The 144,179-nt window shown below is 35.2% G+C and overlaps 1 protein-coding gene, 1 non-coding gene and 1 pseudogene across 2 annotated transcripts; all 3 read right to left on the bottom strand.

Moving 5' to 3' along the window:
- Nucleotides 1-24,105: 24,105 nt before the first annotated feature.
- Nucleotides 24,106-118,091, bottom strand: RORB (RAR related orphan receptor B). Its single transcript, XM_049770814.1, has 10 exons — nucleotides 118,052-118,091; nucleotides 92,477-92,685; nucleotides 88,381-88,522; nucleotides 74,732-75,133; nucleotides 50,195-50,316; nucleotides 48,401-48,533; nucleotides 42,836-42,943; nucleotides 40,997-41,107; nucleotides 37,211-37,323; nucleotides 24,106-24,587 (listed from the first exon to the last, which is right to left on the bottom strand). The coding sequence occupies exons 1-10, from the start codon at nucleotides 118,089-118,091 to the stop codon at nucleotides 24,432-24,434; spliced, it is 1,536 nt and encodes a 511-aa protein (XP_049626771.1). The 3' UTR covers nucleotides 24,106-24,431.
- On the bottom strand, nucleotides 70,010-70,102 carry LOC126005340 (uncharacterized; annotated as a pseudogene).
- Nucleotides 75,907-76,070, bottom strand: LOC126005301 (U1 spliceosomal RNA). Its single transcript, XR_007494442.1, has one exon. It is a non-coding gene; the product is annotated as a U1 spliceosomal RNA (small nuclear RNA).
- Nucleotides 118,092-144,179: the final 26,088 nt, after the last annotated feature.

Raw genomic sequence — 144,179 nt, forward strand, 5'->3', positions numbered from 1 at the left:
TTTCTATCCTTACCTTCGAAGTGATAATGAAAACAGATTTAGTTTTAAAATGTTCATAATATAAACGTAATGATGCATAATTTATATTTAGTCAAATACACACATCCTAAAATTCCAATTTGCTACATTTTGAAAATATGCCTATAATTATCTTAGATCATGTTAGAGGATATTTAAATTACCTCAAAGTATGCATCTTTTTTGAATCAATACTAGGTCTGTGTCATGATACATGAGTAAAGATTATTTGTTGTCTTTTTGGATGTGTTATGATTTGCCATGGATCAAGAGAAGGAGCAAGGACCTCTGTTTGAAGACTTGCTACAGTAAAAGGCAGTAGTCAGAGTTCCTAGGTTGCACAATGGATGAAGATACTGTTGCCTACTGGATAGATCAAATTAAAATAATTATCCCATAGTTTAAAAAGTTCTTGACTTAAAAAGCTAATAATATGCCAATCCCTTTCTCTACTCTTTGCCTGACATTTTAACAGGTACATTACCAAGTCTGTTGGTTGTAGCTTAAATCTCATGTTTTCAGTGTTGTTGAATCTGTGCTTTGGCTGTATAGCCATACCACTCTCCAACATCTTCAATACAATAGAAGCCATTACTTCCCTGTAAAAAGAGACTAGCTAAAAACCCTAAACAAAGGTGTTTCCCAACTTCCTCTTTCTCTAAAACTCTTCCTTTGGTATGTAAAAGCCCACCAGATAGTACTTTTGTTTCTCACTACAGCTTCCCTCTTCTGGTATGGAGAATTGGTTTGAATAAAAAAAGCAGTTCTGGCTTTTGGCTGGGACAGAGAGAGCATGAGGCAAAGGCCATGGATGTTCATCATCATGTCCTGACTGCTTGGTGTATTATTTCTTCACTGCTACTCTGCTTCATCAGATCTGGCTGATGGGGTTTAGAAATATGGTGTCTGGGGTGATCTCACAACTCGTGAATTTTTATTTTACACTTCCCTTTCTCATTTTTTTCTTCATTCCTGCTTTAATTTATTTTCCTCTCTGCCCTTCTCTCTAGGAATTAAGGGTTCAAAAGTAAATTAGGTACCCCCTTTACTATATGACATTTCCTCATCCAATTATTCTATATACCATAGATAAGTGAAATCATTCTGTGTTTGTCTTTCTTCTCTGACTAACTTCACTCAACATGATATCTCCTAGCTCCAATCTGTTTCGAAATAGAATTTGCTAGTTAAAAAAATCGCATAATTTGCTATTTAATTGCATACTTGTATTTTTCCTTGCAGCTGCATAGTATTCCATTCTGTATATGTACAACCAAATAGATGCAAGCAAGCATCCTGGCACTGCTGGGGACCACATTGGATGCCAAGTAAAGAATATAGGTCAGTTGCTTTCAAGGCAAGCACTCTGATCACTGCCCTACTGCTCCAGCCCTATATTTATTTTATTTGCTAAAAAATGTTTTCTAAAGCATGTGAATATATATGTTAGAATTCTCAAACAAGAGCTATGACAGGGGCTGGTCATTTCTTCTAACCCTAAAGAGAAAGGCGTAGGTGCTTTGTCTTGGCAACTCGTCCGCTGTTTTTGGCTGGCTTTCAGAGGGTGAAAAGGCCTAAGACCTACTGCCATCCACCATCTAGTGTCTAAAAGGCACAAGTCCTGCCCGCCACCCTCCCAGGAGCAAAAAACCAGGAAAGTCAGCCGCTGGCTGGTTCTCGCCCTTCTGGAACCCTCCTCCATCTCCAGCCTCCATCCCCACCCAAGGCCGCGTTTGGTCCAGGCTTCTTCCGAAGCACCTGTTGCTCTAGCGAAGAGTTGGGTCCAGGGACGGGACCTCTGTCCCCAGGGAGAGAAATGGAGTCGGTCCCTCCATGGTGCTTCCCGGAGCTGTGGAATCTGCACCTGGGACTCGAACCTTTCACTTAAAAAAAATAAAGACAAATTAAACTAAATAAAACATGAATCTATATATTTCACGAAGCTGCACTTGGTTGCCACCTATAAGTATTAATTTTCAAACTCACATTATTTTTATTTCTAGGTCATTTAAAGTTTATATATACTATATATTTAATATAAGGCATAGAGGTATATATGGAAAGTTTTATATGCACTTTGATACTTCGGTGCTGTTTGGTTCTTTATAGTGTACAACTTCTGATATTTTAAATGTGGTAATTTCTTTTTTGGGGGAAATGTTTTAAGTAATTTTTTTTTGTTGCGTCAATTTTTAGAGCTGTTTCACATGCTTGAAAATAATTGTGCATTTTAAAAAATTGGGCACAGTTGCAAAGTTATCTCTTAGATCAAATTTGTTAACTATGTAAACATTTCCTTCAGGTTCTCTAAAAAGGATCCTAAAAAATTGTCAAGCATCCAAGGTCTGCATTTTGTCCATTGTGGTTTTTTATTTCTTTTGAAATGCTGATACATTTTGTTTATATATTTAAAATCTACGTAAAGAAAGTAGCTGATTATTGAATTTTACAGATTTTAACTTTAAAAGAATACTAAAATAACAAAAACATAGTAGAGGAGTAACAATTCTCCAAAGGCAACAGTGACTGAGAACAGGCTTTAAACATGTAGTATGCAGATGGAGGGTGAGGGTTTAGAAGGATGCAAAACAGAGAATAGGATGGAGAGAGGGGCACTGAGACAATAGCACAAGAAAGTATCACTTTGGCAGAGGGTGTCAAGCTGAAATGTCAGGTAGGAAACCCCAAAAGCAATGGAATTGTAAACATTGTGCCTAAAATTTTTCAAAATAAAAACCTGTCCTAAAGACAGGATAACAGGTGAGGATAAAAAAAAAACTTGGGACATAGATGAAGGGAAGTGGATACTGGTAATGGAATTGCTGTTGGAATGCTATATGCCTAAACTAAATTATAATTTACGGCGCCTTTTTTTAAATTAAAAAATACTAAATAGCTTATACTATAAGTGTCTTGAGTTCTGTTATTTTTACGTTGTTAATGATTATTAATTCTACATCCTTATATTATTTTGATTGACATTTATTTAAGGCATTTTTTTATTTCCAACTTTTTAGTGTTAATTTGCCTTTAGAGTCTTAAAATATCATATATATAATGTATGAATATTATTATTTTAAAAGGTAATATTACCTTACAAACTTGTTTATTTTATAAAAACTTGATTTTGGGGCTGGAGCAATAATACAGTGGTAGGGCAGTTGCCTTGCACGCAGCTGACCCAGGATAGACCTTGGTTGGATTTCCTGCATCCCATATCATATCCCAAGCCAGGAGCAACTTCTGAGTGTATAGCCAGGAGTAACCCCTGAGCATAACCAGGTGTGGCTCAAACAAACAAACAAACAAAACCCAAAAAACTCCATTTATAACTCTAATTTTAGCAGAGCAAATTAACATAACAGTTAAAATTAATATCCACAAATTAATTTAAATCCCTTATTGTTTATTACATATTACATTTCTATCATTATTTATTTTTATAAAAAGAAATCCAGTATATTTCTCCATATATGGAGTAAATACATTTTTATGCCATGTAAGTTTATAATTTTATTCAATTAAGTTCTTAATTAAGTTCTTAACTTATCACATTTATCTTGTTAAATTTATTCACTAGAATGCTATTTATTGTATTATTTGTTATTTATTTGTTATTGTAGTTGAGTGAGATTTTTTTCTTTATGATATATTATTGTTAAAGATAGATTTTAGCATAATGATTATGCAACCAACTAAGTAATTTATCCTTTTATTTTGAATAGTTTTTTGAGAGTAGTTCTTTGAGTTTTCTAGATATACAATTATTTTATTCAAAATACAAAGACGATATAGTATTAGAAATTTAAGTGACTAAAATAAAAATTTAAAATATAAAGATTTATTTCTTTTGTCTAATAATTTTATTGATTATATAAATTTATTTATTGGGTAGTTTTATACTATTCACATGTGAGAGCTTTTATTAAGAATATCTTTATTTGGGGCCCGAGAGATAGCATAGAGGTAAGGTGTTTGCCTCGCATGCAGAAGGTCGGTGGATCGAATCCCAGCATCCCACATGGTTCCCCGAGCCTGCCAGGAGCGATTTCTGAGCATAGAGCCAGGAGTAACCCCAAGCGCTGCCGGTTGTGACCCAAAAAACAAACAACAACAGCAACAAAGAAAATATTTATTTGGTAGATATTAGTAAAAACTATAAACTTTTCTTCTTTGATCTATTCTTATATAGCATTTATTTGACACACTCCAACTTGTTTGGTGGGAAGCTCAGTTTATAGTTTTAAGAAATTTTTCAGAACCAAAGATGCAGATTAAAGGGGGGAATATTAATATAGTAGTAATTCATTTTAGTGATGGAATTAATATTAAGAATGACAAGTTTTCTTAATCTTTATATCTTAATAATATCAGGAGAGATGCAATATTTTTATTATTATTTTTAAATCTTACTGAATTTAATATAGAAAGGCTATTTAAAATTAATGTTTTGCTATGTCTTTAATCATAAGAAAGTAGATTCTTGTTTACTCTGTTCTTTTGTTTTGTTTTGTTTTGCCAAGCCCGGTGACACTCAGATTTACTCCTGGCTATATGCTCAGAAATCGCTTCTAGCGTGGAGGACCATATGGGATGCAAGGGGATCGAAAGGCCATTTGTCCTAAGCTAGTGCCAGCAAAGCAGATGCCTTATGGCTGGGCACCACCGCTCCGGCCCCCACTTTGTTATTTTTTTAATTAAACATTTTTAAATTAAAACCATTGTAATCTACAAAGTCCTTCATAGTTAAAATTCAGATATATAGTGAATCAGGGCTATTCCCACCACCAGAGTCAATCTCCCTCTCCCAATGATCCCATATTGCAACCGTTATACCACAACGTTTTGCAACTCAGCCTGCCAGTATAACAGGCCCATTTAAGTTTAGATTGTTAAAGTTTAGGTCTCTTAATTCTATTGTTGTTGACTTTGGCTTGGATATTTAGTTCTGTCCTTTTTTCTCCACTTGAGACCACTTGGCTCTTGGCTTCCATAATTTTCCCCCCATTCTTCTTAATTTTATAGAAAAATAAAGAAATATGAGGTAAAACAAAGTAATTTATGCCCAAGGTTCCATGAAAAAGGAGGGAGACCCTATTTAAAAGATAAAAGAAAAAAAAGAAAAAACAAAACAAAAACAACATAAAAGTGGGGTAGTGGCAGTTTTTTGCATAGGTGCATCAAAAAGTTTGGAAAATAGAAAAGAAAAACCATTGTTCTAAAAAAAAAAAAAGCGAGACCCTACCTATGAAGCATACTGCCATAAGACCAAGTACATGCTTTTGAGAATACTAATTGTCTAGCCCCCACAGTCTTTCTTCATGGCTCCGGTAGAGTTTTCCTCACTAGGGTTATTGCAGTCAGGTTTCTGAAATAAAGATGGATTTTGCTCAGATCCCATGTCGAAGTCAGGGTGTTATCTCACCATTAGGTGGTGATGCAGGGAAACCTGCCCGAAAGCAAGTTATTCTTGTTTCCAAGTCATCAGGGCATCACTCTGAAGCAAACCCACTCTGAAGCAAATCAGTGCCAAGGCAGCAATAGGGCCTTCCCCAGTTGAAGTTCTATTCCTGGTGCTGGTTCAGAAAACCATGCAAGTTCCAAAAATGGGATCCAAGAGTGAAGAGATAGCACTGCGGTCGGGCACTTGTCTTGCATGCGGCCTGACTTGCATGCGGTTGACTCCCAGCATCGCATATGGTCTCCCAGTCTGCCAGGGGTGATTTCTGAGTGCAGAGCCAAGAGAAATCCCTGAGCACCTCTGGGTGCGACCCAAAAATCCTATTAATCAATAGTTAAATAAAGTTAAAAAAAAAACAAAGATGGGATCCAAGGTTCAGGGATGAATGGTCAATGTTGCATAAATAAAGCCTAAGTCAAGTCACTGTGACAATGTTCAGGGTAAAACGTCCTTGTAATATAAAAGTTATGAATTTCTATCTTATTAGATAAGACTTCTCTCTATATATCAGATTTCTCCATTTTAGTTTCCATATGCAGAAAGAAACAATGGCACATCATACTACTGATGCATATGGGGATAAAAAATAGCAAGCTCAAAAATCCTTATAATTTGGTTCTAACAGAACTCAGAAGCCCAGAGAAACTTATCTACTATAATTTCCTACTAAATAAATCCTAAATAAATGAGATGGGGAAAACTACCTTTACATAAGGAAATACACAATAAGAATTTTACCTATTAAGAAAATACATCTAAAGGAAATATACATATTCTCTTTAAGTCTTTTGAAAAAGTCTGGGAAGGTAGAATAAAGTCCAGAGCACGATTTAATGTTTCTTGTGGAGTTTGAAAAATTGTTCCCAGCAGTCACAGAACAGAAAATGTCCTCAAGCTGGGGGTCTCTCAAAAATTGAATCTGGTAGTGAACAAAAGTTCACAGCAATGGGAAGTGGGAGAAAAAGGGCACTGAAAGTATATTGGCAGCAGTGGCAGTGACAGCTTCTTCCTGCACTGAGGCAAGATGGGTTTTTGCTTTTTTTTTGCTTTGGCAGCTGGTTGGCAGCTGGTTGGGATGGTAGGAACATTCCAGCTCCTGAGGAGTTAAGAACTGAAGGTAAAATAGGGTTAAATAGGGAGATATAACAGATTAAGGGTGAGAGTGAACAGATAAAAAGGATTTGTAAAGTGGTAAATGGGGAAGAGGGGGAGGATTATATATAATAGGAAGGACAAAATGAAACATAGACATTACAGATAAAAATTAGACAGACATTGTGGTGGCCAACACATACACTCACATACACACATAGACACTGGGGATCGAGCCATAGTTTGCAGTTGAAAAACTAACCCAGGTGGAATGCGTCAGAATGCTTAAAAATATAAATCTGGTAAGTAAGATGGAATTGTTTTTCATTTTCTAGGCAAATCATAACTGGTTAGAGTAAACTTTACTAAAGAAAGGCTTCCTGGGTTAGATCATGCATAAGAATGCATTGTGAATTCTTTAAAGAATCCTAATTTTCAAGTCTAGACTACTTACTAAGCACCATGGTAATGAGCACTGAAAAGAAGTCAGCACCATGGAATTTTATCTAATGAGTCTTGAACATCCAGATTCCTTTCCTAAAAGCAAACTGAAAATATGGGCATTATGATATAATAGTAAAATAGCTTGAATTGAAAATACAGTGCAACAACATTTCCAATGAATGAACACTATATCAATAGTCTATGTCATGTACTTGCTTATTCCAATATTATCTGTGGACATAAACATTAGAACATACTAGCAGGCATAATCAAAGAGAAAGTAAATAGATTAGAATATTTGTCAAGACATTTTCTTAATGAGCACTGTATTTTGAATCTAATATAATATAGCATTGCAGTGTGAAAGTAGGGTGACTAACCTTTATCTCCAAGAAAAACTGTAAACAAAATGATTAAAGAGTTATTAATAGAAGTAAGACACTAAAATAGTTATAGTGAGCACTGTAGTGGAAAGTCTATGTCTTCCAAACATATTCTGCACCTGTTTTTGTGGATAAAAACATTAGAACCTCGTTATAGACATCTATAAAGAGCAGTTGATTGGACATGTGTTCAATCTAAACAGCTGTTCTCGTTGCTGTAGGTCCCTTTGAAGTACAGAAGAGAATATATATATTATATATGTATAATATATATATATATATATATAAGTTTTTGTGTTTTTCCTCTTGCACTCAGTTTGTTTCCTTCTTGCTATACTCTGGAGCCAAAGATGTTCAAGACAATTACCCTCTAGACCATTGTGTTTCTTTGTGCAGTTATTCTAAATACCACATATAAGTAATATTATTCTGTATTTCCATGAAAGATGCTTTAAAGTTCTCATTGATACTTCAACTTAAGGAGGAATTTGTGTATATAGCTGAATTTTGGAAGTAGTGCTTAAAAGCATGGATGATCTCAAGTGTGCCTGATTTTCCTGTAATGGGCTATTGTAAAGCTCAGAGAATGAATATGTCTAAAACGTTTTAAAATGTAACAAAATCTATGTGGTTAGTCACTATTATACTCAAAAGCAGTATGTGCTAATTCTTTTTGATACCTAAATTGACTGCTTTTATTACATATTTCCATTTTCAACTATTTCTTTCTTGTAAGGGATAGGAGATTCAGTGCTGAGGGACACAGTGGGTATGTGGAAATTATTTTAAAATGAATGAGAGCATACATCTTCCTTTCCTCCTTAAAGCAGACATTGGGGTCTTTTATTACCCTGCTGATTCTGACAACACATCTGTGGAATACAAGCATGCCAGTGGCCACTCTGGTCAAACACACAGCTGAGCAGATGCTTGCATGAGCTTGAACCACCTGGCATGCCTTTGTTGTCTTGGCAAGAGCTTCTAGACTGGGAAATCTGGGGACACATTCATTCTAGCTGAAGGCAGAATTATGAGCTGATGATTTACTGTGGGACCCAAGATTTAGTATAGACTCTATTTGCATTAGGAAATTTGGGGATTTGCATCCATCAGGCCCGAGGACCAGGAGCCAGAGGTGAATTAAAGACCAAAGCTGTTTTACCATCTGGGAAGACTTTGCAATTTAATTCCAGTGCAGGTAGACCTGTGCTCATGAACAAAGGGCAAGCAGACAATCTGCATATAGACCTCACTCAGAGTTTTGACTACCAGGTCACTCTCTATCAGATCTCCCCATGTGGCAAATGGAGACTTAGAAAAATCACCCTCCGGCTTCTAGACTGTGTTCCAGAACAACTTCTCACATAGGGAACTGGAGTGTCTCAGGAAGACTAATTTATGCTCATCAGATGTGTTCTGTGGTCATTACCCTTGGGACTCAGGTAGTTTTGTACAGAAAACCAATAAATTACTAATAAATATTAAGCCTAGTCTTCAGTTAAATGATTGAACATATAAATTTTGTTTTAAATATTATTTTACCACTAGTTAAGTTATCATGTAAATAATATTGACCAGTGTTTTCTTGTCTTTCACGATTCATCAGAATTACACTGTTTCATGTTCTATAAAGGTTAGAATCTTTAAAAAACTTTTTTTCTGTGAATTTCTGAGTTTTAAATTCAAGGTCACATTAAACATTTGGAGGTTGAATTTATTGAAAATCAAGAGACCACACGGTGTGGTAGGGGGTGTGAGCCATTGCTCAATATAAGCAATATAGAAGCTAAAAAAAATACCATTTTCATTCTGATTCTTAAATTCTTGGGGGAAAGAGCTTCTGAAAATTTCTCATTGCTCCTTTGGCCTTGTGCTGCCCTAATTCCATGATCTCATCCATTTATTTTTTGGTTTCTTCTCCCTCTCATTTCTCATTTACTTCTTTCCCTTCTGGACAGTCTTGGAAACACTCAATTATTCTCCAAAACTTGTGTAAGTTAAAGACAATTACATTTTTATAGGACTGAAGGTTTTATTTCATAGGACTGAAGGAGGAGGAGGAAGTTGGACCCTGAAAATGCTCAGGGATTCTTGTGAGCTCTGTACTTTAGGGTCACTCCTAGTAGTACTTAGAGGACCATCTGAGATGCTGGGAATCAAATCGGTTAGTTACATGCAAGACAAGTATGTCTCTCTGGCCTTTAGGGCTTTCTATTTAACAGGTCCAAGAAGGTCATTATGAATATAAATATAAAAAGTACATTTTTTTAGTATATCAATATACATAATGGTTAACATTCCACTATTTTAAAATATAGTTATGAAGAAAAACAGATTCACTATTTGATGATCAGTTCTCAGAGAAAATAATCATAGAAACTGAGCTAAACATAAAATTCTCAAGGAAGCATTGGAACCTTCCCAATTAGTATACTCTTGCTCATTCTTCACCCTTTTCTTTTATCACACACCATATAATCAACCCTCTAAGTAGCCAAATTTGTGGGAAGTGAGTAAATAATAAAGTTTGAGATGGAGAGTTAGTGTAATGGGTAGTCATTTGCCTTGCATTCACTTAATCTGGTTTGGGTTCTTGTGGTTCCTATTGTGCCCCAAGCCCTACCACGAGTCATACTTAAACATAGAGCCAGAAGTAAGCCTTGAGCATTTCTAGGTGTGACCTAAAACAAAGTAAAGACATACACAAAACTAAAATATGTAGCCTTAATTGGATCCTTGCGATATGGAAATATTTGAATAATGTTGCCAAACCTCCTTGTATTTTTGATAAAATTTTCTGTAACTTTCTCTCTATTTTGTTTCTCCAGGATAAGTCAACAAAACAGGTCTGAAGATAATAATATTTAAAATGTAGTTGCCACTTTGTTCCATGTTCTAGAACACTTTTTTTGTATGCTTCTCTGTTAAAAACAAAAACTAAAAAAAAAAAAAACAAAAACCAAAAACCCGGGCCCGGAGAGATAGCACAGCGGCGTTTGCCTTGCAAACGGCCAATCCAGGACCAAAGGTGGTTGGTTCGAATCCCGGTGTCCCATATGGTCCCCCGTGCCTGCCAGGAGCTATTTCTGAGCAGACAGCCAGGAGTAACCCCTGAGCAATGCCGGGTGTGACCCAAAAACCAAAAACCAAAAAAAAAAAATGTATGGTTGCTATTTTTTGATGATCTGCCTTCTTAGAACACAATAAAATCTCTGTTATTTAACAGGGGACCATATTAACAAACATTTCATTTTCAGGACCTGGTATAATTTTTGCTATATAGTTAAGCACACAATATATATTAGGTAATGAAGAAAAGGACTTAACTCTGAGATATGGAACCTGAGATCAGTTATTTTTATTTCTTCCCTAAGGTATCTTTTTTTTATATATATATACTTGATCACCTGTCTTGTCTTTTGGAAATTGTTATCCTTGATCAAATATTTTTCTCTTATTATAGGGACAAACAGAGAAACAGTTGGTATTAACTAGGTGGAAAGCAGGTATGCATAAATGTTATTATTTTTTAATTTGGGGCTCTTTAAAAAATATCTATTGTGGCAGACATCTCCCAAGCCGTTCATGGCGATTCTCAGTCACCTGGGATCATATTTCAATGTGAATTCTCGGAGATGTGCACTGGTTGGATTCTACTATATTGGTGATTACCTAGGTCACTCCCATGATGCTCTGGTGACCATGTACTGCCAGGGATCTAACCAGAGTTGGCAGCATGCAAGATACACATCAGAACCACTATGCTATCTGATCACTGAAGAACCCATTTTTATTTTTAAAGAAGTTTAAAGTACAGTGCACTGAGTGTGGCTGGGAAGCATTTGTCTTAAAGGGGTGAAGAGGAATGTGTAAGTGAATTCAAAGTTGCTAACTAGCTGATATTGCCTAAATAGTATCTTTTGGAAAATCCAAAGATGTTTAGAAAGAAAAGAAATTTCCTTTAAACCTATCTGGAAAGAGATTAATATTTTGATAAAAAATAGATAAGTATTTCTCATATAACGGTACATGTGCCCAACCTGGGTTTAATCCCTGGAAACTCATATAATTCCCTGAGCATTGTAGGAGTATTCCTGAGTGCAGAACCAGGAGTGAACCCTGACCATTGTTGGGTGTGGCCCCCCAAAACAAAACAATCCCTTTTTTTTTTTATTGTTGGAGGTACTGTGATTTACAATATTGTTAACTATGATTTTCATGTTCTTATTCCAATGCCACTTTCTTTCTGAAAGATCCCAGGGCCCTTCCTATTATTCATTTCCTCCACTGGCAAGCTCAGTTCTGTGGATCAGTTCTCTTATGTTGCCTTTGGCCTTTTTTGGTTACCTTGCTAAGTATCTTTAAGTCCAGCATATGGATAAGATCATTCTGTGTCTATCACTTTTCTTCTGACTAACTTCACTTAGAATGATATTGTCAAGTGATAATATTATTTAGACACAGTGACACAGTGGCACAGAGACATAGTGGGAATAAATCTAAAATGTACTCATTAGAGTGGCCCTAATCCAGTACTCATCATAAATCTGAACACAGGCTATGGTTGGGGAGACTGTCATGAGACAATGAAGGAAGAGATGAGGATGATACTTCAACAAGCCAAGCAATGCTGAAGCGTGACAAAAAACTACCAGAAGGTAGGTAGAAACCATGAATGCATTCTTCTTCACAGCCCTTAGGAGAACCCAAACTTCCCAATACCTCAATTGTGTATTCTTTGCTCTAGAGCCAAAGAATGTCAAGTTTAGTCACTCTGTGAAATTTTTTTTTACATCAACCCTAGAAAACTTATATACTTGTGATTAATATACCTCTGTCCAGAGTAAATGCTTACTGATTAAGAAGAAAATAAGTTAATAAATCAAATCCTCCTTTGCTTGGGAGGGCCTCTTAGATTTCTAGAAATTAGGATTAAGTGCTAAGGATCTTGTTATTTCCTTTATAAAAATATTTTTATTGTTTCCTTTACTTAAAATTTTTTTGAATGACGCTCAGCTGTTACTCCTGGCTATGTGCTTAGAAATAGCTCCTGGCTAGGGGCACCGTATGGGATGCCAGGGATCCAATCGTGGTCCATCCTGGGTCAGCTGTGTGCAAGGCAAATGACCTACCACTGTGCCATCACTCTGGTCCCAGGCAAAATTTTCGATGGAAGCCCCTTTCAATTACAACCTAAGCAGTGAAAAATTTCAACTTCTTTATTGGTTTTTCATACTCTGCCACTATACCTCTAATTCTAAATGCTTCAGAACCAGGTGACTAAAGACAAACCCACTGTAATTCACTGAAATCTGCTAAAGTAGCCAATTCTGAACTTGTTCCCAGGTCCGGGTCATTTCTCCTAAGCCCATTCATACACTTCTTGCCCCACCTTGGTGCTTCTCTAAGCACTATAATATGCAACCATTTCTCAGGGACTCTCAGTACAAAGTGTCTTTTTAATGACAAATTGTTATCTATTCTGTGGACCTACCATACCTAAAAAATAATTATAATAAATTATGCATCTTACACCACAAGTGCATGTAAAAACCCCATGTTCTAAATATAGATTGGACTGACAGCATGAATAGAGAGACAATCTCTGATTGATTTTTATGTCATTAGTGTCTGTGTTTCTGCTTATCCTGATGGGAATCTTAAGTGAACAATGAACAGATTGTCTTTAAAACAGATCATATTTGGGTAACGGAATTTTTAGTATGTGAAAAATAAAACTTGGAGTGAGGTGTAAAAGACAAATCTATTTTGTTTAAGGTGTTGATATGACACAGATAGGTTTGAACATACACTTGCTCTGTTTAGTCACAATGACAAGAACTAGTGATAAACAGGAGAAAAGACATAAGAAGGAGGATTTTATTCACAATTAAGAAATTAGCTAAACAAAAAAAATTAGCTAAACAATTAATGTTGTTTAAGAAAAGCAGAATGGGCTTTGTCTGGTGATAATGAGTTCAAGAGTAGAACTAAATAGAGAGTAAGTAACCATCTGTAGGAACAGCCTGTATACTATTTTTTGTAAGTTATGTTATGGTTGTAATAAAGTTTTAAAAACTGTTATTTATATATGTTTTTGTCTGGATTTTATAAGCATAGAGGATCTACCTATAATATCTTATAACATATTTTCCATTAATATAGTAGCAGAAAGTAATATTTTTGATAGAATGAGTGAATAAATAATTGCAATATCTGATTGGAAATCAAGTAAGAGATACTTTTAATTTCTTTTACATTTTTGACTATTATGATTCTCAAAGACAGTGTCTTTTTTCACTGTGAATACATGAACACAATATTCATAACTGTGATTATTCTGATTGGTATATATATACATTGGTCAAGCTCATGCAAGGCAACTCTGCAAATTCTGCATGCTATCTTTTGGCCTCATACAAAATATTAAATGTGTAAATAACATCTGAGATGATACTTAGCACACTAATTTGATGACTGAAAAAAAACACGTGATTACAGCAATAATGAATTCTGTTTCTTAAAAATAAGACCTTCTGGGCCCAGAGAGATAGCACAGCGGCGTTTGCCTTGCAAGCAGCTGATCCAGGACCAAAGGTGGTTGGTTTGAATCCCGTGCCTGCCAGGAGCTATTTCTGAGCAGACAGCCAGGAGTAACCCCTGAGCACGGCTGGGTGTGGCCCAAAAACCAAAATAAATAAATAAATAAATAAATAAATAAATAAATAAATAAATAAATAAATAAATAAATAAAATAAGACCTTCTTTAAAATATTTTACTTGTGTAGTGAGTGATATAACTAAGGAAGTGGTAAGTTTCCCAGATCCTTTACTTTTGATAGAGTGGGATTTGGGAGAGACATGCCCAACAGAGTATTTTGTTCAATATATTTTTCTTACAAACAAGGCTACAAATCTTTGCTTAGTTGTCAGTTTCCTGCCAACCTGAGTCTTCTGTGAACATCAGGGAAATTATATTTAATCTCTAATAATCACTGAGTAAATGCAGGAGAAGATCTTCTGCTAGTGCCCGTTATCAATGAGCTGTCATTTTCCCTTTTTATTGCTAATGCTAAAAGTTTGTCTGTAAACCCTACTATGAATAACTTTGTTCATTGTGGTGCTTTAATCAAACAAAATATTAATAAAGAAATTTTATCATGGGGCCAGTGCAACAGTGCAGTGGTAGGGCATTTGCCTTGCACGTGGCTCACCCAGGTCTGTTCGATCCCCAGCGTCCCATATGGTCCCCCAAGCCAGGAGCTATTTCTGAGCGCACAGCCAAGAGTAACCCCTGAGTGTCACTGGGTTTGGCCAAAAATTGTATCAGGGCCCTATAGAGACAGGTTTAGACCCCATTGAAATTGCCCCTCTAGCAAGGTCGACTCTCATGCTCACTGAATGGAGTCCCTCAATGGAGGCCTTCTGTAGGTCAGGGGCCACATTACATTGCTAGGGGAGAGGGAAATGAGTGCTTGATAGAGCAAACAACTGACATGTTACAGTGGAACCCACCTCCTGTGCTTTTCCTGTTTGTGTTAATCGTGTTTCTTCCTGGTCAATTAGGTCATATCCCAATAGTCACATAGGTCACGTCCACAGACATGATATGCTGCACATACACCTAACCAATAAGGAACTTCCCTTCTCTTTGTTCAATCTTCCTGCACAGGTAAATCCTGTTGTCTGCTCAACTGTTTAAATATGGCAGTCACTCCAGGAGGTTTGATGCAGTTCATTGCATTCTCTGCTTTCCACCACACCCAAGCCGACCTGGTCAAGGTTGAGAACTCACCATCGATCTGTCATCACTGGCATCTTCTACAGGAAATCATGTATTTGGTGTCTCTTTTGGGGAGGCTTTGCTATAGGAAAAAAAAAAAACAGTACAAATACAGCTAATAGAGAGTAGGGCAGCTTAAATTACGAAAGGAGAGTTGACCCAAATACATGTAACTGACAGATTCCACATTCAATGAACGTGGAAGATTTATAGGCCTATAAGAGACAGTTGACAGAGACTTTAGTTTCTAGAAAAAGTTTCTTAAAGCAGTTAAACTTAGAATGTTTGAGTTCAGAAAGCAATGAGAGAACTTTTAGGGCATAATGACTTGGTAATCTGAGAAACTCCTGCAATAATGACATGGGTGGGTGAGCTTCAAATTTCCTCTATATTTGGGCCTGTGAATGATTGCCATGTGGTATGGGGTCAAACTCTGGTTATATGTTTGATATCTGACATGTCTCATGAACACTAATCTGGTATGATTATGAGAATGTATTGCCAGTTCTTACTCTTAAAGTAAAATGTCTATAAAGGGAACAAAGTTTTGTGCACAAAACCAAAAATTTCTGATAATGCTAACAAAAGTTAGTATTAATAGCATGTTTTGTAGGCCAATCTGAATTTAAATATAGTAAGATTGATTTTGTGTTTTTGTGCTACCTAGATCTAGGTTTCTGAAAAAGATTGAAATAACTTCACAGAAAAGATTTGTGATCATGGCTGGGAATGTATCTTAGTGGCAGAGGTTTGAGCCTCATAACTGCAAAGAAAGCACATAGAAAAGAGTTTTGTGATCAATCATTAATGAAAACTGCTACCAGCCTGAGATACAATATGATATTTGCTATTTCTGATGAGGTAGTCCTGGTTAAAAGCCAAGTAACATAAATGGAACTCTAACAAATCACTAAACTCTGTTTTCTGTTGCTTGCTTGTTTGTTTGTTTGTTTGTTTATCTTTACCCAGAAGTGCTCAGGGGTTACTCCTGGCTTTGCACCAGAATTTACTCCAGGCAGGCTCAGTAGATCATACAGGATTCTGGGGATTGAAGCAGTGTCAGCTGTGTGCAAAGCAAATGCCCTAAACTCTGTCTGATAGTTTCTTCTGTCTTCTAATAGGGCTCCCTAAGTCTGGATGTCTAAGTAGAGAGGTTGTTTGAAACATACTGTAAGGGTTCCCATAGGTTCCTAAGACTTAAATGAGGGACCACAACCTAAACAACTTCCCAGGACCTGACAAACAAGCCTCTCTTAGGACCTCCCTACTGCAACAGTATTTATCACAATTTTCTTTACTTCCCCTTCCCCCCTTTCTTTTCCTGCCACAATTGGCATACTCAAGGGTTACTCATGGCTTTACATTCAGAAATCCCTCCTGGGAGACTCAGGGGATCATATGGAATTCTGGGAATAGAACCTGGATTGTCCAATGCAAAGCAAATGCTCTACCATCTGGGCTATTGCTCTGGTCTTTGACCATGGTTTTCTTCTAGTACCATTTCAAAAAAGGTTCAGAAAGCTCACTTATTGTGACCATTGATTCTGATGGTATACCAGCATGGTAATGCTTTGTTTAAGAGAACAGACTTGGACACTTAGTCATTATTACCTAAAGAGTTTCAGCAGAAGTAGGGATGGTCACATCTATTTTCAAGCCTTCTACAGCTTAGTTTTCAATAAAGTGTTTATAGGGCAGTTGCTTATGACTGTTAATGAGCTTCTTTAATGAAAATTCTAGAAAAGGAGTTGCAATCTCATTTTGCTTGCAAAACTTGGTAAGCTATTTGGCTAGACTTTAGTTCGATTTTTTCTCAATTAATATTTCTAACTCAAGTCAGGACATTGAGATCATAAGAATGTCCAGAAAGAGTCACTTACCCATTATTTATCCAATTAAAAGAGCATCTTTGTAGAAAAGTACTTCTGCAAAAATATTTTCAAGCTCAAATCTACCTCTCTTCTTTATTCCCTCCCTCTAGTCCACGAGGGAAAGAAAACAATTAGACAAAACAATTTCCTTTTCTTCTTTTAATTTTGTTCAGCATTAAAGGAGGGAACTTCATAAACATTGATTGTCATTTACAGAAAACATTCAGAAATCATGTGTGCATTATTAGGGAATGCTAACAGTATTTAACTAATAATTTACAGGACAGAAAATAAGGACAAAACCTATTGCATTCTAAAGTAATATAAAACACTTTTTTAATTGTACGGGAGTGCTGTTTTATTCTAATATTTTTGTAATAAAAAACTTAATGCTTACTTCCTAAATGACTCAGGCTGCAGTTTTTTACTCACATACACAAAAAATTAGGGTTTACAGATTAAATGAGAGAGAGTGCGTGAGAGAGATCAGAAAATTGTAAATTTTAAAACTATATGTGTCACTGGATTTATTTGTAGTTTGCCTTTTGCTGCTATAGGCCAATAAAATGATACATGACAATAATGTAATTAAGCTCCAGAAAAATCAATGGTGACTATAGGAGGCATTATTCTCTTAAAAAAGTATAAGCATTGTTTTTTTTTTTTAGAATGAATACTTTTATCTTACATAAAGTTGACAGTGCAACTTTTATGCACCACCAGCAACAGTGTGCATGCTAAAAAGAGATGCCAACTGCCCCCTCAGATGTGGCCCCTGAGGAGCACTGGGTGGTTGGTGTGTACAGTCAAACCCCAGACATTTCTGAGTTTCAACCACTCCTCACTCTACATGGGTCAGCTGGAACTAAGATAAAAACATTAAATCTCTGAATGCTGGAAGTATATGAAAATCGTTTCTTTCAATCTTAAAAGCAAGGAAATATTGTCAGGGATTTCAAAAATATTGGAAAGTCTCATTTAAATCTAAATAGCTTTTTCTTATTATAAATGGATCATCATAAAATATGAGCCTTTTCAAGTCACATTTGGGATTCAGTTTCATTGGACTTGCTTCTGCCTGTTGCTACAGCTCATGACACCTTCGATTTTACTCCCTTGGCCTCTCCCCCTTCCCTCCCCCAAATTCTTTACAACATTTATTTGGTGAAGGTCAGTTATGGCTTCAGCAAACGAGTGGTCTGACCTCAAATTTTCAATAAGAAATAAATGTACAAAAATACCGTGTTCATCAGAAAGCAGTTTGTTTTTCTTCAGCCATTCCATGCAGAAAAAATTTGGACAAAGCCATTTGCTATAGAGATGACTCAGGCAACCATTTTTGTGTTTGTTTTCATTTTCTATTTTTCCCTTTTCATATTGTCTAGTTCAGATAAAATTTTCATTTGTACGTCAATTTTTGATACAAATTCTTTGCAGTGGATTTAATTGACAGCCCTAACCCTCCTCAGCTGGATTACAAACGAAAGTGTACACTTAACACCAACGACCTGTCAAGATGCTTGAACTGTTACAACCAGTTTCTGAGAAGTACATAACGCACAGAAAGGAAGCAAGTACATCTTTGCTTTTTGTTGTTTTTTCCCCCCTCTACAAAATTGTTACAAAGTCTTATGCTTAAACAGAAACATAGAAAAATCAGTGTATTCACTGTCTCCAGTTATTTACAGCAAAAATTACAGAGACAGCATACATTGTATTAGGCCTTCCACAAGCATATATTAAAAGTAATTACATTTGAAAAAATATTTTTATTTTTCCTCTACATTTCTACAATACATACTCAGTTTTCTGTGGGTGTAGTTTTCATTCTTGTGTATGCGTTAATCACACGAAGCAGACGGTGCTGTGCTTAGATGTGGGATCTGTAGCTTTTCAGACATCAGTCAAAGCAAATGTGTATGTGGTTGTGAGAGAGACAGGCAAGTGTCTTCCATCAGCCACTGCCAGAAGGGTGCAGTTTCATACAAGGATTGGGTGGCTCAGGGAGGGTACAGATGCCCTGTGCTCCCCTAACTGGGGTTTTCAACTCCAGTAGCCTTGTGCTTTGTGTTTGGCCAAGTGAACAATCACTGAGCTGCATTTTTTTTTTTTCATTTTGATTAACTGGAGGTCGTGCTCATGGTCATGCGGGATACAATGATTGCCATGGCCAATTCACTTCGGAGAAAATTCAGCAGCTTAGGGAATAAAAGTGCACAGACAGCCTCCATCTGCTGCACAGGAATCCATGGTCCTGTACTTCAGAGCAGGGGAGTATGACACTAGTATTACCACAGAACAAATTCTTCCTGTACAACTAAGGGAAAGCACAAACATCTCAAATAAGGAATTGTCACACATTTAAACAAACAGATTCAGACTCCAAAGCATAAAGATCAAGCTTTTGTCTTTCAGGAAAATAAAAGTGGCAAAAAGCTAGCTAACTACCTGGGTCTTTGAAGTTAGTTCTGGTCAGACAATTTGACATGTTTTTAATTACGAACTCATTTACTACTATATTTACAATTTGCAATGTTTTTTTTTCCAACTGATTTCCCATTATATCCCCTAGTTTGGCAAGTGGTGATAGCCAAATATGGAAACCAAGGAGAGATCACCACTTCCACCTACCTAAATTTCCCCACTCCAGTTTAATATTATTCAGAGTTGGAGCTGGCCAGATTTTCTCTAAGCCGAACAGGTCACTAGATTTTGCTTTCAACCAGAGACAGAAAACCGTGGGCCTCTTCTGCGCAGAGATGTATTTGCTTGATCTGCACTAAGCTCTGAACCTGCTAGTATCATTTATAACTTGAGGGATTATATAAGGTTCAGAAGAATATTTAACAAAACTTCAGACTAAGCTGACCATCCAATAGCTTTTCTCAGATGGAGCCTTTCCTAGACAGCTTGTCTTTGGATTTTGTCACTCATTTGCAGAGATGCTCTAGCCCTTTCAGTTTTGAATTTTTAACTGTTGCTTTAAGAGAACATGTACCTCGGGTCCTGAGATAAACCCTTTCCCCTAAAAAAATTGCTGTTCAGTATTGCCTAAAAGTCCACATCAGGTTGTTGCTTGTCTACACCAGCTGGAAACAGAATACAAAATGGCACTTTTTTTTTTAAAAGCAGGTGGTGGGCTTCTTCCTTTCCTTTATACAGAGGACTTTGTGCTAAGTTTCACTACAGATGCACATTTAAAAATTATTGCTATTCTATTGAATGGTGGTTCTGTCAGGGAACAGGCAAGCTTGCCTGTATTTACAGCTCATGGTAGTAAGTTCATTGGAAACAAAAGTATACAGAGTAAAAAGAGCCAAGAAAAAATGATTTCTCTTAATATCCAATTGTAGTAGAATTATTTTTCTTGCTTTTAGAATATAGAGAAGCAAAGAAGACAGAATATTTGTATTTAAGTTTTTGGAAAAAGCTAGTTAGGATTTAGTTTGTTTTTAGAACACAAGGACTGTTTTTGCATTCAAGCCTAATATACAAGGGTGGTGGAAAATAAGCATGAGTAGATTATCCATGTGCCTGGATTTTTACAAACTAGTTAGTAAGATTGCTATAACGTTATGTGTTAAACAAGGCAGCTACAATAGGAAACCTCGTAATATCAAGAGTTCACTCTGACCGGAATTTTTAGATTCTGTCATAGAAGTCTTGAAATTCCTGCTTTTTAGTCCAAAGTCTAGAACCATGAAGACAGCATAAAATAAAACAAAAGCAACATAGAAAGACTATGTTTACAGAATACATTTCACCCCCCAGCTTTCAGTCTTTGGGCTTAAAAAGAGCCACTGAAAAAAAGATCACCATAATCACATGAATACTAGTGGTCTATGTAGAATATAATGTTAGATTATTTATACTTATTTTTCCTATAATTCTTCCAAAATTTGCCTTTTTTTATGGATCACAGATCCCTTCAAGTTTTAATGGACATATCTTCTTTTTTAATAAAGGTATAATAAATAATAAAGCTCATCTATTACATATGATTTTTGTATACAGTTGTTTTCGATTTGTACGAAAGCTTTGAGACACAATGGGACAGCTGGATTTTGTTTGGCTCTTAGCAGATTTTAGGAAAGAAGACTACATTTTCCTTACTTCCTGTGTAACTTTTAGGCAAACTTAAACAGATAAAGTAAATTTTGTTTGTAGTATGAAGTTACTCCTTATTGGTCTGACAGCCTTGTCAAGAAAGGTTCTCTCATTGACATTTTTAATTTATGCACTTACATTTTGCTATTATTTTCCTTTTTCCCACTGCCTTCCTGATGTACATTTTATTTTAAATGAAACATCCCTGAGTGGATACAGTGCAACATCTGCATCAAAGCAGTGATTGTCATTTACAAAGCAGGAAGGAAAGGTTCAGGTCTCAAGTTCTTGCTTCCAGTGTCTACTTTGCTCTGAATATACTGTGAACATTTGTTAATCTTCATGGGGAAGGGACAAGACTACAATGATACAAATTTGTCCCAACTGAATTTTCAAAATATCTGGATGTATTTATTCAAAGATATCTTTATCCTAAAGATATTCTGCTACTAGAGAAAATATGACTGGACCCTTTTAAGGGACTAATTTACCATTGTATCCCAAAATGGAAAACTCTTTTTGACTGAAGAAGGCTGATTGTATATTGGTTTCTACTATTTTGCTGTGGTTCCATCATAAGCTGTTTCCTGTCCCCAAGCTTCAAAAGATTCATGTCATCCCAATGTATTAGTGGAAACAACACAAATTCAAGTCCCATACCTCCTGAGGCAAATGTAGGGAACAATCTTTTTCCTACGTCACCCATGGGACAAGGAAGGAAAAAGTTCTCAACCACTACATCAATTGAGCCAATTTAAATTCTCTAAGGTAAATTGGAGGAAAGAAATGATTCTCTTTGCAACTGAGCAGGAATTACAGGCTGACAATGTAGAACACCAGGCCAACAAAACAATGAAAACAAAGTTTGACATAAGTTCAAAGCTCAAAGGGAAACACCAAGTAGACACATTAAGCATCGCCTATCACAAGCCAATCATAAAACATACATTGCATTTGGAAACGGCTTGGTTTAATTGAGTGCCTTCCATTACCCTGTTTTCCTAGCAATCAGTAAAGTAATCTTTCCATTAGAAGGAAATATGACTCTTGGAATTAATTCTTTATACAAAGAGCTAGCAGGAGTGACATTTACACCAAAAAGAATTGAGTCCCTGTTGCAGCATAATAAGCAGTCTACAGCTGTCTTCTTAGACACTGAAGGTAATTTGGTTCAATGTAGTTAAATTAATTGAATATAACAGTAGTTGAGAATGAGATTCATTATTTTAAAGCCTTTTTGTTTTTCCCTATTGGTTTGGAATTCATCAATCATGAGGAGGGAAAAGTCTATTTTCTAAAAGAAAAGACTAACTGGATTATCAGTGAGGAATTTTGTGGCATTGTGGATATAGCTTGTAACAACAACTTCAGAAGACCATAGAGATTAAAATTATCTAAGTTTTTACTGAAGAAAACTTCTAAAAGTGGGTCTACATGTATGTGTTCATGCTTGTGAATGTGTTTGCAAGGAGAAAAAGGAAGGTCTGCAGGAGTTAATGGCTATACCACACTTATAGGAAAACTTGGTTTTCATTTTCTTATATAAAACTATTCGTTAGAAAGAAATCTTTTCAGAAGTAAGAGTGATCCAAATGCTTTGAGTTAGATGAGACAAAGGGCATAAGGCTTCCAAAATGTAGGTCCTACAATCTCCTTGGAGTTTATGCTTTTTCCTGACACTCCTCTTGCATTCAGTACTTTCAAACATCACTAAAGAAAATAATTCCAGGATAGATGGATGATACAACTTCAAAATGCATAGGAAGTAGTTTGGGCTTTGGTATGTAATAGTTCTATAGAATTACAGAGCTTTTTGTCCCTAATCTATCAAGTTTTGATTATAAATCAATGATATGTAGTTTTGAGACATGAGATATTAAGACTGCATATTAGAAGGACAAATAAGGTCCTGACTTGTTTACATTGCTGCCTTTTCCAATAGATTTATTAAACAGAAGATATATAAAGAACTACTTTATTCAGTATATTCTCTTCCTAACTTTTCTTATCCAAAGCTTTAATAAGAGAGAAATGTGTACATGAAATGGAACCCTGAACTCTTTTATACTCCTTTACTCTAATATTATTAAAAAATTGCTGGTGGTCTTAATATATAGGCTTTATTTTTCTGTTGATGACACAATAAGCACCAAAATCAAGTTTCTTTTCCAACCAAATATACAAAGAAAGATTTTTGTAGGTCTTGGTAGAAAATGAGAAATACTCATTGTTTGGTCAAAAAGGTACTGGAATCCATAATATTATTTGTGGTCTATTTTTTTTTAATGTTTGGGCCATACCTGGCAGTGCTCCAAGGCCATTGCTAGCTTGTGTTGATCTAGTCAGTGCACAGTAGACCATGAGTAGGTGTTAGGTATTGAATCTGGGCCTTCTACATACAAATCATGAATTCCAGCTTGTAGAGCTTTATCTTCAGCCTGATCTAATGTTTAAAACAGGAAAATTGCTACAAGTTTTTCTGTGTTTTTTTTCCCCTAGTATATAGTGTCTTGACAAGGCTTTGGTGTCATTTGGAGAAATAAAATTTTTATACAGAGGCCATGCACTATACTTATTCCTTTGTAGACTTATTTCTGAATTGGTATCATCCTGTCATTGACTCCAGATGAAAACTCTGAATGGAAAAACAAAATCTTGATTGTCTAACATAAAAATAACATACAACACAAAAGGAAAAGAGCCTGACTGAATTTTCTTTGCTCGTAGGTATGATACTTTAGGCCACAATGCATGTGCATGTATCAGTAGTATATATAATATTCTCAGATATTATATACTTATAACATACATGCCCAGTGCTTCCCAAGACAGCTACAAATTTACACATGCATCAACTATCTAAAAACATAGAAATAGGTAAGCCTATTCAGTGAATATTTCTTAAATTATATAGAAACAATCAACAGGAAAAGTAATCAGGTAAAGTACCGCTCTGTTCTTATTTATATCTACAATAAAATTCTATAAACAATTGTCTCCCAAAACATACCCAAATTAAAAAAAGATAACACCCAGTGTCCTATATTTTTATATTTATGGTCATTTTAAAACCAAACAGACAAATAAACAAAAGAGCCCCACTCAGGTGCATATTTACATTCTTCAAACTGTAGCGGTGAAAAATAATTCTATTAAGTGCAGGACATTCCTAATGTTGCAGTAGTGACATAATTCTTTAGTCTTCATGAACACATTGCTTTTGTCTTAATGGTGATGCATTCCAGGACTATGAGACAGTTCTCCTGTTGCCTTCATTTGCAGACGGTGGCACAGTCAGGATTAAAGAGCTCCTTGTATAACGGAGGAAAGAGTGTATTCACTATGTCTGGATGTGATTGCTTAAATACCTGCAGCTTCTCCCCATGCAAGTTACATACTGCCGTTATGGTTGGTATCTTGGCTATTAACTGCAGAATTGAGAGAGAGGGAAGAAGACAAAGGGGGAAGCTCATTAGTGCTCTGTCTTCTGAATAAGTGTCCTTGGCCCCAGATGAAGAGAAATAGGTTAAGGAAAAATGTTCAGAAAGAAAGAAGACTCACTTTTAGCTTCTCCTTTAAGACAAAACAAAAACAAAATACAATGCACACCCACTCTATTCCATAAAGAAAAAGAAACAGAAGGACCAAATTTCTCAATATATTGTTCTTAAATAAAGTATGTATGGAAGGAGGTCCAGTTAAATTGTCAGAAGTGAGTGCTCTAAGGCTGGCTAGCTGGGAAAGTATCTTGGTTCCTAAATATTAATTTAAAAATTGTGGCTCTGCCTTACTTCACTATCTTTATCTATGTATTTGCTCTTATAAATGGGCTTATTAATAGTGCTCATTTTATTGGATTGTTGAATGAACTGAGAAGTTATTTATATATATGGTAGCATATATATATTTGAAAAATGGTATATATATGTATATATATATGAGTCAAGAATATTGTTGTACAGAACACACACAATTGTGAACTAATATAATTCAACATTTCTTATAGATTTTCACACTTATGTATTAGATTTTTAGTTTTGGAAGGTAGTTAATTTAAGAAGGTATGACTTACTATATGAGGTGTAATTCATAATGATTTCAACTGTTTTGGTTACTGTAGCTTGCAAATCTTTCTTCACTATAATGCAAAAAATTAAACATACTTAATGAAGAGTGAAGTCACTGAATTTACTTAGGAAAGTGTCTTGAAAACTTTGGAAAATACTTACAATTGCTATGTACAGTTAAATTATGATAAAAGGTTACAATTTATTTAGGTTATATATAAAACGGGGCCAGGCGGTGGTGCTAGAGGTAAGGTGCCTGCCTTGCCTGCGCTAGCCTTGGACAGACAGTGGTTCGATCCCCCGGTGTCCCATATGGTCCCCCAAGCCAGGAGCAACTTCTGAGTGCATAGCCTGAGCGTTACCGAGTGTGGCCCAAAAACAAAACAAAACAAAACAAAAAAAAACAAAACCAAAAAAAACCCCACCATTATATATAATACTTATATATCTTAAATAGTCTGAAGACAGATTTAACAATAAGATAAAAATGCAGTTTATTAAGTGCTATATAGACCTTATGAGATGAACACTTCTAATGTTCATTTAACATACTTATAGTTTATAAACTCATTTAGAACCTGTCATTTGGTGTCAAAGATAGCTCAGAAACAAATGTCACTGTAATAAGATTACTAGGGTAAATAAGCTATGTTATCATCTACAAAATAATATTATAAAAGATAAACTTGATAAACTTCATGGGCCTGACATATAATATACCTGAACTGATGATATTAAATAAGACCATCTAATCACAAATTAAGTTCACATTGCTTCAATAATAAGAATCCATTTCAGCCTTTGAAGTAAAAAGAGGAAATAGATAATTAGTTGCTTTATGGCTTTTCAAAATCAGAAATTTCCACTCTTTCATTAACTTTCCTTTTAACAACTAATGACTATATAACCACAGTGTGTATGAGCAATTTACAAAGTGCATCAGCATTAGAGTTGTTGACATATTCATTAAAGTGATCTCTTACACATTAAGAAGTTTGGAGTTCAGACTTTCCAACCTATCCATTTTCACTGCTATTAAATGATAGGACTAGAAATAAAAGAAAAAAAAGGCAGCATCTTTGTTTCTACAATGTTACATTTTAGATAGTGAATCAAGAATTTTTTCTAACCTTGGTTTAGTTAAATTTAAAGCAGACACTATGCAAGTCCTTCAGAATCATGAGAAAGAATGATTTTAGCTTATAGTTGAATGTAAGAGAATATGAATAGAATTACCAACAATCCAAAGCAGAAAGAAAGCTTGCAGTGAGTGCTATGGGGATATTACAATAGGAAGAGGCAAATAACAGAACATTATGACTTCTGCAGTAAAGCCTCCTTGAGAAAGTATCATTTAAACTGAGATCAGATGGAATAGTAAACTAGATGCCATAGCAGAAAATACAAAATATGTTTCAAAATCAAATGCCAAGTTGGGGCCAGAGTGATGGCACAAGTGGTAGGGTGTTTGCCTTGCACACGCTAATCTAGGATGGATCACGGTTGGATCCCCCAGCATCCCATATGGGCACCCACGCCAGGAGCGATTTCTAAGAGCATAGTCAGTAGTATCTCCTGAGCATCACTGGGTGTGGCCCCAAAACAAAAACAGTCAAATGCCAAGGAGCGTGGTGCACAGAAAACTCAGTGTCTCAAGTAGTGGGTGACCATGCTTGAAGCTAAAGTTGGTGCCATAGTCCCGGTCACATTACTGAAGTTCTAACAGTCTACATTAAGGTCTTTGAAAAGATTTTTAAGCAAAAAAGGCCAAATAATTGGAAGTACATTTTGAAAGAATCATTTTGAATCAAAGGTGGAAAATTGACTTTTCTATATTTTCATAGGTAAAGAGTACGCAAGTAACCATTTAGCTAGGGTTCCTGGGAAATTATTTAAGCCCTCTTAACCAGCTGGTTCACACAGAAAGAGACTCCAACAATTTTAGAACACGTCTTACACCTTACAATTCTTCCTGAAATAGCAATTCAATGCAGAAAGAGCTTTGAGAGCTTTCTACAATCATGTGCGGTTGAATTGATGATGTGCAGAGCTCCAGAAATTTCCAGATGCAACACAGTAATGATCGTCCGCTGTTAGTGTATATAAAAACCACCAGGCTGTTTTTCTAAAAAATCCAAGTGTCTGAGATTTATTCCAAGAATGAGAGTGTTAGTAAATCCAGGTGGAGCTCAGATTTTGCAAAACATCACTCACAGCTACTGATGTGGTTGGTCCCTTTGAGTGATATTTACTCCAGTGGTTCTAATCTTACAAATTTACAAACATTTTGTTCGTTCGTTTTTGGGTCACGCCTGGCAGTGCTCAGGGGTTCCTCCTGGCTTTACACTCAGAAATCGCTCCTAGCAGGCTCGGAGGACCATATGGGATGCCAGAATTTGAACCACCATCCTTCTGCATGCAACACAAAGGCCCCGCCTCCACACTATTTCTCTGGCATCCTACAATCATCTTTTTAACCTGAAAATTAACTTTGTTATTTTATCTGCAGTAATCCAGGAAACAGGAAGCAGGCTAAGAAGTTGTTAGACCTAAGGAGGGAAGTTTCTTCATTTGCTTACTTCTGTTGGTTTAGTGATATATGTAAGTAATGGAAGCCCTGAATTTCTACAGCAGACAACTGCAAACCAGAAAGGAAGAGCCTAATGATAAAAACTATGAATTTGAAAGTCTTACTGCTTGGGTTTGTAACCTGGCCCTATTACTCAAAGCAATGTTAATCTTTGGCAAGTCCTTTGCCTTCTAAACTTCCTTATCTGCTAGATAAAAATTTGAACAGTTTCTACTCCGGAGGGTTGTTGTGAGGGATTACACAACATGCCTATAGTAGCAGCTGGTGCATGTTAGGTGACATGCTTATGCTTTCTGCTTCCATCTCCACATAACTTTTCCGTCAAGGAGAGAAATAGTCAATATTATACTTGGTCAGTTAAATACACAGATGAAGTCTAGCCCTTAATCAAATACCCCAAATTGAGTTTTCCTATCATGTGTTAATGCATGATGGAAGGAAATACTTTCTTTTTTTTTGTTTGTTTTTGGTTTTTGGGCCACACCCGGTGATGCTCAGGGGTTACTCCTGGCTATGCACTCAGAAGTCGCTCCTGGCTTCGGGACCATATGGGACACCGGGGGATCGAACCGCTGTCTGTCCAAGGCTAGCGCAGGCAAGGCAGGCACCTTACCTCTAGCGCCACCGCCCGGCCCCCTAGGAAACACTTTCAATGAAATGAAAAACAACATTATATTTTATTTATTTATTTATTGGTCATGATTAAAGCCAGTTGCTCATTTATAATTTTTAAATTTTTGGGGGGTTACACAGGCAGTATTCAGGGGTTACTTACTCCTGGATCTGCACACAGGAATCACTCCTGGTGGTCCCATGGAACCGACCATGATGGATGCCAGAGAATGAACCCAGATTGGTAGTGTGGCAGACAGTACTCTAAGTTGCTCGTTTAATAAGCTATATATATATATATATATATGTATATATGTGTATATATATGTGTATATATGTATATATATAGTCAGAAGGCAGGATGCTAGATAGAACAACCAATTTTAAAGTATCATAAAGAATGTGTTTAATTTAGGAAATAGATATGCTGGTCAAACTTGGGTTTAAGAAGAGGGTGACTCAAGATCTCACTCTTCCTTCTCTTATGGGATTTGGAAATCATCCCTGTTGCTTTTCTGCATAATAGGCCGAATAGTAAGAGTTGCATTTGTTACTAAGGTATGGAGCTGGGCCAGAGTGGTAGTACAGTCAGTTGGGTATTTGTCTTGCATGTGGCTAATCCAGGTTCAATCCCTGTCATTCCATATAGCCTGAGTACAGAACTGATCCCTGAGCACTAAGGCAGGAATTAGCCCTGAGCATCACGTGTCATCAAAAACAAAACAAACGAAAAGCGTCTCTTAAGCAAAGAACTCTAATAAAAAAGCAGTGTTCCCTCAACTTCCATTCTCTCAAAGGCATCCAATCAGCTGTGGAAACACAAGTGCTGACAAGGGCATCTGTCACTCTGGGGTCTGACCAGGAAGCCCTGTGGAGGTGGCAGCAGTACTTGCCAGAACCCAGTAGGGCCTGGTGGAAACTCAGCAGGCAGTCACTTATTGTTCATTAATATTATGTATTGCAGCTGAGGGGCCCCCCTTTCAAAGGGAGCTCAGAGCTTCCTCAGCAGCAGTTAATGGCCCTGCAACTTTTCAAACAGCTGGGGAGGTGATCCTGAAGCACTTGGAGATGGAGGGGGTATTCGGTTTCACACCATCATGACATTTCTTCATGTTTAAATAATCCCCAGAGTGGGAGTAGACAGAGCATCTATAAAAAGGCATTTTCACACTCATCTCTTCCTCGTGATAAGCATTATTTATAAAAAGGAAGCTTTAGCTTATACCTTCAGCTGTTTGAGGAGATATAATCCTATGCAGCTTTCCAGAGGATTTTTTAATAGAGAAAATCCATAATTTTATAATTGGTAGAATTGATGTGTAAAAACAGAGCCTGCAGAGGGAGAAATTAGTTACCCTAATATTGTAGACTTCCAGGCCATCATGATGTTCTCTTGCCTAAAGCAGGAAGAAACCATGATTTGATCAAAGCACAAAAAGTTTCAGAAGCATTGATGAAAACAGGACATATCTGGTGAGATTATATACATCTGTTCATTTTTTCCCTCCCTCCCTCTCTCCCTACCTCCCTCCCTCCCTCACACCTACCTACCTTCCTTCCTTCCTTCCTTCCTTTTTCCTTCCTTCCTTCCTTCCTTCCTTCCTTCCTTCCTTTCTTCCTTCCTTCCTTCCTTCCTTTTCCTTCCTTCCTTCTTTCTTTTTTCCTTCCTTCCTTTTCCTTCCTTCCTTCTTTCCTTTTCCTTCCTTCCTTTCCTTCCTTCCTTCCTCCCTTTTCCTTCCTTCCTTTTCCTTCCTTCCTTCCTTTTTACTTCCTTCCTTCTTCTTCTTCTTCTTCTTCTTCCTTCCTTTCTTCCTTCCTTCCTTCCTTCCTTCCTTCCTTCCTTCCTTCCTTCCTTCCTTCCTTCCTTCCTTCCTTCCTTCCTTCCTTCCTTCCTTCCTTCCTTCCTTCCTTCCTTCCTTCCTTCCTTCCTTCCACCAACCATCAAATACAGAGTTTTATGAATAAGAAGCATGGGTTTTTATCACTGAACTACAACTCTGATCCAACATACTTCCTACCCTGAAATGTTCAGCTGGGTAAAAACGTTTACAAAAAGAGTTAGAGCACTTTTATTTCTAAATGCAGCAGTATATAACCTAGTAATTATGAGTGAGACATATTACCCTGTAGGTAAACTGGTATTTGGAGGGAGAGAGAGAGAGAGTAAGGGAGAGAGGGAGGAAAGGATGGAGGGAGAGAGGGAGGGACAGATTAGGGAGAGAAACAAAAATGTTGGCTGGGATGTAGAGGAACAGGAATTCTTATTCACCTTTCATAGGAATGTCAACTTTATATATCCTGTGTGGAAAAGAGTATGAGACAATCTATCTCAAAAAGTTAAAAAATAGAACTACCATATGATTCAAAAATTCCCCTCTAGGCATCTATTCCAAGAACACCAAAATATTAATTAAAAAAGATACATACATAATTGCATTTATTGTGGAACTATAACTATTAGTCAGGATGCTGCCCTTTTCAGAATCTTTAGTGTGATGGACCACCTGGGCTACCTGAATGGTGGTTAGGAACCAGCTGGGTTATACCTAGGTCAAATGTCAAAGAACCTTTGTGGTATTGGGAACTGAACCAGGATTAGATTTTCTCTGGTGCCAACACTTTAATATCTCAAACTATTTAAAATATGATTATTCTAATATACAATCATAAAGTTATGAATGAGGTGACTTGATATTTCCTACTTATACAAATCTGCAGAATTGAATATATTGGCTATGATCAGTATTTTTCAAATTAGCTGATACTACCCTGACATCAGATGCAATTAGGGAGTACTTTTTGTTTGTCAAGTGACAAACTATTTACTATTTACTATAATAAATTAATACAATAATTTATTTTCTGTAAGGGGGTAGCATGCCAATACAGTCTGGGAATTATCCTCACCAAGCATGGGAATGCAAAGAATAGTTTTCTCAGATTTAAAGAAAACTCTTCTCTGGATTTATAGATAGAAATGCTAACCTCTTAATGCAAGTTTCACAAATACTATCTACACTGCATCTCTGGGCCAGAAGATTATCCTGAAACAAATCACGATTGAGTGAATATACATTGCTCATTGTTAACAGTAAAATATCTGGAGTCCTTAAAATTATTATTCAAAAGGAGCTTTTTCTTTGTCTTTTGGAGTTAAAAAAAACTTAAGTGACTATTGAGTTCAACCTACTTATTTCCCAGAGAAGAAAAGGTTAGGGAATGGATAGGACTTAAATACACACACACGCATACTCTGCAGATTCATACATATTATGTATAGGTTGTGTATATTTTCCCATAGCCTATAAAATCTGGCTAATGTTATGTCATTTCCTGATCTCAAATGCTCAAATCCAGGATCCAGGCAGACCTTTTATTTATAATTTGACTGCATCTTCTATTTTCCTACCACCATGTTGCTCATGATACTATACTTTGAAAAGTTATAGTCTACCTCCTAACTTCTAAATTTGTAAGTCTTTTTTATTTGTTTGCTTGCTTGTTTGGGAACCATAACTGGTAATACTGAATGTTACTCCTGCTTCTGTGTTCAGAAATTAATCTTCGTGGTGTTTGGGGGAACATATGGGATGCTTGGGATCAAACCTGGGTTGTCTGCCTTTAAGGCAAATGCCTGACCTTCTGTACTATTGCCTTTACCACCAAATTGAAATAATTTCTAAATATTTGTAATTAATTTTTAGATAAAAATGTTGCCTGCTGAAATAAAATGTATTATATTTACACCAATTTAAAAAATACGAGTTACATGCACATTATTGTGGTGCACATGACAAGTTTATATTTGAGTTAACTTTGTCCCCCAAATAAACATATATTCTTGAAACATTAATATGATTATATTATTGACAACTGTATATTTATATAAAATTAATTTAATTACAGATGATTAAATCAACTGAGGAAACAGCACAATGACATTAGGTCATTTGCCCAGGGTCACTGAGCTAGCAAATGCTTCTGACGATTTGTTTGAAATATGGACATATAATGTTGATCATTACCAGAAAGTATATTTCTCAATAAAGTCTTAATCTAAAAACAAATTAATATATAAGGATTAAAACGTTTTAATTCTAATATGGTATTATTGAATTTTCAAACATTTCTTAAGTTCAAGCCTGGTTAAAATTATAAGGCACAGCTACTTGAATTTTGAGATATTGGTGATGGGAATGTTGCACTGGTGAAGGGGGTGTGCCTTACATGATTGAAACCCAACTACAATTATATTTGTAATCAAGGTGTTTAAATCAAGATATTAATATTAAAAAAATTAAAAAATTAAAGAAAGAAAGTGAGCTCTCAGGATGTCTTTGTCCATGTACCTTTATTCTATGTCTGCTTTATCTATAGGATGTCATTTTATAGATGTTATGAGATAAAAGATGCATTTCTGAAAAGGAGAAGGGAACCTGTGTTCGGTAAGATTAGTTTTCCTTGGATTTAAATAAAATTATTATTTTTTTAGAATTTGCTAAGTAAGGTTTTCTAAGACAATATTCCTTATATATTTATAGTGTCATTCTCCTCAAAGTATTAAAGTTGTCCATCCATTGCCCTTCATCCACTGTCCCCAGAACTTGACAGTGGATGAATCTGAGACTTGAAAAACTGGAGTAAGTTATCCGAAGCTACACAGTTCAGAGTTAGTTTAAATGGGGATCTTCTTTTATGATCCTCTTACATTAGTTCAAATAACTATTAAAATAATGACTTACAGTATAATCCCACACATAACCTCAATATCTACACATGACCTGTCATTTGGATGCTTTGTCATCTAGATCAAATTAATTTGTTACCAGGAATATTACCTCTTTATTAGAGAACTAGTTTTTGTTTCACTAGAGATCAAACGAAGTGTTGCAATAACCTAGAATCAGTGTTTTAATACTTTTCTTTCCTTTAAATTAATTTTTCTTCAATTTTACTGTTTATATCTTGTATCAATTTTACAGACTACATATCACTAATAGGAGGTAGAAAATAGTATAGGTTATGAAAATTTTGTTCTCCTAGGAGAGTAATAATCATAATTACATAGTGTGTTTAAATTTATACAGTATTTATCTAATTTAAGCATCAAAACATACTTCAGAAACAAGATATTATAACCTAATGTTTTCTGATAGGCAAATAATTGTCCTAAGGAGAAAAGCAACAACTTATGTCAAGTCTGGATTTTATCAAACCTCAAGTTAAGGATCTCAAATATGAGATTCACAGTCAAGATACTCATGCCAAATATTCATCCCCAAACAGTAAAGTTCTCACTACTAACAATTTGTAATTTGATTTCAAATCAATTCTTTTTTTTTGCATGCAAATGACCTGGGTTTGATCCCCAACATCTGATATGATCTCCTGAGCCCAGGAGTAATCCTGAACACCATCAAATTTGGGCCCCAAATAAAAAAGAAGCAAACAAAAAAAAGGTACACTGAATACAATTGGCATTCTATAATGTTGAGATATTTTTCCTGTTAGAATTTTAGTTATTTTTTTAAATTTATTTAAAGAAAATGCATTACATAGTTGACATAACTGATCATAATACATTTGTTTCAAGGTGATAAAAAGAAAAGTTATTAAAAATAGAGAATAGAAAGAAAAACTAAAAAAAATGAAAGAAAAGGGAAGAAGAAAATATTCACTAGTAAGTATATTTATGAAAATTTTTGTATCACCAATGAACTCATTAGAGCAATAGAAGAAGGCTTAGTAAGCTCTCTCTTTTTTTTAAGGATAAGAGTTAAAGAAATACAGTAAAATAGGTGTGTGAGTGGCAATTATTGTTGTTTGCATAGGCCCAGCAAAATATGGGAGAAATAAAAAGAAAAAGCCTTGCTCTAAATACAAGAAGTCCCTAAAGTATTCTGGCAAAAGACCAACTCTGTTTGAGTTTTAGTTTTAAAAATGTTAACATACTGAAGCAAATTATTTAACTCCTGTGTTATTGCTTTAAAAAAATCTATATTTACACAGTAAAATCTGATGATAAATGCAAATGTAGTTTTTCTGTTTTTCTGCCTTTTATTTATTTATTTTTTTTAGTAAAGGTGTTCAAGAACAAAGTGGGAAAGTTTTATAAAAAAAATTATTTGAAGGGGTTTCATACTCAGAACTTCTCAGGGCATATTCCTACTCATGGATCACTCCCTGTGGGGCTCAAGGGACATTATGGGGATCTGAGGTCTGAACCTGTGTGGACTGCATGTGAGGGAAGCATCCTACCCACTGCACTATATCTCTTTAGCCCCAAAGTGGTAGATTTTCAGCAAGAAATATATAGAATAGGATTTCTATCTTCTTTTTTTGTGTGTGTTTGTGTGTGTGTGTGTGATTTTTTTTGGGTCACACCCGGCGGTGCTCAGGGGTTACTCCTGGCTGTCTGCTCAGAAATAGCTCCTGGCAGGCACGGGGAACCATATGGGACACCGGGATTCGAACCAACCACCTTTGGTCCTGGATTGGCTGCTTGCAAGGCAAACGCCGCTGTGCTATCTCTCCGGGCCCGATTTCTATCTTCTTAATGAAGAACAAATGTAAGTTCTTAGTTTCTTATCCTTGAAAGCATTTTTATTTCTTAGCCTGATTAAAGTGTATGTTTTACGTGTAGCTAATCTTGGTTCAGACCCTGGCACCACACTGTTCCCCAAACATTGATGCGTGTAGTGTTAAGGAGGCCCTTAAATGTCACTGGGTGTAGCCACAATCACTGCCAGGAAGTCTGGCCTGAACACACTAAATCATTAGCTTCTTGCATTGAACCACCCACCTGTTGAACAGGGAATCACAAGACAGATTTCTCCTGAGGACTTTTTAGGAGCCTTCTTACTCACCTCCTATTCTATTTCTTAAGAAATCAAAGGGGTTTAAAAAAAAATTTGAACCTCTAGAATTCCATTCTTAAGGAATTAAAGATATCTTATGATCTAAAATCATAATGAATACCAAGTATTGGAAACTTTCTTTCTAACATGTGAATACAACATTATTTAAAACTATGGTAAGCTTCATATGGTGGGCTGGTCCTTCCAGCCCTCATCTCTATTGTCTCTGAGTATTATTACAAACAGTGGTGAGTTCAGTTAGAGAAAAAAACTACACTGTGACAACTATCAAGACAATGATAATGAGCGAGAGAAATAGAATGCCTGCCTCAAATACAGGCAGGGCGTGAGGGAGGTGGGAGATGGGGAACATTGGTGGTGGGAATGTTGCACTGGTGAAGGAGGGTGTTCTTTTTTTATAACTGAAGCCCATCTACAAACATGTTTGTAATCATGGTGCTTACAGATATTAATTAAAAATAAAATTATGGTAAACACACTATCAGAATGACCTGCTCTACTTGTTCTGATGTTCTCTTCCTTTTTCTCTTTGCTAACTACTAGTTCTTTCAGAGTCTAAATTATTTTGTTTGGTTCTGCCAATGCATTTGCTTTTATTCTTTGTAATCTACATATGAGAAAAGCCACCTATGATTGTTTTATTTACCTCACATTTTATCTATAGTGCTGCTAAAGTGGTAGCCAAATGTTAGTCTTGAGTATATAGTATTTTTTGCAGTCTTTTTTTTTTTTGAAGGGGGTGCAAGCCCAGTGGTGATCAGGGAGTATTCCTGGTTCTGCACTCAAAAGTCTCCTGGAGCTAAGAGGACCTTATGGGATGCTGAAGATTGAATATGGGCCAACTGAATGTAAGGCAAATTCTCTATCCACTGTACAATTGCTCTGATTCCTTTCTCTGCATTTTTGGTTTTAAACACCTTAGTCTATCTATACTTTCACTATAACTATGTTTGTTTTACTATCTGAGTTTCTTACATTCATAATTTAGATGGATGCTGCTTTTTTATCCTTTAGGTACTCTTCTTAAATATGACCTAGTCTTAATAAGTTGTATGAAGAAACTGAAAGTATGTTCTGAAGGTAAGTTACATACATTTTACTCCTGGGATTCTTTGCCATTTTGAGACAATTCCAGGGAAATAAATTGCACAATGATCTTAGAGTTGATAAAAAATTTCCAATCTGTTATCTTTTATTCTTTTTTTTTTTTTTTTTTTTTTTTTTTTTGGTTTTTGGGCCACACCCGGCAATGCTCAGGGGTTACTCCTGGCTGTCTGCTCAGAAATAGCTCCTGGCAGGCACGGGGGACCATATGGGACACCGGGATTCGAACCAACCACCTTTGGTCCTGGATCGGCTGCTTGCAAGGCAAACGCCGCTGTGCTATCTCTCCGGGCCCTATCTTTTATTCTTAATAAACTGTTTACAACATATGAGAAGAAACCAAGCACTGTGTCCTAGTCTGATCCATGTTGGGGAGATCACCACTTCTTCCAATGTTCTATTTCTCTGTTAAGCTTTTCTCATTATTTTATAGTCTTTACTATTTTCAATAAAATTTCTATACTTTCTACTCTAAGAGGTATTATTTCTGAGGTGAATCAAATTCTCAATTTCATATACATAATCTAAAGACTTATTTTCTTCTATCAGCTTTTGTTTTTCAGAAGAAACACCCTTTGATTTAACAAACAAATGTCAAAGATCTACCAATAAATAATGTTCTTCCCTCAGAAACTCATTCTTCTCTCCACCTATCAGAATTTGCCATTTTTCATTTTGAAATAGACACCTCAAAATGTATGCATCGTCAGGTCTTTTAGGATGTTGGATGCTGAGAAATGTCTCTGGTTTCCGAATTAGTTCTCTAGATTGTTAAAGCCAATCTCCTTCATAAAGCCTACCTTTGCTAATATCTCATCATCCAGATGATTCTTCTGAATCACATGTTGAAGTGCAAAATAAATTTTTTCCTGAAGCTTCTGGACCTTCCTTGGTTCAATCAGCCAAGCTCGGTCTGAGAAAGAAAAAAAAACGGTAAGAAGGGAAAGGAATTAAAGCTTTATTTTATATTATACCTGTAAGTGTTAAGTTGCAGACACATTTCAAATTATGTAGTCCTAAATTGTTCTAATGACATAAAGTTATCTATATAAGATTAAAACATTTAAAAGCAAATAATAATAATCATATACAATATGTTTACTAGAAAATCAGGACACTGTGATTTTTCAAATTTGTTCCTTATCTGAATGATTGCCCCAAGAAAATTGATTTATATAAGCTACTTTTTATGCTTTTATTGTCTTGGACTATCTCTTTGGACATTAGCTGAAATAATTTTTAATTTAGATGTTAATTTGTGAAGAAAATAAAGAAGTGAAAAAATTGTACAGAAACATTTTAGTTATTTCCTTTCATCTAACTATTATACAATTGGGGCTACAAAGTAGGGGATTTGTCTTGTACATGGCTGACCTGGGTCTAATCCTTGGCATTCCATATTGTCCCCCAAGCACAACCAAGAGTAATTCCTGAGTGCAGAGTCAGGTAACCTTTTAGTAGTGTAGAGAATGGCCCCCAAAACAAAACAAAAAAGCCAACTACTATGGTATAATTTATCTAGCAAAAATCAATTTAAAAAATTTAACTGATCCTTATTTATATATTCATTTTTAGACTGATGAATAGAATAATTTCAGTTTTCCCTTTTTCCTTACTGTTTTTATTTTTTCCTTTTTCTTCCTTTATGTCTTTATTCTTTTCCTTCCTCCATCCAACCTACTTTCCTTCCTTTTTTCCTATAAGTTTCAAACATCATAGTCCCAAAATGCAACTCAGAATCAATGTTTTAGGTTGGATTTTCAATGAGGAGATACTCAGTATCCAAATGTTGAACAAATACTCATGGAAAAGAACTTGGATGAGATTCTTCTGAACACGGTTCAGGTCAGGTGAGAAACTTGATTCTGTAATTGTAGACAGGGCCAGGATAAGGCTAGCCAACAGTTAAGCAAACCCTTACGTAAGTGAGCACAAAAGTCTTCAGTGAAAATCGTCAATCAGAATAAATTAAGTATCCCTCTCTTTTCCTTCCCTAAAGTCTCTGGAGTTTAATAGACAAGTGGCTATTATAGGAAAAACCTGGGGAAAAGACTGGGACTTGTTATAAAACGAACCTACTTAAATTAGAAATCTCTTTCCGTTTTGAACATGGCACTAGGCCAGTGTAGCAAACAAGGCCCTGGGAGTTTTTGGAGAGTCTGACTATGGGACTTTGACCAGAACTGAAAGATTTGTTATTAAGCAGATTAAGGCAAATCCCATACCCTGCAAAATTTTATTGCTTTTCCTTTTTTTCCCCATATTTTATTAAAATTGGAAAAACATTTAAATATCTTTCCTTTTTTTTTCTTTTTAGGTTTGTAGACTACACCCAGTTGTGGTCAAGGTTTAGTTCTCACTGCACTCAGGGATTACTTCTGCCAGGGGTTGATGCTAGAAAGAACCTTCATGGATTGCATGCAGGACAATTAGCTTCCAAGTAACATGCTTGTCTTCCTTCTGCATCAATAATGCTTTTGTTTAGGTCTGATATATCATGTCAAGTATTTGCTGGTAGGAATTTACTGATTTAATGCTTATATAAGACAAGTGAATTTTAAAGACTTCCTTAGAGGAAGAAGGAGTCAGAGTGAAAACTCGTTTCATACTTGGGAAACTTAGAGGACTGGATCTAATCTTTTGTTGAACTATAAGAAAATAATAGAAAGAAAGTTCTGGCATCTGATTGCTACTAGAAAGAAACAGTTTTTGTCTCTTATTTAATTTATTTCATGATTACAATACAGGGAAACCTTGGTCTTAAAAACAAAAGAACAAACTAAAAAAACATTTCTACCTACAAAAATTGTGTAGGAGCCATACTCAGCAATGATTGTGGGCGATATGGATACCGGGGTTCAAACCAAGGACCTCTTTTATACAAGGGATGTGCATTTGAGTATATCCCTATCCGATTACCTTATCTTATATGCCTGATTAATTGCAAATTTTTTGTGATGCTGGTGATTGAACTCAGAGTCATGCCTTCAAGGCCCAATAGCTTTTTAATAATCATAAAACAAACTGTTAGCAATAACACTCTAAGTAATAACTAATTACCACTCTTGATAAAATAGTTTAAAGAACAAAACAACATAAATGAAAGATACTCATTTCAAAATAATTAACTAAAGATCAATTGATAAAAGTATAGTCTCGAATTATTGCTAGATATAGTTAGAACTCTATGTCAAAGAGTGCCACCTTAGGTATGATTAGTTTATCAATTTTATTGAAATGTTATCAGGAACAAGAATTTCTGTAGAGAATGACTGATGATTCTGCTATCCCTGACCCTAAGCAGTTGAGTGAATGATTCTGAATTATCTAAATTCAGGTTGAAATTTCAAGTTCGCATGAACTTTTTAAAGATATTTTCAAGTGCTATTTGATCTATGTGTCATGTATTAACTTCATTGAAAATGTTAAAGTATTTTATTTTAGTGCTGAGCTAAATAGATCTTCATTATTCAATACCATTCTATTTTTCAGAGGTAAGGAAACTGATCTAAAGATCCAAGTTAGATCAAGTTAGATCAACCTAAAGTTAGACTTTAGGTTGCATGTATATATATATATATATATATATAAATGGATCAGATTTCATAATAGAAAATCTATGTCCACAATAAAATATTTACTGTTATAGTTCTTAAGAGCTTTTCCCCATTTAATACTCCTATTACCTTTTAATGCTTCTAATATTGCTCCCCTCTCTCCCAAAAAGAGAGAAGGTGCCTGTGTTTGACTGACTAGAACACTAGTATTCATTTGGAAAGAAAAGTCAGCTAAAGAAGTATTTAAAGGGAAAGATGTCTATACTTTTTTTTTTAATTTTAATTCCTATGATGGTTTTCTCATTTTTTTAATAAATAAATTCTTAATTGAATGACCATGAGACACATTGTTACAAAGTTGTTCATGATTGAGTTTCAATCATAAAATGTACATTCACCAATGCACATTTCCCACCACCAATGTCCCCAGTTTCCCTTTGGCATTCCCCCGCTTTTTGCCCTTTCTGCCTCTCTTGCAGACCTTTTACTCCTTTTCTTTAGTTTTTTTTTTTTCTTTTTTTTTTTGAATTTAAATAAAAGTCAGCTCTCTTAATTCAGAGTTATAAAATTTAGGCCATGATGCCTTTATCAGTTAGGGAATATTTTGGTTATCTGAATCTGAAGTTACTTTAGGACATACCCTAATCTTATTTCAGGGATAAAATTAGCCTTCCAGATAAAATTTCAGTTAAACTAAGACAATTTTACTTTGAATTATCTGAAAATATAAAACTCTTGCTAAAGAAAATAAAATTTTAAAAAATTTTCTTGAATTAGGTTTGAGTTATCTTATTAAAGATAGTAAAACAGGGGCTAGAGAGATAGTTTTATCAGGTAGGTTCTTGCCTTGTACATGGCTGACCCAGGTGTGTTCCCCAGTATTCTATATGGCCCCTGAACCTGCTACGCATGATTCCTGCAAAGCCAGGAATAACCCTGAACACTGTAGGTTGTGGCTTCAACAAAAACAAGCAAACAAAAAATAGTAAAATAGGTTTTAAAAAAGACACAAACTTCAGACCTCTTTACCTGGAGATATCAGAACAGCAGATGAGAACAAAGCAATCTCTTCCTCAGTCAACTGCAAGGAACACAAATTTTTTGCAAAGTCAAAAGCTTCATTTACCAGGTCATCAGAACCTATAAAAAAAAGAAGGCAAATTAAATGGCAGTACTTGAACAAAATGAAGTAATACTAAGAAAAGACCCATAATAAAGACATTATTTATATATTTGTTTACTATTCACCTGGAGAAAAACATTTCAAGTTCATAATCATAAAATGTGATTTAATAGTAACTATAGAATGAAGGACTAAGGTTTACCAGGTAATGAAAATTAACATTGTCAATGAAGGGCAGCTGAAAATATTTAGGTTCACTGTTATATATGACAAGAACTACAATATTTAAACCTACCCTTATAAGCTTAAATTTTTGCTATTTTTTAAACATATAATTTTGAATTAGGTATAGAGATAAAATTCTAGAAACTGATTATTGGGCATAGAACTGTCCTTCACAGTGATACTTTAATTTGGTAACATGTAGGCCTAAGGGGCCTCAGACTGAGATGATAGAAGGGAGAACAATTTAGTCATTTAGTATTTTAGCATTTAGTCATTTACCTGGAAGTTTGATTAAGAAATTATGTCTATTTTCATCTTATCACAAATGATACACCTTCTTAGTCAATGTAAATTTGGGCAAAATAATGTTTCATCCCTATACTGATCCCTTATAAATGTTTGTTTTATGAGGGTGGAAATAAATCCAAGTTGCTTGCCAAGGCTTTTTTCCTCCTTTCTTGAAAATCTAACCTTGGAGATGGCATGGAAGTATATCAACTGCACAAGAGAAACTTTGCCAGTCCCAATAGACTTGTTGGCTACCATATCAACTAACAGTACAAAGGTGAAAGGTGATGTCTGTGAGAAGGATCTGGAACAAACGGCACTATCAATGTTAAAACCTTTCCTGGCATCAACCCATCTCTGCTAATGTTATTCTTATCCGTGCTGTGCCAATGAATGTGGACAATACATATACTGATGACTTGAGGTGAATGATATATAACACTTTGAACTTTATCTCAGCTCTCCTTCAAAATTGGCCTGGGGATAATTTTGTACAAATAAACACTCATTTTATATTTCCTCTCAGAACTCGATGAATAAACAGGGTGAAAGAAACTACCCAGTGAGAAAAAAGTGAAGGAACCTCTTTTTCAGTGAAGAGTCAACTTATTACTTGGGTTAGTCATTATTTGAGACTTAAACAAGAATTTAAAAAGTTATCTCTATGGACCACTAGAAGTCAACATAATTTTCGTTGTGAAGCAGAATTTAAAGGTAAATAATACACTTACACTAGAGAAGCTGTGATATGAGTACTTGTTGCAATACTAGTCAGCAATTAAAAAGAGGAAACTGAGTTTGTGAGAAAATATGTCAAACTTGAGTAAATGATGCTGAGTGGGGTAAATAAAGAACTGAAAGACCATCACAGGATGATTTCAGCTACATATGGGACATAAAAAGCCTATAAAAATAAACTGGAAAAGTACCTCAGAGTCTGTGAAAGTGTGGCAATAACCAGAGAGAAGAATATGGAGAAAAGGGGTCATTTTGAAGTGTGTGGGCTTTGGTTGTAGGTAAAGTTTACATATAATATTGAGGTCTGAAACTTTTTCTGAAATCTTGAGTATTATTGATTAATAGAAAATCAGTAAGACTTAAGTGAGATGAAACATTGTCAAGCTCTTTAGGCCTAAAGACATATTGGTTTATATTCAAGAATTACTTATCTTAAAGGATGGAGAAGCTGATAGAAAATAATAAAATTTGGTCATTGTCATAGGTAAGCTTACCTAAGGATTTGAACATTTGCATTCCTCCATATTTTCCTTCAAACAGAACAGTATTATTTAATGGGTTGAAGGCACGACACATTCTCACTAAAACCACTTCCAAGCAACCTATAAGTAAAAACAGTTTAAAAAATACACACATACATATTAAGAGAGAGATCTTGTTACTAACTATAGATCAAGAGACTTAAAAACTTTAAAGCACACACACAAAATAACCGGCACACATTTACAAAATTCCCTCAGAATTTCTTTCCTCATTTAAAAAATATATTAAGGGAATGTCTTAATGATTAAAACCACTGGCCATCAAAGCATGAGTCCATGAGTTTAATCCCCAGTGCTGCCTTCATATTCCGAATATGGACACTGCAGTTTTGTTATTAGTGGCTCTAGGCCTAAAATAGTTTTAGACCTGTGGCATACAGCATACATAATTACCCTGCATACCCAACAAGCAAACATGTGCAAGCACCTTGGTCAGGATGTATAATTCCTGAGATCACATGTGCAAATATTATACTTAAAGCATACAACCACTAGTTGCACAACTAGTGAGCACCATAGCCAAATACACAAGTCCCACAGCCATGCATGTGTATCTCTTCAGTCATTGCAGCAGCAGAGTAACAGCATATATGTGATCCATAGTAAGAGCAATAGCAACAAATGGAAGTTAAGGGGAGAACCCCCCAAAATAAGTACAAAGTAATTTTTATCAGAAATAAAATCCTCTTGATGATTATGAAAAAGATTAGAGATTAAATTTGTGGCTACATGGATGGATATGGAAAGTACCATATTAACTGAAGCTAGTCAGAAGGAATCTCATAAGTGAAATAAACAAAAAAGTGAGGGTATAACAAATGTCTATAGAAAATAAAAACTGAGGGCCGGGAAGGTGGCGCTAGAGGTAAGGTGTCTGCCTTACAAGCGCTAGCCAAGGAACGGACCGCGGTTCGATCCCCCGGCATCCCATATGGTCCCCCCAAGCCAGGGGCGATTTCTGAGCACATAGCCAGGAGTAACCCCTGAGCGTCAAATGGGTGTGGCCCAAAAATAAAAAAAAAAAAAGAAAATAAAAACTGAGAATTTAGTTTGAAAGGGACCATAGGAAAGGAACCCAATGGTTAGGTAGGAGGGGATAGGAATAGGACTGGGGGTGGCTGGCACAGTTGTGGAAGGAAGTGTACATACTGGTGGAATGTGCAGAGCTGAAATGCATTACACACTAACCTCTATCATTAAGAGTATTGTAAACTGTGGTACCTAAAATAATTTTAAAAAAGTCACAAGCAAGAGCAGAAAGTAGCCCACCTACCCATAAATTAAAGGTGGCTATAAATGGTGGGTATACAACATTTTTTTAAAGCATATGAGTCTTTCTATTTGTCTTGCTAACAAAAAAAATGTCTTCAACTTTAATTGATGGTAAGTGGCTCAGAAAGAAGCCTTGTGACCAGCAAATCTAGACTGGGGAAACTTGCTCTCTGCTCTAGTATCAAACATCCTCCATACATATTTCAGCATACAATAACATTAAATAGAAAATTTTTGAGTGTGTATCTTGGTAGTACTGTCACCACTCATAACATGCATGTTTCCATTATTAGGAAAGCACTCACCAAATGTGTCTTTTGGCTTTCCTGGTGCAGTGCCTGATTTCCCCCCAAGAAATATATTTCAGCCAGAAGGCCCGTTGGAGAAGTCAATCATAACCCCTGCATGGATTACTGGCTATATTTCTGACATGGCTGTGACATTATTTATTTCTTTACTTTTTTTTATTTGACTTTGTCTCTTTTGCTAACTACAGAAATTCGGCCATAGTTATCCTGCAGTCATAAAGAAAGTTCAGTACCAAAGAAAACTTCTAGAAGTTCTCTGCTGGCTAAGTATATTTGCATCTCAAAGGCAAGCCAGATACCTCTCTTTCTGTCAGCCTATTTGCTTCCTAAGGCCAAGTCAAAACATAGCATCTTCAAGACAATGGTCTTCTCTCCCTGTCTTTGAGCACCACAGCAGAGTGATTTTGCCTCAGGGACTTTCCCTGTCACTTTGAATACCTGCTTACAAACAGGTTTGGCCAGTGTAGAATTAGGCTATTTTACTAGGTTTAATTCTGTACCCCCTTTCTTTAATTTTATCTCTTTCTATTACTAGATCATAGGAAGTGGGTCTTAGCTCCTAACTAGAATACTATTTCCCTCAGGTTAAGAATATTGTTATCAGGGAAAAAACAAGGATTTCTTGCTAACCCTTAATTTACATCAGTAATAACTCCTAGGGCCAGGTACTACTTTTATATGTAAGAAATTAGCCTTCCTTTTATCCTCTGCCCTTGTTTCCCTGGAAATACCTTGCATACCAGAGTTGTGCTTAAAATGTCATCAGATGAAAAGTAAAGTTTGTCTCTATCTCATAAATGTGGGTCCCCATACAATGCATTTTGTGTGGTCTCAATTATTTCATATTTCATATTCGTCCACTGGTGTACCCGCTTTTTTCCCATGAAGGGTTTCTGACCCCACTAAGGTTTTGCTTAGGGACGCAAGATATCTGCAGCATAGTATCATTTATATTTTATGTTCTTTAAAATGAGGATTTCTTAGTCAAATAGATTATGGGAAAAATGCTCAATATTATCTCATCCACGAAAGTCATAATCAACACTCACAGATCAAAGGCTTGGAAAATCCTGGCATAAGAAAGCTTATTCAACTTTGATGAACATAGCATTTCTCTGTTAGACTAAACAGAATGGGATTCTTGCGTACAGTCATAAGCAGTTGTTTTTTATTCAATTGTCCAATTAAGAACCCAGAAAAGTTTTTTGTAGTAGGTGCTAATAAAATATCAATTGAATGAATTATTTTTACTATCTTTTACTTCTCTTCTGATTATTTATTGACTTACTGAAGAACTATTATGCACAGCTCTTAAGCATTTAAAAAGATGTGTGTTTTACCCACAAAACCTCAAAGATGACAACCAGATGCAGAAGCCACAATTTGCTTAAAGATATCATCTGGGTGATTCTAGTCTTTTTTCTCTTTTCTCTTTTGTTTTCTTCTGATTTGCACTTGCTTCTCTTATAGGTCACAACCAAAAGATTTGGTTGTTATAGGAAGTTATTTGTAAATGTTAATTGAAGCAGTGCTTTTCTATAGCTGTCAATTATTTGAGACACTTTCTTTGGCCTACTATATTATTTTGTTTTTCCTTACAACTCTCTTTTTAGTGAACAGTCATGCCTTTACAGTCGTTGAATTACAGAAAATGTGCAGAGGTAAAAAAATCTGACTTTTATGCAAGTGTCAGCAGGCAGAGATTATTAAAGATTATATGCATTACCAAATCTCACCTACTGTTTAGATCTGAGACTTAGAAATGCAAAGACCTAGATTCCTCTCTAGGAGGTTCGATATCCTGGGCCTCATATGATGCCTACGATTAGGATGTCTGGACCTTTCACTATGACTAAAAATGTTTTAAAAGCTTCTCTCATATTGTTAATGCAATTTCAAGTTAGAAATCCATTTTTCTGGTCTTTTTCTTTATTTTACTATGAGCAAACTGATCTCTATAGAGGTCAGTTTAAAAGTTACATATCAAGAATATATGACTTTGCTTTTCAAAGAGAGACACAATAATCTCTGAAGATTTCAGTAACAAGTGTTTTTTTTAATTTAAAATCTTTAATTTTTTTTTTTTTTTTTTTACTTTTAGCCCACACCAAGCAATGTTCAAGGTTTATTTCTAGAACTTCATTCAGGAATTACTCCTGGTAAAATTGGGGATACCATATGTGAGGCCAGGGGATCAAACCAGGATTGATTGACCAACTACAAAGCAAACACTTTACCTGCTGTATTATTTATTCTGACCCTGTTTTTATCCTCCTACCTTGTTCCCTCAGAATGCTAAAGAAAATCCTTTTTTTTTTTTTTTTTTGCTAATGTGCTGGTGGGAAAATTGGGCCACACATGACTATTCACAGGACTCATTGTGGCTTATGCTCAGGGACCATTTGTAGTACTGGAAATTGAACCAGCCACAGGTCAGTTAAGGGTCTTAATCTCTGTACTATCTCTCTAGTCAGAATGCTAGCTTTGAAACCTACCTATCAAATTGTGAGACAGTCTAAGGTGTCTGTGGAGATAATCACATGCATAAGAACATCATCCCAGAAGTGGCTGAGCAACCAGCACAAATTGCTAATCACGTGAGTGAACCAGTTTGAAATGGTCTACAGTGTCAGTCAATTCATTGAACACCATAGAAAGCAGACAAACCATTTGAAACCTCTTCAAAATGTAAATTTAAGAGCAAAATAAATAACCAAATAACCATTCTTATTTAAGCTAGTTTTGGGATTATTTAATTATTTAGGATAAATATGGTGCTGTTCAGGCTTGCTCTTGGTTTTGTGCAAAGAGGTGCACAGCTGATGATTTTTGGTACTCTTGGAGGTGCTCAGTTGATGATTTGTGTTGCTGGTGATAAAACTGAGGTTGGTTCTGTGTATGTATGGCAAGTGTCTTACCCTTGTACTATTCCTCTGGCCCTTTATGTTTGGGCATTACTTTTACCCAGCAATGAGAATCATAAACAAAATTAATATTTGACTCTAGCAAAATTTACATATAAAAGCAGGAGAAACAAAATAATCATTCTATTTGGTCTATGCTCAAATGCCAGCCTGGTTAGTTTTGTGATACTGAATGTAGCTCTTCATCCTCTCTCTAAATAGTCATCCCTTTTTCTACAGGTTAGAAATAATGGTGATTTCACAGGATCATGTGATCTATCATAGGTATACCAGACATATATGCATATGTCAGACATATGTAAAACTGTGTTATTATTGCTATTGCCATGCCCAGAATCATGAAGGATAACTAACACAAACACCCAGATGGTTCTTATTTTCTATTTTAAATAGGGAAATAAGGGCAATCACTTTTTTTTTTATTCTGTTTGGATAACAACCTCTGCACAGTCAACCATGTGCAGTTTCTTGAGCTACTTCCTAAGTGATTGTATGTGTGGCAGAGGGTCTATGTGGGAGAAGGGGGAGGAAAAAGATTAGAATAATGTGGTGTTACTCCCAGTGCATGCTGGCTGCAGGCTATCCTCATTAAAATGATTGGAAATGACCACCGAGGCACAGCTCAGCTAGCCTGTTACTTTTTTCCTCCCCACAGAAGGCAAGTATCTCATTTTAGAGCCAGCTCAGCAATTCAGCCACCTTGACATGCTAATTACTTGCAGTGCCTGTCAAACTGGGTATCTCAACCTTCGCAATTAATAGCTCCACTTTCAATAAGCAAAATTGTATTTGACTTCAAAGGGGGAACTGAGTATCAGGCATTTTATTATTGAGAGTTACCTTTAGGAACTCTCAATAAAATGACTCTCAATAAAAATGACAAAATGAGTGGTAAAAACGGCAAAAAAAAAAAAAAAAGGAGTATTTCCTAGAATTTGCTAAGTAAAAGGGTTGACTACATCCTGGTCTATAGTAGTATCCTTCTGACTGACTCTTCTTATCTTCTTACTTACCTGACTTTAGAAGTAGAATTTGATCATTTTGACAGAGCTCCATGAACCCTGTTATCCTCTTTGCAAACTCGACTACATACTGGATGGCATGAGTGATCTGGATAGCACATTGCTGCCACAGTGCTTCCCTGGACTTCAAGAGAGAAAACAGAGAATGTATAGGGAGTAGAGAGCAAACTGGAGGGTTTATAAAACATTCAAGGTACACTTACTTATCATATGAGGACTTTACCTGATTCTTCTAAAAGAAGAAGACAACATTTTCCAATTTATTATTTTGATATGCTTGAGCTCTGATAACCACATTTATTAAGGCTAAAATATTGAAATATTGCAATGGTACGTAAAGATAGTTTTAGTTTCTTTATTCATTTTTACTGTATTTCCTCTCTTTTTTCATTTAAACAGATTAAAATCTTGGCTTATTTTGCAAAAAAAAGAACAACAAGCAAACAAAAATAAAACAACAAAAACCCTAATACTTTTGTAAAGAGACTCTGAGTTTCCAGAGGTTATTTTTTAATGTACCTAATAGATAATAAATAAACAATATTTTTATGTTGTAACCTTTTCCCAGAAATTCAGTGATTTATTTTGCTTGTTTATAGGCCACACTCTTTTATGATCATAGTTTATTCCTGGATCAGCACTCTTGAATTTTGTAGTTCAGGGGACCATATGTGCTACTAAGGATTGATCTTGGGTTGACTGTGTGCAAGGCAAATGCCCTGCCCATTGTACTTTGGCATTAGAAATGAAGTGATATTGTTTTTGTATTAAAGAGTTTAAAGGAAAAATACTATCAAATCACTGTTAAATCATATAGTTCCATAAAATGTATTCAATCTTTAGTCAATTTTATTTAGAATGTAAAATGTAAATATAAACATTGTTTTTTATTCACCGTTAGAATACCTATGCCCTTATCTTCCTACATAGGTAAATGTGGCAAGACTTAGTTTTCTCAGAAAAAAATAGGTATTATATAATTACAGACAGACACATTTATATTAAAATTTAATTCACTGGGAAGTTTTATAATTGAGTATTTTAATCCAAAGATAAATAGCATGAAAGCCTATCATTAGTAACAAAATTCTTCTCTTATAAGCTTCTCTAATGAACACAAATGATTTTTTAATGGATTGGGGTGATTTTTTTTTTGTCCTTAAAAATTGTTGGGTAAGAGAAAACATTTAAAGTGCTCTAATGAATGTTTTTTTATGACATAAATTTTAAACTGCTTTTTGTGTGTGAGTGTTTTGTAATTTCTCATATTTTTATGCTCCTTGTCTAGAGCAAGATATTCATGAGATGTCCTCAAGTTTCTGATACAGGCAGTCTCTTGGTTATAGGACCCTGATCCTTCCAGTTTTCAACTGGGGTTATGTTGTCTTCCTAACATCCAGAAGGGGATATCTGTAGATTTTTGTTTTGTTTTTATTTTGGGGCCTCGTCTGGGAGTGCTCAGGACTTATTCCTGGCTCTGAGCTCATAGATGATTCTTGATAATGCTCAGAGCTAGGATTGAACTGAAGTCAGTAGTGTGCAAGCACAAAGTAGGCTGTCCTATCCATTGTCTTATTTATTGGGCCCATTTGTAGATAGTTTTGGTCATCACAATTACGTTAGAGGATTGCTAATGGTACCTGGTAAGTAGTGAGTGAATCATGAAAGTTACAAAATATTCTTGATGTAGAGGCTATAACTATTGATCCCCCAATGTCAACAGTCCTGAAACTGAAAAGTCAGCAAGAGGAAAAAGGAGAACACTCTTATAGTTTTCCAAAGTACCTTGCTTTGATATGCTTTGATTTCTTCATAGGTATGCGTCTGCCATGCCAGCTGGTGGAGTTCTTCCATGGTGTACTGACATGTCTCCAGATGGGACTTGATGATGTTCTGTGCAATTCGATCTATGAGAAAGTATATCTATGAATGGGTTTGTGCAGGCAACATTACTTGACTAAAAGCTAATTATTCTTTAATGCTTGCTAGGAATTCCTTTTGGAGATAATTCAACTGTGGTAGTGTTTCTAAAGGTCAAAATTTTTAAAATACCAAGGCATTTTTACAATCCCATTTCAGTCTTTTGATCAAAATGCATTGTTTTCCCCTCCTTCTCAATCACAAACCTTGAGATTTGCAAGTTGCGAAGTGTTAAAATAATTATTTGCTATTAGCTTTTAATTAAAATTTTGTTGTTGTTGTTGTGGCTGGAAAGATAGTAGAACTTGTACAGAAAGATATTACACTTTTCTTGCATGTGGCTGACCTGGGCTCCATCCCTGGCATTCATTATGGTCCCCAAGAACCTCCAAGAGTGACTCCTGAATGCAGAGCCAGGAGTAACCCCTGTGAACCCTTGGGGACATAACTCAAAAACTAAAAAAGCTTTTGTTTGTTTTTCAGTCCTATCAGGAGGTGCTCAGGGACTACTCCCAATTTTTTGGTGGGGGTTGCTCCTGGAAGATTGAGAGTACCGCCAGGATTGAAATTGAGCCTCTGAATGCAAAGAATATGCTCAGTTCATTGAGCTTTTGCTGGCAATTCTTTATCTTTAACATAGAATTGGGGTACAGGACAGCAGGTAGGGTGTGTGCCTTGCACATATCTAAACCAGGTTTGATCCTCAGCTCGCCATGTGGTACCTTGAGTCCCGCCAGGAAGGATTTCTCAGCACAGAGCTCAGAGTAAGCCTGAGCACTACTGAGTGTGACCCTAAAAACAAACAACAGCAAAAACAAAACGTATCTTTAAGTTATGGTATATCTTTGCTTGCTTGCCTTTTAAAGAGGGAATTCCTGTATTCCCTCTTAAACATGTACTTCTGGTTCTACACATCATCACATCTTTAAAGAGTAAAATTTGTTCAATAGAGACAATCTTGTTCCAATAAAAATTAAAATAAAATAAATACAAGTCTGTTGCAAGTCAGCCTCTGAAGTGGTTGACTGATGGAGGGATGGAGAATGAGATCTTTCCCCTCCAGCTCGGAGCACGCATCTGCCACCCTGTTCAACCAGCGGTTCTGAGGTGAAGCGGCGGGTAAACAGCTCGCAGACAGTCAGGCTTGTGAAAATATCAGCTTTATTCGGAGGACAAGACTGAAGTCCAAAGCCTCAGCATTAGTTCCAGCCAAAGCCCCCTGCCTTCCACAGACCCTTGTTTTTATCCCCCAGAATCAGGTACCACCCAATGGTGGGATCAGATACCGCCCAATGGTGGAAGCAGAATCAGGTACTACCCTAGGGTGGGGGCAGAATGCCAGGTCACACCCTAGGGTAGGGCACAATCACCAATCAGGGTAGGGTCAGTAACATAATAATCCCCTAAAATATTTACATACACAACAATTTCCCCATTTGTTTTTAGTAAACAAACAATATTGTCTACAATTATTAAAGGAAAAACTAATCAATAATAAAAGAGAGGCTGTTTGCATAAGCGTATCACAGGAAAATGTAAAGAAAAACTTCTAACCTAAACACAGGGTGCCCCTCCCTTAATATAAATGAATGATAATAAGCTTTTGCAATCCTGACTCTGCCTTTAGCCAAAGACGGGTAATATTTCCATAGCAACAATGTAATAAAGTAAAAATTAACTACTAGCCTTTTTCAAAAATATAATATTTCTGCAAAATATACCAAATACCTGTAATTTAAAATTTTTTCAATGCTTTCTACCAAGCACTATTCTGGAACTTCTTTTTGTTCCTATACCTTTAAACTATTCTGGGGAACTTTTTGTTCCTATTAACCTTCCCTACACACAAGCACAAAAGCATAAATACAGAACATACATTTTGAAAACAGACTAATCATTAAAATACACAGAAAAACTCTTTGCAATTGAAAATATTAACTATGGAAAACAATAAAACACATTTAAATTGGCAAGAACCTGACTTAATCAAGAGATACACCTGAAGCAAAGTTAAATGCAGGCAGTTTTTAAATTAGATTGTTGATTTGGGCTTTACTGTTATTTCTCCACTTTCTTAACTAATTTTTTACACCACTAACTAAAACTTATCCTATCACCAACTATGTGTAAAATATGTGGCTACCCACTTAATCCCTTCACCCTAAAAACCATTAGTCCAGACGCTGGTCTTCTTCCACGCTGCTATCTCCACGTGGCTTTCTTCCATGGGGTTTCAGCTGGGTTAACTTGAGCTCTTTCATTCTCCTGATATAGAGGGCGGGTCCCAGGCTCGCCACTTTTGCCTCTTCCACGCTGCTGTTGCCTCGTGGCTTTACCGGAGCTGCATTGCCGCTTCTGGCCTTACCTGTAGCCTTTTGCCACTTATCTGCTGCAGGATGGGCGTTCTGTGCTGATTGCAGCTGCCTTTTTTTCCAGGCAGCACTTTGGAAGCTAGCTTCACTGCCGCAGCTGTTGCAACACAACTTGTCCCCAGCTTTTTCTGTAGGGTGCGTATGGATGTTAAGAGTTCAAAGTGGTTTAAACTAAAAGTCCAGTCCAAAATTTTCAAAGTCGAAATCCAAATTCAAGCTGTAAGTCGTATTCAGTAAATCAGTCCATTCTAAATAGTCTTTTTTCTTGTCCGTTTCCAATCTAGGCTTTCCATCAGTCTCTGAGGAGCCCGAAGTTTTTGGTTCTTGTAACAAAGTCTCAGTCCTGGGCCTGGGCCTGGGATGGGGGTGACATAAGCTTCCACCTCCTATGTTTCAGTTGCCCTTCTTCCCCCAGAAGGGGTGTCGGCCATATTTGAAAATGGCTTCACGTGGTAGCCCAAGGTTTTGGCTGACTGCAACTGAAAAGAGCCAAAATCAAAATCATAGCAGGTATTTCACCATGATTGCTGTTTTTTTGGGTCCAGAGTTCAGATCCATGTCCAGGGCACCATTATGTTGCAAGTCAGCCCCTGAAGCAGTTGACTGATGGAGGGATGTAGGATAAGATCTTTCCCCTCTAGCTCGGAGCATGCATCTGCCACCCTGTTCAGCCGGCAGTTCTGAGGTGAAGCTGTGGGTAAACAGCTCGCAGATGGTCAGGTTTGTGAAAATATCAGCTTTATTCGGAGGACAAGACTGAAGTCCAAAGCCTCAGCATCAGTTCCAGTCAAAAAGCCCCTTGCCTTCCACAGACCCTTGTTTATATTCCCCAGAATCAGGTACCACCCAATGGTGGGATCAGATACCACCCAATGGTGGAAGCAGAATCAGGTACTACCTTAGTGTGGAAGCAGAATGCCAGGTCACACCCTAGGGTAGGGCACAATCACTGATCAGGGTAGAGTCAGAATCCCATAAAATGTTTACATACACAACACAAATCATATTTCTTATTTCTTGGCCTAGAATCTACTAATAATTTAGATATTTACATTGAGTATTTTTAGCTATACTTTGAAAAGTTTTTCTGAGATAAATGGAATTAATCTATAAATGTATGTGCTGATAGTTTGAAAAGAGCAAATTAGACAAATGCATAAAAGTTTTCTTTTCTTTTTTTTGTTTTTGGGCCACACCCAGTGATGCTCAGGGGTTACTCCTGGTTATGCACTCAGAAATTGCCCCTGGCTTTGGAGTCCATATAGGATGCCAGAGATCAAACTGAGATCCGTCCTGAGTCAGCCATGTGCAAGGTAAATGCCCTACCATTGTGTGATTGCTACGGCCCCACCATAAAACTTTTTTTAAAATGGAAAGAAAAGAGAGAAAAGAATCAGAGGTACTGTATATTTGTGCGAGGATTTTTATAGACTCAATAGGAAGAATGAAGATACTTTGCATAATTAATTTGTATATTTTACATAATTTGTATCAATTTGTATGTACTAATTTTATGTCTGGTTCCAGACATCAAAGCTGGGTAAGATACTTGCAAGGCAAATGTCTTCCCTATTATTACTATTTTTCTGGACCAAATTTTCTGCTCAATAATTGTTTTGGAATCAAGCAGAAATGTAATTTCTCTTGTTTGGGTTGTGTTCTTTGAAATGTAATTGCTTTTCTTTCCAATCAGTCAAATTTCATTTTTCTGAGATAACTCTTGAAGCAATACATAGGTAACTTTTTTTGTTTGTTTTTTGGGTCACACCTGGTGATATTTCTGGCTATGCACTCAGAAATTGCTCCTGACTTGGGGGAACATATGGGACCTCGGGGATTGAACTGTGGTCCATTCTAGGCTAGCACGGGCAAGGCAGATGCCTTGCCGCTTGTGCCACTGCTCTAGACTTTTTTTTTTTACATAGGTAACTTTTATGAGGAAAGGCAAATTCAGTAGTGTTTACTCCTTGCTTTATGGTCACTGTGGTGCCAGTGAGAGAAATGGGGTTGGCAGCATGTACAACAAGCAACTTTATTTTTAATTTGCAAGTTTTTTACTATAAATAGTATACAATAAATTGTTTAGTGCTGTAAAAGATTGTAAAAGTTTAAGCAAAAATATTCCATGGCCCATTCTTGGAACATTAAGAACATGGAATAAATGAAAATCAACAATGTTATTGGAACATTCAGTATAGTTTGTCATCAGTGAAGCAACATGATGAATCCAATGAAGACAAAACAGATATTTAATTTTGGAATTAGTTTTATTGAAGAAAACTATTTTAATAATTGTTATGTATTTTAATCAGAAAATAAGTATAGAAGATATTCCATAATGTTAATTTATTATTAAAATTATATTATTAATTCAGCATGTAGCACTCAGATTTATTTTTTGATTTTTTGGCCACACTCACAGCTTATTCTGGCTCTACACTCAGATATCTACACTCGGCAAGGTTTGGGGGACCATATTGGGTACTAGGGATAAAATCTGGCCAGCCAGATGCAAGGCAAACACTCTATTCACCAAATCATCTCTTCAACCTCAAATACATCTCTTCAGCTCCATAGTACTTAGAATTTTATATTTTCAGTACTTATGTTATAAAATCTTTTATAAGAATCTTATGTTCAAATTTTTGTAAAATATCTTTAAATGTAAGAAAAGAGCAAGGATGATTCTATACAACATATTAAAATAGATTGGCATGCCATGGTTTATCCTTTAAAATTTTTTGGGACATTCTACATAGACTTTAAGAACTCACATATATTTTTCATTTTGTATATAAAAAGAACACATTTTTTTCCTGCAAGATAGTTTTCAAACCTTTATCCTGATGCAAATTTTTATATACATGTGATTTGTCAGTACTTGGCAGATTTCAGGCTTGTAAGTAAAACCATAGATTCTATTCAAAAGTGCATTATGAAAAACAATATGTTATTTTATGACATCGCCTGAGAAGTAATGATAAGGTTAAAGCATGTTTCTGGGCTCATATCACTAAAATAAGTTTCTATGAAATTTAAGGAATAGGCATAGCAAAAATATTAACCAGATAAGCAAAATTAAAATTAAATCCACAAGTAGCTCTTAGGACTATTTTCTGGCAACAGTTTTTCTGTATCCCTTCACAGAAGAGAATGCTTGCATCGTATCTTTATTTTTCTTCTAGAAAATATCCTAATCCAGTCCAAGGTACATTGCGGTGATGTGTATGTGCTACTTGTCCTATACCCTTCACAACTGCAAACTCGTCAAGAACTAAATAGCATAATGCTCTTAAATATTTGTTTAATCATTTTTTGGTTGTCTGGGGACACACCTGGCTATGCTCTAGGCTTACTACTGGCCCTGGGCTCAGGGATACTCCTGGTAGGACTTAGGATCATGTATGGTTCTGGGGGTTGAAATTAGATAAAATGTACTCAAGGTCTTCACATTTTTTATTTCTTTAACAATTTAAGAACTTTTTATATTAGTTTGAGGACTATATAGGAACTGTTTTTTTTTTTTTTTTTTTGGTTTTTGGGCCACACCCGTTAAACGCTCAGGGGTTACTCCTGGCTATGTGCTCAGAAATCGCCCCTGGCTTGGGGGGACCATATGGGACGCCAGGGGATCGAACCGCGGTCCTTCCTTGGCTAGCGCTTGCAAGGCAGACACCTTACCTCCAGCGCCACCTACCCGGCCCCAGGAACTGTTTTTTTTTTTAAAGAATTCTATAAAAATATTAGAGCATCTGATATAATAAATGCCCTGAATTGTTGTGGGAACACAAATAGGAACTATCTATAACTATCTATAGCTATAGATGCCTGCCAGCCTAGAGCTGACTAGGAGTTTGGAGAGAAAGCTGTACCTAAGACACTACAAAAGCACATTACATACACTCAAAAATGCAATTCAAAACAACAATGAGGTACCATCTGACACTACAGAGACTGGCACACATCACAAAGAACAAGAACAATTAGTGCTGGTAGGGATGTGGAGAGAAAGAACTCTCATTCACTGTTGGTGGTAATACCATCTAGTCCAGCCTTTATGGAAAAAAATATGGAGATTCCTCAAAAAGCTGGAAATTGAACTCACATATGATTCAGCCATACCACTCCTAGGAGGAATATACCTTAAGAACACAATAATACACACACCTATATTCATTGCAGCACTGTTTACAATAGTCAGACTCTGAAAACAAACAAGATGCCCTTCAGCAGATGAATGGCTAAAGAAACTATGGTACATATACACAATGGAATATTATGCAGTTATCAGGAGAGATGAAGTCATGAAATTTTCTTATACATGGATGTACATGGAATCTATTATGCTGGGTGAAATAAGCCAGAGAGAGAGAGAGAGAGAGAGAGAGAGAGAGAGAGAGAGAGAGAGAGAGAGAGAGAGAGAGAGAGAGAGAGAGAGAGAGATAGACAGAGAATAGTCTACTCATCTACGGATTTTAAGAAAAATTAAAGACGTTATTGTAATAAGGCCCAGCAACAGTAGAGTTAAGGACCAGAAGGGCCAGAAGGACCGGCTCACAATATGAAGCTCACTACAAAGGGTGGTGAATGCTGTTAGGGTAATAACTTCACTCACAACTAGCCCGACAATGTTAAAGAATGAGAGAAGTAGAATGCCTGTCTCGAATACAGGTGGGGTGGAGGAGGGCAGGTGGTATTGGTGGTGGGAATATTGCAATGGTGAAGGAGGGCGTTCTGTTTATGACTGAAACCCAACTACAATCATGCTTGTAATCATGATGCTTAAAGGTTAAAAAATGATATCTTACTTTTTACTTCAGAAAAAATTTGTCTTGATTTTATTCTTCAGACTGGAAGAAAGTTATATTGAAATTCAATATTTCTGATCAAATAATAGATTTGTAATTTCATGTATTAAGTAACTTTTTTTGAGAGGTGGCTCAATGGTACTTCAAGCTTACATCAAGTTGGATGCTCAGGAGTAGCTGCTGACTCTGTACTTGGGGATTATTTTTGGTGGTATTTGTGGTACCATGAGGATTAAATCTGTATCTTCTACACGCAAAGTATGTGCTCAGCTAATTGATTGATATCTTTAGTCACTTTCTTATTTTATTATTATTATCATCATCATCATCATCATTATTATTATTGTTGTTGTTGTTGTTATTTTGGTTTTGGGGTCACACCCAGTGGTGTCAAAGGTAACTCCTGTATCCACACACAAAACCACTCCTGACAGACTTAGGGGACTCTATGAGATGCTGAGAACCTAACCTGGGTTGACCATATGCAAGGCAAATGCCCTACCCATAGTGCTAATGGGCCAGCCTCTCACTTTCATTTTTGGTGGAAGGGTTCATTTTCTTTATGAGAAGGACACATAGTTATAAACTAGATAATTCCAATCATTTCATCTTACTTTGATTTTTTTTTAAGGTTCCTGCTATCTTTTACTATTGTCTGAATCTTTTCTGCATCTATTCTTGGAACTCACTGATTTTTTGTTTTCAACTACTGTTATCTATTACTGAGACCTTTGAGTGAAATTTTAATTTCAGTTACCAAGATTGACATTGTTACCAACAATGGATATTGTTCTGTCATTTTATTGTGATTCCTCATTTATGTTCTCATATCCTCTGTTGTTCTTTCCATGGTTTCTTTAAGTTCCTTAAACATCCTCAGTGTTTCACCTCTAACATCCTTATCAGGAAGGTTATATAGCTTATTATTATTGGTTGAGTCTTTAGGACTACCAATTTCACTCTTTAAGTGTTTTTTCTCATTGTGATTTTTGCAGTTTGGAGATATTTATTGTCCAATTGTGACTGGAGTTAGAATGTCTTTGTATGCTCAAGATGAAATATGAAGAGGTAAAGGAATGTGCTTTATAAAAGATTGTCCTGACCTGGTGGGTGAAATGGCAATCCTTCATAACAAGAAGGCCTCAATGCTAAAATGTCAGTTTCTTGTAACTGATGTTAGGCAGAATCAAGCTGAAATGGCTACCATCCTTCTCCCATTTTACAGGGGGTTCTTACCTGGGGAGGCAATATGGTCATTTTTAGGAACACACAAGGCCCTAATGTCATGATTCCTCAGTTTCTTAGGTCATGAAAATTTGGGGGGCCCACACCCAGCAGTGCTCATGGATTACTCATGCTTTGTATTCAGGGCTACTGCTAATGAGATAGGGGACCCACGGGTACTGGAGATTGAACCCAGGTTAGCTATGTCCATGACAAGCAATCTAATCACTGTATTATCACCTCTATCCCACTTGATTTTGCTTTTTTAACCTTACCAGTAACCCTTTTTCAGAGGAAGTAGCAAAGTTCAGATAATGTGGAACCAAATTATTATACTTAGGAACAAGTGGTATTTTGATTCTACTCTCTTTCCTGGCAAAAGTCTAATGAGTTTGCAACATAGACAACTTGGAAGGAATGGGGAGAAATTAGATAAAAGATATAAACTTACTGGAATATAAACATCCCAAGCCAATAAATTTGGTAGTTTTTGGTACTAGATTACCAAAAATACCAATACAGTTTTTGGTATTAGAAAGGTATTCCTGGTCTTGGCAAAAAAAAAAAAAAAAAAAAAAAAAGAATATGGCAAAAGAATGTTGGAGATTAATCAAGATATTGTGAGTATGAGTCAATCTATGAGACAGGTGGGCTAGATGAGAATGATAGAGATGAAATTCTTCAGAAGAAAGCACAGAACTAGAAAAAATGTAAAGAGATAACTAGCTAAAAGCATATTCAATATAGTAGTTGCTCAGCCAATATTGAACTGAGTTAATAAGTATAATAATAATTATTATTAAACACATCCATCCATCCATCCATAAAGTTCATCTTTCCTTCCTTCTAGTTTATAATTTTTAAAGCAAAAATTTTGAAATTTTGATGGATGAATCTTTTGATGATTTTTTTTTGTTGTTGTAGGAGGCCTTCTCAAGAAATGCTGATGAATTCTGGGGACCTTACCAGTGATAATTGGACAACTGGGTCAGCAGTCCAATACAAGATCCAAAAGATGTGTGCTATGTAGGCCCCATATTTCTGGGAACTATATCTGGCAATGCTCTAGTAGTTTCAAAGTTTGGGAGTATCCTGGCATACACTTGAGGACTTGGAGACCATGTGATGTTGACAGGACCTGGGACACACATGGGCTCATACAGCTATTCTCTTGCTTAGTCCCTTATTTGATGACTTTAAAGCCTAAGTATTCACAAAGGCTTTAGAAACCAACTTCTATACAGATACAATTATTTTGCATGCTATAGTGGTAGAAGTAAAAGGAGAATATAATTTTGATAAAAAAGCTTATACCATAAATAAAATCTGGGCACTTTTAGCATAAATTTCAGAAGAATCCTTCTTTATCTTTTCCCAAGAGTCAATGGGGAAAGTTGAATCATGTGCAAAACTGACCTGACTCTCTCAAGGTTCAGGACAATAGGACACAGTAGGGGCCAGAGAGATAGCATAGAGGTAGGTCCTTTGCCTTGCATGTAGAAGATGGTGGTTCGAATCCTGGCATCCCATATGGTCCCTTGAGCCTGCCAGGAGCAATTTCTGAGCGTAGAGCCAGGAGTAACCCCTGAGCACTGCCAGGTGTGACCCCCAAAAAAAAGTTGGAAAAAAAAAGACACAGTAAAGTCAGACTTGGCTCCATGAGAAAATAAATCTGAGGACTCATTATGCCAACTAGAAAGATGCATAAACAAAAGAGAGGATGGTTTGCTTTAAGTAAAAGCATTTGTGAAAAAATAAAGGAGACAGATTGAAAAAGAAGGGATAAAATGAGGGACAATGAATACAGTAAGCCGAGTTTCTGCAAAGAGCCAAAAGAAGTTTCAAGAATCCTTTACTGAAAAAATAGAAAAGATAATAGTAAACTAGGTCCTCTCTAGGGACCAACCACATGAAAAGTTCAGACAAAGACACTGAGGTAAAAGAGCAGAGGATGTGGAATCTTTCTGGGCAATCACACATCCTTTCTCCATTTTCCTGACTTGAATTGCAGTAGCTTCTTAGAGGTGTTTTGTGAGATTCTTTAGCTTGGTCACATGTGGAAGAAAAGGACATATACACTGCTCTGTTATAGATCCAGTAAGAATAGAGCCAGAGGACTACTGGGAAATTCTGTCACATGAAGAGTAATAGCTATGGACATGCAGAGGGAGACTTCTGCTCTTCCTGAGGAGCAGGGAAGTACTATGGATTATTTTAAAGTGATATGAGAATTAAATCAAAGTCTTTTAGTAGTATAAGTATAAGTAGTGTAATCTTTATATTTTCAGTGAAACAAAGGTTTGTCCAATTCACTAAATATATGTGATACTCTTTTATAAGTATTAAATGATGTTGAGGACAATAAAAGTTATTTTATATGCTAGGCCTAGCCATCATTTCTTTTCAATTATGATGAGGTAAAATGTCCACATTGATGTTGGCATGAAAACCAGGAGTAGAATTACATATCAAAATTAAGCCAAAGGAAAATAAAATTAAGCCAAAGATCTTTGTTTAATTTCATGAGAAATAAGTTGTTTTCCATTTTTTTCTCTTTGGCCTATTTCTCCATATGTGTTTTTGCATGCATCTATATATGAATAATATAACATTTTCTTTAATAAGATTTCAGTTTTGTTTTTAGACTTTGGCTCTGAAAGAAGATTTATTGGAACCAAGACTTCTAAACAAATATATTTACAACTTTATATATAAGTGATTTCTATGAGAGAAAAGTGGTGAATTGTTATTAAAATAAAAACTAATTATAGAAAAATTTCAAACAGTTTAAGTTGGGAATGTGTTTATGACACAGATTGTGATGATATTATCACAAGTATAAAATTATCTCAAAACTTATTAAGATGTCTATATCAAATATGTACAGCTTTTATATATGTCAGATCTACATCAACAAGGAGATATGAACATAACTAATAGACTCAGGACAGGGTAGGGTATTGTGGTGATAAATTTTTTAATAAAGGCTCCTCTATTACTTACAGTAAAAAAGCAAAAACAATTGTTAAAATTGTTACTTTTTCTAGAAGACTTAACTGTGATCTTAACTTCATTTTTAACATAGGCAATAAGAAGAGATGAATCATTGAAGATAAAGTTAATTCATACCAATTTTCAATAGTTCACAAAAATAATCATAGAACTCTAGGCGTGGAACTATTTTCTGAAGGAGAATTAATTCCAGAGGTGGGAAGGATTTTCATTCTCTCAAAGTCAAGAATGCGAACAATGTGTCCTCTCACACCTTGACCTGTTAGTCTTCATTATTGTTTATTGAATAAGTCCAAGAAAAAGAAAGGATTTTTCTTTAAGACATTTACAGATAGTTGAGATGTACAGATTGAAGTTTACACAGGTAAGGGAGCTTTAAATGATAGCTCAGCTCAGCCATCATTCTTTTTCAATTATGATGAAGTAAAATGTCCACATTGAAGTACCAGATTATATAAAATCCTATTAGCAATGCAAAACTCATGAAAAATAACATATATTATGTATTGGTATATAGTCAAGTTTGAAAACAAGTCATCTAAATTATAGGCAGAAAAAAAGGGCTAACTTTACTTATTTCAGTGAAAATAAATAAACTGACAAGCAAGGTGACAGTTTTTTGATTATAACTCTAATGTTATAAAAATGAAGACCAGCTTGTGGCTACTAAAATAGCAAGTGACCTTCTCCTCTTTGATTCCAACCACTCGTGAATCTCCCCCACCCCCGCCAACTAACAGAGCTTATTTTAGCTTTCACTAGACATTTCAGCAAATGGTGCTCTCCAAAGACTACAGTGTCTCAGATATGTAGTGCAAGGATGTTTTCATTAGAGCCTCACATTGGTGGGAAAATAGAGTATATCTTTAAAACTACCGCTTTCAGTGTTAGGATCAAGAGCACCCCTGACATAACAGTCCCTCAACTGGTAAAGAAAACTGAGAGTCTAAAGCTATATATAGCCCAAAAGGGTATTGCATCTGAACTTCCTAATTTTCTTCTTCCTCTACCCTCCTTTTGTAAAAAAAGAATTCATGAGAAAAATATGGTTTATTTTTGATGAACTATTCCTCCATATCCTTTCTTTAAAAAAAAAAAACCTAGGAGTATTTATCCTAAAGTAATGTATCTGTGCCTCAATCAAAATGATTAATAAATTTTTGATTCAGCACTTGCTTTAAGGATTTAGAGAAACACTGGAATGTCTGTTTAGTTTATACTATTAATGTGAAAGTGAAATTCTTAGGGGATTTTCTTTGAATTAATGACAGGATATCTCTACTGACTTGCTGAAGGCGAGTTTTAACTGCTTGCATTAAGTTTTTAGAATATTGAGATTCCTCAGAATCTGTGTTCTGAAGCAATAAATCTAGCATACAAAATTGGCTGAAAGGTGAAATATTCAACCAAGTGTGTTTTTGTCTTTTTGACAATAGAAAATTAGTTTTACAAATTTTCTGTCATTAAACAGAACTTGTCTATTGAATAAGAATAGACAACAATGTTAGAAAAAAATGTACATATTAAAAACACATTTTTTCTAATCTAAATTTAGAGATCATTACTTTTTAACATGAACAGAGTTATGAAATTAGTTAAGCCCATCAATAACACTTAAGTTTAAACAGTCATTGAGTAGTGAGTGAACTGTAGACTTAATAAAAATGTAGCATTTTAGCATATCAGTTTTTCAAATTCATTCAGAAGTATTTGGGGGCATAAATAATCAACTTACTTATAACCCAGTTTTTTGGCACTTTTACTCTGTTTTGCTCTTATTCATTTATTTTTATTATTACTTTATTTAAGCAGCATGGTTACAAAAATCTTCACTATTGTGTTTAAGACATGTAATGCACACCACCTTTTACCAGTGCACATTTCCACCACCAATGTACCCAATTTCTCTTCCATCTTCCTACCACTTGTTGCCTCTGGGTGAGGGAAAATTTTCTTCTTTCTCCTTTTTTCTCCATTTGGTATTGTGATTTGCCCTATTGTTAAGAAAGGGGTTCATTCCTGGATCACAGACATAGAAACGACACACTTCTTCACAACAGCCACAGAAAACAAATCCCAACCGAGACATCCTTAATAGTGCTCGGACACCAACAAGTGTCAGCCCTAATATGATACCCTGACAACGAGGAAAATGGGAACAACTTGACCTAAGAGCAAGTTATCCTACCTCACCAGCGAACGATAAGACAAAATCAGAAGACTTGTCACCCTTTGGTCTATCCAAATGCCAAGAACGCGATTTACAGATGACTGACTGACAGAACCATGGCTGGACAGTATGTATCCTGGGACCAATAAAAAAGCCCTAGTCTAGGGCGTGAGTTACGACCTGCATAACAACCAGGATCTCTAGTTCCAGAGGTCTGTCTGAGACATTTGCAACAGAATGGGTCTTCTGGAAACATAACAAAAGACGCTATCCAAGGCCCCTTCCTAGGATCAGCACAAAGACCAGGACTGCCAACCACAGAAGACGGATTAAAACGACACGGAGGAAACAGAACTTCAAGAACCACAAAGAAAGACCTAACCATAAGTTCAACTCCTTGACTCGTGCAGATACCGAGACCTCTAGATACAGAGGTCTGATTTTATCACACAGGATGGAGCAGAAGTCTTCCATACACCACAAAAGGGGAGAGTAAATGAACCTAAATTGAGTCTATAGTTAATCCCATGACAATATACTTCAAGGGTGGAGAACCCCTGTATCTCTTAGGCAAAGGAAATTTCTTTTCGAATGACCCCAATATTTACTGTGCATGTGCAGGAGGGAAAAAAAGGCAAAAAGCACAAAACAATTATTATTATTTATCTATTTTTTGTTGATTTCTTTGTTGTGGTTTGGCTATTGAAGTGGATGTCTCCATTTATATTTATTTATTTTCTTCTTTTCTTTCTTTATGTGCTCTGCAACATTTTTTTTTAATCTCAATACCTGGCTTTTATGTGGTGCTTACCCATTTTTTTTTTTTTGGAATGTTCACTGGATATTTATTTGACAGTTCTTTATGTACAGTTGTGGTATTTCACCTTCTTTTTCCCCTTCATCTCTCAAATCAAGGATGAAAGCCTCTAGAAGGACTCTGCTCATTTCCGGAGTATTTGATTTTTTTCTCTTTTTTCCCCAGGTTATTACTTTTCTCTTCTTCAAACAAAACCACATAACTTGAACTATCTAGTCCCGCCTTCCAATTAGGGGGTGGGAAATAAAGGAGGTACCAAGACCAAACATGTGTAAGACCACTAAGTAATAAGCTAGGCACAATGGGGACCCCTTATTCTAGCAGCTCCGGGGGTGAGGGAAGAGGATATGGGAGGGAGGAAGGGAATGGAGGTGGAGGGAGGACAATTCGGTGATGGGAATTCCCCTGATTTTATGTTACTATGTACCTAAAATATTATTGTCAACGATATGTAAGCCACTATGATTAAAATAAAAATTATATTTAAAAAAAGAAAGGGGTTTATTCATGTCACTTTATCCCCTTTTAGCTCCCAGCTCTTGTCCAGCGATATTAGTTCCAGCTATCATTGTCATAGTGGACCTTTCTCTATCAGAATTGCATTCACAGTTTTTTGTCACAACCTTCTGATTCTGGACTGGTCCTCCTGTCCCTCATCTCTATTATCTCTAAATATTATTACCATACTATCTTTTATTTTTCTTATATTCCACAAATGAGTGAGATTATTCTCCATATATCCACTTCCTTCTGACTCATTTCACTCATGAATGAATAATCTCCATATTTATCCATATGTAATTAACTATCTTGACTTCATCTTTCCTAACAGCTACATAGTATTTTATTATGTGGATGTACCACAGTTTCTTTAAACACTTATCTGTACTTGGGCACTTGGATTGTTTCAAGATTCTGGCTAATGTAAACAGTTCTATGATGATGATGAAAATCACAGTTAGTAGTAGAATACTGAAAGCAGCAAGAAAAATAAAATAAAATTGCACAAAAAGAAGCATCCTTAACTCTTAAAGAAAATTACAAGCAACCCTCTAGGTCCTAGGACCACAGGCAGTGGTGGGGATAGTGAAAAATCTCAATGAAATAAACACTTCTCCAAGAATACTTCACCCAGCCAGATTTTCATTCAGGTTTGAAGAATAAGTACACAACTTCACTGACAAAACAAAAGCTCAGAAACTTTATGGACTCAAAAACAGCCTTAAAAGAACTGAAAGGTCTACTTTAAGGCAGGCAGACTCAACAAATACACCAAACTTTTACAAAAAACACACAAAATTTTATAACAATAATCTCTGTCAATGTCAATGTGGAGAGAAAAGGACTTTCATTTCTGGTGAAAAATGTGGACTGAAAACAATATTGATATTCCTCAAAAAACTAGAAATTGAGTTTCTATATGATCCTGCAATATCACTTCTAGGGATATACCCTAGGAACCCAAAAGCATCATGCAGAAAAGCCCTTATTTTTTGTTCTTTTCACTCTTTTATCAATGAATTAGGATTGCTTTTTGTATCCTTCAAACAAGTTCTACTGCCAACTGTTATATGAGAAAATGCTGTAACTGACTTTTCCTTTATATGAAATTGAAACAAAATGTTCTTTTAATTCTTCATAAAAGCATTAAAATAAAATATTATGTCATTAACAGTAGAAAACATAAAAAAAGAATTCAAATAGCTTTGTATATAGGGAAAACAGTGAAAATGATTAGATTAAAGGAAGTAATAAAGTATAGTGACAAAAATAGAATAAAAAGTTGAATAAAATGTTTGACATTTTTTCAAATTTCAGGGAAGAAAATTTAATTGAAGATAAGAAAATGGGAAGTAAGGCAGATAGATAGAAAAAAAATAAAATGATTCTATAAAGCATTTGTGTTTCAGCAGAGTATGTCCAAAAGAAAATAACATTAGAGTGAGTAAAACAAATTAACTATCTCAGAGGGTGCCTTCTTAATAATTTAATAACAGAAAGCTGTTTTGCATCCAAGGTCTTGTTTTATTGCAAGAGTGCATGTCTAATTTTTTGAAAAGTACACTTCCCTTCAAACCAACTAACAGAATTGAGAAAGAATCATTATGAAAACATTGCATTTCAAAGTTCTGTTTTTATAGTTAAAGACCTCCTTCACAAAATAATCAGAGAAAACCAACCTATTTAAGTGTCCTGGAAATGGCATGCTCTCCGGGTGCAAACACTATTGTAAGATGTAGGAAGGCAACATAGACTCCTTTGCTCTTTTCTTTCATGGTGCTTGGGGAATGACTTGTTAAAGCCAAGAAGAGTGAGTCACACACCAGGCAAGCAAGCACCTTATGTATTATACTATATCTCTGTCCCTGGAATTTTGGGGTTTATTGTTAATTTAAATAAAAATAATTTATTCCCTACTGTTTAGTTAATATATTTCTGTTATTTAATAGGAATTAATTCAGAAAAATTCTCTGGAGCAATTTTTGCATTCCCAATGACTGATTTTAAATTTTTTAAGTAACTTGACTACTTAATTAATATTTAATTTGTTGATGTTTATATTGAAATATATATATATTACACTATACATAATATATATTGATGGAATATTGAAACAAGTGTTTTCAAATAGTATCAAATAAAGTAGTTTTAGAAAAAACATTTGCAAACCAAACAGCAGTTTAACAATAGCCTTCATAATTAGTAAAATACTTTCTCCTCATTATTCAGAGTATATTTTTAAAGGACAGCTTACATTAACAAAGAAATAAAACAGAAAGATTTTCTAGGGGCTGAATTTATAGCACAGCAGACAGGGCATTTGCCTTGCTTGTGGCTGACCTAGGTTTGATCCCCGGCATCCCAGGAGTGATTTCTGAGTGAGCGCTGCCATGTGTGGCCTTAAAATAAAAAAAGAAAAATTAATAAAAAGAAAAATAAAGGTCTTTCTAGCTACAAAATTTTCCAACAAGTTTTGCTCCATATGCAAATATTGCAAATAAGCCCTATACTGATGACAAGCTTTGAAGCTGCTGTATGCTATGTTTATGACATTAATGTTTATTGATCTCCATCAACACAGCCATAATTTGACAATTCTATGTTGCATATCTCATGTGGAATTTTAGCTCTAAATTGTTCTTCCCAAAATAGTTACTAGAAAATGTGGTTCAAGCAGTACCACCCTCATCAGTTGAAAAGCCATCCAGAGCTCTGCCTGAGAGCGACTGTCAAAATTTGTTATGTGCTAAAATGCTATTCAAATAATGAGGACTGTTTTAGAGGTCATCTTATAAACAAACTTTATCTCCTGATAAGTCATAGACAGAAGAACTTCAAGAAATCTTGTTTATTCTTTCTTATTGCAGTATATTTCATATCTAGTATGTTTATTAAGTTGAGTATGTATAATGGAATCTGTACTCCAACAGCTTTGCAAATTCTTCCCTCCATTTTTTTTGCATTGTGGATTGAGAATTTTTTTAATAAAATTCTAAATTGTGAGTCAATAATTAATTTGAATCAAGTATCTCCAAGGGAAGCCCAATAAGGAAGATCAATTTTTCAAAACTTCAATTCAAATTTGAAGAGACTATTTAGAACATTTGCCTAATTGAGTGAATAATATCACATTAAGAAAGTTATGTTAAGATAGATACAAGCATGTAGTGACTAATAGGCATGCACTATACTCATAGATATGTTTATGAGTACATAAATTAAGCATGCAAGTTTATTTTATTTTTAATGTAAATCTTTATATTTTTCCAGAACTTCGTTGTTTACAAAGTACTTTTGTTGTTCTATTATAGTGGTGGTAATGCTCAATAGTACTTGATACTACCTGGGTCTACACAGTGTAAAGGAAAGGGTCCAAAGCTTCACACATGCAAGGTATCCAATCTATTAATCCCCAAAACTTCCCTGGTACATTAGGTAGTTTTTTTTTTCCTAGTTGTAGCGAATCACAGGACTGAGCATAGATTCCTTTTTGTTCACCTTCTTTAAAAATCTTCATTCTTAATATTCAGTTGCAGTAACAAGTGAATTTAGGTGGGTGGGGGGAAGCTAGGTCATACTTGGTGATGCTCAGGGGTTACTCCTGGATCTGCACTCTGACATTGCTCCTGGCAGGCTCAGGGGACCATCTAGGATTCGAGGATTGAACCAGGGTTAGTCCCAGGCTAGCTGCATGCAAGGTAAATGACCTACCACTGTGCTATCACTTTGGCCTAGTATTGGTGAATTTAAAAAATATTCAACTCTATTTGGGAGAAGAGTAAGGAAAGTTTAGGCCACACATAGCTATGCTAAGTGGTCATCCTGGCAATACTGAGGGGATTATATATGTTGCTGGGGGAAAAAAAACATGATTACTCAAATGCAAGGCAGGTGCCTTACCCCTCTAGTCCCCTATCTCAATATTTGAGTTAAAATTTCAGGCTCCATAAATACAAAAGAAATATATAAGGAAAATTTATGTGTATGATTATATTTTTATTTAATTGTATTTATCTGAAGAAAAATACTAATTGAACACTGAACTGAGCTGATGTGAGAAAAATCAGTTTGTCTCTTTAGTGTTGGAGAAAATTTGATGACTATTTATCTTTTATTTTTGAAAGTATATTATTTGGTTGTTTGGATTGTGTCTAAAATATATATACTCTTTCAATGATTTTTTTCAGTATGAGTATTAATTTTAGGCTTGGAAAATAGTACAGCTGATAGGGTTCTTGCCTTGTACATGGATCACCCAGTTTCAATCTCTCATATGATCCTTGGGCATTACCAGAAGTGATTCCAGAGTGCAAAGTCGAGAGTAAACCCCAAAGTCACTGGGTGTGGTCCTAAAACCAAAGAACATCTCCCCTAAAAATAAACAAAAACACCCCACAAAATTCAACAAAATTAGTAACAATTTTATAGAATCCACTAATTTTTTGGTTATAGTAAAAGATCAAAAAATAAGTCTCCACTTTTCTGTTTTACCTGTTTTGTTTTATTTTGGGGCTGTCAATTCCTGTCATTGTTCAGAGGACAATATAGGAAATGGGGGATTAAATTTGGGATGGTTACATGCAAGGCAAACAGGTCATCTTCTGTACTATCACTTCAGCACTCTTTTTTACTTTATTGGGGATTCTTTAACCGTATTTCTATATCTGGCAGTAAATGTTGCAAAATTATATTCCAAAAATAAAAACCACATTTACCATTATTGCTTGAGTAAATTCTGGCTAAACCTACGACTAATTTTTAAATACTTTATTCAAACATCAGATAAGTAATGTGTCAACATCCTAACAAAATGTAAGGGAAGCACAAATGTTTGAGTACCCAATCATGATGCGTATGAATCAGAAAATTTGCAACTTATTTTTGTCCTTCTCTTATGTCATAGCTTTTTTCTTCTCTGGAATTTTGGGAAACATTCTGAGATGTTTTAAAGTTTTTTCTTTGCTTTTCTTACATTTTGTTTCCTATTCCAAATGCAGTAGAAATAAAACAGTTCTGATAAGAGATGCAGATTACAGCAATGAACAGTCTCCATCTTACCCACAGCCAAGGTTATGTTCTATGACACCATGATTACAATTATTTACTTCATGTCTGATTCTTAAATTGTGAAGATAAAATCCAGATCTTCTCTAAGTGCTTGGCACATTTAAGATATATTTTTAAGAATTCTTGGTATGGTAGCACAATGATATGTCTTATTACATAACTAGCCCTGTTTAGAAGCCTCATCCTGGAACTAAATCTATAAAAATTACTGTGTTGAATTTTTTCAGATGCACACTAGGGTGATTTCTCTAATGAGATCCTGGATGTACAGGTAAAAGAAGGTATAAATTTCCTTATGAATGAAAGAACTTCATGTTTTCATCATCTATCAAAATTAAGTAGTTCCTTTGGTATAGCAAAGATTTTGGTGTTTTAGAGTCAATTTATTAAAAATTGACACACTTACACAGATATGGAGACCAGCATCAGGTTTTTCATATAGTTCTTTGTCTGGTTTTTAAAATGTGTTTCTATTAAAATTTGGAAATTTTTAGACTGAATACATAAGCATTAGTAAATTAAAACATTTTTAAAAATGTGCTTTCAGCAACCTAATTTCAGAATAACAGTTTATGTACTTCATTATTTTTGCAGAAATTTAGGAAGAAAACTAGGTCTTCTAATAACGAATAAAGAAGTTAAAAAATTGCTTCGTGTAATACGGCCTTGAATTTATCTAATGGCCAAATGACAGGTTCTATTTTGTTTGCACAGGGAGGGTTCTTTCTGTGACATCTTACCACCAGTTAGATTAGTAAGTGCTCATCAAGTGAAAATGTCAGTATTCATACTCCATAAGCTCTCCTGAAGCACCAAGATAGACCACAGATAAGCAGCCAGCACTGAGCATGTTTCGCAGTGAGAGTGCCAATTAGCTTGAGAGGCACTCTTTTATATTCGATAGGAGGAAACCCCATATGAAGTTTAAAGGATTTTTTTTATGTTGCTTAGATCAGGGTTTTCATATTTACTTTTGCTTTCTTAAAGTTTGTAATTTATGAGTCTCAATTATTTTCATCTGTAAAATTGATATTGAAAAATGTAAGTAACAGGCCTGATAGTACTGTTAGGAGAAAATGACATTGCTTTGCTCAGTGTAGGTGTTCAAAAAGACTATTATGTCATTTTCAATCAATGGTTATTATTAATGAGGCTTATTTATTACAGATACTTTGTGAATGTAAAAATTTTAAATGAGAACTAATATAATTGATGCAAAAAGTAGGAAGTATTATTGTGTCTGATTGGCAAGTGAAATTGAGATTGAACTCAAATACACATCTGTTCTACTTAGTACTAAGTGTGAAGCTCTTCTCTATGGAACTACATCTCAGCCTCAGGAACAGTTTTTAACTACCATGGCATACTGCAGATGCCTTCCTGCTCATTGGTATCATGGCTGTCTCCTGTTATAATAAAATAAGTGGCAATTTGGGGGATGGGTTAGGAAAGAATGGCTGTAAGTGGCTCTGCATAACTTGCCGTTACATTCACTACTCTGAGTTTGTGTCCACTAGATGGCATTGCTGTTTAAACCAAATGTGAGTAAAGGCAGGGTTAGGAGTGTGTTAACCTTGGAAAAAAAAAAAAAGAACAACAGAGTTCAGTTGCATCTGTAAAAGTCTGATGAAAGAAACTTTCAAAAGTTAAAGAAAACCTATATCTCTCTAAATGTATCTTGAAATAACTAAGAAAAGTTAATCTAGTTCATTTTGGTGTCAATGTAGTGTAAAAAATCTGGATGGATTTTTGAGATCATCAAATCCAAATGCATTAGACCACAAATTAGTAGGTTGAGAGCAGAGAGAAAAAAATTGACTTGTCTAGGGGCGGAACGTTGGTGCAGCAATAGGGAGTTTGCCTTGCACATGCTAACCTATGATAGACCGATGTCGGTCCCCCGGTGTCCCATCTGTTCCCTCAAGCCAGGAGTGATTTCTGAATACATAGCCAGAAGTAACTCCTGAGCGTCACTGAGTGTGTCCCCAAAACAAAAAACAAAAAAAACAAGAACAAAAATAAAATAACACAAAACAAAAATATGTCTAGGGTTGTTCAGATTGGAACAATTTGGCTATAGCTTTTCTTTGCCCTTATACTACTTCACTTTTATTGTTATTTCTTTTGTTTATTTTGGGTATCACACCTGGCTGTGCTCAGGGTTAACTTCTAGCTTTGTTCTCAGGGATCATTTTTACCAGTGCTCGGGACCACATGTGACAGGGATCAAACATGACTGGCCATGTACAAGATAAACACCTTACCCCAAATACTGTCTACTTTACTAGTTTCAACTGACACTGAATCATAAAAAACAAACAAAAAAAAACAAAAAAAAACACACAACTGAGTTTTAAATTCTCACAAGACTTTTTTCTTTTTTTGGGTATTGGACATAAGATTGCATAAGGACTATGGTTTTGTTTCATTAGGCTTTTAACATGTGTTCCAAATTAATAGTAGAGTCAGCCAATTATATACAAAGTAAGATAAAAGGGAAATATGGTTATGGTTTATCTATTTTTAACATGTCCTCTTGGAAAGATTGACTATCTCAATTTAAAAGTACTGTCCCTAATGTTGACAGTTTAGTTTGTTGATACATCGGAGGTTGCACACAGGAGGTTGCACAGTAAACAAAAATGTTCATGGAATCAGTTTGCCTGAAACCAGAAATAAAGCCAAAAGAAATAAATTGGCCTTATTTCATAATAAACAGATAAAAAAATCTTGGGAAGATCATGAGAAGTCCTTAGGCCACTGTTTACACATCTGTATAATGGTCATGATATTGCTAACTTCACTTTTAAAAATGCTGCTTATGAAGAGTAAATATGTGATGTGTTTGTGATGAAGTTGAAGACAAGGCTAATGATGGCAATAAAAATGACAACTTTGGTTATTTATAACATTTGTTAAGTTTCAGTTTCTCTCAGTTGTGAATGTCATTCCAGGTGCTATGTCAACAACTTCTCTGCCACACATAGAATTACTCAAAGAGGCAAAATAATGTTTAAGGTTCTGCAATTATTCAACAGTGCCTCTTCTTCAAACAGATGGTAGAAGTAGCCAAGATACATATGGCATGCATTTTATTATATATTCAATCAACTTTATTTAAAACATGCATTGGCTTTTGGCTTCTACTCACAGTATACACAGAGAAGGTGATTAAGCACATGGTATACAAACAATAACATCTAAGAGCCACCACGTTCCTTGATGGTAGAAGGATATTGTTTTATGAGTATTAACTAACAACTGTGTGATCTACAAACTTGTATTGTTTGCTTTGAAAAGATGAGTGAACTGGGAGTGACAGTCTAATGTCAGGAGGCCTCCAAGGTTGCTGAACTCTAGATACTTTACCTATGAGGTTCTTGGAAATTTCTACTTCAAAAAAATGATGCACAATGAAAGATGGCCCTTGAATAATGTCATTTTATCGAATTTCAACAAAGACTTTTTTTCTCTCATCAACATCACTATGAAATAACAGATTGAAACATCATTCAAGGACCTGTTATACAATAAATGCTGCTAGGCAACCTGAGTGGCCACTGTTTCTGTAGCTATTCCACTGTTAATAGGAAGATCGTAATGTGTTAAACATGATCAATATATATTTTTTGGCAGTCAATAAGAGAAGGTGATCACAGTAAACATAAATAGGCTCCAGAGTTTAACAGGCAATATGAAATCACAGCAGGTCAAAAGAGAGCATGCCTCAGAAAGCCTTGAAGACCACCCTTATGAATCCATGTTATTACACAGCAGGAAGCTCAGGTTGCTGACGAAATCATGCCTGTGATGAGCCCTGCTCAAAGGAGCTTATTTGTTGTTCTATAACTTTCAGACTACACTCGTCATTGCCAGTGACTCAGATTCTATTCCCATTTAGAATCTCTGAATTCAAGCTTACAAAGAACTACAGAGGTCTTTCAGTCTAACCTATCTATCTTTTCAAAGTAAGAAGCAGCTTCCATTTCCTTAACTTCTGTCCTCATTTCTCTTAGAGGGCAAGTTGAAGCTCTATTCATTCAGTTATTGCATATTATTTCTACATCCCTTAGCTATTTAACTTTAAATAGCATCACTTTGAACACTTGCTGATTTTTCTTGTTTATATTAATAACATTTTTCCCTTCAGTGATGAACCCAAATTCAACAGATAGCATCTGCTCTTTACAGATAGCATCTTTATATTTATAAATTCCTCTAACTTCCCCCACTTTCTTGAAATACATTTTTGTGGGATAGGAAAACAATGAGAGTTATAAGAATATATCTTGAAACCCAGTGTGTTTCTCACTGTAACTATAAATGCAAACATTTCAACTTAGACTTAAGAAAACAAATATCCTCAATAGGACCAAGGCACTTCAAAGCAAATTTCCCAGGATGAACTACTAGGAGATGACTTGCACTTACCGATTTCAGTCATTGTTATCCCTGGTGCTAACTGCCCATTGTTGAAAGAGCTATAGGTAAACAAGTTGGGGACTGATGTGAGGTCATAGATAGGTTCTTGCTTTATCTGTTTGATTCCAGTCATGTCGAGTCCTGATTGATCAGGAGATGGCTGGCCAGAATCCACGCTGTAATAACCCTCTGACTTGGGCAGATCAATGACATGTCCATTGGCATAAGTGCCGCTGGCCTCGTTGTTCAGGTTGCTTAGCCCATTACTGATGCTGCTGCTATACACCCTGGCCAGGGCTTCCGCTTCTCCACTCTGCTGTTGCCGTTGCTCCTGCAGCCGCTGCTGGTGCTTTTGCACTTCAGCATACAGACTGTCTCTTTGCTTCTTGGACATCCTGCCGAATTTCACAGCTGGTTGAAGAAAAAAGAAGATAACAACTTATGGGCAATCATCCTGTAAAACACCTCAAGTCAAAGGCTCAACTTTGAAGTTCTCTCAACTTCATCTACACAAAGGTCTAGCACCAGAGTCTATTGAACGCCGCACTTAGTAAAAGGTTATATTCATGAGTATTTATTTATTCTGGTTTAGCAAAGTGAAACTAAGTCTATGTCAGGAACAAATGTCAATTTTTTTTGTTATTGATAAGAAGTTTAGAAGGCATATTTCTTTCTTCTTTCTTCTAAAACAAACAAAGACAAAAATACAAACCCAAAAGTCCTTCCCCCAAATTACTAAATAGTACAGACTATTAAAATGTCAATCAACACTCATTATTAGCTTCCCAGCTCTAAGCATTAGGATTACTGGATTGTTGGATAGGGTCCTATTTTACTATTTTCTAAATAACATGTTAGAAAAGGCCAACGATGTAGGGAGAAAAATAAATACAATTTGATGTAAACCATATCATTGCCTTCTGTTGGTTTTGGAATCAAATGAAAACAATCTTTGGAAAAGAGTAGTTTTGTGCATCCAATGCCTAGCAAATGAGCCAACTCCTTTTATTGTTTTATCGCCTTCAACTTGTATACTGACCATTTTTTCTAGCAACATCTTTAACTGTTCTGTGGGAGGGGGTTGGGAAAGACTTTGTAAGATATCAGAATAATATGAAGCTGCTTTGATCTGCATGTATTAATTATTTTTAAATATATTTTCTTTATGTTTTTTATTTTATTTTCAGGGGAGAGCATGCTTGCAGTCCCCCACTACCATAAATTACGCAGTTGAGTTTCCCACATTTGAGGAAATCGCAGGGGTCAACACACCTGGAGTGCAAGGGATGAGCCTCACCCTGGTGAAACCAATTTTGTGATCATGGAATTGCCTCTGCCAGGTAAGTATTACGTTTTTTATTTTTAATTGATTAATTCTTCAATTGAATCATATGAACTACAAAGTCACTAAGTTGTTCACGATTGAGTTTCAGTTATACAACATATAACACTCTTCACCAGTGTGTCTTTCTCGATACCAATGTCCCCAGTTTCCCTCTCCCTTAACACCTGCCTCTATGGCAGACATATTTCTTCTCTCCCCTTCTCCCCCCTCATGCATATCACTTTATAACTTTTCAGCACCCAGTTCTTGTCTAGAATAATCATTTCCAACTATCATTGTTATAGTGATCAATTCTCTGCTCTAATTGCACTCCATAGCTATATGTGGCAAGCTTTCTACCACAAACTGGTTCTCTAATCTCTATTGCCTTTGGAAATTAATTCTATCTTTTAATTTTACTATCTTTTTTCTATCCTTTACTATATTTTGAATATCCCAGAAGTGGGTGAGATCATTCTATCACCTCTCCTTCTGACTCATTTCTCTCGGATAATACTCTCCATATCCATCCATGTGTAAGCAAAGTTCATGACTTCATTTTTCCTAATAGTTGCATAGAATTTCATTGTGTAGATGTACCACAGTTTCTTATCAACTCATTTGTTCTTGGGCATTTGGGTTGTTTCCAGATTCTGGCTATTGTGAATAGTGCTACAATGATTTTCTGAATTGCTTTTTTTTTGGGCCCCTAGGACATATGGAAGCACAATTTCTAGTTATTTGAGGAATATCCATATTTTTTCTAAAAAGTCTAGTTTACAATTTCACTAGCAGTGAATAAAAGTCCCTTTCTCTCCACATTCTCACCAGCACTGGTGGTTTTTGTTCTTTGTGATATGTACTAATCTCTGTGGTATGAGATGATATTTCATTGTTATTTTGATTTGCATCTACCTGATGATTCATGGGGTGGAACTTAACCTCCTGAACTGTTATGAATATTGCATTTTCCATCACAAGCTGTCAGCATTCATTTGTGTGAATCTCATTTTCAGTTTATGTTAATAGTGGGAATTATTATGACAAAATAGAAGGCTTCCTTTAAAGTTTCTGTTTTCCTTTGGGGGACAGGTGACATTCTAAGCAGTGTGCTAAAGGACTATGGGCTGTTCAAATCATATTTGGTGTGCTGGGAGGTTGAACATTCAGGCCTAGTCATATAATTTTGTTCAGGTAGATCAGGAACCATTATGGCTACCCCAAGAGTAGAGGTCCAGGAATCAAACTCCAAACCTTCTGATATGCACACATCTTCAAATTTTTTGGCTATCTCACTTGACCAAGTTTTATTTTCCTTTGTGAAATTATTATCATCACCTATTGGTATTGGTAGTAAATGGAAGACATAGAAAAGAGAGTAGAAGGTAGAATCATGGTTAATTCCCAGATTCATGGTTAAGTGAAAATAATCAAGTACCAAGGTGTTTTCATTTCTTTTCTGTTTGGGGCCATATCAAACTGTGCTTGATCTTATTCCTGGTCCTGTGCTCAGGGCTCACTCCTGGAAGGTTCAGAAGGGCACAAGATTGAACCATAGTTGACAGCATGCAAAGTGAATGCTCTACAAATTATAATACCTCTCCAGAGCCTACTATTATTAAAAAAATAAAATAGGCAGAACACTCGAAGACCTTTATATCAAAAGGGTCTTTGAGAATGGAGCACCAATGGCAAGAACGTTAGCATCAAATATAAACAAATGGGACTACATCAAACTAAAAAGCTTCTGCATGGCAAAAGAAACCCTACTTAACGCAAGAAGACAGCTAACAGAATGGGAAAAAATCTTTTCACTTGATATATCAGATAAAGGGCTGATATCTAGAACATACAAAGCGCTCAGAAAGCTGAGCCCCTCAAAACCAAATAAAGCCATAACAAAATGGGGAGATGAAATGAATAGACACTTCTCTGAGGAAGACAGAAGGATGGCCAACAAACACATGAAAACATGCTCACCTTCACTCATCATCAGGGAGATCCAAATCAAGACAACAATGAGATACCACCTCACACCAGTGAGGTTGGCTCACATCAAAAATAATGGAAACAACTTTTGTTGGCGAGGATGCGCTATGAAAGGAACTCTCATCCACTGGTGGTGGGAATGCCCCCTAGTCCAACATCTATGGAGAAAAGTCTGGAGAGTGCTCAAAGAACTCAGAATTGAGCTGCCATTTGACCCAGCAATTGCTCTCCTAGGCATATACCCCCAAGATGGAAGGACATTCATTCCAAAATACGTATGCACCCCACTATTTATTGCAGCAATCAGTATAATAGCCAAATCTTGGAACCAACCTCGATGTCCAACAACAGATGAATGGATCATTAAGATGTGGTATATATATACAATGGAATATTACATGGCAGTTAGAAATGATACAATCACAGACTTTGCAGCAACGTGGATGGACCTAGATCATGTTATGTTAAACGAAGTAAGTCAGAAGACAAAAGAAAAATACAGAATGGTAGCACTAATCTGAAACACCTAGAACACATATTTTATACACAACTAATACTTAACAATCAAATAACAGGGTTTAACATGGTAGAAACTCCGAACACTGTAATAGTCAACATATACGTGGGAGCAGTGTCCAAAATACATGAAAAAGGAATAATGCAAAATTTTGATTACACAATATACCATAAAGAAAACAATAACAATAGAAACGGCAGCATAGAGAGAACAGGTAGGTAATCAGACTTCTACAACAAAGGCCCACAATAATCCCTTGGAGTTCGTATACAGGAACACAAGTATAGAACACCAAGGGAAATCACGGACTGCAATGGCAACATACCATAACACTACCTTTTAATGCCTTTATCTTACTATATTTTAAATAACCTCTCAGCTTTTCTGTCCACAGGCGCCCTTGGATACAAAGGGTGGACAAACTAAGGTGACAATTCGGGATACCACACAGGATACCATACCTTGCATGCACTACGAGATGGCCACGAGAAAACTCTTTAACATACACTTTATCTCTAGGTAATACCTCCATTTAGGAATTGAAGCACGTGATCATTCAGATCATTGAAGCAGTACCTGAGACGTACAGACTTAAACCACAGGCTTGATTCTTCGAACACTTTTTTTTTTTTTTTTTTTGGTTTTTGGGCCACACCCTGTGACGCTCAGGGGTTACTCCTGGCTATGCGCTCAGAAGTTGCTCCTGGCTTCTTGGGGGACCATATGGGGCACCGGGGGATCCAACCGCGGTCCGTCCTAGGCTAGCGCAGGCAAGGCAGGCACCTTACCTCCAGCGCCACCGCCTAGCCCATCTTCGAACACTTTTAATTAAACCAGCATTCCCTTGCTATTCTCTCCTCTCTTCTTACTACTTTTCTTTTCTTTTTTTTTTCTCTCTCTATTCTGCTTATTACTTTTTTCTCTTTCTCTTCCCCTTTTCTCTCTAAGGTATTTTCTCTTTTCTCTTCCTTCATACCCTTCCCATATACCTTCCCCTTTCTCCCCTCCGGAAATCCAACTATCCCTTTACCCCTCAATCCCATCCAGATCTTCCACCATATTAAAAATTTTCACCCTCAGTCCTTATTCTATTAGGCATCAAGATCGACCTCCTACTCAACGAACCAGTACCCTGCACCCAGGCGAGGGGACACCCAGATAAACCCACACCTCGTCTCCTGAAAGAAAAGACAGCCAACTCCCCTGTGGACTCATGCTGCGAGGCCCTCCCTACTAACTCTCCCTAACGCGGACTGTTCCTTGAAACTGGGCCTAGCTCCAAAAGTATCCCCAATGCAAGAACTCTTCCAAGACCTCCCTGCCGCAAATTTTAATAATCTGAAAAAATTGTAATCAAATTCTTGTCGTTGATTTCTCCTTTCAGTTCATGATTGCACCCAATTTAATGTTTTTTTGCCTGTTTCACTAGTTTATCTCCCCCGTTGTTTTACATTTGTTTCTTTAGTCCTAGTACCACTGTGTTTTGGTTGTTTTAATGCCTAAATTGACTGTTAGATCAAAAATTGCCTTATTACCTCTTAAATATAATCTTGTGTCTCTCCCCGCTGCAGTACAAAAATCAAACACTGCCATCACCCTAGCCTTATTAAAAGGCCTAGGTGTTATTGGTGTAAGCACAAATATTTATTCATTGGTTCATACTCTAGAATCTGCTAATGCCTTATAACTGTGGCTAAAAATGTTTACAAACTTAAAGAAGTTTACACTACTGTTGATTTCCTAGCAAAGAGTGCAGAATAACCACCGTGGATCAAAATTTAACATTTTTTTTGAGGGAGGGGGGAATTTGTGTCATCCTTAGAGTAAAATGTTGCTTTTAAAAATAAATTCGGCTTAGCTAGAGATAGCATTCAACACATAGAGGATAATTTAGTAAATAGACAAAAAGATATAGAGCAGAGTGAGAGCTGGTACAAAAATTGGTTTTCTACCACTCCATGGATAACAACAGTGCTCCCAGCCTTTTTGGGGCCCTCCATTGGCTTTATGTTGCTAGTTTCCTTTGGTCCTTGGGCTTTTCGCAAATTCACCACCTTCGTAAAGAATCAAGTGGATGAAGCAACCAGAAAGGACTCAAAGGTTCTATACCAACAACTATGCACCTCAGAAGACCAGCTGACACCTGACATCTCCCCTCCTGCCAACTCTCCGCCACTTAAGTTGGAAGTTATCGAGGAGCTGGCGCATAGACCTCAATCTGTGCCTTGCCAAGCTTTGGAAACGACTGAATCAAGGGTAGCAGATGCGGTGACTGGAAGCCCCACACCTCTTCACCCAGTGTGGCCAGTCCACCGAGGCACGTCTGTCCCTTCTATATTACCGAGGCACGTCTGTCCCTTCTATATTGTATACTAAACAGGGGGAGATGTGGGAGATCGAGCACCCCACATATCAAAGAAACTCTGAATGAATTTTCCACCGCCTGTCTGATTCAAGCCACAAAAGTTTGCATAGCCCCGAACCAACAGAAAACTCTGCAAATAAATTTAGCTCAGCACAAAGAATCTGGCTTAACCAGATGCCTTAACCTTTCCATGGAACCTGTTTTTGTAACTGCTCTCAAGCATGTAGTTATAGATATGTTTTTGTAAAGTTTAAATTATGATCCTTATTGCTTGCACAAAAGATAGATCTAAATGGAAAATAGGCTAAACAAATAATTGTATTTGCGTAAATATCAATTAGTTATTTGTTTAAGAATTTGCTTCCCCTCCCCCCATCCTGCCAGGTTCCTCTTTATCCTTCCCGCCATCAAAATGTGTTTAAGCTCCCATTGGTTAAAATTGTTGTACTTGTACAAATCTGATTGGTTTATGTTTCAATCCTATGTTACTAAAATAGGCCCTGGATTGAGCTATTATGAAAGGGGCCCCTGGGCTACTGTGAAGGTAAGAAGTGCTCAGGCCATGGGGGTATTGTTGGAAAGATGTGTGCAGAAATAATGTTAACCGTATATTAACTTCTGATCCTCAATAAAAATAAGCTATAATAAAAAAAATCTCTATCACAGAGGGTCCCCAATAGAAGCAATACCTTCTTGAAAGGAGTTAATATTTCATTTCTCCTGTCTCTCATTAGCTCCTCCCATTATTCCTTCAATATTATTTTTCCTCCTCTTTTGTTTATAAAGCTACCATTTTTTATTGAAGCTTTGACTATTCAGATGGATGCCTCATTGCAGTCTTCCTCACTGCAGGTGTGGCTAGATGTTTAAATTCTTGTAACACCAAAGAGTGGAAGCTCTGCCTACACTTTCTAGTCTTGGAGAATGCTGTTCTGTTCTGCCAACTGTAGATTTAGAGCAGCCCAAGCTCTTACTTAACATTTTAATATTTCTTAAAAATTTTGTTCTGATTTTTGATGCTACGAAGAAAAACAAAGTGGCAATTATCCAGTGATTTTTCTAAATGAAAATAGCTAATCTGGTTAATTTGTATCAAAATCTCTTTTCTACCTCAATTGTCATTTTTTTTTTTTTTTGGAAGTTGAATCATTTAGATCTTTGTGCTTAACTCTGTTTGCAAAGATGCTGCCTTAGATTAGAGCCTGTCTTTTGGAGACAGCTTTAATTGCTCACTAATAGAGGTGGTCTTTCTAGTTTGTCCCACAGACAAGATTCTACACAGTAACACTTAGGGACAGCTTTTTTTCCTAGCTTCATAATATATCTTTCAAAATGATTTCCTATGCATGTTTTACTGGGAGAGAAAGCTCTTTTTTTTTTTGGTGTTTGGGCCACACCTGGCAGTGCTCAGGGGTTACTCCTGGCTGTCTGCTTAGAAATAGCTCCTGGCAGGCACAGGGGACCATATGGGACACTGGGATTCGAACCAACCACCTTAGGTCCTGGATCGGCTGCTTGCAAGGCAAGCGCCGATGTGCTATCTCTCCGGGCTTAGAAAAAGCTCTTATATAAGAAAAAATTAAAATTTACAAGTTTGATTCAGAAAGAAATTCGAGCTCCAAGAAAATAATGTGATGTGTCTTTATTTTTGACTCTTTGTCCTTTGTGTTCATTTGGTTCACAACACCCTTTAAAAATTAACAAACCTCTGGTGTTGAATACAAAATTTTATCTACTGCTATAGGTCCTTGTTTCTTCAACTATATAGGTTGCAACACTAGAAGAAGTTGAGTGACTGAATGTGGAGTTTGTAAATAGTTTGGCAATAGTAAACGATTTCTGAATGAGCAAGGACCAAAATTTAGCTCAAAATTGTCATAATAAATCTTTTGCTAGCGTTGCATTTGTTGGATAAAAGGGGCTCACAAGTGGAAAAAAGTTCAAGAAGACCTGCTGCAAGTACTATTTTTTATTTTATATGAGTATATTTATTTTCCTACTTAATGTAGTAGAATGTTTGCATTTGTTTTATATCTACAGGGAACAAAAAGTGAGACTGAGAAATTCCTGGGATATGGAGACATATAGACAGTGTTTCTTTTGAAATCTCTTCCCATTTAAATTGTTTTTTTTTTTTAAAGATTCCTATATATTGTATTAAAGTAAAAAACATATTTTGGTGAATTGATGGTAATAATGACCCTAATTCCTTTAAGCTATTTTTATTCCCTATCACATCAATTTTCAGAGCGTTTTCATTGGTCAGACATTCCATTACACCGATAACTTGATAATGTAACATGTTCTAAACAACATGGACATTGACATAGAGGGCATAAGCAGAGATTTTTGAAGTTCTTGTATGATAGAGTGCCTTACCATGCCTAAACTAGCTTGCTGGAAGATAAGAATGAAGCAGAGCTGAATTACCTTAGGCATCTCTGGTGAGAGCTACTACAATCAGCAGCTATGGATTAAGAGTTTCAAGCAGGCAAATAAACAAGTCTAGTCATGACACTATATAAGAATTTCAGATTCAGTTTTTTTCTCTATATAACTGGCCTTATTATCAAAAATTCCAATGCTAACCAAGTATGTTATTAAGTTTTTTGTCCTAGGAAACACCTGAACACTCAAGGGTGAATAGAGATAACTCCTCCCAAAATCAACTTATCAGGTCATAGAATAAGATTTTGAAAGAAGCACTTAAATTTAGTTATATTTTTGAATTTCAGGATTAATTTTAAGTAAAGGATTTTATTAAAAATTTCAGTAAACTGGGGCCAGAGTGGTGGTTCAAGTGGCAAGGTGTCCGTCTTGCATGTGCTAGCCTAGGACAGACCACTGTTTGTTCCATATAGTCCCCCAAGCCAGGAGCGATTTCAGAGTGCATACACAGGAGTAACCCCTGAGTGTCACCGGTTTGGTCATAAAACCAAAAAAAAAAATTAGTAAACTATTTTAGAATGAACCTTCTATTCACTTTGAAAATACTTATATGTCAATATTTCAGTATTATTCACATTGTAGTAAAGTGGTTACATATTTAGGAAAAAAACAAAACATGGAAAAAGTAAATTTGACATATAATTTCCTAGCATTATATATAAGTATATATATTTGTTGCCTTCAGAGGTCTATTTTATCATCACATTTTGAAGTACTGTCATTCTTATTGCTGCATTAACCAGAAAGGTACATATGTTAAGAGTTTGCCCCTCTTAAACTTGGATTCTTCTGTTAATGCTATTAATTTGAGTATGTAGTCAATTTCTTATTAAACTTTAGACTTTCAAAGACACTAGCATAATCTATAAACAATGCAAGTGTTTTATAAATATTCAGCAATGGTCTTAATACTCATTTGATCCCACATTAGTAAAGGATAATTTTATTTAAAAATATTTTTATATTTATTTTGATTGTGGAATTCTAAATGGAATGGATGATTATTATGGAATGAATGGATAATTGTTTTCATATAGCCATTTTAGAAGTTATGTTATTCAATTTCTTTGGCTATAAAGTTCTCTATGTTTAGTTCTTAATGATTAATATGAAAATATTTTAATTTAACTTGTAAACAATTTCAAGGTATAAACTTCACTTTTATTTTTATTTGGGGGAAAAGGGGATATGTTTGGACCACACCTGGAATTTCTCAGAGATTACTCCTGACTCTGAAGAGTCACACCTAGTGATGCTGTGGTGCTGTGTGTGTGTGTGTGTGTGTGTGTGTGTGAGTATGATTGTGTGTTCAGCTTGCTAATTTGAAAAAAATTTCTCTTGTCCCTCACACTTTTCTAATAGAACTACCTATAACATACTATAATAATGAATGTTCTCTTACCAACACAATGCAGTAGTCACAGGGCCCATTCTTAAAAACTTGAAATAGACTACTTCTGCATAACTGAATTTTTTATTAAAATTCTAACTTCAGATTCAAATTGTAACAAGTAGATCTAAATTAGAAACTAGTCTGTGTAAAATGGTCCTTGTAGGGTAGAACCCATTTTTTACATAGATATAATGCCACTGGGGAGGAAATAGACTTGATTGTTGTAATGTATTATTGTTGGGACCAATATATTCATATTGATGCCAAATTCTTGCTGGCTTTGATAGCTGTTCATAGTAACAGTTGGAAAAAGTTTAGAAAATATTCCAATAGTTGGTATTTGATAGAAGTCCTGTTATAGAAATGAAATAGTGGAATGATTCAGTAAGCATATAATTGCTATCAACTCATGCAAACATACACATGTGTGTGTTTACCTATTTATATGCCTAGAAACGCATGTTCATGTATTCCAAATTTATTTGATTTCTTATTTTTGTCTATACTAAATTTGATAAACTATGTTCTTATTGACTAATGTATATACAGTAGCTAATATACCATGATAGAAGTTTAAAAAGTCAGAAGGCAATAAAAGTTAAGTAATTTTAAATTAATACTTAATTATATAATAGCAGTTATCCTATTTAAGGGACTACTAATTGGAAAGAAAGTATTCTTAGAGTTAAGCATATCTCCTAGAAGATAAATTGAAACATCAAAATTAAGAATCTATTTTGATGGACCAGGAATATCTTAAAACAATTTTGTGTGTTACATATCTTAACTTGGCTACTGGTGCTACTACTAAAGCACATTAAATTTTTTTTTACCTAAGTGGTAAAAGTAAACATAGCAGGTTAGTGGCAAAAACAAAACAAAACAAAACAAAACAAACCACAACAACCAAAAACCCTCATTTGCCAGACATAACTAAGCAATCATTACTTCAGTGTTTGCAAATTATTGAATACCATATGATGGATATTATCTATCAATAAAGATAAAAACCTATTCACTTCCTTTATGATAAATATAAATATACTTTATAATATAAAGTACTCTTTTAAAGTCAAGATTCAGATCAGGCTTCTCCCAAATAGTATAATAAAGAAGATTTTTTTTTCCTTAGAATCTTCTTAATTTTATCCTTCTACTTGAGCTTATTTTCTTCTTTTTTAAAGTTATGACTAACTCCAACTTCTAAGCATGTCTCTTTAGCTTTAGTTCAACTTATGACATGCTAATGATGCATTCTGGAAGATAACCCTAGTAGTCCCAAGACTTTCTCTTGAACTAAAATTAAGTAGGATCACAATCCTTAAGTTCCTATTTCTGTAGAAAAGGCATTATTAATAGCATAGATATGTATGTGCTGAAGTAAATTTATTTCCCCCATGAGGACAGATTGTAGCTTTATCCATTAACTGACACTCTCATAAAGAGCCACCCCATCTTTCTTTTATGTAGAGGGATTTGGATTATCTCCTTTGTGAATTGATGTTGCTGAATCTGCCCTGGGCCATGTGCCCAATTCTTTGCTCATGATTCTGTTTACCAGAATAGATCTACAAAAATCTGCCTTCCCCAAAGAGATACTTCTTTTCACTATAGGAAGAAATGATAGGAAAAAATGCTTTGATCTCTTTTTTTTATAATATCTATGGGGCTTTTCATATATTGTCAATTAAAACATTGTCTCCTATAATAAACTGAAGTGCAAATCGCATCTCAAATAACTTTAGAATTTCACTAAATAAATCCTAAAAACCATTTAATACTCAATCTTCAAATTCTACTTTTTAATTATGAGTAAGTACACAATGCAATAAATTTACCAACTGAACATGTTTGTAACCATGGTGCTTAAATATATTATTTAAAAAGCAAAGAAAAAATAAAATTGAAGAGGCAAAAAAAAAGAGTAAACTTATCAGTGGTAAGCCTAGAAAAACAACAAACAAAAGATGAAATTTGGAAATATTTTTTCTGCAGTTTTAAAAGCTACTTAAAAGCTAAAGAATTCTAAGACATATTTTTAAAAGTTTTTGATCAATTTTTTTTATTGTGTCTGGGTCTCACCCAGAGGTGCTCTGAGTTATCCCAGATCTGCATTCAGGAATAACTTCTGCCTGTGCTCAAAGGACCATGTGGGGTGGTGCCTGGTTTGGACTTCTGTTGGCTGCATGCAAGTGAATTTCAGTGAGTATAGTAAAAGTGAAAAAGTAAATTCAAGGTACAACTTTTTGAATAATTCAAACAAAATAAATAAGCTGTTTGTCTGTTTGCCTTTTAAGGCCTCTTCAGAGCTAAATTATCCAAATGACTTAAAAGTCCTGACATTTGTTTCAGTAACTCATTAAATTGTATTATGCCAAGGGATTATGCATGCCAATCAACACTTTCCTTTTTTACATTACTTATTAGTTTATGCATATGGTCAGAACAGCCTTAAAATTTATGATATTGATACACAAATATACTGTACCTACCCACTAAAGTATCCGTGATTCTCTACCAGATTCCTGTGACACCTCTATTTTAATATCAATTGCCCTCCAGCCTTCCCCTTATTCCTTTGGTAAACAGTTTGTAATACAAGGCCAAGGATTTGTCAATTGAACTTCATTTACAATGTGGGAATATTTATTTCTTTCATTGTTTTTGGATGGTGGAGATGGTTTACCCCACTTTGAACATAGTTAGAAAAAAGCACCAGAAGCACATTATTCAACTGATTCATGTAATAGAATTACTACTGAAAGATTTGTTTGCATCTCATTCAAAATTTGAGAAAGAGAATTTTGTGCTTGTGCTTTATTAAACAGACATTTAGATGCCCATTTGAATTAGACCTTTCAGATACAACAGCAATAAGAGAGTATGGATGCCAGGGGTAAGTATTCACATTGGATATAGGAGTTAAGTGGTCAATGACAGTGCAATAATTTGTTTAGAGGATTACTTAAGGATGGAAGCAAAGCTAGATGAAAATGATTGTTTTCAGTTATTTTGCTTTTATTAATCTTAGAATTATAGTTGGGGAGTCAACCTAGTGAATTTGAGTATAAAAAACTCAGTGTGTTTCCTTGTATTCTGAGGATACCCTTCACATAACCATTCCAGGACCTGCCATTTTACTATCCTCATTATGACTCAGATTAGTCCAAATACTCTTCTGGGAAACTAAGAACAGCAATTAACTCACTGTACTTCCTATAAAAGCATATTATGTTCCTTAGCATCTCTCCATATTAAGCAACTTGTACACCAGCCATACCTCTACCAAATAGGTTCATTCCCTTGAACATTCGTATTTCAGCTCTGAAAACCTTATTTTCAGGAGATCTAGCATTTACAAAGAAATCTAGACAAAAGGTTACCTTCCAAATGAAGCCTAGGAGACTTTCAATTTGTTTAGCTTGCACAAATTGCTCCATGATGTAAAGTCTTTCTCTTTTCTTTATCCTTAATTACAATTATGTATATATGTGTGTATATACATATTTATTCTTACTTTTCTTTTTAATGAGGTTTAATAAGCATGTTATTATCTTTACTTTGTTTCAGAATTTCTGTTTCATTTCTCCTAAGACTAGATATAACAAAGTTAATGTCTTACCATCTCTGGACATTCCTAGGGCAAGACACTTTTGCAGTCGGCAATGTTGGCAACGGTTTCTGTTGGTTCTGTCAATTAAACAGTTTCTCTGCCTTGGGCAAGAGTAAGAGGCATTGTTTTGCTGGCTCCTTCTGAAGAACCCCTAGAGAAAGAAAATTTATTAAAAGGAAAACAGGAACTATTAATAAACACATAGATCTATATTTGCTACATATTTTGAGGAAACAATTGTTTAAGTAAAATACTTCTTTGTAGATGTTTTTATCAGTAAAATGTCTACTGTACACAGAGTATTAATATATCACTCATTCAATCAGAATTCCTTAAAGACAGATGTAGGTGGTGGTATTCTAGGGAAATAAAAACAGAGCAGACTTTCCTAAACTTGGAGAGTAATGGGGAAGTAGAAGACTGCCACTGCTGTACAAAAACCAGCCAAACGATGGAGACACTAGTATTGATAGATGTCAAGCAGTGTGGGGTGCAAAAGTTGGAAAATTGGTAGCAATAACCATAATAAGGGTGGCAGTCAATTTCTAAGATGGATTTTCACCCATTTGGAAACTTTTATTCACCTAGACTTTACTGGAATTTTTTTTTATTTAAAAATGACACACCTTATAACCACATTTTTGAATAAAGGAAACATGAACTACTCAGAAAAAAAAATAAGTAAGGTGCTAAAATCTGACTGATGCTCTCTTCTTTGCCTTAGGCTACAGCAATATAGAATCTTCAGTGCTAGGATGTTTAGGTTCATCTGGCAAAAAAAAAAAAAAAAAAAGCCACAATGGATCATACTATATCCTTCTAAATAAATCCAGAGCTGAATCTGCTATTTTCAAAACTTCTGGATGTTACCAACCTTAGGTTATTTTTATAGAAAACATCATAAGAAAAATAAATATTTTCTCTGGAGATATTAAAGTTTTATTCACTCATTTATTCATCATTTATGAGTTAGTTTCTTAAATTACTCAAAGTAATATGAACAAATTTATGAACAAAAGTTTTTACCCCATTTTGTAATTAGGAAGATTTAAAAAGCTCTAAGGTAGTAATATCAATGCTATGTGAAAACTGGAATAGGATATTTAAATTCAAACAATTTTGTATCCTTAGCTAAGATGAAGTAATTAAGGAAATCATCTTGGTCATAAAATTTAACAGGTTACCAAAAGAATTGATAATAAAGATAAAATCTTAAAACAGTGTATATATATATATATATGTATACATATATACAAAAATCAAATATATATATATATCTGGTGTAGCAATATAACTTATATTCAGGCCTTACTCCTGACTCTGCTAAGGGATCACTCTAAGTGATTTATGAAAAAACAAATGTGGTGCTGGAGATCGAACTGGAGTCAGCCATGTGTAAGGCAAAAGCATAAATCTGTATTCTCTCTCTAACCTCATTGAAGTTTGTCATAAAGTTTTTCATAAAGTTTGTCATCTTTATGAAGGGCTTCTGAAGCATATGTGTGCACAAGTTTCTCTGCAAGAAGAAAGCAAATAGTCTTGTGGTGTAAACCCTAAAGCCATTCAATAGAAATATTTTCACCCCTATGTCTAATGCATTGTTTATGTAATAACTAGTGATAGCATAATGAAATATCCAATTCTCCAGTTTGAATGAATTTATAAAGTCCATTAAAATAAAGATCATATCTAAGTCTTCAGGAATTTAGATGATGTACTTCATATATTAAGAAAACTGTAAGAGAAAAAACTCAACTGTTTGGTCTTGATTAAAAATGACTTTGAATTTATATTTGAATAAAACATTAGGTGGCTTTTATCTTTTGATGTTCTAGTGCCATTTAGCAAAAGGGTTGGTAGCATAGATATTTCTGCATTCACACTTACATTCCTAAGTTAAAGCCTATTTTATATTAATTATGAAATATTTCTTGTTTCTCTGTTACTCATTATTACAAATGAGATTTTTGGCATGGAAGATACTCTATTTCAAATTTTATTGAATGAATAAGAATTTGAGTAAATTCAGAGAATTCATGTCATATAAAATGGGTTATGTTGACTAACCAATATAAAGAAAATTCAGAGGTTGGTATTGAATGGGCTGACATTGACATCTTATTATGAATAAGATTTCTTGAGATTTCTACTTGCTGGAAAATGTAACACATTTGCAAATGTGGATTCTTCTTTGAAATAAAAGTGGTGAATGATGTAATTTTGACAGAAATCTCAAAGTGTGTTTCTGTGTAACAACATAATTTATTTGATTGTGAATTCCTACTTAAAAAAGAAAAGATGACAGAAATTTTCTTTGCTCTTGGCCTTTTGAGATATGTTTGTTTAGTAGTTGACTCTTGGCAATGAGTATTAAAAATGTTTTGCTTCATAACATCATCATCTTATAATAACTTCAAGGCATTTTCCAAGCAGTGCTTAAGCAATAAAAACCAAAATATCTCTACTTTGATATAAATATAAAAGTATATTTGTAGATATTATGTGAACTAAAATAGAGTTCTTAACATTGCATAATAAACTCAGAGTGGTAGAAATGATCCTTTTCTGAAGAGAGTGATGGTTTTAAAATTATTAGTATTTATGAAAAAGACACCTGACTCCCTGCCCAGAAAAAGCAAAGACACCATAGACACCATAGAAAAATAAAATATTATAAATTGGTTATACTATTTAATTAAATATTTAATGAAAAATTATATCGAGGTAGGTATGACGAAGTTCTCAACTCTAGGTCCTCGGAAAAACAGAATGCAATGCACATCTTGCGTTGTTTAAATATGAATGGTTACTAATCACAGCAAAACAACTTAGTATGTTGATAAGTTAGTTATTCCCTTGTTTCTGTGTTCATCCCTATATTTTTTATTAATTATCTAGTTGATTAATCTTCCCTCCGTTTTCAGTGCCTAAAATTTTTTTTCTTTGCATAGCATTATTTTTACACAGGACCACTTTTTGATAGTTACCATATTTTTTTCTTCATTTGTATTTGAAAATCTCTTAAGATTGAAGTTGTATCTTAGATTCTGTAATGTGTCCTTCCTCCTTTAATGTAGTTTACTGACCTTGAAGTAATTTACTTTGTTCAGATCTTTCATTGAAATTATAATTGAATTCACCAAAAACTTTGCCAATATTCACTTTCCCTGGTTGCATTTTATTTATAATGGACATACTTTGTCCTTGAAACCCTTTCTAGTGTGCAAAACAAAAAACCAACCCATTTGTTCATCCTACAGTATCTTACTCCTTCTTTCCTTCTATAAATAATGTAAATTTTTAATTTCTCTTATTTCAGATTAGGCCTATGCGAACAGCTCTTCCCCCAGCTTTGTATTATAAATTCAGCTTGCTGATAGGAATTAAATTGTCTTTGGAAAGACTGGTTGACTCTGCCCCTGGGGCAAACACTACACTGAGAAATTAAAAAGAAAACATTCTTTTGGCCATGCTCTTACTACTTAGTGATGTTGGCTTAAATGACATAATTTCATTTCTACCTCATGTGCTTATTGGAAAAATGGAAGTTGGAGAGGATGGCTTTTAATTAATTTAGGTAGTATTAGTTCTAACTAGGATTCCATGCTTCCAATTTTCTAATTTTATGGATTGTATGCATATTTTCACTATAACAGTTATATTGACGTCTTTCTGGACAGATAAACAAAGGCTGTAAGACTTTCATCTTTACTTTAACTTTTAGGTTAGAACTAGAGCTCTTTCATGTTGTTATAAATATCATGGATTTTTCAAAAGATAATCCAATTGAGAGAGCAAGTCAATATTTACATCCTAGCAATTTTGATTGTCACTTTTTTTTTACCACACCCTGCAGCACTCAAGGGTTACTCCTGGCTCTGTGCTCAGAAATTGCTCCTGGCAGGCTGGGGGACTATATGGCATGCAGGAATCAAACCCAGGTCCATTTGGGTTGGTAGCATGCAAGTTAAACACCCTCCTGCCATGATATCACTCTGTCCCAAAGAAGTCACTTTTAAATAAGTCTTTTCTAAAACAGTTGTATAGAAAATAAAAGGGCAAAAGGCAAAATGAAGAGAACAATCAACCCATCCATTCTTCAAACAGAAATTCTCCTGTCTGCAGCAAGCACAAGATCCATTGGCAGTCCTTTAAAAGACGTCACTGCAGCAGTCACATGGACCCCAGAGGCAAGCACAGCCCTTTGGCAGCATTCAAAGTCCCGTACCTTGCAGCCTTCACAAGTGATGACTCCATAGTGGATCCCAGAGGACTTATCGCCACAGATTTTGCATGGTATCACTTCAATTTGTGCTGGAAGGGAAAAAAAGACATCTTGATCATACAGTTGTTTCCCTTCTTTGACCTTTCCTCTCTATTTCCACACCTCTTAATCGTGACCTTATTCCAAGATACTGAGTTGAAGTTGGGGTATAGACTTGAGGTAAGCAACTACTATTTAAATGACCTCCCTAAACCCTAAACTGATTCTAAACAAAATATCACCCATTTACCAGAGTTGGCTTTGTTTTCCTTAAACAGGGAAATATAGTTAGGAACTAAAAGTCTTTTAAACATTTGCCTTTAGTCTTTTTTTTTTTTAATTCTTTCTTTTTCTTTTTTTTTCTTTTTTTGTCCTCATTCAGTGGTGTGGACAGGTTTGGGCCGCCACACTCAGCTATATTCAGGGCTTATTCCTGGCTCTGTGCTCAGATATTATTCCTGGCAGTTCCTAGGGAACCAAATAAAGTACCAGGGATTAAAACTGGTTATCCACATAAAGGCAAGTGCATTTACCTGCTGTATCTCTGTGGTCTGTTCATTACTTTTAATTTTTTTTTGTTTTGTTTTGAGGTCATATCTGACTGTACTCAGAACTTACTCCTGATCTTCACTCAGGGATCAGTACCAGCAGAGAACATGGATTCAAACCAGGCAGTCTATGTAAGACAAGAACCCTATCCACTGTACCATTGGAGTTGGGAGATAAAATAGGCAAAGGACACAGTCACCCATCTCATCCTGGCCTCTGGTAGGTGCTGGGAGCTCGGAGAAATAAATGTTTTGCTGAAGAAAAAAAATTCTAGAAAACCAACTGCAAAAGAACCCGAACACAAGCAGAAGGAAAGAAATAATAAAAACCAGAGCAGAAATCAACAACATAGAAACAAAGAAACTATTTAAAGAATTAATGAGACTAGGAGCTGGTTTTTTGAAAGAATCATCAAGATAGACAAATTGCTGGCAAGACTCATAAGGAAAAAAGGAGAAATCCTCAAATAGAATCAAAAAATGACAGAGGAAAGATTACAAGAAAACCCCAAGAAATCAAATGCATCATAAGGTCCTATTATGAACAATTGTACTCAGTTAAACTAGAGAATCTAGAAGAAATGGAGAGATTCTTGGGGAAAAAAAATCACCATCAACACTTAATAAGGAAATAGAAAGCCTAAATAGGTCAATAACAATTAAGGAAATTGAAACAGTGATTAAGAAAGTCTCCAAGAATAAAAGTCCAGGACCAGATGAACTTACAGGTGAGTTCTATCAAATATTCAGAGAAGAGTTACTACCATTGATGGGAATTTTCCCAACTTTTATAAAGATAATGTCACGTTCATTCCCAAATCTGACAAAAATACCACCAAGAAAGCAAACTACAGGTCAATTACTCTAATAAACATGAATGCAAAAATTCTTAACAAAATTTTAGCAAACCGAATCCAACAATACATCACTAAGATTATACACCACGACAAAGTGGGTTTCATCCAATGGATGCAAAAATAGTTCAACACATGCAAATCAAGCAACATCATATACCATATCAACAGAAATAAGGATGATTATGTTGATCAATGTAGAGAAGGCATTTGACAAAATCCAACACCCATTCATAATGAAAACCTTTACCAAAATATGAGTGGAAGGAACTGTCCTCAAGATAGTTACAGTCATCTCTAAGAAGCCCACAGCCAACATTATCCTTAACAGTGAAAAATTGAAAGCATTTCCACTAATGTCAGGCATTAGGCAAAGCTGTCCTCTCTCTCCACTCTTATTCAACATAGTATTAGAAGTCCTAATAGTAACAATCAGACAAGAGAACTAAATCAAATAAATTAAAATAGGAAAAGAGGAAGTCAAACTATCATTATTTGTAGATAATATGATGATACACATTGAAAACCCTAGAGTCCACAGCAAAGCTCCTAGAAACAATAAACCAGTATAGCAAAGTGGCAGGTTACAAAGTAAGTGGCATTCTTTTATACTAATTGCTACTCAGAGGAAGAGGAGATCAAAGAGCCTTTTAAATAGTGTCCAAAGCTATCAAGTATTAGGAATCAACCTAACAAGACTGGTGAGAGACCTCTACCATGAAAACTAAAAAACACTTCAGAAAGAAATTGAAGAGGAGCTAAGAAAATGGAAGAAATCCCATTCTCATGGGTTTGAAGAATCCTTATCATTAAAATAATGATCACACTCAACCTACTATATAGATTCAATGCAATTTCTATTCAAATTCAGACATCATTCTTCAAGGACTTAGAACAGTCAATGATAAAGTTTTTGTAGAATAATAAAAGATCTAGGAAAGCTAAATTCACTAAAAAAAAAAAAGAAGAAATTGGGAGGCATTTCTTTATCTAACTTGAAGCTCTACTACAAAGCTATATTGATAAAACAGCATGGTATTGGAACAAAGACAGAATTTCAGACCAATAAGTCAGAATAGAATATCCAGTGACTTATCCTCAAGTCTACAGTCAACTAATCTTTGACAATGGACCCAAGAATTTGAAATGAAACAAAAACTGTCTGTTCAACAAATGCTGTTGGAATAATTGGATAAGCATGTGTAAGAAATTAAAAATTGATCTATATCTCACACCTTACATAAAAGTTAATTCAAAGTGGATTTAAAGACCTTGAGATCAGACCTAAGTTTATAAAATTTATTGAGAAAAATATAGGCAGAACACTCCAAGACTTACACCTCAAAATGTATTTGATGATGGGATGCCAATGGTAAGAGCTCTATTATCAAACCTAAATAAATGGGACTACATCAAACTGAAAGTTTTTGTATGGCGAAAAAAAAATAAGGAATAAAATTAGAAGACAGCTAACTGGGAAAAATTTTTGCACTCAACACATCAGATAAAGGTTTGATATCTAGGATATACAAAGTGCTCAAAATTGTTAACTCTACAGTACCTAATAAAACATCCTAAAATGGGGAGAGGAAATGAATAGACACTTCTCTGAAGAAGAACAACAGATTGCCAACAGACACATGAAAGAATGTTCTTCACTTATTATTAGAAAAATCCAAATCAAGACAACTGTGAGATACCTTTTTTGTTTTGTTTTGTTTTTTTGGGCCACACCCGTTTGATGCTCAGGGATTACTCCTGCCTAAGTGCTCAGAAATCGCCCCTGGCTTGGGGGGACTATATGGGACGCCGGGGGCTAGTGCTTGCAAAGCAGACACCTTACCTCTAGCGCCACCTCACCGGCCCCCAACTGTGAGATATCTTACATCAGTGAGGATGGCACATATTAAAAATAATGGGAACAACCTCTGTTGGCAGGGTTGTGATGTAAAAGGAATTCTTCTTCACTGCTGATGGGAATGCTGCCTGGTCCAATCCCAATAGAAAACAGTATAGAGGATCCTCAGTAAACTCAGAATTTATCTATCATATGACCTAGCAATCCCTCTCTTAGGTATCTACCCTCAGGACAGAAAAACTTGCATTCAAAGGGATGTATGTACACCACTATTCATTGAAACACAGTGCAATAGCTATGACTTGGAATCAACCTAGATGACCATCAACAGATGAATGGATCATGAAGATGTGGTACATATACACAATGGAATATTACATAGTGGTAAGAAATGATACTGTTATGCACTTTGCAGCAACATGGATGGATCTAGAAAATATTGTGTTAAACTAGATATGCTAGAAGAAGGATAAATACAGAATCCTATCACTTATATGTGGTATTTATAATATTTACATGAAGAAATACAATAGTCAATAGGTAGATATCTTGATCAGCATAGGTGCCAGGAAATAGAAGAAAAAAACTCTGTGGAAAAGGAGAAACATATACTTCAAAGATGTTTGCAGCAAAGGATACAGCTGTTTAGATTAAACAGGTATTCAAAAAACTGCTCATCAGAGATATCTAAAATAATGTTCTAATACTTTTATCCACAGAAATAGGTGTAGTATGCATTTGGAAGCCAAGGACTCACACTACAAAGATCACTGTTATAATGTTTCAATGCCTTAATTATTTTATGTCTATAATTAACTTTTTCTTGTCCACAGGGGTTCTTGAAGATAGTTTTGTCACTTGAGTTTTGCATTTTAGTGTTTTATCATATTAGACTCAAATACAGTTCTCAACATGGTAATGCCTTGACAAAATACTCCAATGTATCCATCTTACATTTGATTAAGCCTATTATCATGATCTAATGCTTAAGCCACAGAGACCATTGAAACAAGCAAACACACCCATAAACTTACATTTTTTACAATTGGTTTCTGTTTCTGTTTTTATTATTATTATTATTATCATTATATTATTATTATTGCCACACCTGGTGGCGCTCAGGGGCTACTTCTGGCTTGAGGGAGCATGTGGAATGTCAGGGATCAAACCAGAGTCTGTCCTGGGTCAGTTGTGTGCAAGGCAATCACCCTACCACTGTGTTATCACTCCAGCCCCATTCTGTTTTTAATTTTTAAACCAAGCTAGTTTACCACTAAATCACAATGTCCACATTGTCAGCTTGCTTCCAGAAAAAGAATCTGCATGCTCAGAACATGGAAACAATACACTATGGGATAGACTCCTCTTACAGAGCTCATTATCATATTACTTAGTACCCTAGATAGAAAAATTGTGATTGTTTTAAGAATGCTCCATGCACAATTTAACCATGGAAACTTTTATCTAGCAAAGTTTATCCCCACCATCATAAATTGCCTAGATATTGAAAAATTCCCCACCCCATGTGCTGGCCTCATTTTTTTTAAGAGCTCTGATCCATTCCATAAGGGTCAATACTTCAACTGTAACCTATGAATAGATCTCCATGGTCTGTCTATGTGTCTCTGTGTGTGTGTCCATGTAGTGAACTCCTTTATTCTAGTCTAATCTGTATTGTACTTAATTTCTGCTTATATTGTACATAGGTCCTATTATATAATCTCTCCTCCCACCTCTGTCTATCACCTTACAAATTCAAATCCTCTTCTATCCTCTCTCCCCCTCAACTCTGATTCTCTATCTCTTCCTATTTAACCGTCTTTACCCTCAGTTCTTTTTTCCCTCTTTTTGTTTTGTTTTTGTTTATTGGGGGTCCACACCTGGTGGTCCTCAGGGCTTACTCCTGGCTCTGAGCTCAGAAATCAGTCTTGGATTGGGGATCATTTGGGATGCTGGGGATCGAACCTGCATCTGTCCTGGGTCAGTTGGGTGCAAGGCAAACTCCTACTACCACTGTGTTACCACTCCAGCCCTACCCCCTCAGTTCTTAATTCCTCAGGGATCAGAAACTTCACCCTACCCCAGCTAGATGTCAGTGACTCCCAAAGTGAAAGGACACCCTCCCAGCACACTATGTCTCACTCCAGGAAGAACTTGCAGACACCACTTCCACAGACCCAGTCTAAGCCACCCTTTTTCTCCCACTCACCCCATTGTAGACTGTTGCTTGCTCCAGAGAGACTGTCAGCTCAAGGACACTACCTGATTCCTGACTTCTGCAAACCATTTCTCAGACTATGCAAGATCATGGGGTGGGGATGAAACTGGGCTCTGGATTCTATACCCCCCAACTATCTCAAAAGACTCAAAGAGGACTTCTATATTTCTTTTTATGTTTCTGTAGACGCATTTTCTTAATAGTCATAATTCTTAGTGTCTTTTTACACATGTAGAGGTAGCTTCCCCATCCCTGTTTTGGATCTGCTTAGTAGGAAATTCTTGAAGAAAAGTCTTGTTTGGGTTATGAGCTCAGTTAAAATCAGGTCATAGAGATTCTTTAGCTTGTTATTTTACCCCCAGGGAAATCATGTGGCATTGTTCCTTTTTGCATTGGCACAATAAAATGGGAGAAATCTTACAGATAGAAATAAGTTCTTATCTAATAGGGATAGGAACTTATAAATATTTTTTTGGCTATTGAACCACACCCAGTGACCCTCAGGGGTTACTACTACTGACTATGCGCTCAGAAATCACTCCTGCCTTGGGGGATCATATGGGACACTGAGGGATCTAACTGCAATCCATCCTAGGTTAGCCATGTGCAAGGCAAATGCCTTACTGCTTATGCCACTGCTCCAGCCCCAGGAACTCATAACTTTTATAGTGCAAGGGAGCTTTTCACCTTAAACATTTGTCATGGAGACTTTACTTAGACCTCAATGGATAGGATATCGATCATCCAACCGGAACCTCAGATCTCTATTTTAGTACTGGCACAGTTTACTGCACCAGTACCAGGAATCAAACTCTTCTGGGGTGGCCTGAAGGTTGTTCTGGTAGAAACTTGCTCCAGAGTAGATTCATAAGGCACTCTGATGATGAAGAAAGCAACAACTTGATCTAAGGGCAGGTTGCCTTACCTCACCACCCAACAGTGTGATGAAATCAGTAGATGCTACATCCTAGAATCTGTGCAACATTCAAGATCTCTAATTACAGAGACTGATTATAATAAACAAGAATAAGCAGAATTTTTCCTGGGACCCCAAAGAAATACTTTATCATGGGCTTCATTCTGGGACCTGTGTAAAAACCAAGATCTCTAACTATAGAAGACTGACTTTCACAACCACAACTGAGCAGAACTTTTTCTATTACTATAGAGACCTTGGAGTTGGATGATCAACATGCCTAGAGCCTGTAGTCGTTCTTCTGATAATATGCTTCATGAGTGGAAACACCTTATAACTATTAAACCAGTGGGATTTTCCTTCTAATTTCCCCATTTGCTATGCCTATGCAAAAAAGTCACACTTGCTTCTCTCCCTTCCTTTTTATTTTCTTTTCATCTTTTAATTTTAGTTATATTCTAGGTAAAGGCTCCTGTCTTTTTCATAGAACCATAGAACTTGAATCTTTTTGTTCTATCTCATATTTCTATGTTTTCCTACAAATTCATAAAAGAAAAAAGGTGGATGGAGCCCAGAGGCCAAGCAGTCTCAGGAACATTGAGTGGAAAAATAATTGATCAGATCTAAATACCCAAGCCAAAGTCAATGACAATGGAATCAAGGGACCCAAACTATAACACTTTAAACACAAAATGGACCTGTTACACTGGTTACAGTACACTGGTAGTCCAGGGGGCTAGTGGTAGAGATATGGGATGCATACAGGGAACTACCATGGAGGAAATCAACACTGGTGGTGGAAATAACCCTAATTTACTATCACTAAATGCCTGAAATACAACTGAGAAAGACTTCTAAAATAAAATAAAATAATTATGCAAAACATGTTTCAAAATGTTTTCTACACAAATCTGCTACTAAGATGCTATTCTAACAGTTTCTCATGCTGGCCATCAAAACAAATAAATGCAAAGCATAACTCTTATTTTATTGTTGTTTTTATGTTACAAAAATATAATACTTGGTTTGGAGCTTCTGTGTAAAACGTTTATTTTCAATGATATTTCAAAGTAACTTCAAATCTTTTTTTGTAAGGAAAAAAAAGTATTCAGTCTATATTTATATTTTCCATACAAGAAAACTAAGGATCCAGCTGATTAATGATAACCTTGCACTAACTTGGGATTTAACCACAATAATATGCTACCCATTTGCTGCCTCTGCAAAGATAAGATATGAATATATCTTCATATATATCAACATGATAAGATACAAATAAGTTTTGAGTTTTTATATTATCCTATATTACTTATAATTTCTATATTATTCTAGTACATTAGTTAAGCAGAAAATGATTCTTATAAAACACCAAGAAGTAATTAATCAAAGACCATATAACCTGAAAAATAATGTCTAAAACTGTACTTACCAAGTGCAGGGAGTGGTTGGAGGGGCCACTGAGAGTAAGGGAGAGGGAAGTGTACACCTTATTGGATGGTGTGATATTGAAATATTTTATGAATAAAAACCTATCATTAACATGATTGTCACTTACAGTGCTTCCCTCTTAATTGTGTGTGTATATATATACATATATAAAATAACAAGAAGTACCAAATACATTATTGATCTGAATGTTTGCATTTGCTTCTGTTATTTATATTACATGAACTATTATTTATTTATTCATTTGTTCATTAATTTATTTATATTGCCTTTGAGGTAATATTCAGTGATGCTCAGAGATCCAAGCCTCTTCTTGTGTTTGTTGCTCCAGTGATTCTGAGATAGCAGGATGAAACTTAGTGTCTTGTACTTGTAAGACTTTACCACTTATACCATATCTCTGACTTTATTAGATTTTTTGTGATATGGGTTAAATATGAGACATACTATAATTCTATTCTGTTCTTCTGCATAATCATTTCTAATCTGCTAATGACTGAGATCATGAACAAGGCAAAAATCTGATCTTGTTTTCTGGTGGAAGGACAAATTTAATGATGGTAATTCCCCTGATTCAATGTTAATATGTACCTAAAATACTACTGTAAAAGACAGGTAAGCCAATATGATCAAAATAAAAATTATATATAATAAAAATAGTTCTTATCATGGAAAAAAGTTTATCTGACAAACTACAAAGATTTGCCAAGTTTAGATTTGATATTTGAAGCTAAAGTGCATTGTAAATAAATGGTGAAGTATTATAGAATATCAGAATGTCATTCGTCATCTTCATCAAGGGAACCTAACTGGGATTATCTGTATGCAAGGCAAGCACCTTTACATTCGTATATCTCTCCAACCTCAAAATATCACAGTTAATGGTAAGTCTAATATTTTTGGACTAGAAGCGTAAGTCACATTATAATCCTTTATTAAAATCTTAGGAATAAATAGCATTGTAAATCACTTGTACCATTTTTCTTTGGTTTTGTTTTTGTCTTTTTTTCAATAAACTTTCAAGTGAAGAATAACTTCAAAATTGACTAACATACCAGGTATCCCTGGCACAGTTGTTAGACTTATATGATATTAAGTCACAGGAACTCTGCATAAATTACTCCCCAGGGAGTAACTTACACATGGGGAGAATCTGTTTCAATAACTTCTTAATTATAAAATGATCTAATTCTAAAGGAAATGAAAATAGAGGTAATTTGTCCCCTGGGGTGTGAGAAGATGTTTTTGAGAGCCACAAAGGTTAATCTTACACAACTTCAGAAATAAAAATGGGATAAGAAATGATTCAATAAAGCATCTGCATATTTATACATATTTATAACCCTAGTTTAACATATAGTCACAAAGAACCATAAACAATTTAGCAGTCTTAAAAGCAAAGAAATCTCTTAAAAAGATGTAAGTTGTGAAGTGTGTGTGTGTGTGTGTGTGTGTGTGTGTGTGTGTGTGTGTGTGTGTGTGATATGTACGGGAAGGGATCATGGATCTTGAAATGTCACTTTTTTACTATTGGCAGAATAAATCATATATGGTAATTTTTATAGGTGAAGAGAAATGCAAATAACTTAAATTACCAGTTTTATCTTCACTCACTTAAGAAAGTTACTTCTAACCTACAACTTTCTAGTTCATATGATGTATTTTATAAAATACTTCTTCAAGTCAAATTATTTCTGTTACTTATGAGGATTACAGATTTTATTCTCACCAATCTTTACCATTTATGAATGCCTGGTCATCTCATCAGCCATTACCTCTTGTTCACTTGTCTTTCAGTGAATCAACTCTGATTATATGCTATTTATGAAGATTTTAAGCTGAGATTCTAAGGGAGGTTTCAGTGGCTTAGACATAACAAGCTATGGCAAGTGAGTTAACTCTTTTGCCATCCTAGATACAGTGAAAATGTCAACAATATTACTCTGAGAAACAAACTCAGATGAACTCAAATTTTTTGAAAGATGTCTTGACATATGTTTATTTTTTAGTTTAATAAATTTATTGTATCTTTTTTATTTCTACTTTTGTTTTAGTATTCCTTTGTGGAGATTAAACTAGTATTTTATTCATCATTCGATATGTTTTTTTAATGATTTATTGGTTATTAAAAATAATCTTGTTGGGTCAGGAGAGATTGCACAGTGGTAGGGTTTTTACCTTGCATGCAGCCTACCCAGGACAAACCCAGGTTCTATATACAGCATCCCATATGGTCCTCTGAATCTGCCAAGGGGTGATTTCTTTTTGGGAAGGGGGAAATGGGCCACATCCAGTGACTCTCAGGGTTTGCTCCTGGCTATCCTCTTAGAAATCACTCCTGGCTTGGGGGTCCATATGGGATGCTGGGGAGAGAACCCAGGACTGTCCTGGGTTAACTGAGTGCAAGGCAAATGCCCTACTGCTGCGCTATCTCTCCTGCTCCAGGAGTGATTTATCTCTCCTGCCCCAGAAGCTATTTTTGAGCGGAGAGCCAGGAGTAACCCCTGAGAATCTCAGGGTGTGGCCCAAAAACCAAATAAATAAAAAAATTAAATAAAAATCTTGTTGCTTTGTAATAAAAGGCTAAATTTAAGCAGTGTATTTTTCCTTTATTTTTGAAAAATTTCTGAAGAGTAATTAATTAACTGTCCCAGGATTTAACAAGTAGAATTTCTTCAACAATGGTCAAAATTTATTTCTCTTTGAAGAGAGTAATTTGCTTCTGTTCAATTTCTCCTAAAGACCATTTCTTTTTCCTTACCATATAATGAAAGGTCACTTTGTTTTCAGTTCTGTTTATGTTCAATCCTGCTCTCTCAGAATGAATGATGGTGATAGTAGATTTGAGGTTAGATAAATAAATCTCATTAATGTATTCACTAGATAATGTAGAAGACATTTCTTTGATTGTTCAAAATACCCAGTAACCTTTTTTTTAGTTTGGGTAGGGGAAAGGCTGTAATACAGTCAGCAGTGTTCAGGAACAACTCATCTTTATGTTCTGGGTTGCCTGGGAACCATAAGTTGTAGGGGATGGAACCAAAATCAGCTTCATGCAAGGCAAATGCTTTATCTTCTATGATATCTTTTGGGTCTACAATATGCTTAAACTCTTTTTACTTTATATAACAAGTCTACAATAGTGATATTAATTACAAAGTTATTATCTTCTCCCTGCTCTTCCCCAAATACCCTAATATATCCAAACTGTTAAAGGCATCCATCAAAACAGGTAGCACTAATTAATTTTTGGTTGTAGGAAACAATTTTTGTAGTGCGTTCCCTTGTGGTTATCATTTCTTCTGTTTCATTTCTAACAACTTAATCCAGTTATTTAGATATTTATCATGTTTGAATTTCTTCAAGTTCTAGAACATACACCTCTATAAAGTTCTCTATGGTGCACAAAAGTTTTGTGGGCCCAGAGCATAGTTTAACAACTTAGAATACTTGTGTGCAAGAATAAGATCACTGGTGCCTAGTGCTAACACATGTCCTAATCTTAATTCTGCCAGCTAAGCAGTATGAACTGGGCAGTTTTGCTGTTTATAATCTCTGAAGCAACAATTAATTTCCTGAAACTAACTGTGTGTGAGCACCACAAATAACATTATGTGACTCCCAGCAAGCACCACAATTAAATCTGTGCAGCTTGTAAAGAAAGGTGCCTACATCATTCTTGATGTGAGAGCATGAGCAGAAAAAGAACAGAAGAGGGAAAAAATGGAGGGGGAAAGTAAGAAGAGGAGGAGGTAAAGGGGCTGTAGGGGTCAAGTGTCTCTGGTACATCAGTAATGTATAACAGTGGTCTCCCTCCACATTTAAACCACAGAGTCAACATCATTGAAGACATGAGAGTTAAACTACAACTAAGCTTTAAAAAAGTGCCTGTGAAGGTGGCAGACCAGAGCACAGCAGGGTATTATAGGTGAGTTGGTGAGGGAACTTGAAAGTAAATTGACACTGGTGGTGGGATTGGTGCTAGAACATTCCATGTCTAAAATATCAACTATCAATAACTTCGTCAATCATAGTTTAACTAAAGAAAATGATAAAAAAAATTTACTGTACAGCCACCATGGCCTTTGGTCAGTACATTTGTGAACACCACAATCAAAGAATATGACCCTCAGCAATATGTGTTCAAAAACTACCACTAAAACAGAAACATCCCTTTTGTTGTGTATTTTTTGTAATATTGTTTTTGCCTGTCGTCCCACCTGGATCTTCCAGGTGGGGGCGATTAAGGAAAGAATAAAATAGCTTGTAGGGGAGGCGCAAGGGGACCCAAAATTTCTTGGGAGGGTTGTCATTTGTAGAAACATAAGCATAACCCCTCCCTCTCAAGAGAAGATAACCAGCAATCCATTTTTTATCCTCTTTTATCCAAATTGGAATATTTGTTGTTTCTTGTCTCTGATTATCTTCCTTAAAATTCTTTCCCCAGCTGTGTAGCTCTCCCCTTGGGGTAAATTTAGGTAATTTAGTGTGATAAGAGTCAAAGATAACAGCTCAGTTGGCATTAAACCTCTTTTTCTATTCTTTTGCAATTGAGTTTTCAGAATTCTGTGGGCTCTTTCGACAATTGCCTGTCCTTGACAATTGTGGGAATTCCTTTAAGATGTTTTATCTGCCATTCTTTACAAAAAAATTCAAAAGTTTTGCTTATATAGACGGGTCCATTATCAGTTTTAATGGAATACGGACTACCCATAACAGAAAAACATTGTAAAAGAACACTGCAAACCGCCTTAGATTTTTGGGAAGACATAGGGATTGCCCAAATAAATCGAGAATATGTATCCACTAAGACATGAAGGTATGGTTTTTTTTTTTTTCAGAAATAAGTCTGTTTGAGTTACATCCATTTGACACAATTCCTTAGACTGAAAGCTTCTTGGCTTTGTATATAGCTCCGTTTTCCTGACATTTTATCCCCTAATTTATTATTCCTCATTATTCCCTCTATCTTCCTAGTCCTTAACGTTTTATTTGTAGGAATCCCATCACATGTGTGGATCGCCTCTTTCACCCACAATTGCAAGCCTCCTGATCTCGGACTGAGGAATACATCATTAACTATTCCAGTGCTGTGTCCTATATCAAGTTACAACTCGTCTTTCCTGATTCATCAAATGTCTTTGGTTGGACTTTTAGGAGTTCTATACTCCCTATCTTTTTAGAGTAACTTTGGACTTGGTAAAAAATTTTTAGCTTATGTATTTGTATTTTTTATGATTAGAATCCTTTAAAGTATATTTAATTCTGTATTTTTGATTACTGTAATTAATGTTTTTTAATTAATTGTAATTGTTTTTTAATTTTATAGGATTTATGTTATATTTCATTAAATTTTGCTTTTGTAACTATGTGTTTGGGGTTAAATAGTGTTACATTATTATTATTGTCATTGTTATTGTATTGTATATTATTATTGTTTGTTTACAAAAAGAGGGAATTGTTGTGTATTTTTTGTAATATTGTTTTTGCCTGTCGTCCCACCTGGATCGGTGGGGGTGATTAAGGAAAGAATAAAATAGCTTGTAGGGGAGGCATAAGGGGCTTTTTGCCAGAGCTGACGGCTTGTTCGGTTTGCTTTTTGGAGCTGGCTGCAACTGACAAAAAAACTCTCTTTGCTGAGTCTTTGGTCCCCTAATCTTTTGCCTTTGTTGATTATTTACTCCGGATATTATTACCAAGGTCTCCCCCAAAAGGGGGGACGGAAGAATGAGATTTAGTTTATCTTTCTGGGAGTTATTTTTGGACTCGCAGACCATCAGCAAGGGGTTTGACCTCCCCCCACACCCCTACTTCTAAGATGCAAGCACCACTTCTAGATTTGTGAGCACCCAAGTGAGAACCACAACTAAGAGATTGTGTACCCTTACTTGAGGCAAATGTCAGAGCCCCAGACATCACAGCAACAATAGCAGCATGCCTCAGGGAAGGGAAAGGAGAAAAATTAAAAACAAATAAACACGAAATATTAGAATCCAATGAAAAACAAAAGATAGAATTTATAACTTTAAAAACAGTACTAATTTTTTGATTTTTGGGTCACACCTGGCAGTGCTCAGGGGTTACTCCTGGCTTTATGCTCAGAAATAGCTCCTGGCAGGCTAAGGGGACCATATGGGATGCCGGGATTCGAACCACTGACCTTCTGCATGGAAGGCAAACGCCTTACCTCCATGCTATCTCTCTGGCCCCAGTTCTAATTTTTTTTTTAAATTTTAGTACAGCCCAACTATTTTTTTCAAAATTAAAGTTTGAAGTAAGACCAATTTTTTTTTAGTTGAGGTGATGAAAAATAAATTCCAATGTTGGGTTGAAGTGATGTATATTTTGTAAAAGAGTCTGATATATGATGAGATATCTGCTAAGAATTAAATGAATCAACTTTTAGTTAAAATTTTTCTATAGCATGTAAATAAACATGTGAAGGAACTGAAATCGAAAAATCCTAAGGACCTAGCAGTAATATGTTGCACCTTTGATAAGAATTTTTATATTTATAAAAGGAGGATGGACAGAAGGCCTGTTAGGATGTCATATTCTTAGCATGGATTGCTATTTCAAATGCTCCCAAGAAATATTTCACCAGAAAGCCCACTATAATGCTTCTTCCCTTTGTGTATTACTGGTCAATTTCTTTAGTAATATTTTTGAGATTCGTGTTATGTTACTGACATCTAATTGACCTATAATTGATTCTCCCTTCTGATGCGTGTATTATGGGCAAATATAGCCTTGATTAAATTCTCTTTACCTTGCAAATTCCTACACCAAATTAAAGACACTTAGAAATAATTTTTTCTCTCTGTCTTTAAAATGTTCGTGCAGTTTCTGTTTCTGGGGACATCTCTAAACTTGTTAACTCTTACCTCAGAATTTGTATCAAAAAAGGTTTGGCCAGGATGTAGAATTGGGCTGTCAAAACTTTTACCAGGTATAAAATCCTCATTTCCTTAGCTATAGCTTGCTTCCTTCATTTTGGCCTTTAAACAATGAAACAGAGACCCTTAGGAACAGGAATTTGATAGAGCATTCTTGATTATCACTAATCCCTTATTTGACATCTGAGGCTATCCTGCTAGGAACTGCTTTGAGATGCTAACATTAATCTTCTCTTTTTTTAACTGAGGACTCTTACTTTATATAGATCTTATTGTCAGGTCTGCATATCCCCCTAGCAGGTGAATTGTTTTTCTTTTAATCTGTGCTTTGTTTGTGAACATTCTTCTCATAATATGACTGGCAGTTTACCTCATATATACCTGTCCCCCACATTAAAGTAGAGAACACACCGTTTCTCCACATTCTTTGTGTGGCCTCTCATTTTCTTCACATTTTGCCACCCATGCATCCACTCTCCTTGAAAGAGCTCAAAGGTTTTCTCTAATACAACCAAACCTCTAAAGCTAGCCTGCAGCAGTAATATATCTATATTACTTGAATATTAGTCTGAGCTATACTTGCAGCATCCTTTCTTCTTTTCTTTCGTGTGTGTGTGTGTGTGTGTGTGTGTGTGTGTGTGTGTGTGTGATGTGTGCCTTATGGGAGATCAAAAACAATTTGGTCTACAGTAGCTCCAATTATATTAACTGAGTTTGTAGTTTCTGTCCACAGAATTTTAATTATAATAAAGCTAGTGGTGCAGAAAATCTTTTCTATTTTGTGCTCAGGATATTTCATTTTCTTATAATTTCAGATATTCCTAAAGTCATTCTCTTCTTTGAAAGACTAATAAATTCAGCTCCAGGATTCAGATTCCACAATTTGGCCCAAATTAGAAATTGTTAGTGAGCTAACAGAACAAATATTTCTTTCTTTATACATTCCCCCTTCCACACACACACACACACACACACACACACACACACACACACACACACACACACACACACACACACTTAAAAACTAAAGGCTGGATGGATAGATAGTACAGTGATTAAGGGGCTTGCTTTACAAGTGGTCCACCCTGGTTTCAGGCCTGCATCCCAAATGCTCCCCTGAGCCCACCTGGCATAAGTTGAGAGACAGAAGTAAGCTCTAAGTAAAACTAAGTATAGAAAAAAAATAAAGAAAAGAAAAGAAAAGAAAAAAATACCTTTTTTTTTTCACATGATATGTGTTTTGAGGACTAATTTTTGGTAAATTTTTATTTAGGTAACTATTATTTACAGGACTGCTATAATGGTTTCAGGAATATATATATTCTTGAATATAGTGTTTTTAAGTCATAACCATTATAAGTGTAGGAAAAATTTTAAAGTATGATGCAATCTACATTTTCACAGTGGAAATTTTCAATAATAACAACTATTTTAATTAAATACATTTTTTCAGGGTAGGAGAAATAATACAGTGAATAACATATCTGTCTTGCAGGTGGTGATCCAGTTCCATCCCTGGCATCAAGTATAGTCCCCTTAGTACTACCAGGAATGATCCTGAACATTGAGCCAGGAGTAATCTCTGAACACTGCTTGTGCGGCCCAATCACTATTCCCCCCTCCAAAAAGAAGAACGTTTTGCAAATGATCTCAGAATATTAACTTGTATCTCATTTTCCTAAATGAATGTATCTCATCTAACATTTGTGACAAATTAAAATTTAAAGTGCAATTTGTAACTTCTTCTCAATGGCAGTCTTATAATTATCTTCATCTATTTGGGGGGGGGGTTGGGTCACACCCGGCAGTGCTCAGAGGTTAATCCTGGCTCTATGCTCAGAAATCTCTCCTGGCAGGCTCAGGGGACCATATGGAATGCCGGGATTCAAACCACCGACCTTCTGCATGCAAGGCAAACGCCTTACCTCCACGCTATCTCTCTGGCCCCATATCTTCATCTATTAAGTACATATCTACTGATATCACATTATCACAAAACCAAAATTGAAGCAGGTATCCTTGAAATCTAGTTCAATTATTATTTTGAGTTATCAGAACATATCCCCAAGTTTGAGGTGAGATAGAAATAGTTTTAAAAAATACAGAATTGGGGCCAGAGCAATAGCACAGTGGTAGGGTGCTTTTCTTGCACGTGGCCAATCCAAGACAGATTTGGGTTTAATCCTGGGTGTCCCAATGGGTCCCCCCCAAGCCAGAGTGATTTCTGAGCACAGAGCCAAGAGTAACCTCTAAGCATCAATTCATGTGGCAAAAAAAAAAAAAAAAAAAAAAAGAGAGATGACTTTGAGGAAGAAGTTAAGAGTTTGAGCTATTTCCTTTAAAATAATTTTAAAGGAGTTTAAATTTTAGAAGATTTCTAATATGTGTCAGGCTTATGTTTATTAGGGTACATTGATTTTAAGTTCTGTCTTCCTGCTTCAAAACCAAATATAGAGTATGTGCACTCTAATTTCTATTACAATGCCCTCAGAGCTAGTAGCATGAGGGCTACTAACTGTAGATTCCTAGATTTGTAGGTTCTTACAAATCTTCTCTGGGCTATTATACTGAGAGTTGATCCATGTGTCTTTGGTTACATTTATTTCATGACAATTCTGAATGACCAAATGATAACATCTGTTAGATTTCTCTAAATTATATATTACTGGAAACTAGAGTAAGAAAAATAAAACTATTATGTGATAATGACAAAGTCACTTTTTTCAAAGGCATAATCTGCAGCATAAATGAAAAGAGTTGATTTATCTTTTACATATGAGCATTGACCTTTAAAGAGTTACTTGCCTACTCTAAATTCCCAGAGGATGGAAGTAACAGAGAATGAGACTAACATAGAACAATGACAGCAATTAGTATTATCATTAATGGCAATTACTGCTAATAAGTTAAGTATCCCCTTTGGAAGCAAAGGAATTCACTTTTGTAACTCATAGTAGTTTAAATTCATGTAAGAATTAATTCTCACAAGATATAGCCCATCCTGTCAGAGTTTTAATTATGAGACAATGTATAAGACGGATCTGGAGATTTAGACTGGAAATTGGAGTGAGATTTTAGACCAGTGGCATTGCAGCATCTGGGAGCATGTTTGCATTGCACCCTACAAATGTTAGCCAAGACAAACTAACTTAGAGTTTAATTTTTTATAAGTTTCCAGACCTGAATTAAAGTTTAAGATTTGTTTTCTAGTGTTAAGATAATAACCATTAATATTATATTAAAAACTGATGGAATTAAATATTTCCCCAACATTAAGGGAAAATAAACTTCATGGATTTCTGAAAATATTGTTCTTCAATTGTGATTCAGGCCTTTCTCCTTGTAAATAATACAATGACAAATTAAGAATTATTCCCTTCAATTATGGTGATTAACTGACGTGACAGAAGAAAAAGAGGGCCACTGTGTTAATCCAGGAAACATGTTATGCCCGTTTTCCTGGGTTTCTTTAGCACATTTGGTGATTGTCATCAGCACTTGTGTCTTCTTCATGTTGATGACCTATTTAATATTGTGTCCTCTGTTGTTTTTTCCCTTGGAATGTGGTCATGGTGGAATTTCTGGATATTAGCATAAAATGTCTTGTTTTTTAGTATTCCCATTAAAAGGGATTTTATATTTAGGAAAAGAATTGTGCAAAGTTTACTCTTTTGGTAGAGGTAGGGATGGCAAACAATATATATATATATATATATATATATATATATATATATATATATATATATATATATATATATTTGCTTTTTGGACCACACCTGCTGATGCTCAGGGTTTACTCCTGGCTGCGCTCAGAAATCATTCCTAATTTTGGGGACCATATGAGACACCAAGGGATCAAATCATGGTCTGTCCTAGATTAGCACATGAAAGGAAAACGCCCTACTGCTTGTGCCACTGCTCTGGCCCCAAACAATATTTAACAGAGAAATAAACTCAACTCAGTTATTTGTGATAATTCTAGAAATGATACACTTTGAAAGCTTGCAGATATGTGGACAAGGATTAGTGAGAGGGTTTGATTTCTCTACACATCTCTTGTTTAGCAATTTGCTGTCCTGAAATTGGCTGATGAACACACGCATGTTATGACAAGCATTGACAAAATTATCTCATGACTGGACAGAGATGTGAACACTAACATCCTATGCTAGACTTATAGATTCATAATGAGCAATAGGACAATATATACATGATTCATATGTGCAGTCAAGTTTAAGAAGTTCCATCAAACACTTCTCAAATAAACCTAAGAACTGAGGGTTCTATATGTCCCAGCAATTTTATTTTGCAACTAACTCAAAGGCCCAAGAACTCACTTCAGAAAAGACATGTGTATCCTTATTTTCAATGTAACATTATTTATGATAGCCAAAATACGGAAATGACCCAAATTCCCAAGGAGGAAATGACTGGATAAAGAAACAATGATCTATGTACACAATGGAATAAGGTTGTGAAATCATAAAATCTACTACTACTTGGATGGCTCTGGAGTGTATCATGATGAGTGAAGTCAGTCAGAAGAGGAATTGACACAGATCTATCTCTCTCATATGTGGGAAATAAATTAATATAATAGAGGAATAACAAATGCCCAACAGCAACAGAAACTGAAAACAGATCTTTAGTAGGAAGCATAAACTGAGGCACACTGGGAAATGGCAAAGGGGAGGGTGTGTGGAAGGTGTGGTACTGGAATATTTTGTGCATGAAATCCTATCCTTAACAGTATTGTATGGATGTTAAAAAAAGTACAAAATAAAAACAGAGAAGTTTTGTTGGAGGAAAAGAGATGACACCCTACAACTTAAATCTGTCTAGAAGCTCTAAATCTATGAAGAGAACTTCATATACAAAAGAAAACATACGCTTTACTTTATATAATTAATTTTTTCAGTTGTAAAAAAAAAACAAAAACAAGTTTGATTCATTAGATTAAAACCTATCTCTCTTTAATACATTAATTTTTTTCCACTCATATCCTTCAATTAAAGCTTACATAAAAGAAGTATAATCTTCATTAAGGGGTGTGTGGATGAAGAAATAACATATATTAGGACAAACAGAAAACAGGTTAATTCAATCTTAAAAAAACTTTAAAGAGAAAAACCCCTTCTTCTTTTGTTAATTCAATCTTTTTTTGTTTTTGTTTTTGTTTTTTTTTGGGCCACACCCAGTAACGCTCAGGGGTTACTCCTGGCTATGTGCTCAGAAGTTGCTCCTGGCTTGGGGGACCATATGGGACACCGGGGGATCTAACCGCGGTCCGTCCAAGGCTAGCGCAGGCAAGGCAGGCACCTTACCTTTAGCGCCACCGCCCGGCCCCGTTAATTCAATCTTTTAAAAAAAGTTAAAAGAGAAAAACCCTTCTTTTTCAGGTGGAGAATCACTTTTCTATACTGGAAATCAACTTGGAAGGAACATGTTAGTCATACCTGAGAAAAATTGTTAGACCCATAATTATTAAAAGATTTGCTCTCAAAGTATACAAAAATTCTTAAAATTCAAACAGGAGGCAAAGAGGGTAGGAGCTGGAAAGTCAGAAGTATATAAAGTACTGTACTTGCTTTGTATTTGCACTTGGCCAACTGGCTTCAATCCCTGGCACCCCAATGGTTCTCTGAGCCACGGCCAGCAGTGCTCCCTGAACACAAAGTCAAGAGTAAGCCTTGAAAATAAATGGGTGTGTCCAAAAATAAATCGAAAATAACAAGGCAAAAAGGGATGACCAAGAAATAGGTACAGATAGCAAATATAAATATAAATATGAGACCAGAGAGATACTACAGAAGGTAAATTTCTTCTCTTACACCAGGGGTCTCAAACTCGCGCCTGCGGGCCATTTGCGGGCTCCGTACAACATTTTGTGGCCCGCGGCCGGACTTCAAATATCGCAGTATTCGCGATTATTTGCTTACCGAATAAAAATCGCATTAGTAAGAAAAAAATCGCATTAAACATTCGCATACCCCGAGCAGTTCTGTTCGGGGTATGCAAATGTTTAATACGATTTTTTGCTATTTTTTCTTACTAATGCGATTTTTTATTGCGAATATACGGTAAGCGAAATCCCTTATGCTGCCCTGCCTCACCTCGACTTTGCCTCCTGTGGCCCCCAGATAAATTGAGTTTGAGACCCCTGTCTTACACACAGCCATCCCAGATTCAAATTCTGGCACCACATTTGTTCATCTGAGCTCAGAGGCAGGAATGAACACTGAGAACAGAGCAAGCTCTGATCACAAGCTAATGTGGTCACACACACACACACACACACACACACACACACACACACACACACACACACACACACAAGTGTGCATGCATATGCACATGCTTAACACCACAAGTCATGTAATTACCAATTAAGACAATGTGATGACATTAAAGTTATCAGAAATATTACATTTTGAAAAAATGCCAATACCAAAATTTGGTGAATGTACAGAGCATAAGGAATGCTTGATTATTATTGGTAGCAATGCAAACTTGTATATAACAAAATAGAAAGGCAGTGGGGCTGATTGTACAAAGCTACATGACCTTACTACAGAGCCCAATGATTATGCTGTAAATATTTAGCAACACAAATTTAGCAATTTGTGTAAAAATGCAATAGCAACAAACTGGAAACTACCAAATTATCTTTAATAGATGAGTGAATAAAGCTAACAATTGGACATTCAAACAAAGATGAAAAGGAATTAACTATCCAAACATTAAAGGACATTGAGGAAACTTAAAACTATATGACCAAGTGATAAAAGTCAGTCTTAACAAGTTACTGACTTTTGATTCTAACACAAACACTTTTGAAGAGACAAAGAAAAAAAAGCAGTGGTTTCAATGGGCTCAAGGGAAAGGAGGAGAAAATAAATAGATAAAAAGGAGAATTTGGGGGGTGGTGAAAGTCTTCTACTCAATAATGTAACTCTGAATACATGCATAATCCATGGTGGTATAATAAAATAAATGTTATATGCTTCAGAGCTAGTAATAATGTGCCAGTCCTGGTTAATCAATAGCTACATTAAATAAGAATTACTTCACAGTATATCAAGTAAGTTATGTATTGGATACAAATATTTAATAACAATGCAAGATAGTAATAATAAAATGTTTAAATTAAACTTGGAACCTATAGATGAAGCTAAATAAAAGTTAAGAGCAGAATTTTGTTAGAATTACCAAACCACCATACTCTTATCAGCAATCACTCATCATATCTTGTGTAAACATATTGAAATTTTATCTTATCTGGACAAAACAAAAAACAGCTGGTCAAGACAAAAAATGTCAAAATTAGCAGAATTGATGTGAATTAACTTAGTCATTTTGCTCAGTGTTCTAAGATATTACTCCTATATCATGTTATTTTCAGGCATAACTGAATAAATAAAAGGCCAATTTATTGAATGGCCAAAAAAAAGGAACATACTGACAAATATAAATTTATTAATTATTTAAAGTTAGGTGATTTAAAGGTTATACAAGACCATAATTAAAAATACAAACAAAGAATTCCTAAGTAACTCACCTTTAAAATAAAAAGCGCACAATACTACTCACTCTCTTTAGTGATAGAAACTACTCATAGAACTCAGAGTTCTAAAACAAGAAAAACTTATTTTTTCTTCTGGTCACAAAGAGAGACCAAATCCTTTGAAATGTATTTTACAAAATACAAGGCAGTACAGCAAAAGAATGGCAAGGATTTCTCCTCAAATTCAGTAATAATAACTTAATTTCAATGCCCTGGTTCTTGAAAAGGAGCAACCTTTAAAATTAGAGTGACATTTTATCTTCCCTTGAAATATTGCCTTGATATAGTTGAATTACTGTGCTATATAAAACTGATAATCAAAAAAGATCATAATGGTAGTACCATAATGTAATAATCGAGATAATTTCTTCCTAGAATAATTTTTATTCAATGATCCTATAATTGCCTAAACTCTTTTGGTTTTCAAAAAAGGAGAAGTATAATTCACATTTATGTATAAGCACTTCTGTTTTCAAATATGATCACAGACATTAAAACAATAATAAATAAAAAACAAATTTTAGAATATAAGTTAGATATTTATACTTGAAGTGATAGAGTAAAAGAGAAAAGAGAGAGGTGGAGTGGAAAGGCAATATAAAATGAACAAAAGAATGATAACTACCAGAATCTCCAGGGATTCCTTTGCCATCATAGATGATACAGGAAAAATCTGTAAAAACAAAACAAAATAAAACAAAAAAAACCCTCCCCCAACATTGACTTTAGGAAGTTTTTATTTAGGAAAAGTGCTTTGGATATACACTGACAGCAACTATCTTCCTGAGGGACTCAGTTTATAGATTATGTGTAAATTTCAGATATTTTTAATGCAGGTAATATTACAGTAAAAATATATTGCAAGTTTCTGCACCAGGAATTAACTTATTACTTTATGCTATTGCAAACTTGCAATTCAGTCTTCATTGCTTTAGCATTGACTCTTGACAAGTAATGACAGAATTGTAGTCACAATCTTAAGTCTTATTTCATCTCTGAAACAAGAGATAAGAAATTGCAGAATTGAAACTACAATATTAGTTCCTCTTTCAATCTAGCAATGATAGCATGTTCAGGGATTGTGGAAAGGCATATTTAGATTTGTTTTTTCTTAAAAAGATAAACTTAAAAAAAGAATAAATTAAAAAATTATCCTCATTTATACCTAGTTTTAGACAACAACAAGTAAACTGAAAATGTAGGGTGTTACTTGAAAGTTACCTCATAATTCCATCCTAACTGACGCAAAAACCATGTATGAAAAGGGCTCATTGCCAAACATTTGTGATTATTATTGCTCAGATCATTCAAAAACTGAAGTGTGTTCTGCTGATATTGCACACTTTCCCTAAAGAGATTACCAGCATAATCCTAAATATTAAAGAACTCGAGTTATCTTATTTTTGAGTGCATCAGATCCAGCATGTTACACATAATCCTTAGCAGCTTTATTCAGTGTTTATGTAAGCTGGTGAAGGAGTTGTATGAATGATGACCAAGTAAGAAGAATAGATACCAAGATTTTCAAATTTCATTTTAACAAGGTTCTTCTGTCTGAACTGTTTTATCTCTACAGGCATAAAATTCAGAGTCTTAGTTTTGACAGCATATAGCAACATTTATATGAAGATATTTATGGTTTTCCCATTTGTTATCTATATATTTTACATATTATTTTAACAAAAACATTTTCATATTATTAGCAGGATTTAATTTGTTTGGAAAAATATATTGACATTTTTTATATCATTTACTGAGTGCAAATTTATTTCTAAAGCAACAAATATGTTATTTTGATAAAACCAGAAATTTCTGAAATTAGGGTAAGTTGGAACTTTTTTTAAAAGCTATAGATTTAAATGATAATATTCTTTATTTCATTTTAATTCTATTAATATTTTAGAAAAAAAGAAAAATATGTGTTTTTTAAAAATATAATCAGACATTTGTTCAAATGATTCATTATTTTAAAAAATTAAGGATTTTCCACTTGTCATACACATAAACTCCTAAAATCAAACACTGTGCACTGTATAATTTTACAACAGAAGGTGAATTCAAGTTATTCTACACTAAATTATGGGAGAAAGGAATATTTCTGTTTACACAGGAGCCTCTACTAATTGTAATTCAGAACTGAAAAGGATTATGTACATAGACATTATTATGTTCAAAGTTACTAATTTCTAAGCAACAAAAGCCACAGTATCCTGAGTAAATCTGCTGGTTGTAAGGAAAAATACTTTTTAAATATTATATTGAGGCCAGAACTGCAATCAGCTGATTGTGACTTATTTAACCAATAATATATTTAAATAAATCATTTTGAAATCAGTGAATAATTGCAATAAAATATCTATTATTTTTCAAAAATACAGATATCACAAAGCTCTGAATATTTTCAAAGGACATAATTTTAAGTTTATGAAACAGCATTTTAGCTTGATTCCTAACTTTTTGAAACAGTTGTATATAATTTATTGAAAATAACAATTGTGCCAATTTTCATTTTAATATCTCAACTGTTGTTGAATATTTTACTATTAAGAATTCATTAATAATTTGTCCTGAAAAAATTAAAACTAATGCTTCAAACCTGCCAATGTATGTTCAGCAAACTATTTAATAACTTATTTATTTAAAAAATGAGAGCAAAACTTCAAATGCAATTCATCACATTGCTAATATTCATTCCACCAAAAATTATTGATGGCCTGATATAATATATTTGTGAACTGGCTTTTAAAAATTAATCATTTGAAAGGTGAAATGATGATAAAATAATAGTGCAAGTCACTAAAAGTAAAATGGCCAAATTGTGACAAATCTGTCCACACTGTTAGCCTATGCTAGTAAAATGAGATGAGTACTTGAATTCAGTCTACACTAAGGCATTTGACAGTCACTTCAGGGTATGACAATACACATAATTAAATGTTTTCTAGTATAAAATCCAAATCGACTCAATATTTATATATACAATCAAATAATAGTTGATTGTCACCATATCACAGAATGGCTATATTTTAATCTGATAGATTATGAATTATTATTCTTGTCTTGAGGATAGTTTGTGAAATAAAGCATCAAAAGAGAGAAAATAATATAGAACTCACCAGTGGCATCAGCTTTAGTTTTAAGTTCGTTCTCACACATTTTGCTGTATCAATTAAAAGTCTAACTGAAAAATACTGCACGTTTCACCCGAGATCCGCCAACTGCTCCTGTTACCTCACAACAAGAATCCCAACAGACTGCATTAATGAGATTAAATAAAAGAGGAGTTAAAGGCATCAACTGTTTCATTTCATTAAGTAAGGGTGAAGGGCTCTCAGGCAAGGAAGACAGAAAGGAGAATATGTGATTTTTTTTTACATACTCCTCATTCACTAAACAATGCAGCATTTGCTAAAATTCAAACAGCAATTTAGAATACTAGTTCCCCTGGAATTGTAAAGATACATATAATTTCTGCAGTTTAATATTCCATTGTTTCTATCCTGTTGGAAGCAGATAAAGAAGACATATTCTAGGTAACAAACACCATCTACATGATTATAGAAGTTCAACATACATTTTTGCCAGAATGAATTTTATCTAATTATCCTGTGTCCTTTTAATTTAGGTCTAGGAATTAAACATCAATGTAGGTATTACCATGTTCTTGTTCTCCATGAATTGGGCCCAATTTTTGAGGAGAGTAGAGAGCACATTAATATTTTACAGAGAAAACTCACAGGGCTTAAACAGCAGTGGAAACAAGGCCTGGACACTAACTTGGGACTTAACTCCAGGTCTATTACTGGAAATCATGGGAAATCATCTTGAGGTATAAAATTATTTTACTCTGCATATTCATACTCTAACATGTGAGGTAAGATGATGAAGGCATACATTCATAATTTTATCGCCTGCCCTTTGTGTTAGGATGAAGGAATAGAAAAACAACTTTTATAGAAAAGAGTACGCGTTTCATGTGACATAAAAATGCTCACAAGTGTTAATTTTGCTAAGCATTGATTTAGAGTTACTAAATTCTTTCAGCTATGAATCTCAAAACTCTCTCTACTCCTCACTTCAGTCTCCCACCTTAGGCAGCAGTCATTTTTTTATAGCTCATCACTAGCTGCAAATGGTATCTAGATCTCCTTCCCCTGTGTTCCTCTCTTAAATGTGTCTACTTTCCCCTGATGGTAGCACAGCAGAACTGCTCTTCAAAGGGAAGAAAAAAAAGTGGAGAGGTGAATAGAGGAGGCTAATTAAACCCATCAAACATTTTTTGTCAGTCTGATATAGCTGAGTCCAGTGGTTCTCAGCTTTGGATGGCCAGTGGAACAACCTAGAGAATTAAAAAAATGTGTTAATGATTGAGATTTCTCATTTACCTCCCATTGATTTATTTCATGTGGAACCAAACCCTCTGGTGTTTAAAATATTTTCAAAGTGATTTTAATGGGTAGTTTGGATTGAAGACACCAAAATTTTTTTTTTTTAATTATCACAAATGCATGTTGAATGTATAGGCTTCTGATAGCCCCTAGCCTACGTCCTGCAACAATCAGTAGGTGAGAATCTTTATAGATAGAATCTTTGGTATGTAACAGTACTAAGCACTTGAGTTTTTGCTATGATTTGATTAATTGTGGAAAAACACTGAAAAAACCCTGGGATTAAAAAATATATATATATTTTAGTTACCATACTTTCAATGGTTTTATGTTGAACACAATTTCTCACTATAGTCTAGTCTGAAGTGTCCACTTCGAGGTTTTTCTTTAACAAGTATAAATGTTGGTATGTTTTAGGAATATAATGTTAACAGCACATTAACACATCCTCCATATCTTCCACCAAAGTGCTAATATTTATTTAATACTGTCCTTGAGCCCTTTTTTTTTTTCCTCTTATAACTCTCTGGGAACCTCGATTCTAGGGTAAAAAAACAGATTTTGTTTTCCATAGGTATTGATCAGTGCTTTACTTTGTTACTTTATTTATCATGGATGAGTAAAAACACCTGGAATTTTATATTCTCCTTTTTCATTTAGCATGAAGGCTCCATTTCTACCCATGTTATAGCAAAAGACAGACTTCATTCTGCTCATAATTGATTAGTGTTTTAACATGAACAAGTAGTAAAACTTGTTTATTCATCTATCATTTATCAACAGGTTACTTTTGTACCTTAGTTATTGAAAATAATATTGTGATGGACATTATATGTATACATTTTAAAGTGTTTTTGTGTTCTTGGGATATATATATGAAATTGCTAAATCATATGGTATTCCTGTTTTTAGGTTTTTGAGGACTTTCCATATTCTTTGCATAGAAACAGATTTTATAAAATTTATTTAGACTACCATAGGCTTCCTTTTTAGAAAATAACTCAGTGTGACTCTGGAAATTTATCTTCTTTAATGTATCAAATAGGGGGTGCCTTTCAATTGCATCCAGACTACATAATGCACTCCAGGTCTTCTACTACAAAATTTGTCCATTGGGGAAATTTGCTCTTTTGTTCATCTGGGGAAATACTTTCAAATATGGGAGATACCAGATGTTTCATATATTAGCTAAAAGCAGAAGACGTATCTTTTAATAAACTATTTAGATATTATTAGTTTCTAACATGCCTACAATGAATCATAGTTTACTGGGAGTTAACCCCTGTGATCAGAAACTTAGACCTCTTCATACTTCCTGAGCCTTGAAAAATCATCCAACTCTTACACTATCCAAGTAGGAAATGGGAAATTTCAGGATGTTCAGTCAAGAACATCTTCATGCAAGGAACATTCTTGTGCCCTGGAAACAAAGGCTGGTTGAGGTTGGAGCTCAGGCAATAGGCAACAATACAGTTTATTAAAATTTTTTATGTTCAGGAAAGAATAAAATATGGATAAAATATCTCTAAACTTTCAATTAAATCATATCATTTTTATTTGATTAATGTTAACTTATTTATTGTATTAATTAAAATTATACTGTCTTAAATAACATATTATATAAATGTATTATATTTACTAGTAGCTGTGAAAAAATTCAAGGTACAATGATTACAAATGTAAAATTTATATTAAATAGTCCCCACACATAATTTTTTTTATCAAAAGCTTTTTATTTCTTCAGAGTCTGCAAGATAAATTCAAATCTCCTTGGTTGTGGCTCCTCACAACTAGAGTCAGCTCTATCTGTAGGCAAAATATCCTGTGATCCAGAGCCAAAGTCATCCATTCACAACTCATTTGGTCCTGGTGTTCTTTATTAATCTTGTTTATATGCTTTCCTTTCACCTTGACTATAAGCTCCTTAGGGATTAAAACCCTCTCTGTGTGTCTCCTAGCATTTGGCATAGGGCTTCAACACAAAGCATGAAATCCATATATAGAAGACCAGAGATAAGTCTTCCTGCCTACTCTTACCATTTCTTTTAATTCATGTTTCACTCTGAGAGCTCCTCATGGCTGTACATTTGCCTGCTTGTGCTGTTCTTTGAAGATGGGAAAACTTAAGATAAAAGGATCTTGCCTCTTTTTGTTCTTTTTATAAATGATAACTGGTTCTAAGTGGAGAAACAAGCAAGTTTTATTGGAAAACTATTTATTTGTTTTTGTTGGGGGCCACACCCAGTGATGTTCAAGGTTTGTTTCTGGCTTTGTACTAAGGAGTCATTTCTGGCAGGCTTGGAGGAACATGTGTGGCATTGGGGAATCTAACCTCAGTTGGCTGCATGTGCCCTATTAGCTGTCCTATCACTTAGGTCTCAAAACAAAATTCTTTTGATGACTTGTTTTCCTTTAATCTACTACTTTTCCTAGATCCCTGTGTGGCATTGGATTGTCATTTGGGACTGCAGTTTAACTGAATTAAGTATTTTCTCTGTCCTATTGTTCACTTGTGGAACTTCTCATCTGATTTTCAAGAGAACAAACAATTCAGCAGAAGTTTTTTAAAGAAAAGTTGGACGTATAGTATAGTAGATGTATAGTATTATAACATATTATGATCAATGTTGTATAACAGAGAGGTCTGAGACTAAATACAGATAAGAATTTATGATCAATAATGTTAGATGTCATAGTCATTATTTTCATGATGCTGTTCTAATGCTAAATGTAGATAGGTATATATCACTCAACAGTGCACAGGTAGCCTGTTATCTCCTAGAATGTGGGAGCTTCTGGTGTTGCACCTGGTGGGTCTGAGAGATCATAGGCAATTGGGATCAAACCACATGCAAGTCATGCGTAAGGTCCTGTACTTGCATGTAAAGGTTATTGTAACAGAGGTCATAATCTTGCAATTGGGATCAGAGAGATAGTACAGTGGGTAAGGCACTTGCCTTGAATGTGATTGACCTGGAGTATGATCCCTAGAATCCCATATGTTTCTGTGAACACCACCAAGAGTATATTCCTCAGTGTATAACCAGGAATAATCCCTTAACACTACCAAGTATAATCTCCAAACAAACAAGCAAAAATTATAATCTTTTAATTATTGACATTTTGAAATAGATTTATTTTACTGGAGTTTATTTAATTTATTATAATCATTATTGGCCATTTGATGCTAAAATCATTCCCTCATTATGACAACAAAAATGGTCAAATCTCACCTGGGACCAATAAAATAATACTTCTTGTACAATATTATTTATCATAGAATTATAGTGCCTGATTATGTTGTTGAGTAGTTTAGATTACAACTTAACATCTATATTGTCAACCAACTGGGAGAGGCTGAGGAGACTTCTCACATGTGCTTGTTTCTCTACTTTTCTGTCACTTGAATCTCTCCTGAGAGGGTTGAGAAGGGTCCAGCAAAAACTCTGTCCTAGGGGCTCCAGAAGAGCATGGCCACTCCACTTCACTTTGTGGTCATGTCCTATTTCTAACTAGTGAACCCCACCATAACATGAAATAAAAAATCACACTATAAGTGTGACAATGGGGAAACATCTCAGGCAAACACCTTTCACAAAGAATGAAGATGATATCTCTGATGACCAAAAAAATACCAACCATTTGATTAAACTCTCAGATAAGGAGTTAAAATAAAAATACTAGGATCCTTATGGGAATCAAAGAAAACACATTTCTAGCTGAATAAAACACAAATATAGAAATCAGAAAACTCCAAACCGAAATAACAGATCTAAAAAACATGGTAGCTGAACTGAAAACCTCAATGGAAAGCCTTTCCAACAGGGTAACAGCAGCCAAGGACAGAATCAGTGAACTGGAAGATGAAATACAGAACAACTCCATACAACAGAAGAGATTGGAAAATACCCTTAAGACAAACGACCATACAATAGAAAAAGTACTCAAAGAATGTGAACAGATAAAAATAGAAATCTTTGAAAAACTCAACAGAAACAACCTAAGAATCATTGGAGTATCAAAGGCCCAAGAAGGGGATCCATAGGAAGAATCAACAGTTAAAGACATCATCACAGAGAAACTGCCAGAGCTAAAGACTGCCTGCAATCAAATCCTGCATGCCGGAAGAGTACCAGCTAAAAGAGACCCAAAGAAAAACACCCGAAGACACTTCCTAGTCACAATGATGAATCCCACAGATAGATATAGAATACTGAAAGCAACAAGATCAAAAAAGAAAATTACATTCAAAGGAGCATCCATAGGATTTATAACAGACATGCCACAAGAAACTCTCAAGGTCAGATGACAGTGGTGGGAGATTGTGACAAGACTGAATGAAATGCAGGCTTCACCTAGAATATTGCACCCAGCCTGACTCACATTCAGGTTTGAAGGAAGCATACATAGCCTCACGGAAAAGCAACAACTCAGAAACTTTACAGATGCAAAACCAATCTTAAAGGAAAAACTGAAAAGTCTACTTTAAGAAAAGACATACCAACAGACACACCAAACTTATACACAAAGATGACATTAAATCCCATGGTAATTATCTCCCTTAATGTCAAAGGACTAAATGCACCAGTTAAGAGACACAGAGTAGCTAATGGATCAGAAAAATGAATCTAACCTGCTCCTGCCTACAAGAAACACACCTGAATAGTCAAAACAAACATAGACTCAAAATCAAAGGCTGGAGGAAAATCATCCAAGCAAATAACACCCTTAAACAAGCTGGAGAGGGCATATTAATATCAGAGAACACAAACATTAGACTCAGAAAAGTTGTAAGGGACAGATATGAACACTGTGTACTAATCAAGGGGTATGTGCAATAGAAAAACCACACTACTAAACATATATGCACCCAATGAGAGCCCAGCAAAATATTTAATACAATTATTGAAAAATTTTTAAAAGAGGATATAAATAATAACACAATATTTCTGAGAGACCTCAACATGACCCTGTCAACACTTGTTAGGTCAACTAGACTGAAACCCAACAAATATATACTAGCCCTGAAAAGAGAAATGGAAGAAAGAGGCCTAGTAGATATATATAGGACACTCCATCCCCAGAAACCTGGATACACATTCTTCTCCAATCTACATGGTCTTCAGGATAGATCACATGCTGGTACATAAAACATACCTTCATAAAATCAAGAGGATAGAAATTTTGCAGGCTACCTTCACTGACAACAAAGCTCTAAGATTAGATGTGAACTTCAAAGAGACACAGAAGAATTTTAACAACTGGAAATTAAAACAGCCTGCTATTGAACAACTAGTGGGTCTGAGATGAAATCAAAGAAGAAATCATAACTTTTCTGGAAACAATGACAATGAAGACACAAAGTATCAGAATCTATGGGACACAGCAAAAGCGGTCCTGAGAAGAAAATTTATAGCTTTGCAAGCACACATCAGGAAGGAAGAAGGGGCATATCTCAATAGCCTAATAATGCAGCTCATAAAATTAGAAAATGATCAACAAAAGGAACCAAAAATAGGAAGACAGAAGGAATTAACAAAGCTTAGAGCAGAAATTAATGAAGTGGAAACCCAAAAAAACAATCTGATAGATCAATGAAAGCAGAACTTAGTTCTTTGAAAAAATAAACAAGATTGATAGACCATTGGCAAAATTCGCAAAGAAAGAGAGAGAAACTTGATAACCCATATTAGAAATGAAAATGGAAGATCACTATAGATATTGTAAATATTTGAAGGGTAATTAGAGACTACTTTGAGAAATTATGCCACCAAATATGAGAACCTGGAAGAAATGGATAAATTTGTTGACTCTTATAACCTTCCACTGTTGAATAAGGAGGATGTAGCATATCTAAATACCCCCATCACCATTGAGAAATTAAAATGGTAATCAAATGTCTGTCCCAAAACAAAATCCCAGGCCCAGATGGATTCACTAATAAATATTTTGAAACCTTTCAAGAAAAACTACTACCAATCCTGGCAAGGCTCTTTCATGAAATTGAAATAAAGGGTATGCTTCCAAATAGCTTTTATGAAGCCAATACCACTCTGATACTGAAACAGGACAGAGATGTTGCCAAAAAAGAAAATTACAGACCAATATCCCTGATGAACACAGATGCAAAAATCCTCAACAAAATCCTGGCACATAGAATCCAAATCCTCATCAAAAGATCATTCACTACGAACAAGTAGGTTTCATCCCAGGAATGCAAGGATGGTTTAACATTTGTAAATCTATCAACATAATGCACAACATCAACAACAAGAAAAATAAAAATCAAATGATCATATCAATAGACGCAGAGAAAGCATTTGATAAGTCCCAACACCCATTTTTAATAAAAACTCTCAGCAAGATGGGTAATGAAAGGGACCTTTCTCAATATAGTTAAGGCAATCTACCACAAGCCAATGGCAAGTATTATCCTCAATGAAGAAAAACTAAAAGTCTTTCCTCTGAATTCTGGTACAAGACAAGGCAGTCCTCTCTCATTACTCCTATTCAACATAGTACTGGAAGTACTTGCTATAGCGATTAGGCAAGAAAAAGATATCAAGGGCATCCAGATAGAAAAGGAAGAAGTCAAGCTCTCACTGTTTGCAGATGACATGATATTCTACTTAGAAAACCCTAAAGACTCTAGTTAGCAAGAAGCTTCTAGAAACAATAGATTCATATAGCAATGTGGCAGGCTCATTTTTTTCAAACCTTTCAAGAAGAACTACTGTCAATCCTGACCAGGCTCTTTCCTGAAATTGAAAAAAAAAAAAAAACAAACCCGGGTACACTTCCAAATAGCTTTTATAAAGTTAATATCACCTTGTTACCAAAATCAGACAGAGATTCTGCCAGAAAAGAAAATTACAGACCAATATCAAAATTAACACACAATTAAAAAAATTAGCACACAAAAATTAATATTCTTTTTATACATCAATAATGATAGGGTAAAGAAATGAACATTAAGAAAACAACCCCATTCACAATAGTGCCACACAAACTCAAATATCTTGGAGTCAACTTGACTAAAGACATGAAGGAGCTATACAAAAAAACTAAAAAACCCTGCTCCAAGAAATAAGAGAGGACATGCGAAAATAGAACACATACCCTGCTTATGGATTGGCAGGATTAACATTATTAAGATGGCAACACTCCCCAAAGCATTGTACAGATTTAATGCGATCCTTCTAAAGATACCCATGACATTCATCAAAGAAGCGGATCAAACACTTCTGAATTTTATTTGGAACAATAAACATCCTCGAATAGCTAAAGCTCTCCTTGAAAAAAGTAATAAGGGAGGCATTACGTTCCCCAATTTTAAACTGCATTACAAAGCAATATTTATCAAAACAGCATGGTATTTGAATAAAGACAATTCCTCAGATCAGTGGAATAGGCTTGAGCTCTCAGAGAATGTTCCCAGACATACAATCACCTGGTTTTTTTTTTTTTTTTTTTTTTTTTATAAAGGAGCAAGATCCTAAATGGAGCAAGGAAAACCTCTTGAACAAGTGGAGTTGGCGCAACTGCTTAGACACTTGCAGAAAAGCAAACTCAGACTCTCCAGTAACACCATGTACAAAGGTAAAATCTAAGTGAATTAAAGACCTTGATATCAGACCTGAAACCATAAAGTATGTAGAACAACATGCAGCTAAAACACTCCATGACTTTGAGACTAAAGGTATCTTTAAGGAGGAAATAGCACTCTCCAAACAAGTGGAAGCAGAGATAAACTGATGTAAATATAATAGAGAAGCTTCTGCACCTCAAAGGAAATAGTGCCCAGGTTACAAGAGCCACCCACTGAGTGGGAGAAACTATTCACCTAATACCCATCAGATAAGGGGCTAATATCCAAAATATACAAGGTACTGACAGAACTTTACAAGAAAAAAAAAACTAATCCATCAAAAAATGGGGATAAAAAAATAAATAGACCATATGAGACACCGGGGAATCGAACTGAGGTACATCCTAGGTTAGCTCATGCAAAGCAGACACCCTACCACATACACCACCAAACTGCCCCCCTTTTTTCAATGTTTTAAACTTTAAGAAAATAAATCAGAGGAGAACCAGAGTGATAGTATTATGAGTAAGTATCTTGCCTTACATGCAGCTAACCCAGGTTCAGTACCTGGCACTAACTATAGTCCTCTGAGCACAAAGACAGAAATAAGTTCTGACCACCATGTATAACCTCCAAATGAAAACAAATAAAAATAAAATCATATAAATAATTTCCACTATCACATAAAATGTTTCCTTTCTTATTTATCAAATATATGAGTATATTTGGGAAAAATCTTTTATTTTATAGCAGTTTTAAATTAATAAAAAATAGTGAAAGAGATATTTTCGGTATACCCATGACTCACACAGATGCATTAACCCCAGCCACTTTCAACCTCATTCTCTAGAATGCTACATTTAAAAAACTTGTTTGGAAGAGTAATGTGACTATCATAGTTTTAGTGTTTATTTTCTTTTGGTAGAAAGTCACTCACTTTCACAACCATAAAAGTGCCAAAGAGTCTCCAACACTATCCTACTATCACTTTCTGTCCTCCTCTTCCTTAGCCATCTACCACTCAACTCATTCCACCACTTGGCAATGCTCAGTTCAAGGCTCATTAACATTACTGTCCATTCCTTTGGTTTGCTATCCTTCTCCATCCTTATTTCACTTAATCCCTAACTCTATCTGAGTTACAGCAAGTAACAAGATTTCATCTCTTTTTATAGGTGGGTAATATTCCATTATGAATAAAATCCATGGCTTCTTTTTTAACTCATCTGCTGTCGAACAAATGTTGTTTCCAGATCTTTACTAATGAAGAGCTTGATAAACATTTTTATTTATAAATCTTTTGGGGTTAGTGTTTTTGTGTTCTTGGAATATAAGACAAGGAATGAAATCTCTGGATTACTTGGGAGTTTATATATATTTTTACATATATATATGTATATATATATATATATTTTGAGGTTCCATACTCTTTTACTTGGATACTTATCCAGCACTACTTCTACTAACAGTGAATGAGGGTTCCATTTTCAGAGCATTCCCACCAACACTGATACTTTTCAGTTTGTTACTTATAGGTATTAGTTATTGAATTGAGATGCTGTCTGATTATAATTGTATTTCCCTGATCATAAATATGAACTATATTTTCAAGTGCTTATTATTCATCTGTCTTCTAAACCTACACTGACATAGCAGAATCAACAAAGCCTATAATTTACAATAGGGTTGAGTTTTGGTGTTGTGTATTCTGTAGGTTTTAACAAATATGAAATGATATGCATGTGTTTGTCATGATATAATGCAGAACATTTTAACTAGAAATCTATGTGTCAAATCTTCATTAATTTTCTGTTTCACCTGCTAATCACTTATACTTTTATTGTCTCTATTGTTTTGTCTTATTACTTTTGACATTAAGTAATACTATTTAACTCAAAATAGAACTAAGTTGTGTTAGAGTTAAAGTGTGAACATAAGAGAATGACTAAATCCAATCATTTCTTAAAATTTGATATCTGTTCCTTCACAAAATACATTTATTGAGAGCATACAATATTCTATTAACTGAGTTAAAGATTTTCCCATATAGAAATTCGAGTATATATATATTTCAAATATAGTATCTTTGACTACTGTATAGAAAGAAATTTCCCATTTCTCTTTTAGAGTTTTTCTAGTTATATTCAATGATGAAAGGTTCAGTAGTTTGCATAATAACCAATTTTAATACTGTATCTTCTGCTGGTCATTCCATCTGATTCTTCAACCTACATATTTGTAAAATAATCACAAAAATTTTGAAATAAAATTGTTGTATTTGTTATGGCATCAATCAGTCTAATAAGTCAGCACTATTAAAAAATGTTTAGAAGGTTAATTGTCTAACTTTACTATCAATGATAACACATTACTGTGCTAGTCCTATAGCTCTCGCTTATAACTTCTAAGATGTTACTACTAAGTGTGTAGTACAAAAGGTAAATATAAACTTCATGGATATGCCTATGTAGATGTGTATTGTTTGGGCACACATGTGTATGTAGGTTCATTATTATAGTATAAAAAATCTATCTAATAAAATTTAGCTTTCTTTATCAGATTTTTAAATGTGGGGCACTTATTTATTTCTACTTTGTGCAAACATTTCAGTTTATTTATTTTTTATTTATTATAAGCTATCATAAGATAAAAACATCTCAGGGCCAGGGAAGTAACACTAAGAATGAAGTATATGTCTGGTATATTTGAGACCCCAGATTCCATTCTTGTTTCTTTAAGACAAAAGAAGATAAGACAAAACAAAATATGTTATCTGCAGTTTGTGGGAAGATATAGCACAAAGTTAGGGCTGCAATATGCAAGGAAACCTGTAAATAAAAATAATCCCTACCCAAAATTACCTATAATCCTTAATAAATTATTCATCTGGAGAATTGATTTTATTTATTTATTTATTATTTATTTATTTATTTATTTATGGGTTTTTTTTTGGGGGGGGGCCACAACTGGTGACGCTCAGGGGTTACTCCTGGCTATGTACTCAGAAATCGCTCCTGGCTTGAGGGCCCATATGGGATGCCTGAGGATCGAACCTCAGTCTGTCCTAGGCTAGCGCGGGCAAGGCTTTCAACACTGCTCCGGCCCCGGAAAATTGACTTTAAATGTTGCTTTTGTTACTGTTTTGAGACCACACTTACTATTGGTTCTGCACTCAGAAATTACTTCCTGTGGTGCTTTATGATTTATTGGGGGGGGACCATATGGGATGCTGGGAATTAAACTCAGGTTGGCCATGTGAAAGGCAAGTGCTGCCACGTGTACTGTTTCCCTGATCCCCTGGAGACTTCCTTAAATATTTTTTAATTTGGTGGTGAAATTCAACTCCTACTTAATCATTCTTATTCTAGTTATTTTCTTTTGTGAGTCTAAAATATGCAAAGAAACCTCATTATAATGTTTCCTAAAGATTCTTAGCTTGAAAGTTGACCTCAGATAAGTGCTTTCACGGGACTGTAGCTGATGAAAAGAATATACTGGTGCCAAGTGAGATATCAGTAATTTTACAATGTTCAATATACTATATCAAAGAATGACCTTTGATTATTGTTCTGATCCAGAACACATTGTTCTAAACTGCTGTACTTCTAGTATTAATAAGTTCTGTAATATATACTTTTATAGCATATTATTTTCATCTCTCAAGAGTTTAGGATTATTCTTATAGTTATTAAGTAAAAAAGAATAACTTCTTCCTTTTAAAAACATCAGCGGTGGGTTTTGGGGGGGCACACCAGGTAGTGCAGCCACTCAGGGATTACTCCTAGCTGTGCTCAAGAATCACTCATGGCAAGCTTGGAGACCATATGGGATGCCAGGAATCAAACCTGGGTCATCTGTGTGGAAGGCAAATGCCCTACCTGCTGTGCTATCACTCTGGCCCCACCAACCTGATTTGTAACTAAGGCCCTATTGTTTATTTATGTATTTTTATTTATAGTTATTATTTATATTCTATTTATTATTGCTTTTTGGGCCACACCCAGTGACGCTGAGAGATTACTCCTGGCTATGCACTCTGGAGAAATCCCTCCTGGCTTGAGGACCATATGGGACTCTAGGGAATCGAACTGTGGTGCGTCCTATGTTAGCATGTGCAAGACAAATACCCTACTGCTTGAGCCACCACTCTAGCCACAAACAATATTTAACAGAGAAATAAACATTACTAAGTTACTTGTGGTAATTCTAGAAATGATACACTTCGAAAGCTTCCAGATATGTTCACAAGGATATGTGAGAAAGAGTTTAAGGTTTGATTTCTCTACACATTCCTCTTGTCTAGAAATATGTTGTCATGAGGTTGGCTTATGAATCCAAGCATGGTCTGACAAGCATTGACAAAATTATCTCATGACTGGACAGATATGAGCACTAACATCCTACTTCTGCGCCACTGCTCCGGTCCCAATTACTTATATTCTATCTTTTCTTTTCATACAGAGGCACCAAAAACATATTCTAATTTATGTTATAACAAGAAAATTTTGTCAAAAAGTCCTTAATGTTAAATTATCTCACTTTGGCTCCAAAATAAGCAAGAACAAAACTTCTCATTTTACATGTTCTAAGGAACATATTCATCAACTTAAAAACTAGACCCAGTAAATTTGCTTTAAATAAAGTCTAGGAATGGTCACATTTCTCTATATGCAGTTTAAGTTTTCATTAGTAGAAAGAAATATGTCCCTGAAGTACCTTACAAGGTAGAACTGAGCACAGTTCTTTAATTATCGGACAACTTACAACATTTTACAACTAACCAAGATCATGAATATTTCACTGAACAGAATAAAAAACAATAAAAAATATTTAAAGAAGTCACGTTGACAAATTAAATTCAGATTAATATTTGTAATTTCTAACTCAAGTGAGAGCATGTGATTAGTCTCATCTACAGTAAAAAATTCAGAGCCAGAGCAAGGATTAGGGTGCTTGCCTTGCTAGCAGCTGACTAGGTTTTCATTCGTGGCACCCATATAGTCCTCCAACCCCTTTTGATGTGACCAATGACTTTATCGCTAGGAATAAACCCAGAGCAAAAACAAACAAACAAAAACAAAGAGACAAGCCTAAAATCTGTGATAGAGGGTGGAGGAGTGGGGAGATGGGAAGGTCACTGGGACAAAGGTAGAGAAAAATAGGCACTCTGGTGGAAGATGCCCTGCTGGAATATTTAAAGCATGAAATACTACTAGCAACAATATTTTAATTTTTTTAAATAGAAAACTCAGAGAAACAAAAGCAAAATATGAAATCAATCATTGTTTTCAATTTCAGTAATCTCCAGAGACCAACAAATTAAACATTAATACTAGATAACATAGAATAAGAAATTAGTATGTGTCAGGCATGTACTAAGAGCTTTAATGGCACAATGTAATTTATTTGCTATGATAATTAAATTAAATTCACACCATTTTCACAGTAACTTGTGAAAAACAGAAGTAAAGTATAGATAAGTGATAAACATTTAAGAGTGATCTCAACATGTGATCCACAGAACCACCTTACTTTTTAGATATGAGTATTCTCAATTCCACCTTAGATATTCCTTTCTTTTAACTTTTATAGTCTCTAGAAGGACTCCACCCATTCTTTGCTTGTTTCTTACCCCCATTTTATTTTTTTCCTCAAACAGAACCACATAACTTGAACCAACTTGTTCCGCCTTTCAATTTGAGGGGAAACAATAGAGGGCAACAAGACCAAAGAGTTGTATGATCACTGAGTAGTAATAAAAATGATCAGATTTAAATACCAAACCCAATCCAATGACATCAGAATCAATACCCAATCTACAACAAGATAGACACAGAGGGGACCACTTGTACTAGCAGTCTGGGGCATAAGGGAGTGGAATATGGGATGCATGCTGGGAATAGGGGTGGAGGGAGGACAACTTTGGTGGTGGGAGTTCCCCTGATCCAATGTCAATATGTACCTAAAATATTACTGTGAAAAATATGTAATCAACTTTGGTCAAAATAAAAATCATTATTTAAAAAAGAGAGAGAATTCTCAATTCCACCTTAGATGTTCAAAGGTATGATCCACAAATTCTAGAACTGAACATTATAAAATGTATGTGTTTTAAGAAACACCATAGCTGAGTCTATTGACTATGAACTTTGAAAATAATTATTTAGATCACACAGTTAACAAAGGTGAACTCATATATATTTTGGTATACAAACCTATACTGTAAATCAAAAACCAAATAGTCTTGTTCACTATGTGAAATGTGACATTTAGGAGTGCCTCAAGAAAGACACATACACATATATACATATTTATTCATTGTGTAAGTGTTAAGCATTTCATATATTCATCTTTCTAAAGAAGTTTTGATGCCTGTATTTCTAGCTTCCATAGTTTCAGCAGGTTAGATGATCTTTGTAATGAAATGTATAAACCTTTTCTTTCTTCTAAGGAGCAGAATGGAATCACATTATCTTATTTATAGGGCTTTTGTTATCTAGATCAATGGTGGGAAATAGGACTTGTTATTGATAAAATTTCTCAGAATATATCTTTTTGGGAGACACTGGCCTATAGAAGGTTCTTTTACCAATAAGATGTTGGTTAGTGTGTGCCAGTAGTCCTCCTGTAGTCCTCCTAATTCTCTAATTGACTACATGTGATAAATCTGTCTGATAAGGCACAAAAAAGAATACCCTTTTCTTTTCTTTCTACCTTTTAATCATAACATTATTTGGGTGCCTATTTCATCATGACATTTTTACTTAGGTTGGTAGTTTCCTTGTATTTCATAATGCGTTTTACTTCACTAAAGAATGATAAGTTGAAACTCTAGCCTCCGTAAGAACAAATATATACATTTTCCTGATGATCTTTCCCTTTTGCTTCCTAGGATTAAAGTGTTGTTAAAACATGAACTCATAGCCAATTTGTCAGGCCAAAGGGTAAAATACTGAATGTGGGTACAAGAGTGACCATGGAGCATTTGCTTTTTCATTTTGTTTATACATGTATATATATTTAAATCATGAATACTTATTAGGTGTTCAAGTCATCATCTTAAGCACTATTAAGTGGTAAATTAAAGTTATTTTCAAACTGCTTAAGAAGCATTATCAAAATATTGCTGTTTTAGAGGTCAACAAAGCCTGGAGAACTTTCAGTGATAAATATCATATCAAAGATATAAAAGAGTACTTTTCTTACCCTATTTAGATACATTTTTCCTTGGGCTGAGATAAAATCGCCAAGTAGAAATAATTGCTATTTAACATCATCACACTTACTAACAAATAATAATTGCATGAGATCTGGAGGAATACACATTGAATTATTGTCTTGTGGTTGAAAATTAAAAGTTGTATCCCATTGGGTGAAGAATATTTCAGATGAGCAGGCATAAATTCTGCAGGAACACTTCATTAAGGAAAGGATAAAACATATCTTCCACTCTGACAGAATTGCACAGAGTGAATCACCCAATTTGCCCATGCCCTTGCAGCTAATGGGTCCAAGCATAGTTAATGCTTGGACTCTAAAAATTATCTTTTGTTTGCTAAAGGCAAACATGGGTGATGTGTTGAATGAGCAGCTGCCTTAGGTATTCTTTGGAAAACTGCTTATTTTTATTTTCTGGGGAGGCCAAATCGCCTTTCCAAAGAGTTTATATTACTCAGGGTTTAAAATAATCAGAACTCTTAGTATATATTAAAGCAGAAATGTTTTAAAATAATATTTACTCAAAAATGACTTAGTATGAGAACTAGGATAGATATAATAATCACCATTGGGTGTCATCTATCTTAATTTGATATTCTACATTTTTTGGGAGGATTTCACACCTGGCTAATCTCAGAGATTACTCAATCCTGGTAGGTTAAGTGACCATAAGGGATGTCAGGAATCAAACCTGAGTTGGTTGCATATAAGGCAAACGCTCTACTCATTGACTACCATTCTAGCCCTTACATTCTTGATTATTAATTTAGAAAACAAGAGGCCTTTCTTTATTAAAAATACTTTATATTGTATAAATTATATTAATATGAAAATACATAATATTTTTTATTTTCAGCTCCCCTTCCATGTATAGTATAATAATACCAGCCTATACCATCCAATTCACTTAGAAATGGATATATATACTCCTTGCAAATGACTAAAAGTTTGCATTTTTTCAAAGTACATATGGTAAAGTCCTAATCTACAATGTGATAGTATTGTCTTAAGGTGAAGCCTTTGTTAATGAGATTAGTGCTCTACAAGATGATATGAGCAACCTATCTAATCTCTCTTTACATCTATTGAGGAGACCAAGAATTTTTCAGTCTTAAACTCAAAAGTGTGCTCTCACCAATATCTAAGTATTCTGGCATACTAATTTCATTCTCTCATCCTCCAGAATTAAGAAAATAATTTCGTATGATTAATAATCCATTCATAATAGCCCAAACACACACAGTCCTCTTTCTCTAGTCTAACAGTTACTATGGCAGTGATATTTTAATTGTTAATTATATAATATATAGGCAAGGCGAAGACCTCATAGAGTTTCTTTCCCATTCATTTCCACTTTCTTATAAATTTCTAACCATTTTTATGTGTATAAATGTAAATGTTCTTATATTAGTTTTAATTCTTTATAGAATAATAAATTAGATCCCTATGCAAACTACTTAGAGCAAATTAATTTGAGTTGTTGAATGTGAAAATTTTAATGACTTTGTTATGATACACTAAATTACTAGTGAATTGGTCTTTAATTTTAAATGTATGAAACTTTATGGGGTCGTCCTTTACTTATGATTAGAATTGAACCTAATGGTTTATAATATTAGAAGATGTGTTGGAGGAAGTTAGGATTCTCTCAAGTACATTGGGAATCACATTTTTCAAAAACCTAACTTGAAGCACAAACTTTGGATCCAGAGTACTCAGGAGGTACCTCTATAATTAAGATTATCTACATCTCCAATGTCTGTTTTCCCAAGCATCAAACTAGTTTATAATTCCTCTCTCAAGGAATTGCTAAACGATAAACTAAAATGCTGTTCGAAGGTAATTATCTTAGGCCTCCAATATAGAAATGGTTGGCATAGGTGGCCACTTCTAGGCTTAAAAACTTCCCACCTTATAGTTAAGCTTGATAGTAGAAGGCCATAAAAACAAAGGTCACAATTTCAGGCATGGTGGGTACCCCAGCATTTTCCTCATCTCTGGAAACTAACAGTTCTTTAAAAAAAAAAAAACCCACCACTGGAAATTTAACTTTAAATACTTGACTGTCTTTTTAAAAAATATTTTGGCACTATGATTTATAGTACTGTTAACTGCCGAGTTTCAGGTGTATATCCAACTCTACCCCACCACCAGTGTCAACATTCCTTTACTAAAGTCTCTAGGTTCCCTCCCAATCCCCCTGTGCCCAATCTCCTTGTCAGAAGCACTAAAATTAATTATTGTTTTTTGATTACATGCTTACAATAGAGTTGACATTATGATTTTGGCATACAGTAATCTTATTCTCCACAACCAAATTGTCCTACACCCTTGATTAAAGATATTATGTTAGGTCCATTTAAACTTTCCCCCTCTCCACAGTTCTCCTTCTACTTGATATTCTCAGCTCTACAATCCAAACATTTTTTTTACTATCATTATATTGTCACTTATATTTCCTTGATTTCCTTGATTTGGGGGGGTGGTATTTGGGATATACATGGTGGTATTCAAAACTTACTCTCTGCTTTGTGCTCAGGAATCACTCCTGGCAAGATTCAGGGAAACATATGGGGCTGCTGGGAATTGAACCCGGGTTGGTCAAATGCAATGCAGTATATTACCCATTGTACTATCTATCGAGCCTCTTGGTCTTATTTCTTTATATCACAAATGATTTAAAAATCATAAATTACCAGATCATTTGTCAAGAAAATCACTTTCAAGACCATGTATTTCAAGCCCCATGGGACTTTATCTCCCAAGCTAGTTCTTATTTCCTATTATTCCATGATGAACAATTACATCTAACTCAGCAATAAATTCTTATCAAATTAGCACCAACTTTCTTTCCCTGCTCTCATTTATGTTTACTAATTATTTGGTTAATAAGTTACCTGTTATTTTGGGAGAACATTATAAATATTATATTTTATTCTAGTTATAAAAGCAATAATAGATACCATAAATAATACTTTATGTGGCACAGTTTTAAAGCAACTTTTAAATTTGAAAATGTTAACCATTTATAAATGAAACCAATTTACTTGGTGATGAATTTCTTGGCAAAACTTAAGGAAAAATGTAAAATAACCAGCAACAAAAAAAAAGAATTCCAACTGAACACACAGAGTTCTACTGAAAATAAAACACCCTGTTTTATAATACAAAGATAATTTTTCTCCCTTTGTGTTATGATCAGTTCAGAAAAAATTAACTTAGAAATATAGGAATTGTTAGTAAGGTAAGTCATTGGGTGATCTTACTTATATATGGTCTTTAGAATAACTGGGAGAAGAAATCCTATGGCTTAAATGTTATGTTGATGCCCATATCAACCTTGGCTCCAATATATATAGAGGAGAAAGAAAAAGAGTGGGAAAGGAAAAAAAGATAGATGAGAAAAAACAGGGGTTAGGGTCAAGGGAATAACTGTACATGGGTGGTATTAAGGAATGTTGAACATAAATATCCAAAAAACAGAGTCAACAACACTAAAATTCTTTTTTTATTAATTTATTTTTTAATATAGATTCTTTATTTAAGCACCATGTTTACAAACATGATTATAGTTGGGTTTCAGTCATAAACAGAACACCCCTTCACCAGTGCAACATTCCCACCACCAATGCCACCTCCCTCTTTTCCATCCCCTGCCTGAGTACGAGACAAGCATTTTACTACAGTTATATTTTTTAAGTTTAGTAAGATGTTTTTGTTTCTTTCTTTCTTAAAGGATAAGTGTTAAAAAACAACAACAACAACATAGTAGTAGTAGTAGTAGTAGTAGTAGTAGTAGTAGTAGTAGTAGTGGTGGTGGTGTGAAAGTGGCAATTGCCATTGTTTGCATAGGCCCAGCAAAATATGGGGAAAAATGAAAAAAAAAAAAAGCCTTGCCTAATTACAAGGAGGCCTCACCCCTGAAGTTTTCTGCCATAAGACTGACTCTGTGCTCCAGGCATACTAGGCTGCCCAACCACTGAGTAATTCTCCGTGGTCCTGGTGAAACTTTTTCGCACATTAAATGTTGCTCATGCCAGGTTCCTGTAGTTAAAGATTCTGGTTTCTGTGCATTTCCTTCATCCAGTCAGGTTGATGTGGAGCTTTCTCTAGTTTCACTTCACCACTAGATGAGAAGACACCTGCCCTGAAAGCAGGTTGTTGCTGTTGATAAATCATCTGGGTGTTAAGAGAGCACTCTTTGGAGTAAGTCAATGCCATAGCAGTGGTAGGGTTTTCCCTGGTAGAGGTTTACTTCCTGGTAATGTTATTGAAAATTGTGGTTGTTTCCATAGATGATACCCATGGTTTAGAGGTGTATAGGCAATGCTTATTCTTCTGAGGCCTGAGCCAAGTTATTATGCCAATTTTCAGGGTATAAGGCCTAACTGGATTACAAAATTTGTGTTCCCATCTCTATTAGATAAGAACTATTTTGCATAATGTAATATTTTCCCATTTTAATGTGCCCATGCGAAAAAGGAACAATGCCACAAGGTATTATTGGTACATCTGGGGGTCGAGGAAACAAGTCCAACATTCCCTGTAACTTGGTTCTAATATGAATTCTATACAGAGAGACTCTTCCACCAGAATTCCTTATTGAACAGATATCAAAGGAGGGGAAAACAACAACAACAAAAATCAGTGAGCAAAATTGTTACTATATAAGAGGACATTCAAAAAGAGTAAATTATTCTATAATATAGAATATTCTATAATATAGATATTAAGAGAATACATCTAAGATATACAAAGGAGATACACATGTCCCTTTTATGTCTTTAGAAATAGTCAGGGGGGAGGGTGTTGAGTCTGGGTGTTGGTCTGTGATTTGGCTACCTGGTGGCTGCAAAGAACTCCCAATAGTCTTGTATCAGGAATTGTCTATGAGTCGAGGTTTCTCAGAAACTGAGTATGGTAGCAAGCACAGGTATACAGTGAAGGAAGGTGGAGGACAGGAGACTCCTGGGAGTAGATTAATAGGAACAGGGTTTTGATTTCTTCTCAGGGTAACATTCTACTCTTTCACTTTAGGAGCTGGCTGGAAGCTGGCTTGAGTGAGGATAATAATGTGCTTCATAAGGAGCAAAGAACTGAGGGTAAAAATGGTTAAATGTGGGGTAATAGGCATTGGGGATGAGAGTAAAGGACTATAAATCAACCTGTAAGGTGATGAGCCAATGGGGTAAGGAAAGTATACGATGTAGACATTATTTATATTGTAATCATAGATGATACCCGATGGTATCCTATTAAGCTATCTATAATGGACGTTAAAAGAGCCTTTGGCCTGGAGCCATACTAGTACCCATGCTGCCAAGGCTTCTAGTCTTTTAGAGAGGAAGCTAGTTCCCTAGTTGTGCTGGAGGCTGGAAATTTGGCAACATGTACCCATTGCATTGCATTGCATTGCATTTGTGCAGGGTGGGCCTTTGGGAAGGCCTGGGGTCCCCTTTAAGCTGTTCCCTGGGATCCACCTCGCTGGCTTCCTGGGCAGGGGCCCAGGGAAGCCCCTAGAGTTCTGGGAGGAAGGAGATGGAAGGCTGTTGGTGAGGAGGCTGAACCCCATAGTCTCCCTCTAGGTTTGGCAAAAGAGCCTTTGGCCTGGAGCCGTACTAGTCCCCAAGCTACCAAGGCTTCCGGTCCCACAGAGAGGAAGCTAACAACACTGAAACCTGAAATCCTGAGATCCAAACTAACAACCAAACTTAAAGAGGTGCCTATTAAGATGGCAAGCTGGGTGGTGTGCATAGAAAGGAACATGGGAACACTGAAAATAAGTTGATACAGAAAGTGGGATTGGTGCTGGAGCCATTGTTGCCTAAAAGTCAACTATTTGTAACTTTGTAAATAAATAAAAAACTTTGCTTTATTAAAAAATTAAAAAATAAGTCATTCAGTACTTCTTGCGATTTAGTTTTGTTGTAATAAATGTCTTCATCTGCAAGAAAAAATAGTATCTCCTTTTGTTGCTCATGTATCTAAAGTTCTCCACTGATGATTTATTTCTATCTTTAATATTTCACTATTTTTAAATTACCTCTAGGGAGCAACACTTATTTTGAATATAAATACACTGTGTCGGGTTCAGGAGCCTAGAAAAGTTCTAAGGAGAGGAGACAAAGGATATATCTGTTTTAATGAAGAAGGCTGAGGGAGAGATCTAGATATCTAGATGAGAACCTTTACTGGAAAGCAGTTCTTTATGAAATAGTGGCCAAGTGTTGGCTGCCCACAGACATGACATATGAATGAACAGGAGGTGGCAGAATTAGAAGGGAAGTTATAAATTTGGTAAAGAAAATTTCAACACCTCTCTCCACAATTTGTCTAGGACTGGTCCCTGTTCTTAGCTGATTTGGAACTGTTCCATCTCTATGAGTTTCTAAAATAGCTTAAATTTCTCAAATGCTTGAAGTTTTCTCCTTGGTCTCACATGGTCATGATTACAACGCAGCCATTAGGATTCAAAATGCTGCAGGTAAAAGAGCCAGAACATAGAAAGTCATGAACCTGACTATATTAAGTTTGGGCACTTTGCTGTGCCTTCATTCACATTACAGCCAGTTACATTTACAATATAATTTGCAGAATCAATAACATAATGTATTTAAAACATTTATAAATGCTAAAATTTTGTAATAGAATGAGTTAATTGCTAAGTTTACTATGAAACTAACAATTCTCTAGAATTTTGCAAACTTTAATGTTTAGTTTTTATATCTTATTAGTGATATAAATTTATCGGGCTAACCATTAAGTTTTTATTTATTTATACATTGATTTTTTTATTTTGCACACTTGCTGTATATTGGAGAAGACTCAGCTCTATACTTACTTCCATTCAAAGGGAAGGTCATACCAACCTTTTTTTTTTAGTTATTAAATCAAGATTTACACCTCTATGCTTAAACTCATGATTGGAATGCATGAGGTACTTAGTCAATGTACATTGGCAATTTAGAGTATAACTTGATCTAATATTTATATGAATACTAGATTTATGTACCAGTTATGCTCTTGGTATTATTCCTACTTCCTATAAAGCAATATTTTTCAAAAGATGGTCCTGTGGTTGACACAATTTTTAATCATACTGAAACTTATTAAATCTGAGAGGTCTCTTGTAGACCTACTGAGTTAAAGCCTCTGAGTTCAAATCCTAGCAATCTATACATTAACTGACCCTCCAGAAGATGATGATTAATGTGAAAATTTGAGAACTACTGCCATAAGCTTAAAAACTTTCTTTTGGGGCTGCCAAAGCATAAGAACTAATTCCTCACTGCTATTCAGTAAATCATGGAAATATTCTCTATCTGCCTGGTGTGATATGATAGACACTAGTGATCACTTGAAATGTGACTAGTGCAAAAGAAAAGTTAGGAACAAAATAGAAAAATTTTAATTCATTTTAATTAGCTTAAATTTAAACATAGATAGCAGCATGTGGCTAGTGGGTGTCTGATAAACCTCTCTTATAGACAAGCATGAAGTTTGGTAACTGTATGTGGAGTCCTTGAGCCAAAGCTGGAATAAATTCAGGGTTAATTCTGAAGTGGAACTGAAAGGTACTCCAGGGCTACTCTCAGAATTGAGAGAAGAGGGATTCACTGAACCCATGCGAGCTCTAAGCCTAGGATTATGGTAATCAAAACAGTCTATAGCCCACTGTCTGCTCAAGACTCAGGGACTTACTTTTCCAGGTCAGAAGTAGAACCATGAGTTCTAACAAGGAGGCAATGACACACAGTAATTATATTTTTAATTAATGATTGCACAAGCTGTTCTCTTTCTTTGGACCCTAAGTTATAATTATTAACAGTCTATTAATTTTTTAATAGCACAGGCTATTTGGCAGTACTTATGGTGACTTGTGTGTGTGTGTGCGCGCGCGCGTGTACTAATTTTGTATTCTAAACAATGCTTTCTGGGAACTGACAACAGTTTCCTTTTGGCCTTCTTTGAACAATTCTTAAATAATTACTATAATTTTCTTTCACTTTCAAAGTGCAGGTATTTTCTATACCATGAGAATAATGACTGGGTTTCAAAGGTACAAAGGGTAAAACTGTTATGCAATTGCTTTCATTAGTTAAAAATTGTGAGTGGGTAAGAAAATAACTTGCATTTTTTGTTCTGGTTATTCAACCTTACTTAAACCAACTCAAACTCCATGGTTCCCTGGATATGAATCATACTTGATCATGCAGTTGAAATGGGTACTGTGGAGCTGGGATGTGGGAAAAATAGAAGGACAGCATAGCTCTGTTGAAATAGTGAGGCATCACAACATGCTACATGATTTAAATTCAACTAAAAGGATAAGCATAACATCAAGATAACTAATTTCTTTTTATTTTATTTTTGTTGTTGTTGTTGTTGTTTTTGGGTCACACCCGGCAGTGCTCAGGGGTTATTCCTAGCTCTAAGCTCAAAAATCGCTCCTGGCAGGCTTGGGGGACCATATGGGATGCCAGGATTTGAACCACCGTCCTTCTGCATGCAAGGCAAATGCTTTACCTCCATGCTATCTCTCCAGCCCCAAGATAACTAATTTCTAATACTGATTTCAATTTCCCATTTTTCTCATGGAGAGGATATTTTGTTCATATTTAACTGTAAATGCTAGCATTTATATACTGGCTATGTTATTTTAATTTTAAATTGAAATCCAAACTGACACATTATGCATAGAGCACATCATATAAATGAATTATCTGGAAATTTATTTTTGTCTTTGTGAAAAGGAAGCTCATAAAGTCTGCTGGTTTTAGTCTATCTACCTAAAAGAAGTTCTAAACAATGGTTTTTTGCTACTTCATCCATCTAACACTTTAATTGGCAAGACAGTACAGTCTGATGGGGAAATAATGGTCTCTTAAATACCTGAGAATGAAAAGCAAATTGAGTTAGCACAGTGTAAAAGGCAAGTAATTACATAATGTCAATCCTGTTTTATACTGTTCAGTCTTAAACAGCATTCAAAGAAAGTGTATATGTGCAAGAGGAAAAAATAACAAAACTATCTTAATGTTTACTTATGTTCTGCATACTCTGGTGAACTATGAATTAGCTTTAGTGAAGATTTTTGGAATAGAAGACTACGTAAACTCAGTTTTCTTTTTTCCTTTAATTTGTCCCAATATGCACCAATTTGTGACAAAGTGATATTTCTTAAAAGACTATTTCTTGGCACAGAAATGTGTTTCTGAATAGGACAAATTGTATATGGAAGAAGAAAATTTCCAGAAGCTTCATGCTTGTCCCCAGTCTTTGACTATACCCAAGGATGGATCTGTAACTTCATTATGGTTTTTATCTTTAGTGTCTTTTGCTATTTCCCAAAAGTGGTGTTGTAGGGATCAGGTATGTAAAATAACCAATGAAAATAGTAGGGACACTCCATAAAATAAAATGAAAGGCATCTTGGGCCTGGAGCAATAATGCAGCATATTGGTGTTGCCTTGCATAGAATAGATAATGGTTCCATCACTGGCATCCTATATGGTCCCCGAGCACCACCAGGAGTAATTTCTGAGTGCAATTTAGAGTAAGGCCTGAGCATCATATAGTGTGTCTTCAAAACAAACAAAGAAACAACCCCTTTCATTGCAAAGTATATCTTCTTAGATGTGAAGCTATATGGCAGACTGTGTAACATTGGAACATCATTGAACCAATTTCGCTGTCTCTCAGTCCTCTTTTACCCCTTTTCTCCCTTTCTTCCTTCCTCTCCTCTTTCCTTCTTCTATGTATAGAAACACTCATATTATAGATGTGTGTTTATGTGGTGTTTTTTTTGCAAAACATTCATAGAATCCAGAGATGTAAATAATAAAGCAAAAATGCAAACAATTCTGCTTCCCAGAGAAAGTAGAATTCTCTTTAAACGTTGTAAAATTTAGCATATATCTTTATAAAGTTTGTCCTGACATAAGCCAACAGTCTCTCTATATTTATGTTATGTGCATGTGATAATATAATATATTTTCATTAAATACATTGATATTAATTTTATTATTATATAAGACCATTTTGTAATAC

This window comes from Suncus etruscus, chromosome 3 (assembly GCF_024139225.1).
Source record: "Suncus etruscus isolate mSunEtr1 chromosome 3, mSunEtr1.pri.cur, whole genome shotgun sequence".
Classification (NCBI taxonomy): Eukaryota; Metazoa; Chordata; class Mammalia; order Eulipotyphla; family Soricidae; genus Suncus; species Suncus etruscus.

Bases quoted from the DNA above. Each gene is read 5' to 3' on its own strand.
- RORB (XM_049770814.1), bottom strand. From the start codon at position 118,091: ATGTGTGAGAACGAACTTAAAACTAAAGCTGATGCCACTG. The intron at 42,944-48,400 runs GTAAGTAAGAAG...TTTTACTTATAG, and splicing joins AATTCTACTTCTAAAGTCAG to GTTGCTTGGAAGTGGTTTTA. The intron at 24,588-37,210 runs GTAGGCTTTATG...TCAATTCTGCAG, and splicing joins ATGATGAGATATTAGCAAAG to TTAATAGCCAAGATACCAAC.